The 144,179-nt window shown below is 36.0% G+C and overlaps 4 protein-coding genes across 5 annotated transcripts; 1 reads left to right on the top strand and 3 right to left on the bottom strand.

Annotated features, from left to right (window-relative positions):
• The first annotated feature begins 29,344 nt into the window (after positions 1 to 29,344).
• Positions 29,345 to 37,195, top strand: LOC129245585 (odorant receptor 43a). The gene is made up of 8 exons (XM_054883847.1): positions 29,345 to 29,397; positions 29,463 to 29,786; positions 29,903 to 30,041; positions 34,149 to 34,425; positions 34,620 to 34,719; positions 34,797 to 34,898; positions 35,021 to 35,128; positions 37,091 to 37,195. Exons 2-8 carry the CDS (start codon positions 29,481 to 29,483, stop codon positions 37,193 to 37,195), a joined length of 1,137 nt encoding a protein of 378 aa, XP_054739822.1. The 5' UTR covers positions 29,345 to 29,397; positions 29,463 to 29,480.
• A 10,596-nt stretch (positions 37,196 to 47,791) lies between these two features.
• LOC129244109 (uncharacterized) lies at positions 47,792 to 55,631 on the bottom strand. Its single transcript, XM_054881723.1, has 4 exons — positions 55,603 to 55,631; positions 50,364 to 50,493; positions 48,736 to 50,270; positions 47,792 to 48,395 (listed from the first exon to the last, which is right to left on the bottom strand). The coding sequence occupies exons 1-4, from the start codon at positions 55,629 to 55,631 to the stop codon at positions 47,978 to 47,980; spliced, it is 2,112 nt and encodes a 703-aa protein (XP_054737698.1). The 3' UTR covers positions 47,792 to 47,977.
• Positions 55,632 to 72,876: 17,245 nt separating this feature from the next.
• On the bottom strand, positions 72,877 to 74,271 carry LOC129244885 (uncharacterized). Of its 2 annotated transcripts, none has more exons than XM_054882780.1 (2): positions 73,522 to 74,271; positions 72,877 to 73,459 (listed from the first exon to the last, which is right to left on the bottom strand). In XM_054882780.1, the coding sequence occupies exons 1-2, from the start codon at positions 73,880 to 73,882 to the stop codon at positions 72,936 to 72,938; spliced, it is 885 nt and encodes a 294-aa protein (XP_054738755.1). In that variant the 5' UTR covers positions 73,883 to 74,271; the 3' UTR covers positions 72,877 to 72,935. The 2 variants fall into 2 exon arrangements, with proteins under 2 accessions (XP_054738755.1, XP_054738756.1); XM_054882781.1 differs by having other exon boundaries at positions 72,877 to 73,441.
• Positions 74,272 to 105,752: 31,481 nt separating this feature from the next.
• LOC129245005 (cyclic nucleotide-gated cation channel subunit A) lies at positions 105,753 to 126,913 on the bottom strand. Its single transcript, XM_054882945.1, has 7 exons — positions 126,583 to 126,913; positions 117,281 to 117,601; positions 117,010 to 117,172; positions 116,406 to 116,945; positions 106,960 to 107,625; positions 106,740 to 106,890; positions 105,753 to 106,469 (listed from the first exon to the last, which is right to left on the bottom strand). Exons 1-7 carry the CDS (start codon positions 126,628 to 126,630, stop codon positions 106,307 to 106,309), a joined length of 2,052 nt encoding a protein of 683 aa, XP_054738920.1. The 5' UTR covers positions 126,631 to 126,913; the 3' UTR covers positions 105,753 to 106,306.
• Positions 126,914 to 144,179: the final 17,266 nt, after the last annotated feature.

Below are 144,179 nucleotides of genomic sequence, written 5' to 3'. Positions count from 1 at the left end.
GCAAGTGGAACCTCCATACATCTCGATCGCTTGCGACTTTTTGCCAATTCCATTTTCCTGTCCTGCTCAAGTTCGTCGGCCCATCTTATACTCGGTCTTACTCTTGCTGTACTGTTAACACTCCAGCTTCTAAAATTTTCTTCTGCGCTCTCGTACCGTCCATTCTTGTTATATGACCCAGCCTTCTTAACCGGTGCACTTTGTTGAAAAATATAAAATTTTCAACTTTTAGTGCTCGTCGTGATCTTTGATTGCTCTAAAAAATAAATATCAAAAACTAATTAAATACAAAAATCGCAGTAAACATCATTGCGTCACGTAAGACAATCCACCAGATATTAAATTTAAGACGAAAACATTTTGAAATCAAAAATTCTACTGGGCATACAAATGCAATTTAGCACGTACGTTTATATGTATTTCACTTTAGTGTGTACATACTTATATGCACAAAAGTTTGCTTGACTGGGAATGCCTGCCTTAAGGCAACCTTGCATATTCATTGGCCGGTCGGCCAGTACATTGATTGATATATTAGGCCTATAGATGCAAACAGAACGAAGTATTTTGCTGAGGTAAAATGAACAATAGTTTAAATGGCTGGGAGCTCGAGGCCTTTCCAAGTGCACAGGTTTTAGAGCGATTCAATTATTTTTATCAAAAATTCTTATAAAACTATTTGCAATATTTTTTACTTTATTTAAATGAATGGTAATGACCTTAAAATCGTCTGCCGGAAAAATTTATTTATTTACAAAACTAGTAAAACCTGCCGTATAATAAAATGTCTCTATATGTAATAAAACTGATTAATTTTTTCATTGAAAATCATTTACACCATTTAGAACTCCAAACTATTTTTATATTACTAAGCTTGGTCTTTCCAAAGGGAGTACAGCGTTATTGTTTTAATATTGGGCTTCGCCGAACAAAATGTAGGTTTATTTTCCACTCATTTAACTTACATTGGAAGTATTTGTGGCTTTAAAAATCCGTGAAATTTTAAATTTTTCTATATCATCCTTAAAATAACTTGGACCTACATTATAGTCCAATTCTTTATATATTCCGTCCGCATTCTTTAGTGCCCTATTCCACATATTTTGCCTGTCAGTAGTGCTAATGCAATATTTTGCTTTTTTTTTTGCTTTGTCAAAGGCGACGTCAGAGGCATAAACCTTTTTCTCGTAAAATTTTAGGTGCGCTATTGCTTCAAGACTAATAATATTGCCAGTCGTTGAATATTTTTGCCAAAAACCTGGTTGAATTGAATGATGAAAAAATTGTGGTGGAGAAAGAGATATAAAAGCATTTTTAATTTAGTTAGGAAAAGCTTAAATTGTTAAAAAAAAAACAAAAAAAAACATTCCCGTTGCTGTCTGGCAAATTTAAGTTTATAAGAATATATAAAAATCAACACTCAATTTTTTTATAATATTTATTTAAAAATTATCGATCCCTACGACTTTTAAAAATGCAGCACTCCTTCTCTTACTACAGATTTGCATTTATTTGCGCCTCAAAATGTTCAATGCTTTTCGAAATGTCACTAAAGCATTTTCTCTACTCATGTCCCCATGCGTCCCAATACACTTCGATACTCATCCTATGTACCTGCTCATATGAGAGAATGTAAATCTGACTACTTTGTAGGAGTCTAACATTTTGGTTATTACATCTGTGTACGTATTTACGACAAGTGTTCGTATATCCCTATGCCGCATTATTTGCATTTTCATTTTTGATTTATGTCTATCAGAGTGTGAATTTCATGCGCCGACACAACATCATATAACAAATCACAAAGGAATATGCAGCTTCAATTCAGGTATGTATGTATATACATAGTAGAATGCCTATGTTATTACACATGAATACGAACGAAGGCGTAATTTCTCTTGTAGACATCGAAATCTCGAACAACAATACTAACGAGCAATCAAGCACACGTGGAATAGTCACCTGAAAGGAAGCAAAGGATTTGAGCGTTATGGTAAATCTGAAAACATAGGTGTAGTTAGAAATTCATAACTTTAAAACGACAAAACAATAATTCATATTTTTCTTGCATTGTCACGTAATACATTTATGCAATGTGCTAGCTAAAGTATGAATGCTGTAGTAGCAAAAAAATCTGTTCGAAGTGATGCATGCATAGCTTTAAATGAAGGTAATTTTAAAGTGCTCATTTTACGTATCGCGGTTTTACTGTCTTATTTGTAAGCTGCTTCCCTGATTCAGAGATATTACGTGCAAGAGAGTCCGTATTTTAGTAAAACTTGCGAAGCATTGGCAAATTTGGCAATAATGCTTCTGAATGTTGGCGTTAAGATATAAATGCGTCCCAATCGAAGAAATCATTTTGTGAGCTAAATTGCCATCAATTTCCATCTGTTCCGATGGCCGTACAGAGAATCAATGTTAAATGGGAACGCCGCTTGTCTTTACTTTCAGACTTAATAGCATCTTACAAGTGAATTAACTGAGGTGGACACTCAAAGGACTTGAAGAAACTGAAAAACTAAAAAATCATCATAAAAATTCAGATAACCTACAGGCAATTATTAAAAGGACATTTATTTAAGTTGTGTAAACTAGTTTCCATCTCCAAATAAAGTTCTACACAAAAACCATGTGTGCAAATTTTTCATTCCATATTAAGGCTAAAGTGTAACGGATGCAATGGTTGCCCCTGAACTGTGAGGGCATGTTATGATAAAGATAATGATTAAGGCTAACCCGAAATCTTTTAGGTGTTACGTTAACTGTGCACGTTATACGTTCACCCTCTTCAGTTTTTTTTATAATATATAAAAAATAGATTAGGTTAGGCTGGTTGGCAATAAGCCACGCATAGACCTTTTAGTCCCTAGCGATACCAGATGGAGACCGACCTCTATGAATACCGAAAGTAGACATCATGTAGGATGTCAGCTCTTTTGGCGAATCTAAGTAGAGATGGGAGCTTCGCTTTTAAACCGTCCTCCAGACCCTCAAACAGTGGGGCTCCCAGGCATTTTAGTCGCGTTTTTAATAATGTCCGACAAACGCAAAGAAGGTGTTCTAAATTTTCCTCAACATCCTCTCTGCATTTCCTGCATTTGTCCGTGTTAGAAATCCCTATCTTGTACGCATGTGCAGCCAATAGATTATGACCTGTTAGCATACCTATGATAGTTCTGCAGTCCTTTCGCGAGAATGTAAGTACGAATTGGGTCAGTTTTTTGTCTCTAGTTCTACACATGACTTTTGCTGTTTTGCATGTGGTCAGATTAGTCCACTTAGCTTCCCCTCGCCTTTTCATGTAGTCGTCCATTTCATTGTATATTGTATTTAGCCGTTTTGGTATGTCGTTATCTTGTTCAAAAGGTAGTCTAATAGCATTTTTTGCTATCTCATCTACTATTTCGTTCTCTCATCTTCAATTGTAGTGCGAAACCTTCTCTCCCAATTAAAGTACGGAGCATGTAGTCCTTGCCGCCTGAGCTCCACTCTCCTATTGAGCTGTGACCGAAGGTTCTGCAGGTGAATACCCCCGCAGCCACTAGCCCCCTCGCGAATTTCGCTGCCAGGTTTTTCGCCATAAGGTCAATAGGTGTCATGCTGAGTATCATTTCCAGAGTTGCCGTTGGAGTGGTTTTCATCGCTCCTGTTATGCACAGAACAGCGAGTCGTTGAATCCTTTCCAGTGGCATTAGGTATGTCAGTTTTTATATACATATAAAGTATAAGATTTACGAAAATAAAATCGACGAAGACGATAACGTTAATAGCACTTGGAACAAATTATTAAACAAGAAGAATCTATAGAAAAGAGAAAGAAGGATGTAAGCAGCCAGAAAATAAATGTGAAACATTGGTTTTCTGCTGATGTTAAAGAATTCCCAGTAAGAACTAAAACAATATTAATTACAACCAGACTAGAACCCAAAATTCAAATTTAAGAAACGAAATAATGTTTGGCGAAAAAGAAATCCATTATTTCTGGGCAAAATTTTACCGCATATAGTTTAAAACTGTTTTATGACCGATCTTTAACTCCTAAAATGCCGGCCAACTTCGACTAGTTCTGTGTTATCAACATTTTCGACATATTTTTAGTGTGAAATGTCACCTTGACAATGAGCATAAACTTTAAATTGTTTGACCGTTACTTTACGAGATATCGATCACTACAGCCATCTGATCGAAGAAATAACGAATTTGTTTATCCCCAAAATAATATAGAATACTAGAAAAACAAGACACCTGGTCCTTACGGAATTTGTGATAAATGATAAAGTCCGGTGAAGAACAGCTCATCATGGAGCATACGTTTTTTGGCAAAATCTTGGCTCTCTGTAGGCTGACGGGCGTTTTGCGAAAGAAGCAATGCTAGACAGATAGACCTTCTAGAAGGTGGCATCCAAATAGAAAAAATATAGTATGCGAATATGTGTAATTTTTATTATTAATAAGATATTGTTATAAAACAGGACACAGTCCTAAAGAAGGTCTTTGAGGTAGCCAATCTTTTTAGGGAGTTTTTCAACGCAAACTTTGGAAAGATACTAGAATACTCTCCGATGAAGCTAGTAATGTGAATTGTCGATAACTCTGGATGAAGTAAGGAAATTATTTTTAATATAAACGACTGAAATAAACAATATACTTTTTCTCGTATGTATCTTTTTAAGTACCGTGCAGCCCTCCATCCATATCTCTCCATATTAATTTTGAATAAATCTCTTGAATGTGAAGAGTTTATTAAAGCTTGGAAGGTTACTTCTATTACTCTAATTTAGCTAATTATCATTATATATTAGCAAATCTTGATGTTTTTTGAATAAGTTGTAAAAAAATGAATTCTATTAGAATGGATAAATTTATTTCCTCTATTTCTACGGAATGGATGACGTCAAAAGAACTCGAATTTTTCGTCAGAGGAATCCGTATGCTGCCTGAAAGATAGAGTAAAGTTGTAGCTTCCAATGGCACATACTTCACATAATATGATGTATTATCTAATTGTTTAAATAATTTATAGCTTTGGCTAAGAAAGTATGGAAACTTAATCCCATTCCAATAAAACAATTAATTCAATGCTTTACTGTACACTCTACGCTGATTTTGTTGGTTTTCTGAGCGCAAAACCACTACCAGTACCAAAATAACACGCGCACATTTGTGCATTCTCGTATGTTCCTAATTAGTAGACAAATTAAATATAAATATTTCTCAAATGTTTCCTTCAATATGAAAAATGTTAGGAAAAAATCCATTGCAACTGCTTCCGCTATCATAAACGCATATGCAATTAAACAGCATCAACGAGACCTCATCAGCAGCAACGAATTTCAAAAGGACATATTATGAGTTCCGCAGAAAAGTGGTTGCAGTCACCATAAGCGGCTTAACTACATACAATAAACCAGAACATTCAAACACATACAAAGCAAGCAAAATGCAGTAATTCCAACTAAAAATGTCATACAAATGTAATAAAGTAACGAAGAGCAAAGGAAGATCCCAACGGGTAATGGTAAGCGGCGGTAGAATAATGAAGCAGCAAGCACTCAGCAACGGCAATAATGAGAAAAATAGTTTCAGCGAATGCCAACACCAACCACCAATAATAGCAACAAAATGAAAGCTTTAATGCTGGCAATGGCAAACGTAAGTAGATAATTGCACCGGACCGACAGACCGAAAAGCGACATTTCGCAGGATACGCGGACTTTGTAGTCTTTATGTTTGTATGTATGGGTGGGTGTATTTTAAGTTCGGACAGGCAATTGTCGCATTGGCAAACCACAAGCGGCGAAATTAGAAAATAAAAACCACAAGCGGAAAATTAAACCAAATCGTTGGCTGGAAAAAATCTCACAGGCGAAAAGAAAAGCGTGTGGCGGAAATATTTAAAAAGCAAAAAAAAAAAAACAAAAATAGGTATAGAAACTGCGAACACTAAAAAGTTAAGTAAACAACTAAAAAGTGAAAAAAGAGAGGATCCAAGTGAGCATACAATAAATGAAGGGTATGACAAAAGCCAACAGTTGCTGGCAGCGCGCGCTTTGTGTTGGTCTTTCATTATCTTTCTTTTTTACTATTAAAGCAAATGAAAGGATGCAAACGATTACATATCTCTTACATATACATGTGTATGTATGTATATACATATGTATGCGCATGAAAGGCTGGCTGCACTACTGTCTACTTAAACAAGCAAATATATGTATCTACATACATATGTACGAGTATAAGTTCATATATAAGAGGTTGTATATGTTTTGGCTCTATTTAGGCATCACAAAAGCTCAACAACCACAACAAAAGCAGCTGCAAAAGGAAGCGGCGAAAGCAGTCAAAGCGGTGAAAGCGAGCTCCGCCATTCGAAATACTCGTAAAAGCGAACCCTGCGGCGTTATTGAAATGGAAATGGAAATGAAAATGAAACTTTTCCCGCCAATACACACTACCTACACGAACACTCTCGTCTCCCAACACTCGACTCAATGCTGGACGCCTCATTGGTATTGTCTGCGCAACATTTAAAGTGAAGGTTGATGAAGCGCTCTGTAGTGGTGGGAGTGCGGCTATGTGAGACGCGCATTTACTTTTCGAAATGACATTTTCATGCAAATTCAGTCGCACTCGAGTGTACATTTTTGCATATTTCAATTTCAAGTACGCAAAAGTCTCAACTTTGATTTATGCTTACGCTGCAATGGCAACGCGTCGAATCGAGCTATTTAATTGTGCGCCTTAAAGTATGCAATGGAAATGTGCAGCAATGTCTGTGCTGAAAATGGAAAAGTGCTTAACTTTGATTTTGTCTTTCGGCGAGAGAGAGGTTTTAAAAAACGACTCAAGCTTTTTTTATTTAAAAAATTTTATGTATCGGCAGGGGTCTTAAAAATAACACTTTTTTTAATAATTTTTTTTTTTTAATTTAGAATACTTTATAATTGGACGAGGTGTTAGAAACCGATTTTTTTTTTTGTAATAATACTTTATGCTTAATTATATGCGCTGCGCTTCTCATAATTCGCTTAGCTCTGCCACAAGTTCTGTTAATTGTTAAATCCGTACAAGTTGAAGTCCAAAATAAACAAGACTGAGCTAAAATAGAAAGGACAGGAGCTTTGTTCTGATAACTTCCAGTTTATTTATTCAAAATAGTCCTCTCCGGCTTTTTGAAAGAGTGTTTCAGGTCACTGACGGGAAGGTCCTTCAGGATGTCGGTACAAGCCTTTTGAATGGCCTCTACTCCGAATAGGTAGAAGTAACAGGGAGCCAAATCAAGCGAAAATGGTGAGTGATTGATGGTTTAAATGCGATATCTAGTCAAAAAATCAGTCACAAAAGTGGATCGATGAGATGGTGCAATCATGTAATAAGCGCCAGTTTCCTCCTTCGCCGTTTTAAGGGCCAATTCGACGAATGTGATGCAACAAACCCTTCAAAATGCCAAGATAGAAAATTGCAATGACGGTTTGGGCTGTTGGCACGAACTCCTTGTGAACAATTCTCTTGGAATTGTAAAAACAAATGAGCATCGTCTTCATTTTTTACTTCTCCATACGCGATTTTTTGGGTGGTGACTCCCCATTGAAGAAAGTACTGCTCCCCTACCTCACCACGCCTTCTGAGACATCCTCCGGGTACACTTTTGCCCCGGTCTTAACCTCTTTTTCGCAGAACTGAAGAAATGTAACTTTTTTACAAGCCACTCACTCCTCACCAAACAATTACGGAGGCTCTGTGGTGAACCCTTGAAACAACATTTCTTGCATCTTTAGAAGTTTTAGCATAGATTTTTTCATTTTGCTTATTAAAAACTTCTTCAACAGTGTTCATTTTCTCATCTGTGAAAAGAATATTTTCATGGCCGTTGCATCGAGTCTAACTTTCTTCAAGAGCGTTGTCAAAAGATGGCCAATTGAGCGACGGAAGGCTTTCTTGTGGAGATCATCCCTAATTAGTCTTGGCGTGGATCTGGTAGAACATTTATTTTCCTCGACATAATTTTCTGCTTTCTAATGGGATTTCTGCAATTTATTTCGCGAACAGATTTATTGCTGCACTGGTTCGAGCCACGCGAGGACGACCCCTTCTTTTTCTATATGCCACTTCTGACGTTTGGGAAAAGCGATTGATCGTGTGCTAAACAAACATCCTCGAAATATTAAGTTTTTTCAGCAATTCGTAAATTTCACTTACAATTTTCCCACTTACTTTTAGTTATACCTATAATGCAACCACTGCAATGCGATTTTCATTAGTTAGCCACTCCATAATTAACAAGTGAAATTTTCCACGAAACTGAGTAAATAACAGAGCTTTTTTCTGAGAATTTGTTCAAAATTTATGGCAAGATTAAGTAATACTATTGCACATAAATACAGGTTTTCCAGAATTTAGGTTTTTAAGTTTTATTTCTAATAAAAATTGTAACATTACGTAGCACAGCCTGATTTATTTCTCCTTTAATTTATTTATTCGCTGTAAAACGTAATATATCAAGTAATCAGCATGGTTTTATGGCTGGTAGCTCAACTGTCACTAATCTTGCTGTTTTGTCAGACTTTTGTACGTCGGCTTTCAATAAAAGCCTTCAAGTTGATGCAGTTAGTTTATACGGATTTTTCCAAGGCCTTCGATAAAATCTGCCACTCAACCTTAATCTCTAAGCTAATAAGTTTTGGGTTTTACTCTACTTTCCTCAAATGGACAAAGTCGTACATTTCAATCGTGTATATGTAGTTGTTATCGATAATTAATTTTCTTATGCTTTTATTGCCTCTTCTGGTGTCCCCAGGGTAATTTATAATTTTTATTAATGACATATCGGAAGGTTTTTATTTCTCTGAATTTCTTTTATATGCAGACGACTTAAAAATTTTAAAACTGTACGAAACCAGTCTGATTCATATGATCGCCAATCAGACCTCAACAACGTCGTGGCATGGTGTGACCGGCATCTACTTCAATTCAATATAATATTAAGAAATGGTTTCATGTGTCATTTTCTAAGTCAAAGCATTTAATCTCTACCTCATATTTTATAAAGAACTCGTGCCTAAATAGTCTTTATGAAATTACTGATTTGGGTGTAATCTTCAACTCCACCTTTCAATTAGTCTTAGTCTTAGTCATTTAAATTTTGTCATCGCCAAATCGTATTCTACACTTGCCTTCGAAGGCCTTAAATAAAATTTCTTTAGATAGTTTCGTAACATGTATGTATACATAATTCTTACAAATACTCTCAGTTCTATGTAGTCTGTACGAAACTTTGTATTTCTTGACTTTCTAAATGAACAAATGAAAAAATTAATTATTACATATTTTTTTTAAATAACCTGGCTGAGACGGAATAACATCGAGTTCGTTAAGGTTAGATGAGTGGTTGGGTTCATATTCCGCTAATCTTCTACCGTTACGTTCTTCTACTTCTTAGCAATTTCAAAACGCCGTTCCGCTCTTATATATATAGTTTCATTGTACAAAATACCAGTAAAAACACTCGTCTTCTTCCTATTTTTTTTTTTTGACAGGAACCCTAGGTGTGAGTCTGACGGGCACCTATTTGTGTAATAGTGTGAGTGCTTAGTCTTTTTGCTTGAGCATAGCAAGCCCGGCAATACCATATTATAATTTTTATGGTAACATTAATACAATATCGAGAAAAAAAATTCAAAATAATACTATAAAACAAATTTACAATAACAAATATTTTTAATATATTTCTAAGCTATAATTATGCTTTCTTTTGAGAAATATCTAAACTTGTACATTTTTTACACTTTAGAAAACTGTATCATTCCATGGAATTTAATAATTTTTTATGCCACCATGCTAGAGAAATGAGCGGTTTGATGTCAGCGAAATCATGTGATGTCAGCGTGAGCATTTTTGACGACCAGCTGAGATGGTTTTAACTTACGGATCTATAAAATGCTCGCTAATTATCACAAATGATTCTTTTGGCCAACAGAAGACATAAACATTTCTGTTTTGACTTTGGCCCGTTTTCTTATATGAGCACCTTACTGCCTCAACATTTCATTTTCCAAATGTCATCAAGTAAATCGGAACGCAGTATTCGCGCACGCAAATGACAACTGATGGCGAGAAAAATGTTGTAACCGTGAAATAGTTACATCAAAATTTTCAACATTAAATTCTCAAGGCTAGTCATATGTGTGTAAGTGCATGTCCAGTTCCTAAAGGGTGATCAATTACGGGTATCGAGTTTTAAACTGAAATAAAGCAACCAAAACTCAAATTGATTGGGCAATCTTTATTATAGAACCATTTATGGCATTTATTTTTTAAAGATAATCGCTTTCAGATGTTGACCGCAATTGCGCCGTAATTCGGACATCCGTAAACACCAATTTTGAATGATTCGCTGGAGGACTTCGGTCGGTAGCTCGTGAATAACTTTAGTAATGTTGGCTTCCAATGGTTGTTTCAATCGAAGCTGGTTTATGCACAAAGCATTTAGACTTCACATGCCCCCACAAAATAATAGTCCAAAGGTGTGAATGCACTGGTCCGCGACGAGAGGTAAATTGCTCACCGAAACGATGGCGCAGTAAATTCGATGTTTCACGGGCTGTGTAGCAAGGAGCGCCATCCTGTTGGATTCAAATGTTGTAAATATCACGAGCCTCAATTTCTTGCATGTTTTCAATTAATGTAATGGCTTCGGGTTGCTCTTCGGCTCAAATATGGAAATTTTGTTTATTAACTTAGCCATTCAAACAAAAATGGGCCTCATCGCTGTGCACCATAAGTAGGCCCGAACGGACGATGAACACTTCTTATAGATAATACATGATAAAATGTCAATTGACTCTAAAAAAATAATGTATTTGGTTTGACAGTAGTCGCGCGGGATCTTCAAACAAGCTATAAGAAAAAATTTCTCCAATCTGATCTCCCCTTACAATATATATATGATACTTGTTTTCACATGGGTAAGTCACTAAGTCAGCTAAGGTTTTTTGTTATTTTTTTATAAATATCAAAATAGCAAAATCCTTATAAATCAAAGTTCCAAATCTGGTATAAAATTTAAAGTAAAGCGTTTTTCAGTAAGAGCGCTTCAACTTTTTTTTTTAATTAAACACAAACGGTTTGACTTTTTTAACTAATTTTTTTTTATTATCGAGTTTGAACATATACATTTAAGTACGAAATTCGATTTTATTTGCATGACCACCGCGTGCACGTTTTACGAAGTCCAATCGTTGAACCCAATTTTCGACCACTCTTTTGCATAAATCGGCCGAAATTCCAGCAATTTCGCGTTCAATATTGGCTCTGAGCTCACAAATCGTCGCCGGCTTGTTACTGTAGACCAATGACTTCACATAACCCCAAAGAAAATAGTCTAGAGGCGTCAAATCACACGAGCGCGGCGGCCATTCGACCGGTCCATTTCTGGAAATAATGCGCTCATCGAACTTACTCTTCAACAAATCAATTGTAGTGTGTGCTGTGTGGCTTGTAGCCCCGTCCTGTTGAAACCACATGTCCTCTAAGTCCATACCATTCAATTGCGGCCAAAAATAATCGTTTATCATGTCGCGGTATCGATTTCCATTCACAGTAACGTGGCGATCGTTCTCGTCAACGAAAAAATATGGGCCAATTACGCCGCCTGTAAACCGCACCAAACAATCACTCTTTGTGGGTGCATTGGTTTTTCGGCAATCTCTCTTGGATTATCTTTCGCCCAAATGCGGAAATTCTGCTTATTGACGAATCCACTGAGGTGAAAATGTGCGTCCTCACTGAAGATGAAGTGCGCGATATGCATTTTGATTTGAACGCCCGTTTTCATAATAAGCCTGAATTACTTTAACGCGTTGCTCAAGTGTGTAGCGTTCCATGATGAAATGTATACTAATGAAGTTTACAAATGACAAGCGAAAAATAAAAAATATTGCGTCGTTCGTCCTCCCTATCGGAAAAAAGTTGAAGCGCACCTATTGAAAAACGCTTTATTTAAAAAAAATCATCAAAATGTTTAACTTTTTAATCAGAATCTTTAGAAAACTGCTGAATATGCAGTTTTATAGCTCTTTCAATTTTAGTATAATAAAATGCAATTTTGAAGTTGCTATAAAATTCTATTTATTTTTGATAATTTGTTTTCAAAAGTTGTCGAAATTGTTCTCCATAAAGTCGGAAGTTCGGAAGTCAAGCTTCCCATGAGTCCCACTATGAAACACTAGCCCAAGGTAAAGGAGAGATCATTAACGACTTTTTATGACCGGAATTGGATGGTATTGATCTGGACAACGTTTATTTTCAACAAGATGGCGTTATGTGACACACAAGCAACGAAACCATTGATCTTTTATGGGAAAAGTTTCCGGACCGTGTTATCTCCCGAAGAGGTGATCACAATTGGCCACCGAGATCTTGTGATTTAACACCTTGTGACTTTTTTCTTTGAGCCCACGTGAAAGAGAAGGTTGGCGTAGACCTCAGACAGCTCACCGTCGATTCAAGACCTCAAAGATGGAATTCGTGAGGCTATCGAGGACATAAGGCAGCCACTTTGCGATTCGGTTATGGGAAATTTCATGAAAAGGATATTGTCCTGTAAGCGTGGTGGTGGTGGTTATTTGCCTGATGATGTCTTTCACTATTAACGGCATACATTTCTCTTTACAGCCAATCATTTATATTAAAAAATATCATTTTTCTTTGAATATCAAAAGAGCACCTCTTGTTAGATTGCCCTATATTATTGAAAAATAAGAAAAAAATTAGTTTTTCAAAAATTCTCTAGAAAAGTTTTTCTTCAAAAAAATATGAAGCAAAAAATTAAGTTTTTCTTACCTAATAATTTTTTTAAGTGTATTTTATCATAAAAAACTAAAATAAATTCGTTATAAAAAAGTTAAAAAGAACCAAAATACTTCCGTTCCGAAAAATCTGCGCCCTAATTTTCAACATTGAATAAATCTCAAAATTTTTTTGTTTTAAATATTTTGAATCTTCTTATAATTATTATTATACCTACAAATAAACCAATTTTTAAAAGAACTGACGGCAGTGGCTAAAATATTTGGAACTACTTGACTCATTTTTATACTTCAGGGCGCCATTTGCAGAGCAGATTTGTATAGTATAATATAAAATTTCCTTTTTCCCTAATACTACACTAACTTTCACTCCTATATATAAAACCGTTAAAGTTTTCGATTGTTTGAATTGGCTGGATCTTATTATCGCATACAATTTACAAATTTCTATTGCCTCTAATTCTATTGCCGCAAATCCAATGAATTCTTAATTTTTGAAAATTAAATTCCAAAACAGAAACAAACTGTCACCACAAATGTCAACGCTGTCTTACACTTCAGTGCGCATAAAACCGACTACAACAACAACAGATAGCCTCAGAGTAGGCTGTTATATTGCACACAACTCCAGCTATTTTCATCACACCCCAGCGAGGTGTACTACACTCACCCCACTTGACATTTATCAGAAGCGTTAACGTGCCCCTTCATTTGGCTCATTATAACAATTTATGTAAAATGTTAAAACCACAATTGAAAATCTATTTAAATTAACCACCGCAAAATACTTTCACAATCACACGAATGAATTTTGTAGCACACACTTCGACGCACAACCACAGAATGCCATGGAATCATGCATATGCAAATAAATAAAGGGGAGGTTGCCGACGTTTTCATTTCCACCCGGTTCCAAGGTTGCTTGCATTTATTCCCAGTTCACCGGCGTTTTGGTGGCTTCTGTTATGTTTTGTCAGGCCAACCGTTCATTGATGCATATGAATTCAATTATTTCAGCGTCACCTTTGCCGTCAACAAACAGTAGCCAGAAGCCACAACTACAGCAACAGCAACAACAAAGGCATAACACACATAACTGAATTGCCTGACAGCTGCCGAGAATGAATAAATTTCGATGGTTTAATGAAAATCAGCCAGTTTGCAAACGCAAAGCAATGGTTTCCACCCCCTCTGCCACCACCTGTTAAGCCCCTTATTACTCCATTACGTTGGCGCTAACCTCGTTAATTTTATGCGGCGCACTTGCACTTTTTTCTCACTTCCGTTTGCCAATTGCCGCTCAAAGCTGAGCTGTCTGGTTGGCCGCCTGATTCTTTGTTAGCTGCTTCAATATTTGTTTGTTCGTTTATTTGTTTGGTTTCTTGCTTCTCTAGCGCGTGGGCTGATTGTTTGGTTGGTCCTTTTTAGGTTTTCATTTTGGGCAACCACATCACACACCAATACACTTACATCTCCGACTAATTTGCATATTTTTCTATGCACAAAAGCGTTGAAGAGGAAATCAAGCTCTGGCTGCTCTCGGCCTTTCCAAAGTCAGTGGGAACTATACTTGCGGCTGTGTTGAAGTGCTTGGCAACTGACAACGAACAAAAGGTGGGTCGCTGGCTAGGACTTTGCAAAAAGTAATTTACTGCCTGTTACTGGAAATAGACTTATTCGCGTAATGGCAGAATTATTTATAAGTAGTTCTTGAATTCGTTGAGTAACCGGTTTTGAAAGCGATATAAATATGATATAAAATAATTTTATTTTTTTTTATTATTTTATTTTATTTTATTTAGATATCTAAAAAATATAACCTTCGGCTAGGTAGGTCACGGGACAAAGGTAGGTCAGACGATCCTTTTATTTTGAATCTAACTTAGATTCAAGGCGCTATCCCAGATGCTCAACTTTTGTTTGCAAGAAATAAATCAAGTACAATATTACCACTGTTGAAGTTTTATATAGATATATATCAAGTTGGCGCTTACACCCTTTTTTCGGGTGGAGTTCCTCCTCCTATTTATGTTGTTACACAAATGGAGGGACCTATAGTTCTAAGTCGATTCCGAACGGCAGATATTTTTTATGAGGAGCTTTTTCATGGCAGAAATATACTCGGCGGTTTGCCATTGCTCGCCGTGGGGCAACTGATATTAGAAAAACTTGTTCTAGTATTTGATGCTCATGCAAGAAGATTCGAACCTACGTACTCCCCCATGGTATTCACGCACCAAGCGATTCGGCTTTGGCGGCTTGTAGATTAATTGAATATATAACAATTGAATCAAGCTCTACTTTTTCATCTAGGTTTGAGTCATCACCTCAGAGTTGCATCCTCTTCCCATTAATTTCTCGAGTGCAATCGTGCCCACATGAACTTTGGTTTATTCATCAATGAATTTGTTACAGCACAACTCAATTGCGAAATATTTGTCGTACAATTTATGTTATTTGAACTGCGTAATCTGAAGCGATCTCTGAATGCTGTTGTCAACAAACTTTGTCTCTTATAAAATTCACTAATTGAAATGGTTTTAATTGGATTGAAACACGAACAAAAAATATGAATATCAAATTCCCCAAGTAGTCCATTTTTCGAATACTCACTAAGTCATCTTTTACCATTACTACCGCACTAACGACAAATACAACTTTAAACATTTGACAGAAATTACAATGGAAGACATGCAAAGTTATCATGTAAAAAATGTACAAGCCTACAGGAAGTGAACATTTCCTAAGTATGCAGACTAACAGACAGGTACTCCAGCACCTACTGCACCACGGCCAGCAGCAATATCTTTTGCCTTTTGAAAGAATTTCGCTTTCGTTGTATAAAGCAGCTACTGTGAAAAGTGCGCATAAATCCATGCCTTCATATACTTAATACAATACAATAGTACGTTTTCAAGAGCATTCATATATACTAAGGAATTCTAATGCAAATGCAGCCGCACGCCAAGTAGGTCCTTTATAACAAGCCATTTATTGTGCCCTCTAGCTCAAGCAAAAATCAAGTGTGATTAGAGGCACACACTATTACTTACACATTCAACAATTGTCTACCTTTTCGCCGTCACCGTTAAATTTTTGTTTAGTGCTGTTGTTGCTTTGCGCCAAAAACACAAGAACGAAAAACATGGATAACGTTTAAACACATCCACTTGACACCTGATAATAAAAAGTACACTCTTCAACGGCGCTAGCAGCTAAGGAGCCCAACCACCATCACAAGCACTTGTACAGAGTGCGGAGTAAAAAGAACGGGCAACAGGCTGTTAGCCTTTCTTCCTCTTACGCGACCGTGTTGTAGTTGTCCCTACATACCTCGGTTTTCGACAGCTTTTGTTTCATATGGTTCACGCTGGGAGGAAGCCATGCCCCTTTGTCCTTTTAAATGTGCGGTATTTTATAGTATTTACTACTCCGCCGTTGGCAGCCTGTTGTGCAATAGAAAACTCCTCTTTGCACATGAAAACTTAGCAGGCGCTGCTGTTGGGTTTTCTCTTGATTCTTACGGGCTGTTCTTATGCTTTGTTATGCAAAAATTTGAAATAATTAAATGTTGGTAATGAATGCGGATGAGAAATGAGTAATGCATTCTTAGTGTGCCCGTGTTGAAAAGACGATTTCAGGAGGGGTGTTCATATATTTCGAATGTTTTTTGGTTTAAATGAAGCGTCGAATTAGGAAGTTAAGAGACCATTTGAAAGCAAAAAAAATACCAGTCTAACGGTTAGACGCGATAGAAGTGAAACCTTCCGTAAAACAAACTGAGAGAGAATGAGACGAAAGCAGCACTATGAGCGGGATAATTATAGGTTCATTATAATATTGCTCTAAAGTTCATATTTTATTTTCTTCATTTTATTGTTATTCATCCTCAATGTTTTCAATTTCAACAAATGATACGAGTGGCTTATGATAGCTAAAATATGATACAAATGCTTTGGTTTCGATGTTGTCAACATATCTTTGAAATACCGCGGCAATGGTTGTTTTTGATCGTGTTGTCGATTTAGTGCGATTGTTACACATTTTTAAATTGAATGTTGTATTGAGAACGTCAATTAAAGGAACCGCTGTGTCCAATGCAAAATTTACGTTAAAATCGCCACTTAAAATCATTGGAACTTTATTGTAATCTTTTCTAAGTATCCGCGATACTTCTGGTGTAACTTTATTAAATTTTCGTGAATGAATTCCGTGATGCTATTTATTGATTTTTTTTCTGTCGATATTCACGACACTTTTCTGCATTATTTTTCGGCATAATTGCGGGAAATATTTAAAAATGAAAATATTTACGAATATAAAAATACACACGCGGTTGCTATTATGAGCGTCCCCAGCAAAACCTGCGTGACCGAAACTCTAACACAATTACATTTTTTTGAATGTTACAAACACATATGCACGCAGGTTTTGCTGGGGCGTGACCTAAACTCTAACACAATTACACATATGCACTCGTATTTGTTTGAAAATCGACTTTTTTTTTGGTTCTCCGTCACCTTTGGAAAATGTGTAAACAGTAAGCAAACTTTATTCATATATTTTTCCTCATTTTTGCATCAGTAAAATTAAACAAACGCCGTAGCCGAATGGGTTGGTGCGTGACTACTATTCAGAATTCACAGAGAGAACGTCAGTTCGAATCTCGGTGAAAACACCAAAATTAAGGAAAACTATTTTTCTAATAGCGCTCACCCCTCAGCAGGCAATGGCAAAACACCGAGTGTGTTTCTGCCATGAAAAAAGCTCCTCATAAACATATCATAAAATAAAATAAAATAACTGTATAAAAAAATTTTTTTTCTTGTGATTCGAACCAAGGATTTTGGATCGGAAGCTCACATTGCTAGCCGCTCGGCTATCGCGCCATGCTATCGGCGCTGGCCTAAAAGTTATTTAGTTCGTCGCTACGTTTATATCAACATATAATATAACGCTTCGTAGCCAAGAGTGTCGCTTTTTTCGTTTCACTTTTTCTCAAATCTCTCCCAACGATTCTAAAGAAGTTTTCACTTCAAAAAAAATGTGTGAATGAAAAATAAGGCTTTATATTCATATCGGTAAGTTAAGAGTTGAGTTATTCCAATATTCCGTTAGAACAGGGTGGTGTTTACTCCTGAGGCTACTTTCACGTACAAATGCTACGATTTATTCATCACTAGCTAAAATGATTCTGCGGGCACTTGTCCAGTGAACTGGGCTACAAAGGTTGATTTATTTTTATAAACTGACTAATAGATGTTATAAGAAGTGTGACAACCAAATTACATTTGCATAATTTCCCTAATTCCTTATATGCTGCCAATATCAAATTTAGCGTTAACACGATAACGTTTCACTTGCTGTCGGATTGCGGACTCATATATATCATAGATAACATAACCTAATAGATATCGCTATAAATTTTCCAACAAAATGAATTGTTTGTTTATGCTGCCTGCAACAAATGATAGCACATGAAAATTTTGAGCAGCTTTATATTTTTTATCTTATATCTTATTTCAAATCTCACTATTTTTTATAAAAGTAGGTATAGCTCATTGTCTAACAAAAATGATATAAATCCAATTTTCAAACTTTATTATTAGAAAATTAGAAAAATCACACAAACCGGTTTTTGATGAGAACTCCTAGAAAATTTGTAGGGATGTAGTTTTATATCTTATTAAATTTTAGTATGATAAAATGAAGCTGAAAGTAGCTGAAAAATTAAGTTGATTTTTTAGGCTTTTTTTCTTGACGGTGTTGCACTTTTGCACTGGCACACTTTGCTAGAATATAAATTGGTGGTATTTTTTTAAATTTTGTATTAAGTTAGAAAATTAGACTTATATGGTTTTTTCAACTATTGAGTTATACTTAAAAAAAATTATGAACATTAAAAAAATACTTAAAACTGGTCAAAATGTTGAGGTTCTATTATTTTGTCAGTGGGTGTAGATGGTTTAACCTAATTTTGTTCCATCTGCTGATTTACTAATATCTATTATCCCCTAAGAATCAGTGGTCTGAATGAGTAGACCCTCTCTCGTAGGAGTCAGGAGGACTTTATCGAGACTACAACACTGTGGCTATCTGTTGCACCGGAGCTTTTCTGACTACTTCAGGCCGGCATTGGATACTCTGGTTAGTCCTCTTGATGTTTTCATCCAAGCAGAGGCCTTGAAGACCATCTGCAGGCTGAAACACAATGGGAATTGGTATGGCCCCTATCCGGCATTGGACAACAGGATAGGCATGGACTTCGATTAAACGATCCTCGCCATGCCCCGTGACTCCACGCCATCCAGAGTCGTACTTGATAAAAGATACAGTGTGCTGCTGCCAAAGGCTCAACTGTGATGAAACTCAGAAAATGAGCCGAGCAAACACTGTTCTCGCATTTTTACGGATGGCTCCAGGACCGAGCGCGGTTCCTGCTCTAGTGTCTACGTGAAATTAAGCAGGACAAAAATACATTTCGCTCTTGGAATGCACGCATCCGTGTTTCAAGCGGAGGTGTATGCTGTTCAAGAAGCAATGAACTTTGTTATGGAAAACATATGGAGAGGCAGATCTGTAAGTGTCTAGAGTGACAGCAAAGCTGCGTTCATGGCATTAGACAGTCCTTTAACCACTTCAAGTGTAGTTGAGAACTGTCTGAGGACACGTGGGTACTGCGGGTAACGAGATCTCTTACTCGTTACCTAGAATTGGCTCTAAGGCCAACTTCCTTGACCCGGAGCCCGTTCTGCCACTTCCTTCTGCAGCCATCAAAGCCACGGTTAACAAACGGGTTACTCTAACCCACAAGCGAGCTTGGCAGGCTGAGAGAAACTGCAGATGGACAAAACTGATGTAACCTGTAAGCAGTCTAACCACCTGGCGGCTGGTTGGACTGCTGATAGGCCACTTTCTTTTCACATGGAAAAGGTGGGCATTTCAAACATTGAATTCTGCCCAGCATGTGGAGAGGAGGATGAGACAGCGGACCACTTTCTGTGCGTCTGCCCGGACTTTGCTTGAATCAGGCTTGAGCTCTTTGGTACTGATGAGTTAAAAAGCAACCACCTTAGTTCCTTGGTATCACAGGATCTACTCAGAGTTCTTAGAAGGCCGAATAGATTTAAAGAAAATTAAAAAGGGAACCCGAGTGCAGTACAATGGACTTAGTTGTTTCTGAGTGCTGTACTTGCCATGTACTTCGGGCCAAAAAAATATATATATATATCAAGCCATTATATAATTTTTTTTATTTTATGCTAATGTATTCCAACAAAGGTCTAGTTTATATTACTATAAATCACGTAACTTCATTCGTAGTAACTCCCATTTTCTTTCACGGGCTGCATTTAATACAATCAATGCATTGCAACAGAAGCAGACTATTTGCGGTCTTCGCATTTCTCTACTTTTATTCCATTTTCTAGCTTTCCGTATTGGAAAACTTTCACAATATTTTCCACTTACACCAACTCAACGTATTCCACAGCACATTCATAATGATACGCACAGGCATTTTTCCATTTTTCATTGGGATATATACTTACTTATACATAGATATGTATGCATATACCCGCTCATGCTCACTAAACTCAAAAAAAAAGTTCGAGATTTTCATCACATCAACCCAATCAATGTCGGGAAAATAAGTTAAGCTCATTTCAATGAAGTTTTAAGCGCTAAACGGTAGCTGCCCAATCAGCAAAATTGCCGGTTACCTATCAGACTCATTGTTAAAGAGGTACGATATATATCTGATTTTTGATATCAATCCGAGAAATTTATTTAGAAATTGAATACAGGTTCATTTGATAAGCTCATCGTGGGAAATTCTGACTTATTTGACAACGAGTCTGACGGAAATCTGAAAGGTTTTGCGGAAAATTTGTAACTAGGATTTGATTCCACTTACCTCAATTTTATTTCATAACTAATTTAAGTAAAAATTAAATTTAAATTATAATGAATTAATTAAACAAATTTTATAATTATTTTTTAATTTAAATTAATTACGTCACCATTTTTCAATTTACCTGTGCTATTTTTATGTAACTTCATGAATTTATTACAGTTCGGTTATATTTTTTATTTTTTCTTCTGACAGAAGTTAACTTTAATATTCTCTCTCAAGTATCAAAATACTTCAGTTCTCTTTCTTAATACTAGTAAAACCACTTTCGAACATAGTCAACCACTTCGATCCTTGTGTTAAAATTTCACTTCTCGTTCGCGAATTTTGTGTCTTTTCAACAATTATTTATTTATTCATTAATTGTTTGTCCCCTTCAAAGTAATCCCCATGAGATATTATGCATTTGTGCCAACGTTTTTTTCAATCTTCGAAACACTTCAAAGAATCATTTTTTTATCTTGTTCAGCTCCTCAGTCGATTCCGTCTTTATCTCGTCAATTGTAGCGCAGCGTCGTCCTTTCATGGGCCGCTTCAGTTTCGGGAACAAGAAAAAGTCACAGGGGGCTAGATCTGGGGAATACGATGGCTGTGGCATCATTAGTGTGTTGTTTTTGGCCAAAAAGTCGCGCACAACAACGATGTGTGAGCAGGGGCGTTATCGTGATGCAAGAGCCAATTTTTGTTCTTCCACAAATCCGGACGTTTCTGACGGATTGCTTTGTGCAAATTGCGCATAACTTACAGGTAATATTCCTTATTGATCGTTTTACTCTGTGGCAAGAACACATGATGCACAACGCCCCTACAATCGCTGCAATCGAGGAAAACGGTAAGCAAAACTTTTACATTCGTTCGAACTTAGCGCGTTTTTCGGTCTTGGTTCGTGCGGCAGCTTACATCGAGATGATTGAGCTTTGGTTTCCATGTCATAACCATAAACCCACGATTCGTCACCAGTTATGACCCTCTGGAGCAAATTTGGGTCGTCGCGGACAGAGTCCAACATCTCATTAGCAGTGTTCATGCGATGCTGCTTTTGCTCGAAATTGAGCAGTTTTGGTACGAATTTTGTGGCGACCCGTCTCATGCTCCAATCATTGAAAAAAATCGAATGGCACCAGTCGATGGATATGTTTGGGTCCTCAGCAACTTCTCTACCGGTGATTCGACGATTGGCCAATACCATTTTCTTCACTTCATCAATTTTTTCGTCTAGTTTTGAAGTGCTCGGACGTACGGCACGCTTTTCGTCGTTCACTTCTTCTCGGCCTTCTGAGAACATTTTGTACCACCGATAAACGTTGCTTTGGTCCAAAGTAGCATCTCCATATGACACAGTCAACATTCGGAATGCATCCGCGCACTTTATTTCGTTTTTTGCACAAAATTTGATACAGGCTGTTTGATCCATCTTTTTGAAAAGGTAAAAATTCGAAGACGAGCCGAAACACAAGCAAGCAAAGCAGCAATTAACTGAACATTCAAAATGGCCGAACTCGTCGACATTAGTGAGAGACATGAGTACCAACATATCGCCACAAAACAATCGAAATTTGAATATACGTAACCTGCGAAAATTCAAAATTCGCGATACTTTTTGAACACACTTCGTATCTGCCCCACTTTTTACCATCAAGAAAACGATACCGTCTGATCTCAATGAATAATTGATAATGGTGTATTCTAGTATTTTATTCAGTAGATGAATGTTTTTTTTAGCTGAACATTTTTAGATCTCGACGTTTAACAAACTTTGCCTTTCTTAGCTCAGTGCCACAACAAAAATTAAGCGTACATCCTGCAAACTGCATCTCCCTTGTGTCAGTTCAGCCAAAGGAGGGTTTAAAAAATAAAAAAAATATATTAAAGAAGCAATCTTAGCAAACTAATTTTTCAATTTGAAAAGAACAAAAGGTTCAGAAACATTTTCCTGGACGGTCTGGGGAAAAAAATAAAAATTAACATAATCAGACATGTCTATGCTAAGTCCTATAGAATTCGCTTAAGAATTTCAGATAACAGAGACTTCGCACAAAAATCTGTAGGAAATCTGTAAGTAAGCCGTGCAGTGTTGCCAGATTTATTTTTTTCAAAGAACTATATAATTACAAAAAACCAAAAACTATTTCTTGGATCAAAAAACTGTAATCTCCAAAACGAAAAAGTTTCTTAGAAATTTAAATGTAATTAAAGAAAACTTAAATTAAACTTAAATAAAAATCAAACATCATAAACAGCTCCATTAAACAAAATAGTCTTTATAAAACGAAGTATTTAAATTTAATCACATTTTGTTTAAATAAAAACAGTTTCATTTCGGCCGCCGTAGCTGGATGGGTTCGTGCGTGACTACCATTTGGAAGTCCTTAGGTTCGAATCTCCATGCATGAAAAATCAAATAATGAAAAACGTTTTTTCTAATAGCGGTCGCCCCTCGGCAAGCAATGGCAAACCTTGAAATGTATTTCTGCCATGAAAAAGCTTCTCTCTTCATCTGCCGTTCGGAGTTTGCTTAAAACTGTAGGCCCCTCCATTTTGTGGAATAATATCAAGATCCACCCCACAAATAGGACGTGGAACTCGGCCGAATACTTAACAGAAGTATATGGGCCAATTATTTATTTTATTCAATATATTAAATTTTTGTATACATTTGATTCATTTCCTCTAATTTAATACAATCAGAAGCATTTTTTAAGAACTATTTTATGCTGGAATGTCAAATTATAATTTTTTGATTTAGGCTTTTTATCGTAGTTCAAAAACCAAATAAATATGTTTTAATTGATTTGTTCAAATCCGAATTTGTGGAAAGACTGGTTTTTGTAATAAAAGGTAATTAAAAAAAGCTTAAGCTTGTCTAGAAAACTATAATTTACAGTTAAAGCTGTGAATCTGGTAATTTTGGAGCCTATCTGGTATTTTCGCGGCTTGTCTGATGTCGGAAAATTTCAGCAAATTTTGCTCGCTGGGTACGTGCGTATGTATGTATTGTATGCACTGTTTTCACCATCATTCAATATCTCCTTAAGCTATATTTACTCGACTAAAAACTTTTTGTAGATTTTTTTTTTTAATTTTGGAAATTAAAAATCGAACGAATGTTCGCACGTTTAAAAAATGCTTTTAAAAGTTTTCATTATATTCTGAATCATTTTCTGCAGTATTTTCAATTTTACATATTTTGCTAATCATTTTATGAATTAATTTTAAGTATAACAACGAGAACTTTGTTGCTACTATAAGAGAAAATTTGGAAACTACAAACGAGAGAAAGCAGAAGAAATGCTAATTATTCTTAGAAGAAAAGGGGCACTTTTTGGAAGGTTTAGAATTCTAAATAACGTTTTTTCTAGCTCACAACTGGCTTTTAAAGGAAAAAAGAATTTTCGCAACTATTCAAAATAGTTTTAGTGCTCCAGCATATATTTTTTTTTCAAAATCACTAAAAGTCTGACAAAATTTCGACTTTTATACGACTTTAAAGCATTTTGTTTAGCAATACAAAATATAGAAAAATAGAAAATGTCAGCTGTGCAAATGTAATTTTATTCACTCAGCTCTTTTCAGCATTTCTTTTGCTCATTCATGCTTGAAATATTTACGCCGAGTCTGCAAAATTGTTCACCTCCAACCAAATAATAAATTTCTTTGGAGTATTCTATTGTTAGGGCATGCATAAGTGTATATACATACATACATAGATGTATCAATGCATACTTATGAGCTAACATTCTGCTGCATTGATTGACTACTGCTGATAAATTGATTTTTTATTTTCATAATTTTTTTTTATTATTACTAGTTCATATGCAGCGAAAAGCTGAATACAATATTATGCACACGCATAGCAAAACACTTTCATATGTTATATTCAGACCTAGTTTGTACTGAGTTGGGACACGTCCAGATCTCAGTGGCGGAGTCAGAATTTCGAGAAAGTTGATAGAATACTGGTGGTTCAAAGCTTGAAGATAAAGTTCCCCATTCCTCGTAAATGCTGGGCATTCCTTACGAAATGGCGGAATATTTCCGCATCCATTTGATATGGATGACAAGGCATAGTGTCATACTAGAGAGCTGTAAGGCAGACAAATTAGCGAGAGAGGGTACTACCACTGGCTTCCCTCTTGGTAAGGAGATTGTAGGTATACCCCCCTCAATCTCCAAACAGCGTCGTATAAGTAGCATTGTCACTTCAGCCATCACTACATGTAATGCTACAAAAAAATTTGGCCAAAATGGGACGACCGGCGTCAAACCTCCGAGAGTATTTCTGCCATGAAAAAGCTTCTCATAAAAACCATCTGCCGTTTGGACTCGACTTTAGAACGTAGGTTCCTCCATTTGTGGAACAACATCTAGACGTCCACCACAAATATGAGGAGGAACTCGGCCAAACACTCAAAAAGTGTGTAAGCGCCACAGCCGGGGTAAGTGCTGTCGTGGTGCATTGGGGTGTTAGAGGCAAGCAAAACATTTTGAATATCTCGTTTGTAGCAATGACGTAAACAGGTAGTTAAGTTTCCGCACAGAATACTCCATGTCTCATAATTGGCTGCATTCACATCTTTATAGAATTCTGTTTCTATAGGCCGATGAAACGCAACATTTATGTAAAACATTTTGTTGGAAAATCAGACCTTCACGGAATCTTGATTATAATTTTTTCAGAAATGTAAAACTGTGCCTATGACTGTTAGGAACATGGCTACCAAGAGCCTACCTTCATAAGGAGTGTAAAAATGTCTCTTATATTGGAGCTTGAGGACGTGATATCGCGATATAAAAGAACTTCAAGGTCGCAGTGAGCTATCTGTCCTACGAGATGGATCGGCTATCTTTGAATCGTCCTTATAAAATTCAAGAAACATAGGTAATTGTATTGAAGACGAAGTCCTTCGAGAATTGTTGAAAAAATCAGAAAGTTTAAAAATGATTAACTGTTAAAACCTTATTTTTATTGCTATAAATTGGTATTCAACGAACATCTACCATTTTATGTTCAAAATATTAAAGAAAACACGTATCTTCGTCTAAATTACTTACACTGGATATTTCAAGGCCGAAATGCAGCAAAAGAGTTAAACTTTTGGTTTCCTATCCCGAAAGCCCCTCCAAGATCCGCTACTGGCTTACATGCGTACATATGCACACTTATGTATGTGAGTGTTTATTCCGCTATGTGTGCTTATACGAGCCCTTTGCTAGTTCGAGTGCACTTGATAATGTCTGGAGAAGTTTATTTCGCTTTGCAAAGGCAATATAATATAAAGAATCAAATAAGAGTAAAATATTTGAGACATTTTGGAAATAGATGTTTAATGGAATTTTTCAAATGATGTATCATATATTTTAATACCGGCCAAGCGTCCGTTAAACTGGTAAGATCTACTGATATTGTCTACACTTTTTATTTATCTGTGCAGAATAAACTCTGTTTTACTTGAGCACAGGCTCTGTATTCAGCTAAGCAATATAACCCGATTTATAACTTCCTATTAGCAATAGAAATGATGAGACAGTTCCTAGGTACGTCTGTGTTCGCGCAGAAGTTATTCCAGTTTTGTTTAGCTATTCGAGTCATATCATTTTTTACATTTAATTCAAAGGTGACCTTTGGCTGGGAACAGAAGGAAAGGGATGTTGGCTGAGTAAAATTAAGTGGGAATATAAGGAGGTTCTAAGTGTCACGTGGGGTACCTTCACATACCTAAGTAAGAGTATGTCTGGGCCATTCTTGTATAAGTAAGTGTTTAATCTGTTACGATGTTTAGAATGTAATTGTGCCACATACGAAGCACATTAACTTGTAGAAAGCTTTCTTGCGCACTCACTTTAACCCATATGAGCTTCTTGCCTTCGACAAACTATAGTAAAATTGCCGGCTTACAACCTTTTTAATGAACCTCTAACCTTTTTTAATGAACTTTCATTACACCAGTTTTGAAAAAGGGTCAAAAATATATATTTAGTAGGTAAAGGGTGAAGATGTACTCCAACAATTTTTGAACTGTGTTATGGTTGGCAAGGTATCCCTTTTTGTTAATTCATTAGCTTTCAAATTACCCTGAATGTGTCGATAATCAGGCATCAATATGAACGGTATTCGGTAATTGACTTCGTGATGACTACGCTTTCAGAGCTGCTTGATTGTCAATGATTTTTAAAAATTTTTACAAATAGCGTCGTACGCTAATCATATTTAATACTTCGGATCTAAACAGCTGCAAAATACAAACAGACAACAAATGGAACGCGTAGAGCTCATAATAAAGATTTCCATCACTCAAATGATTTCTGTTGTGTCCAAACACATATATACAAGCAAAGAAATTTGTATGCATACAGTGTATTAAATAATTATATCACTGGAACTTATTGACACTTTTTTTTCTTATTTCTTTTTAATATTTTTTCTTATGAAAATATAGATTGTTTTCCTACAAAAACCATGTAAACCGAAGTTTCAAATTTTGTAAAAATTAAAAAAAAAATTTCATTAAAAATTCACACTTACAATCAGAATTTTTGGAAAAATTTAAAGTATGCTTTTTTATAGTCCATTAAATTTTGGTATACCAAACTGCAAGTTTTAGTTTTCTCAAAAATAGTCTTGAATTAAAAATTTCTTTTTTGCCGGCGGAGAAAACACTCAGATCTGAAAGAATTTGTTTCTGTCGTAGTCAACGCCAAGGCCATTACCGAACACCGTAGGCTTGTGACCAAGCAGCGCAGAAAAATCAATTCATGTCGATGCCTGAAAACCGACATATTCAGGGTAATCACCCTCGAAGCATACCTCTCCGATCATAGCACAGTCTAACAATTTTACAAAAATGTTACTCAATAAGAACAAACGCTAATAGTTTTGAAGGAGCATATTATTATTATTATTAGAAGGCCATTACGCACTTCGACCAGAGCTGATCTATTGTGAAAGGCCTATTTTTGTAACCCTAGAGTTTTAGGCTTTTTAAAAATGTTAGCACAATTTTGGGTTTGTTGCGTGGAGATACTACGATACCACCAAGCTGATGGAGTCTCTGTCTGCCCAACGCAGGACATTCACAAATCACATGTTCGCAGCTTTCTATGCGCATTTCGCAAAAGCGGCAAACATTGGTCTCATTTACCAATTTAGAGGTGATAGTTGTTGATAGAACATTTAGCCGCTTGGTTATCTGAAAGTATGTAGATGGTCCTCACATCATTTTCCTACTAAGGCATTCGCTCACACATATTTCAATGGCATGCATTTTGCCTGGAATATTGTTGGGTAGAGTCCCATCGGAATCGATTTTTTGAATTAAGGCCCATTGATTCCTGCCCCTGTTCTACCATTTTCCAATTTGGACCCATCAGTTAACCATAGCTGAGAGCATAACTTCCGGGTCAACTTTACCGAATACTGCAAAAAAAAAAAATTGTCAAAAATCAACCCGATTTTCGAGCCCATTAAAGCTTGTGTTTTATTATCCCAAAATTTAATAGGCTATACCTAAAACTGCATAAAAAGAGGAATTATAAATGGATTGATGGATTTTTTTTGTATACAATTTTTTTTAAACCATTTACTTGGTTTTTATAAGAAAATATAGTTTATTAAAAATAATACTAAAATTGAGCACTAAATTTGACTACTGACTTGTCAATAAACCACAGTGCTATAGTTATTTAACGCAGAGTATGAATGTGTAGGTTGCTTGCGAAACAGATCATTTTTTTTTTTTTATTTTTTTATTAACGACTTGTGATCTGGGAACAGCGCAATAAGTGCTGATTGGCCTCGGCATATAAACCAATTATCCAAATAGAAATCCAAAGATCACCACCATCCAGTTTTTATAAGCAATAGATGTGCAAATATCTGCAAAGCGTCATTATTCTAATTTCTCAATAATTTGTCATTTGAGTAATACCTTCAAATGTATAATTTTGTAATGTAATGGCGTAATTTGTACCAAGAATGGTTGTTTCCCTAAAATGCTGTAATTTATAACACTTAGGGAATTAAGTGAATTTACTGCACACTTTACAGTATTAACTAATGCGTACACACAAATGCAACTAGTGCAACTTCTTCAGCTGCATTCAAGGCGAAATATGCCATTAGACTTCGCTCAGAAATTGTCACCAGCTGTGTCATGAATTGAAATGTAATTTAATGACTACTTAGTGCTGCATACTCCGTTATTAATGCCCGCAATTATATATACGACACGTATTACTTATATACTTTGTCTATCTACCTTCTTCTTCTTCTTCTTTGCCTATCTATATACATATATTTTACAAGCAAAGAGCCATCTTACACGCCTTAGACTACTTAATTAAATTGACACACAAACCAAACCAGAGCTAATTTTATATTTGCCAAACATAACAAATACGGACATGCCACGATTTCTCTTTCTGAGCTATTTAAGTGGCATCAAATGACCAGCAAGGAAGAAGTGTGTTAATATACTTGCGTAGTAGAGGAAGTGCAAACGTGCATGGCGTAGAAAGTAGAATAGCCGCAAAATAAGCAATCAACCAAGCGAGCAATCGAGAAATCAACTGCATCCAAGTATTTAAGTGAAAGTGTGAGTTTGAGTGAACGCAAACATTTTGTCAACTTCAGTTGCAACTTCGGCTCCTACTGCGGGCACTTGTGGTTTTTTGGCTTAGGTGTGTGAGTGTGAGCTTTCCACTTCCGCTAAAATTTCAAACTCCACTTTATAACATCACCTTAGAAATCACTGGCTTTGAGTATGCCCATTCACATTGAGGACAATCCACTGCTGTCGATAAACGTGAAGTTGTGGAAATTTCTCTCTGTGCTCATTGCGCGCAATTCGCGTCGTTGTATCGCTTTTGTGGCGCCAGTATGCCTGATGAACGCAATGCAATTTGTTTATTTGTATCAACAATGGGGTGATGTGGCCACTTTCATATTGAATACCTTCTTTGCGGTGTCCATCTTCAATGCTTTGTTGCGAACGTGCCTTGTCATCAAGAATCGAGATAAATTTGAAGCACTTATGCGAGAATTGGTAATACTATATGACGATATACAAGTGAGTATGAAGTGATTTAAATGAGGGTATCAATTGCGTTATTCTTTCATAAAAAAAACACAAAGAACATAAAAATTATTGTATGCAATTTTCGTTTTCAAACAAAAATTACTTAGGCCACTGGAGATGAATATGCAAAAAGTGTGTTGGCAGCAGCCACTAAGACGGCAAGAAAAATATCCATTTTCAATTTGACAGCTTCATTTATGGACCTAATTATGGCGGTGGCATATCCCTTATTTCAGGAGAAGAGAAGTAAGTACATACGAAGGTGAGCCAATAAACTCTTGAGGTATAGGTGTCTGAAATCAAAATTTCATTTGTTAATAAATATCGTATATACTCAAGATTTTTTTTTAAATTCTGATTAAAAAGTGTGAAATATTAAAGACAATTTTTGGATTTTTTTACTTTGCGCAAAGTTCGAAATTTCATTTTTTATGGTTTTTTATATCAAAATGAACTATATTTTTTTTTAAATATTTCAAAACTTAATTAAGAAGCACGGATAAGCCGAACGTGTTGGTGCGCCGCTACCATTTCGAAGTACGTAGGTTCGAGTCTCTGTGCATGAAACAGCAAAATGTTAAAAAATGTTTTTTTTTTCTAAAGGGTGTCACCCCTAGGCAAGCAGTGACAAATCGTCGAGTGTATTTCTGCATTAGAAATCTTCTCATAAAAACATTTGCCATTCGGAGTCGGCTTAAAACTGTTACTCTCCATTTGAGGAGCAACATCCAAGGCGCACACCACTAATAAATGCAGAAGATCGGCCAAACACCCAAACAGTTCAATTATTTTATTTTTTTTTTTTGTTTAATTGTTATAGCTATTTAACGCATTGCTTTTTTAATATTTTTAATAAAGATTTGCGGTTTTAAAATAAGTACTGATAATAAGTATTGGTGGGTCTTGGGGTATGAATTAATCATCCAACTGAAATAGAAAACTAATATTTTCCATACCATTTGTATCAAATCTCCAGATCACCACTGTCATCATCACATGCACCGAACAAAAGTTTGATAAATTCTATTTTCGAGACTTTCACTATCGGTTATAACCATCCACTGTCTTACACAATTTCGCCGAATTTCATGTCATTCAACTCTCCAACTACTGCGGTTGGCTCACTGTAGAGAAAAAAAGCGCTCTGACACTAGACGAAACGCATTCGGTGCTCAAGTTCCCACTCGCAATGGCACTATTGCCTGAATTGGCTTATGAGTTGTTCCCCATCCAGAATATTCTCCAGATACTTCTGCTCTAATATGAACGAGACGTTATCAATAAAACGGTTCGTGGATGACATATGGCAAAAAAAAATTTTTTGTGTTTTTGGTAGGACTGTTATAAGCTTACATGGCAAATTTCAGCGTGATATGTCACATAGTTTGTTTTCTGTGCTACTGTAAACAAGTCAAGCTCGAGTGTGTTCTTCGAATTTAACGATGGAAATTCAAGTTGAACAAAGAATTTGTTTGAAATTTTGTTATTCCAACAAAATTTCGGCTTCAGACGCCTTAAAAATGTTGCAGACAACCTATGGGGACTCTGTTCTATCGCGTGCACGTGTTTTCCAGTGGTACAAATCATTCAAAGAGGGCCGTACATCGGTTGAAAACTTGCCTCATGAACGTCGCCCAGCAACATCAGTAAACGACGAAAACATCGGAAAAGTAAAGGAAATTGTGCTTGAAAATCGCACAAATCGCAAAATCGGTTAACGCTGAATATTATTCAGACGTTTTAAAGCGTTTGCGCGAGAACATTCGTCTTAAATGGCTCCATGTGACTTTTTCCTATTTCCCAAGCTCAAGTTGCCGCTCCGTGGAAAACATTTTGAGACAATTGAAGTCATAAAAGAGAATTCGAAGAACACACTCGAGCTTGACTTGTTTACAGTAGCACAGAAAACCAACTATGTGACATATCACGCTGAAATTTGCCATGTAAACTTATAACAGTAGTCCTACCAAAAAACAAAAAATTTAATTTTGCCATATGTCATCAGCGGACCGTTTTATTGATAACGTCTCGTTCATATTTGAGCAGAAGTTAGATTATTAAAAATACAGTGGCGATAAATATGAATCGAAAATGCAAAGTAATAAAGAATAGAAAATATAAAAAAATTTAAGAAAAATTAACCACCTTTTATCACATATTTTAAACAGATCTTTTTTTTAGGAGCAGTCTTGTTTTTTGAATAAAACATAATTTTCTTTTTTGGTATTAATATTGCTTTATTATTGTTAAATATAATAATAAGTTTATAATAATAAATTATGTGTTATAATAAATATATTAAATTATAATATAAGATAAATCGCAAAATAATTTTTAACTTACAATGAACCATACAATTAATCAACATAAAAGAAATACAAGAGAAGTAGTCGAAACAGTTGCTAACTTTGACCTGTTTCGACTATTTCTCTTGTATTTCTTTTATGTTGATTAATTGTATGGTTCATTGTAAGTTAAAAATTATGTAAAATCAAATTTCAAACTTTATACAAACAAAAAAAAAACTTCAAAATTTTCTTTTCTGCAATTTCAAACTCCTTTTTTTAGTTTATAATCAATCGAAATCATTGTCAAACTATACTTATGTAGATATCGATAGTTCTCATTCAGCTCAGAAACAGCCGGTGATTTGATCAGTAAAGGGCTGCTGCCAAAGATTCTAAGATACCAAATAAAATACGGGAGAAAAATAGGTCCGTTCAGACTGGCATAATAGATTTTCTGTTAAGCAAAATAACGCAGGACAGTTGTTTGAAGAATATAAATATAAAAAACAAAACAGACCTTATATATTGGGAGTGATCCCAAAGTTTTTATGGTGTCGATTTTCGTCGATTCCGCTCACGCATTTTTAATGTTAAGGAAAATATCAATAATGTCGATAAAATCACAGAAGTTGACATCACAGAATCAAAGTTGACCGACATGTTAGTTGTCGTAGTATCGCCCAGGAGCTAAACTGTTGTAAACCATTTGCGCAAACATTTACGCAAAAGTTATGGATTTATTTTTCCCCAAACTAATATAATAAAAAAATATTCTTGCTAGTTTTATTTACTACACTTATTATATTTGCTGTGCAGGAAAATGTAGTTGATTGGGGAATATATTCATAGCGTTTTGATGTTTTCTTTTATTTTATTTTTTTTTTTTACAATGACTTGTTTACTGTTTGGCATCATTCGATAGAACTCTTTCTGCTCTACAAAACTGTATTAATTGTATTTTTGAGTTATTTAATTTTTTGTTAGTTTTGAGGCCTATAAATGGAATACCCAGGAGACAAAAATCAACATTTTCGACATCTGCTCTTCTTTGCTTTTCATCGAGGTCCAAAAGCTGACAATGCAGCCCAGGACATTTGCGATGTGTATGGAGAAGGGATCATAGGCGAAAAAAAAGGAAAGTCGCCTTCAAATTGCTTCTAGACATCTCAAACGCCATCGAGCAACACGCGATCATAAACAGCGCTCTTCGTCAATCTGAGGCAAAGAAAGGAGTGACAGACTCCAGGAGGTACGCCAAAGCTGAGAATTAAGCCGGATCTTTATCCAAAGAAGATCATGATATGTGTTTGGTGGGACTGGGATGGCATGGTACACTGGGAAATGCTCGAAAAGAATGTACCACGGTCAACGAGGAACCATGACGCTATTTCACTGAAAAGATCTGATTGACAAACCATGCTCCTTCACAACAACGCACAGCCTCTTGTTGCACAAGTCGTCAAAGCCGCACTCCAAGAGCTCGAATGAGAGGTTCTTCAGCATCTTCGTATTCTCTAGACCTTGCATCGATTACCATCTGTTCCGCTCCCTGTCAGATCATATAAAGGGCGTTATCTTCGATAACAAATACCTTAATTACTTCGATAACTTCGATAACAAATACCTTAAATACATCAAAAACTGGCTCAACAACTTCTGCAACCAGGTGATTTTTAGCGGAATGACAACTCATTGGTCAAGAGGCGGGAAGCGGGAAGCGGTTGTAAACAGCAACGGCGAATATATAATTGATTAACATATTGATATAATTATTGTTTTTGGTGTAAATAAAAGTCTTCGGTAAAAATGTTACGAACTTATTCCCCGACCTAATGAAATGCTAAAAAACTGCGTGGTTATACAAACGGAAGTAAAGTTTTATTTTTAAATTTTTATTTAGAATCCATCACTTACATAGCATTTCAGCATTTATTCAATTCCGAAACACAGTTCAGTGTAAAATGTTATATTTATTTAGCAATATTTCCAATCTACCTTCTTTAAAATATGCGCATTTTATCCATAAACTATTCAAATTTATCTGCAACCCGCTTTATCTCTACAGTTCATCCGTTTGGCGTTGCATTACCCTTCTTTGATGTTACACGCTCTCCGCTTTATGAAATTTTCTATGTTAGTCAACTCTCTTGCCCCTTCAGTCTAACCTCCATGTATATGCCTTATGTGAGTCTATTCGCCTCCTTCGCAATGTTCGGCAAAGCAGCACTAAAGATATTGCAAAGAAATCTCAAAAATCTATGCGAGAATATGCAGCACAAAAGCGAGCCGGAACTTTTCGAATCACTCCGTACGCATGTAGCCTACCATGCCAGGATTGCCAGGTGAGTATGGAACCCATGCCTTTTGAATATTTATGAACTGAAAACTATTCAAATAATTCTAAGCTACGGGATTTGACATGTATGTGTTGAAAAGTTGCACTAACTAATTTTTACATTACATAAATCGCTAATTGTTTATTGCACTGAGATATTCAAGAGCTGGAAATCTAACTTTTCTTTTATTTACTATAAAGATATATAGAGGCGTTTAATGAATTGGTTACCTATATAGTACTGGTCGAATTTTTACTCTTTAGCTGCGTTATTTGCTCGCTGCTTTTCTGCATAAATATTGTGAGTAAATCTCGTAAAATTTTGTTGACTTTTAAATTTTGCTTTTCATATCTTTATTTTTTTTCTTAACTGCACAGACCAACTCAAATGCAGAAAAAGTTTCTATTGTCATGTATATTGGCACAATGTTGTATGTGCTTTTTACCTATTACTGGCAAGCGAATGGTATTTTGGAAATGGTAAATTTTATTTCAGTCATACCTCATAATGGGTACAGTTTATTAAAGGCAAACATTAATTAGCCTAGTGTGTATATGTATATAAGTAAGTACGTTGTAATTTTTTTCTCGACTACTCTTAGAGCCTCCTCGTATCCGATGCCGCTTATGAAATGCAGTGGTACAACTGCAGTCAACGTTTCAAGCGAACTTTACTCATCTTCATTGGTCGCACTCAAAGGCCATTACAGGTAAATTTTATGTATTATGAAATGTCCTCTTTTTCGATTATTAGCTTTATGACCACCTGTTGACCAGTCATTTCAATTGCTCTCTTAGACACATGAGTAAATGTAGTCTATTGTGTAAAGACCCCTATATTTTAAAACTTGTTACAATTTTTAGCGAATTCTGGAGCTTATTGTTCCATAATTTATATGAATTCACGGCAATACCACCAACGTTGTCTAACCGTTTTCTGCTTAGTGTAGGACATTTACAAAGAATGTGATCTGAATTTTCAGTGTCACAGAATCAGCAAATGATGGTTTCAGCGAGGCCAATTTCGTTTAAGTGGTACTGTAGCCTGAGATTAAAATTGGCTTTTAAAGTAACCAGTTAGAAGTCTATCCTGCTGAGTCAAAGTAGCTTATCAGAATTTCTTCTGTCCAGCGTTAAGAAATTTTTCGCTTGTCGCTGACCGATAGAATTTCGCCAGGGTTCAACGAATTTCTTGACCTCCCACCTCCTGAGAAATTCGTTAATGTGGTCCTTTGTAAGTCCGCAGAAAGGCTCAGAACCAATTAGAGGCACGTTTATCCCTTTTGTATCTACATGATCACCTATTTCATTTCCCTCATATCTCTCGTGCCCTGGAACCTGTGTAATACTGTGTTGAAATTCCTTAACATGCTGAGAAGGTTCAGGCAGTCAGATATCATTTTTGATGTGATTGTAGCCACCTGGCTATCCCAAATTATGTGAATGTGGGTTCCTCTAATTTTTCTACGGAGATATTCACTCACACATATCTCAATGGAATGCATCATATTTCTACCTGGAAAATTGGTAAAAGCTCAGTAGAATCGAATAAATTTTGGCCAGGAGCTTTTCACTCATTCTTGTAGGTTTCATAGGTTTGGTACAAAAATATTCTGCTATTTTAGTTTTTTTTTTACCTTTAGAAAAGTCTACATTCCACATACCATTCATACAATTTCTTTACATATGGGTTTAAAATGCGGAAAGGAGTAGAAGCGACTGCCTTTTATCCGCAATTTGATATCCCAAAGTCTTTCAGACCACCTAAATAATGGGGAACTAACTCTGGAAACGCAGTCGATATGGGAACACTCAACCTCGTACAAAACTGTCCAACTCCCCATCACGCAGACAAACGGGGATTAGTCCGGAGCGATGCGTGTAATAAATGCAATGTATCATATGCTAGGGACACTTTGGAACACCTACTTTGCCGGGGCAGCTCTTGTAGGGATCGACAAATGTGCTTAGGGCCAACATATTTTCATATTTGAAGAATATTGCTAACAAAAGGTTGAACGGCTTGTTAAAACTCGCGAAGATGTGTATTAAGAATTAGAAAAAATAATAGCTTTGGATATATAGCACTGGCACATAATGGATCCTACAGGTCTAAGTGAGATCTTTTTACAGATCAGCCCGCACTGCCTAAACTAACCTAGTTTTTTCACGCTCATTTTGAATAAAGCAATCAATTGATGTTTTATGCAGGTGTGAAATCCCCAAAAATAATCGTATAATTCTTCACCTCGAAAAATATTTGAAAGGTTTTGATTGCAGTTTTGTCGCGTAGGCAAATCGTCTTGAGCGGCCCGATAACTTATTTTGACCACAATTCAATATGCACTCAACGCACTATATTAGATTTCGCAAAATGGAGGCACGAGCTAAAATAACTTTAACCGTCAATATTTTTTGAAGGTTTTCATGCTCGAAATTTCTGGAGCATTTCTGTGAAGAAAATTTCACAACAAGATTTTTTCAAGGGACTCAGCAAAAATTTTACTATAAGGGGATATTCATTCCACCAAGATTCGTTATAGCGAGGTTTCACTGTATATGCTGCATATATATTTGTTTTAGATGTCTCAGTTCTATAATTCTTGTTGTAGCAAATAAGGAATAATGTATCTGTATGCATATATAAATGTAAGTCTTTTTCATTTTTACAGATTCGTGTCGGTCAAATGTATCCAATGACTATGGAAGTATTTCAATCACTGCTCAACACATCCTATTCATATTTTACACTTTTGCATAACCTGTATAGCGATTAATGAAGTATATTTGGAATCAATTTGTCTATCAATTTATTGTAGTGCTATAATAATATTTGTGTAGAAGTTATTTATTGAATTAAAATTCTGTTTCAAAGTAAACCAACTGTAAGAAATGAAAGATTTAACATTTAAATTGATTACATCGACTATAACTCCTTTTATATACATATATGTTTAGATATAACGCGATTGAAGAGCAAAAGTAACACAATCAACTTTCCGTTTCAATTTTCAATACTGTCGCACCTGTTCACTAACACACTCTTATTTTAAAAATATTCAGTTTGTAAAGTCAATGGAGTTTTTAAAAAACATTCCACAAAGATTTCCCAAATTCAGTGCTGGCCTTCTTAGACAAATGCAGTATACGGTAACGGACAAAAGTACACCATTAATTTGTTTTAAGGGGGAAGTCTACTGTGACAAGGGAAAAAACAGGCTTATTTTCCGGATTTTATTTCTAACAAAATTTTGCTCGTACATAAAATCTATTTAAACTCTTATCTTTATTATATATTTAAGTTTTTGAAAAAAAATTTTAAGTCAAAATATTCAAAATGGCCGCTGTGGCACTTCTGCAAGCGCAGGTCCGCTTTTCTCGTTCCATCACCGGCGATACTCACCGTCGCCAACGTGCAAAGGCTCAAAAATCTTTCTCCCAAGCACTCCATCGGATATTATCATCATTCAAGCGTCTGCGCCGTTAGGACGGGTATGATGATAGCCTTATTAACGGTTGCTTTTGCTCGTCGAAAGAGGATTTTATCTCATACGTAAAGTACCATAAATATGTAAATCTATACAGAAAGACTTTTTTACACCACATAACTCGTATACCAATGGTTGCTTTAATATTTTGCACCCAACAATCCTCGGAAGTTAATGCACTTCTGCAGTCGCTTCAGCCAGTTTTCAAATCATTTTTACCACTCAGAAGGGGATATCTTCAAAACGAGCTTTTTAGAGGCTTCTATAGTTTCTTCAGGTGTTGAAAAACGTTGACCTTTCATTTTATTTTTGGTATTCCTGAACAAAAAGTAATCATTAGCTGCACTGAACGCGGCTATAACAACCTCTAAAGTTGTGGGGCAAAGTAGGAATAGCCTCCCGAACTTGAGTGAAAACCATAAAGTAACCTTAATTTGGGTCCCGGGACACCGGAACATAGAAGGTAACGAAAAGGCTGATGAACTGGCAAGAGGGGGATCTGCCACGAATGGCGTTCTTGCAGTACCAGTATTCACACCATTAGGTGCGCTCAAGAATGCAATTTCCCTAAAATACCTTCGAATCGCAGATTGTAGATGGAGAGACCAGACGAAATGCAAAATCAGCAGAACGTTATGGCTCACCTCCAACCTCAAGCAATCGTCGACATCGATAAACATGAAACGACGGGACACCCTAGACTAACGGCAATCATAACTGGCTTCTGGTCTATCGGAGAACAAGCCGCCAAAATGGGCATCCCTCACAACAAATGCGCATCCTAAACAACCTGAGAAAAAGGAAACAATCTTCCATTTCCTCTGTGAATGCCCTGCCCTATGGAAGGACAGAATGTTAACCAAGGGCAAATCGCTGTTCGAGAGTCTCGAGCAACTGTCTGGCTTAGACGTCAACAACCTAATAAGGTTCTCAAACCGCACAGACTGGATATAGTCGTGATGTAAATAATCTCTAAACAAATTGGTAGCGAGGATGTGGCAACAAAATGGTGCGGAAGCGCTAGTTGGATTCTGGACGAATCACCACTCTAACCAACCAACCAATCAACGCCCATTCTGGAACATCCATACGGTCAATTGGTGTTTTGTTTCTGGCTCATATACATACATCTAAGATTCGTCACGTGCTTTGAATCACCTTGGCTAAATTTCTTCAAAATCTCTTTACACCAATCAACAAGAGTCGTTTTTCGGGCAATCGTCATATTATGCGTCATCCAACGAGAACAAATCTTCTCAACGAGCAAATGTTCATGCAATATTTAATGAGTGTTGGTTCCTCTTTCACAACCGTTTTTAGACCGGCTTCACGAAATTCATCCTGCAAGGATCAACGACCACGTTGGAACTAATTGTAAGTGTGGTTATTCAACCCCAAATGTCGAATTCAATTCATCGATGCTCTTCCACAATCCACATCGAAAATCGTAAATAATTAAGGTAGATGAAATTATTGGAGGATGAATTTTTTTAACTCACTGAAAAAAAAAACCAGCCACTTAAGTAAAAACATTATATGTAAGCTTATGCTGAAAATGCCAACATTTTTCATAAAAGTATCAAATTACAGCTGATCACACGTAGTCTTGCAAAGGCGCGAAATATAAAGGGCAATCCTCGTCTTTTATAAGCCTAACGATCCATCGTAAGCCACAAAAACTTTGTTATTACGAGTATCGTCCGATATTGGTCGCTTTTTTGCAGTGTACAGGCATTTTTTGAGCCTCTAAGCTCCAAATCAAATAATTTTGCTTCATCTTAACTGAAGATGATTTTTTCCCGAACGCTTGGCGAACAAAGCACTAAGTTTGGAAATAAATAGTAACTATTTCAATGCGTTATTGAATCCTGTTGGATCCCATTATTAAATGACTATACCTAATAAGTATTCCCACTTTAACAAAACTCTTGAAAACCTGAACAGCAGCTGCATAAAACTTTACAAACAGAAAGTAACGTTGCATGCCTCAGTTTTCCTATTAAATAAATGGATGTGGTAATATTCAAGAAAATTTCTAGTCTTCAACATAACAGAAGAATTGCGGTAAACTACCTAAATCTCTTTACCAATTAAAATCATTATTCCTTCTTCTGTTAAATTCTGTTATAATTCAAAAGACACTAATGAAGCTGGAGAAAATATGCAACACTTTTTATAGTAAATGCGATACCCACCCATGATGGAAAGAATAATGAGATGGCGCCTATCGTGGTCCCGTTACTTTGCGCTCAGCAAATTTGACAACTAGTTACGTGATTTTAGCTCCAGGATGGCCAGATTACCATTTTCGTAACTTGATTTAGCATTTTTTTTTTGTTATTTAGTCTCGGAGTTTTAGTTCTTTCTTCATGACATTTTTCTAGCTGTTCTAATTAAAATGTCATGTTTATAATTTTATAAAATATACATTTTTTAATAATTATTTAAATAATTCACTCAGTTTTATTTAGCTTTACTTTTTTTTAACATCTGGTGGCATTGCCCGCGATTGCCGGTGTTGTTGGTGTTCTTCTGCTTTCGGCAGTCAAATCTCTCTCTCGCTACTGCAGAGTTGCCTAGCTTTGGATATAAAAACGCACTAAATGCCCATTTAAAGAAAATAAAACACGAAATTTTTATTGTGTTACTTAAAGAACTTTGTATGCGTGACAAATTGTCTGTAGAAGGTGCGTTTTTTTTAAATAAACGTGTTATGCTTATGTACAATTTAATTTATGAGTTTTTTTTGTTAAGCGAGACTCTTTTGTTATGGGAACGACCTTTTTGCTATATTTGAAGTTATGTAAGTAGATAAGGTACTCTTTTTGTAAAAATGTCAGTATGGTTTCTTTAGTATTTTCTGGTATTTTGTGGCTTATTTTTACAATGAATACAACTCGTAATGTCCTATGTCTGGAAGAAACGATAACACCTCTTTGGTTTTAATTCGCATTCAGTAAGTTCAAACGCTTTTTAAAACGTGTAAGAAGGTTTTCAATCTTAAGAAGAGTTGAGAGAAGAAGATTTAATATTCTTGCATAACCTTAAATGGAGCCAAAAATTAAATTCACACTTTCAAATTTTCAAATTTTATAGGAGGAAAAAAAATTTCATTAGCATTAAAATCTTCTCAGAGTGACCTTTTTTTGTTTAATAATAATATAGTTTGTTTTTTAACTTAAAGTTTCGATAGCTTTAAATTAAAAAAAGAAACAAACACGAAACTTCAAAATTTACGCATTTTGGGTATAAAAAAGGACTAAATTTATTGCGAAGAGCAAATGGTTGGCAATACTGCACAACTCAGCAAACGTGACGTCACGTACGCCCTGATGGGCGCAATCTTCTTTCTATCATTCTTGATACCCACCCATATTTTGCTATAAAAATCATTTTCTACGATCACCACACGCTTGCCGTTCTATCGGCGTGGTTTTTGATTTACCTGTGTGCACTAAATATTCCACAAAAACCAATAAAAGCCGCAAAAAAATCTGCCAAGCCCGTAAGGTGTAAAGGAGATAATCAAATGCCGAAGAAGAAGAAGAAAACAGTAGACAGTCAGGTCAGGTGTTGTGTACTGTAGTTGGTGTACTTATCATCTTATGGCTGAATTATAATGACCCGCGCAACTTTGTTGCATGTTGCAACAACAGCTTCAATACAAACTATTTCATCCATGCAAACGCTTTAGTTTTCTAGTCTAGATTTTTTACTACATTTTTAACACGCCAGCATATGTTCAGTACACTAAAGGATGATGGTGGACGAAAAATTAATTGGCATCGTACTGATTAATAGATTATGTATTCGAAAGAAAATAGTTTAAAGCAATTCCCTTTTTCCCCCAGCGCGAGGTAATTGTAATTTTACTACATGCAATAGCCACTCGAAATGCTGCTATATATTATTCTAAAAATGCAGCAGCCGTATAATCCTATATAAATTTGTAAGGTACCGTGATTGGAAGAACAAAAAGTTCATTGGACGGTGTGTTGCATGAATGTTATTTACTGAAGGATTTTTGTTTCTTGAGAGAAAAAATCGTCTTGTTACTTGTCCTACCTTATCCTACCAATTTCTAATCGGCTAAAAATCCGGCCTTGCTGCATTGAGATGCGGATGCCTTGTTTAGGTCAACTAAATGCTTATTTCAGTTGTATAGATTATTCTCGATTTCATAATGTCACAACCGCATAAGCACATAAACCCTAATAAAATGTGTTATTTTACCGATAAAATTGCTAAGCTCAAAAACCTCCAAAAATTGTACCATATAATCCACTGCAAGAGCTAGAATGCATCTGACGTTTTTTCTGGCCCTTGCCTGGCCGATTACCATCTCTTCCGCTCCGTGTCAAACCGTATGAAGGGCGTTAATTTCGATAATAAAGAGGTCCTTACAAACCGGCTTCTTTGACACCAGACCAGGCGATTTTTGGCGGAACGGCATCAACGAATTGCTCGAGAGTTTGAAAGTTATTCCCCACCCCAGTATATACATTCCATTCGATTGATAAATATAATTACGATTGATAATCTACAAAATTGCCAATCAATTCGAATTAAGCGTGAGGACAATTGTGTAAATAAATATGATACTTGTCGACATACTCGGCAAACAAATAGTGATACTCCTCCCAGCCCCCTTACAGTGCAAAAACAAGCCCACATGTGGGCACTGATGATAGGCATAAGCCGGTAACAACTACAGTAATGCGCACAATAATAATAACAATAAAAGTGAAAACAAAAACAAAAAAAAAACACTAATAAAACTGTAAATAACTCAGAGGCTAAGAGAAATACAGCTCAGCAAGCAAAAAAAAAAACCAAACAAAAAAATGCTAGGAAAACTGCAAAAGGACACAAATGTATTGTGTACAGGAAATAAGAAAAAAAATTTATTTACGAAATGTAATAGTGCGTGTTGGCAAGTAACGGTGAAAGCGGGTACGAAAATTCCACATTAATGCCACTTACTCGAGCGTTATGCCGCAAAAAGCACAAAGGCAAATAAAGCGAAAGGACACACAACACCACACTCTGCACTCACACATACTCAACACACACAAGAAGCACAAACACATATGAGCCAAATGAAAGAAGGGCAGCTGGTCAGTCACATTTGGCTAACAACAATGGCGCAGGATAACAGGACAGCAGAATGTGGCAGTCAAGCGTGGTGTATTGCGGAACAAACTGGCCGGTGAGCCGTTTGAATTTGGGGTATGGAAGAAATATTTTCTGCAAACATTTGCACAAAAATCGGCGAAAACACAGAAAGTAGGCAAAAGGCAGCAAGCGGCCCGCGAGTGGCGAGTGACAACAGCAACCCACCGCCGCCACACGCGAGCACTTCGAAAACAATATTTACGTATATCTATGAGTACAGTATGCACTATAGCACACACACACACATCTGCATGATTGTGGGCATTTATGAAATAAAAAGGCAAATAATGTCAGCCACAGATGGTCACAGCTTATGCTGGTCAAAGGCTTTTGTTGATTCACACAAATGACCATTCCAAAGCATTGCAATACTTTGGCTCAGTTCAGTTGGTGCGATTTCAGCATTCAAGCGCAATAAATCATTCACCAATTGGAAGTGTTGACTGCAGTAGGGTGGGTAGGTCGATAGTCGTTTGTGAAAGGAAAGGGGATGTTGCGGCAGTTATGCTGAAAATGCAATTTTGCGCATGCAACACATGGCCAGCAAAAATATTTGCTGTCACACAAATGAAATACATACACTCATACATAAGTATATATGTACGCAAGTATGTGAAATATTCATATTTGCAAAAGAATTGCAAAAGAGTTAAGGGAAATCTGTTCGATCCAAGGTGAGCAACTTCAATTTGATATAATTTTTATTTTTTCTTTTGCTAAGGAAATCACTGTGAACAGCGTTAACCACAAAACACCTGAGCCTAAAATCCAATAAACAAAAAAGTACCACTACTCACCCCATATAAATGATCTATGTGTAATCCAACCACAAAATGCCATTAATTAAGAAAACACATAATCTGCTGACATTGCATTACACTAGGTTGGACCAGCCGCCATTCAATAAATAGAACTTTCCCTTATGTCATGAGCCTAGAAATAGCTTAGCGCAAAACTGATGTGGTTGTAATAAGGAGCACGAGGGCAGTCGAATTGATGAGGGAAATGTTGGGACTGTAACTTTCAATTCAAAACCTGCTACTAAATACCAATCGTTTAAATTTTAAAACGCACCTAGAATATGCTGCGAATTGATCTGGGATCTGGGCTGATGCATTGAACACAAATATAGGGTGGGCTATGTAAAATTTTCTTTTTGAATCGGCTATAAAAAACAAACTAATCAATATTTTTCCAAACTTTTTTTTATTTTAAAGATTGAACATTGTCATTTATGAATGAAAAATAATATCGTTCAAATGACTGCCACGACTGGCTTTACAGTAGGTCATTCGATCAACCCAATTTTTAAGCACATTTTCGATTGTTTGGGCTCCAATTGCATGAATGGCAACTTCGATTTCGTGTTTTAAAGCATCAATCGTCTCTGAATGGTTCGCACAGCATTTTTCCTAAACGGCTCCCCACAAAAAATAATCCAACGGGCTTAAATCACAGCTCCGAGGCGGCCAATTGATATCGGAATTTCGGCTGATTATTCGGTTTTCAAAAACGGTAGCCAAAAGCTCGAGTGTAACTTTGGCAGTGTGACAAGTTGCACCGTCCTGTTGAAACCAAATTTCGTCCATGTCATCCTCTTCAATTTATGGAAACAAAAACTCGTTGAGCATGTCACGGTAACGCTCGCCATTTACTGTAACCGTGGCTCCTCGTTCATTTTCGAAAAAAATGGGCCGATGATGCCGCCAGACCAAAAACCGCACCAAACAGTGACTCGTTGTGGACGCATTTGCTTCTCAACAGTAACATGTGGATTTTCTGAGCCCCAAATCCGACAATTTTGCTTATTGATGTAGCCACCGATGTGAAAATGAGCTTCATCAGAAAAGATGATTTTTCGGTAAAAATGCTCATCTTCGGTCAAACGATTTTCTGCCCATCGAGCGAACCGAAAACGCATTGGATGGTCATTAGGCTTCAGTTCTTGCACCAATTGAACTTTGTAAGCCTTCATACCGATGTCTTCATGCAAAATTCTCCTCAAAGAAGTGCGTGAAATGTTGAATTCTTGAGAACGATGACGAGTTGAGGTTGTTGGATGTTCACGCACATTTTCGGCTACAGCAGCAATGTTTTCGGGTGTATGCACTGTAGGAGCACGTTCACGTGTTGTTTTATCCATTAACGATCCACTTTCACGAACACGATTAACACCTTGATCCACAAACTGTCTTATTGGCAAATCTTTTTTTAGGAATTTTTTTTTCAAATTTCTCACAGTTTGAGTAGAAGACTCACCACTTTGGAAATAGGTTTTCAATATTTCCCAATTTTGTTCAAACGTATAGTGTCCTATTTCGTAAATTTCAAACCTTTAAGTAAATTATGAACACATTTTACATGTCATTTGTGTTACCATTCTCAAAAAAAATAGGCGGTTCAAAAAGCAAACGCTATATGGCCTACCTTGTATCATAGGTATTCAAGAAAACGAATATCCGTCCATCGCTAAGCGCTTTGCGGACTATATGTGGCTTTCGTACAATTTCTGATAACACTTCCTTCTAATCCCGGTTAATATTTTAGCAAAAGAAATGAAGACAGTATATAACATATGTATGTATGTATGTATTTATGGCTATCCGCATACAGCGGTAGGGCAAAGGAATTGCAGCAGTAGAAAGGTGTTCGCTCACTGACAGTCGGAACAGACTCGTACGGCATATAAGACCATCTTTTTACTGAATACTTTTATTTAAACAAAAATGTAAAATAATTATATTTATGAATAAGTTAATCAATTATATTTTCGCCGTTGCTGTTTACAACCTCTTCCCACCTCTCTTTGTCGTTCCGCCAAAAATTGCCTGGTCTGTTGTCAAAGAAGTTGTAGAGCCAGTTTTTAAAGACCCCCTTATCATCAGAGGTAATGCACTCCATATGGTTTGACGGGGAGCGGGAAAGATGGTAATCGATCGGTGCAAGTCCGGAGAAGGTTACAGGCAGGTCATTCTAAAGTAAGTAATTTTTGACGTGATAACGTCTTATAATTCGATTTAGCCGGCTGCACGCACGAAAAAATGTGTCGTTACCTTGCTCATTTGCCGTTACCTTGCTCATTGTCGTTACCTTGAATGAACTGCAAGCGAAAGCGCGGAACGAACGACAAAGCAAACAAAGCAAACGAACGGCAACGTTCGACATCTTGCTCTCTCCTTCTTAAGTGAGTGTATATACATATGTATGTATATGCGCATATGTACATATATAAATTCACGTATTTGTATTTGCATATGCCTTCTTATTGATTATTATTAATTTGATTTACTTGAAGAATTTAAAATAAAACCAAGTTTGTTAATAATACCTGTTGTTTTAATGTTATTATTATTAATTTTTTTATTATATATGAAGGAAAAAATGTAAGGTAATATTTACCACATACCTTATAAGATATGTTGTATACTAATATATGTATATAAACATGCATATACATATACAATTTCGCGCAATTTTCAAAAAGAATAAATCTATATGTAAAGATGCATACAAATCATATGGACATATCAAATATACGAATCTATTCCGTACGCAAGCAAATGTAAGCTAATGTGCTTGAACTGCAAGCGAGAGCGCGGAACGAACGACAGAGAGCACAATCGGCCCCCGCGTTCGGCAACGTTCGACATCTGGCTCTGTCCTACGTGAGTGAGCATATATATGTATGTATATGCGCATTTGTATATAAATTCACATATTTGTATTTGCATATGCCTTTTTCCTGTGTGCATGGTAATGAACCATTTCTCTGTTGAGAATAGGACGATGATAAAAAAAGTAGGAAATGAGAGGGAGTGTTTCGAGTGTAAAGTGTCTTGAAAAAGGCAAATCGATGATGGTGCCTCTTAGTGTTGTTGACTTATTAACGTCTGATGCACAATCGAAATTGAAGATATCTTTCATGAATTTGATAAATGTTTCGTCATTTTTCACGATTGTGTAAATGTAACTTGACCTATTCCAATGCAATTCCATTTACCTCCTCCTCTATATCCATACAAAATATCTATCAAAGAAATAAAATTAAAATTTTGTTTTGAAAATTGCAACCATTCCATCAATATTTTCTTATGACGTTGTCACGATAAACTATCGTAAGTAAACCGACTTTACAGACAACCTCTTTTTTTTTTTAGAAGCACGAAGTCGCCCTGGCTAAATTCAGTGGCATCTAAATATGCTAAATCATGGAAATCGCCTGCAAAGCATCAAAACTCTTAAATGAGCCGCAACACTCCCTATTCCCAAGTTGTTCTGGCTAAATTCAGTGCCTTCTAAATGTGGCAAGATTGTGAGAGCTAATTGCAAAGCAGGAAAATTGTTATATGAGCTGCAAAACTTCTTAATTTGAGGTTGTCTGGCTAAATTCAGTGCCTTCTAAATATGCAAAAGTCATAAAAACCGGTTGCAAAGCAACAAAACTGTCAGATGAGCCGTTAAACTCTCAAATTCCAAGTTGCCCTGGCTAAGTTCGTACAGTAAAAGTGCTGAACTACCTCAATTTTGGCATATAATTATAAAATTTGGCATATAATTACAAAAGTGTCAGCATTCTTAAAATAAAATTAAAAAAAACAGGCATTTTGACTGGTGTGGCAGTTCTGGCGTTAAAATACATTTACATATTTGCTATATTCCATTAATATAAACTTATCCGATCAATAATACTCCGTTTTAATACACATCCCATTTGGTATTTGGTACAACTTCATTTATATTCAATGTATTCATGTACTCGTATGTTACTGTTACTTGAAATTCCCCACTATTCGCTAACTGAATTCACCTTATTTGCTAACCGAATTCACCTTATTCGCTATCCGAATTCGCCTTGTTCGCTGTCCGAATTCACCTTATTCGCTATTCGAATTCACCTTATTCGCCATACGAATTCACCTTATTCTCACCATCTGTATCAGTCACCTGGATAGCGGGTATACTTTCTTGCAATGCTAAAGATGCCTTCTCAGCTGGTGCGAGTGTAGCCGCTTCCTGTTTGGAGGGCACTGCCGGCAGTGGATCGCTGGAAACTCGTTTTATCCGTGCTGGTATTTCGGCGTATCTGACCAAACTTGTGTCACGGCATTTGTATACGGTCGCCAACGTTGGCATATAACTGTCAATGGAGGCGAATTCCAAAGACTTCTTTTCATAGTCATCCCCGATATCTTGCAAACGAAGGTAAGCAGGTATGACTTCATACAAATTGGCATTCGTATAACTTTCACTACTTTGAACACTAACTACGGATCCTCGACGCATTGTGTGACTGGTGATGGAGATTTCGCTTGAGCTACAAAATTAAAAGTAAATTCATATGTACATGCATATATGTGAAAGAATACGAAGATAGGCTAATATACATAAAACTATTAAAACAATTCAACTTATATAAAGGCAGTGACTTATCATCAATTATTTAATTCGAAAACAATTCTAAAAGATATTAAAATATTTTTTTTTCCTAGATTTAGACAGCAATCTCTAGTAGCAGTGTTAGAATATTTGGAGAGTGATTTGAGGCTTGACTATCTGTATACATATGTATCTGTATATCGATCTTTATCTCTATATCTATCTTCATCTCCATCTCTTTCTCACCTATTCGCACTTCTTTACTCTTCAACACTTACCTTTGTGAGTTGCGTTTTGCCAGCGTTTGTTCCTTTATCTTCAAATCTACTAGCGAGCGTTTCTTGGGAAATATCACTATATCCTGCGCATTGGTGGTGCTAGGCTGCACACGCTTACTGCCTTTTAGCAGTGTTGGCTGGTTTTTTATCAACATGTAGACCCCAGAAATGCCTACGAAGCAACAGAGTACCACGCCTACTATAATCAAAGATATGCCTGTGGAACGCATATCATTTGTCAGCCAAGCATTATAGCTGACGCTCAGATTAGAGTTCAAGTGTACGGACTCGCAGCAGAATGGTGAAATCGTTAATTGGTCTTTTCGAACCAAACAAAATGTATAAGCGGTATCTGGTAAGAGATCTTCGATAATAGTGGTATAGTTAATTGATCCAGTACAACCGAGTCCATATTGATTATAGTTAACAGTCATGCTGTAGTAATCGTCCACGACTTTACTAAACCACACTAAGCCGTAGGACACCACCGAGTTGTTGCTTTCCAAAATTACTTCTACTTGCAGGTTCGGTAATGCCGTAATACTCATTTGTGAGACGGGCTGCAGGGCACTTTGCCATTCTGCTGTTGTCTCATTGGCGTACGATAGGCACTGAAGCAGCATTGTACTCATAATATCGCTGGACGTTGTAGCTAAGTTAAGTAAATTAAGAGCGTCATCTGAGGTTGGCATTGTATACTCTGTTGTCAATCTGGTTGAAATACTATTCCCAACGGTCGTGTTGAATTCACCGGCACACAAACTCTCATCCAATACCGACAAGCCCGCATACTCGTTGGGTGTCTGACAAGTTGGATAATTGTCTTGGTATCTGAAAATTATGACCATTTCCGCACGCAGTTCACAAGAACAATTCCATGGATTGCTATGAGCATCGATAACTAAGTCAATGTGAATTGTATATCTACCGAACACCAAATTATTTATTGTGACCAGCTGATTGTTGGACAAATTTAGATATCTAAGTGAACTCGTGAAATGCGAAAATATATAGTCAGGTAAAAATTGTATATTCGAATATGACAAATCCAAAGATTTCACATTCCACATCTTTTTGAAAGTCCCATCGTTGAATGTATTGGTAAAATTATTATAGCTCAAATTTACATATGACAAATTTTGTGGTAGACCACTCGAGACTGTTGCGTTGGTTATTTTCGGTAAGCCAACTTGCAGTGTTAAGTTTTTAATTTGATTTACCACATAATCCAGAAAATCATCACGAATAGAATTTATTGGCTTATTACGTTGAATTACGGCAAGTGACTCAAAGGTGTTGGTAAGATTTTCGAAAATATTTCTATGCAGTTCAACCAATTGTAAATTCTCCAAAAATATCTTCTCGAAAATGCCTTCACCAAAGGCGGCCGAACCAATGGTGGTCACATTTGATGAACCGATATAAAGGTAGCGCACTTGATTGGAATATTTGCCGAGGAAGCCATGGGATATTTCTTGTTTCGGGAATTCAGTATAATAAAGGCGTAGATCGTCGATAACTGGGCAGGCCATATTCTGAAAAAATTAAATATTGTAAGCACAATTTCCTTCATTCATTTTAACTTAACTGATTTTAGCGAAAAAAGGTTTAACACTCCATTTCCTTACATTAGCTGAAAACGCATTTTCTATACTTTTCTCGAGTTGACCACTTTGCTCATGAATACAAACAATATTGCATAGTATTTGCACGCAGTTGGCTGATGGCGCTGCGGTGGTAATGCTAGCAGAAGATTTTCTGTAAAAAATGCATAATAGTAAGAATTAGTTAAAAAATCGTGCATGTTTGAGGAAAAAAGATCCACTATCTGACGGGAAGTGAGAGCTTATAGACTCGGAAGAGAAACTTTACTACAAAAAATTGTTTTTTTCTACTCTTGATACAAAGGTTTTTTTTAGTTGTAACTAGCCTGAAGCAAATTGTATTTCTTAAAGCTGTGCTAAGGGTTAATTTCGTAAGTGTGGGTGAAAATATTGTTTTTGTCAAATGTCATTCTATTTAAATTATATATATATATAATTGGCGCGTACACTCTTTTTGGGTGTTTGGCCGAGCTCCTCCTCCTATTTGTGGTGTGCGTCTTGATGTTGTTCCACAAATGGAGGGACCTACAGTTTCAAGCCGACTCCGAACGGCAATATTTTTATGAGGAGAGGAGGCGGCCGCCGTAGCCGAATGGGTTGGTGCGTGACTACCATTCGGAATTCAGAGAGAAAACGTAGGTTCGAATCTCGGTGAAACACCAAAATTATGAAAAACATTTTTCTAATAGCGGTCGCCCTTCGGCAGGCAATGGCAAACTTCCGAGTGTATTTCTGCCATGAAAAGGCTTCTATTTAAATTACCTTACACATTTTTCGTTGTGACTTATTTCTGACGCTCAAGTTGAATTTTCAGCTTTGATGCATTGATTGCGAGACTTATGAGAAATATTTTTGCGGTACATTTGAACCCGTTATGTTCCCGCGTTATGAGTGGTTTTTACTCTTCTCCGAAAAAATTACAAAAAATACCTTTTTATTGAGGAGTAAGAGGGCTAAATGTTTCACAAAACTGCTAGCTGTTGCTTTTTACATAGAATTGCGGATACATATCACATACCTAAAATGTACGCATCACATAGTTTCCTACGCCGGCTTACCATAAGAATGCAACTCTGGATCCCTAAACAATTTAAGACGTAAACTTTCAATTCGCTGATTCACGTATATTTTGTTTTGGCCTCTTCTATCAGAATTTATTGTTATTTTTTATATTATACAGTGTTCACCACCGTAACCTTACCTAACTTATCCTAGTGGTGAACACGGAAAACGCGGATTTCTGTTGGAGCGTTATGAGAGATGCCGCTGAATTCCATTGCAAGAGGACAGTCCACTGCACGAAACAAAAGCATTGCCATTTCAATGATGCATCAATAAAAGTCGAAGTGATTATCTTGATGTGTTAGAAAATCGTAATTTTGGGCTTAGATTTTTACCTGGCATCAAAATGAGATAGACTTTTTTTGTTAACGCATTCTTATTATAACAATATCAGAGAATAATAAGCGCATAATACGACCTCAGATAAAATCAAAAGTTGGAAATTTGTTGAGTAATTTTGTTTTTGTTTTCTTAGTTTCAGATGAAAATATCATGGGTTATTTCGACAATGCTTCTTGGCGTTCTAAATGGTTGAATCTTCAAATGTTTGAAATGAAAATTTTCTAAAACCATTTTTAAGTATTTGTTTTTATATTAGTTTGGGGAGGAAGAAATCCATTATTTTTACTTCAAATTTTTGTGCAAATGGTTTAAAACTGTTTTGTGGTCGATCTTTAGCTCCTGGACGATGCTACGAATACTAACATGCCTGTCCACTTCGATTATTTCTTTGATTTTATTGACATTATCTTCATTTTCTTTAATATCAAGAATGCCTGAACGGAATCGACGAAACTAAAATTGCTCCTAATTAGCTGTTAGTAGTATCGGCACCATGAACATCATTCAGACTTTCAGCAGCTTGACTTGCATTTTCGTCTTTATCAAAAAAAAAAAAAAAAAAACTGTAAAAGGTACCGAATTTTCTCTTTATTAACTTTTATTGTTAACACCCTATAACTCACAACTAAATACAGCAAAATAATTCTTTAGTGTTAAATGTCACCTTGGCAACGAGCATAAACTTTTAATTGTTTGATCGATGCTGTACGAGCTGTTCTATAACTAAAGTCATCTACCGAGAAAATAATGGATTTATTTTTCCTCAAACAAATACAGTGATCACACAATTTATTCGTACACCCTGAGTAGTACGTAAACAACTTTAGCTTTGCGTAAAATATTTGCTGTGACAATATATTCTTTTAGGTCACTGTAAGAATGTTACATTCCTGATGAATTGCCGCAAACAAAACTCCTGTAATTTGAACTCATACTGAGGGGTTCCAAGGAAAGCAGGCAGACGTAGTATAGCAAAATGCTGCAAAACATTTAATCATACCCTTTCAGCTCATGATATTGTTGCTGCAAAAGTAACAGTAAAAATCGTTTGAGCTTGCAGTAATATTGCTGAAAATGAAATAATATTGGTTTTTCTTAGTTTTTATTGCCGATTCAGTTTCAGGTGCGCGTAATATCTCGATTGAAAGTGACAAAATGGATATACCATTAGAAATGCAAAAATTGTTATTAAATTGTATTTGGGAAACAATTAGCAAAAAATTGGCAAATCACATTATACGGTGCAAAGTGGTTATTGCTAATTACGTTAATACTGATAAATTGAAAGCTAATCACCACCAAGACGGAAGGCGAAATATATTGATTCCACGTGAGGAACGCAACAAAGTAGCATCAGTCACGCAAAATCCAAAAATATTCTCCACGACACTATACCGAAATAATTATTAAAAAGTCTTTGCATAAAAAAGTAAGCCCACAACAAGTTCATAATTGCCTACGCAACGCTGGTTATCATATCAGAGTGGCACGCCGCAAGCCCTACATTTCAGATATTAACCGAAAGAAGATATTGAAGTTCGCCAAATGCTATATAAATGAGCCAGATTCTTTTTGGGTAAAACGTCATATTTAGTGATGAGTCGAAATTTAATGTTTCCGGTTCAGATGGGCCTCCAAAAGTTTGGCGAAAAGAAACTACAGAACATAATGAAAAAATCGTATTCCAACCATTAAATATGGAGGAGGAAATGCAGTTGTTTGGGGGGTGCACAGTTGCATCTGGAGTAGGACAAATGGGTTTTATTGATGATAAAAAGGACAAACATCTATATTTAAACATTTTGAAGAATAACTTGTATGATAGTACGTTAAATTTGGACTGGATGCTAAAGGGTTCTTGTTTCAACAAGGCAATGCCTCAAAACGCTCATCTTATCTCGTGTAAGAATGGCTTATTTACCACTATAAGTAGCTTAAAACTCCACCTAAATCACCGGATCTGAACCCAATTGAGCTCTTCGAAAGGAGAATCAGAAAGCACAAAATAACATCAAAGGCGTCCTTACAGACAGCTTTAAGTGTTGAGAGGGAGAAAATTGTAGCTAATGAAACCAAGGTATTGGCGAAAAGTATGCAATGACGTTTGGAAGCAGTTATTAAAGCTAAAGGCGGGTCAAAAGTCCTGAATACTCGTTTTTTCTATTATTTTTCTAATAAAATATTCTTTATATGGCTATGTAAGAATAATATTTTTGCATACAATTTTTCCCTATTTCGTTATTGCCTTAAGTTCACTAATTTTAGAAATGCATTTGGAAGTTTTTGTTCCTTAAATATTATATAAATATGTTCTTCTTCAGGAATATATCAAAATGTTGTTCCTTTGTATACATCGGATATCAGATGCATCTGTTTATAAACTGTGAGTGTACAAATAAATTGTGTGGCCTCTGTATTTGTACATCTATTACAGTGTGCCATAAAAATCAACTTTTTTTGTTGTCTAGAAAAAATTTCGTGTGCACGCAAAACTATCATACATATTTTATAGGGTAGTGCTGCATTATCAGTTTTTCATTTTCTCATCACTGTAATTTTTTCAAGGGCTTTAGAGTTTAAAAGGACTAAATTTCCAAAAAAAATTAAAATTTCACTTTATGATATTAATGTGAATATCCATACAAAAAAAATATATCGATTTGGTAAAAAAAATTAGTTTGTTTTCTTTTTGCCAAGATAGATGCGGATTTTTTATAGTGTCTATAGCGTGACACTATGATTTCATAGAACTACTTTTTTAATTGATTTATGACTTAAGTTATTTATTCGGAACTTAAACAGCCGTCTGCTTCCCATGCTTAATGTCAATTCATCATGCCTCTTCTCTATTTTCTCTGTCACATTTTTATATGTATATGCTATGTGTGAATGCACCTGTACTTATACATATACATACACATATCATATAGTTTTGAGATAATATGTTCATTAATCATGTCTGTCACATTATAAGTTTTTTTCCGAAAAGAAATATTAATAAAACGATTGATATACCACATATGTAGGTACACATATGTGCTATGTAATATTAATATCTTTACTCCTCAGTGGGAGCAGCAAGATGGGCCGAGAGAGCGTGAACCGTGAGACAAATTAGACAATGATGGGATAGCGTAAGACCACAATAGGTAAAATATTTTGTATGTATAGATATCTAGATTTTATAATAGCGTTGCAGAAAAGTCGTGAACTCTTTTAAAGGACTTGCCTGTATCCCTTAAGTATGCACATCTAACTTTGTATGCGTTTAAAAGGAAAAACACAGAATTTTTGTCTATTATGATGATTTGTTTGACTGAATGTAATTTAAATAGGATGAGCTATTAGGCGTTTATATTTATACGTTTTTGTAACCTGCTAAATGACATTGGGTTTCAGGATATTTCAAAAAAGCATGCTAAACAACGTAAAGGGCTTTTGAAAAAAAAAAACATATTTCGAGCAAAAAGTTCACTAGAGGCTGTGCTATCGTCGGCGGGTTTATCATGCTACATCGAGTCACAACGACAAAGATGCGTCCAATCTCAGTGGATCGGTAAGTTATTTCAGATTTCTACCATACAAGAACAGTGAGACACGTTTGACCGTTCCGACGGTTGGTTGAAATATTCTTCAATACTCAGAGAAAAGGTTCTATCACATTTTTAATGCCAATGTGAAAAATTCCCAGAGATATTTGTACACATGAGATTTGGCATCTTCCTCTAACTTATAAATTTTGTCGAAAAGTTAAATATATATATTAGCTATACTGCTCACTCTAGAGCTTATTTTTTGTCAAAGCAGAAGTAATTATTCATCACATATGACAAATCATACCACTTTAAATACCACTTACAAACTCTTCTCGAGTATAATAACTACCATATTTATTAAGCCGACGGAATCAATTTTAGGCGAATATCAGGGTGGTTTTCGGCCCAGCCGATCAACAACGGATGAAATATTCATACATAAGTAGAATCTCGACAAATGCTATGCCAGCTTTTGATAGCATCTACCGCTGGAAAATTCCGGAAGCTTTTGCACAACTGGGCTTAAATATCAAATTATCGCGTCTAGTAATGGTAACTTTGACAAGTACCACTGGAAAAGTAGTAGTACAGTTTGCAGTATCCGATCATTTTAAAATCTCATGCGGGGCCAAGCAAGATGATACTTTATCCACGTTGGCCTTAAACTTGTTATTACATTTTGCTATAAAAAAGGAAGTAAAGTTCGGAAACCTTTTCAGTAGATCAGACCCAAAAATCGCGTACGCCCACGAGCTATTCTAGCTCGCAATCAAAAATACCATTCCGAAATATTTGAAGATATCGAACAAAGCGTGTCAACAATGTCGGTCTGAAGGTAACTGAAAATAAGAAGAAGTAGCTAAAGCTTTCCTGATGCGAAAGGAAATGCTGGCTGGGAAATATAACTATTGGAAGCTATTTTTTTGAAGGAGTTCAGCAATTTAAATACCTCGGTTTTTTACTAAAAAGCAACAACAATATGCACGACACAATACGAGTACATAAACGAATTGTGGCCTCAAATAAAACATACTTTGCATATACATACTTATAAATAAATCTCCTAAAATCAAAAATTCTCGCACGTGGCTGCAAGCTGCGCATTTACCAAGCGCTAATACGCCCCGTTCTTATTTATGTATGTGAATCATGGACACGTACTCACGTACAGGGTGAACGATATGAAGTGTTACCAACTTCACACTGCATGTATCTGTAACACAGCTCATGACATCAACGTCAAAATTGTTCTAATGACAGTTCAATATATTCTTTATAAGCCATCAAAAACATTTGCGTCTCAGTTTTGTTGAATTTTTTTTCTGTGATGGAATTCAAACGTAATAGTGTGATTGCGGGTGATTTTTTAAGAGCTATAGGAAAGTTTTAAAAAAAAAACACATGTAAAATTCAGAAAAATGCATGCAATTTTTATTTAAATCGATAGTACGGTCCATATAATTTAATGTTTGAGGATTATTTCATGCAAATGTTGACCGCGACTGCGCTTCAAATGGTCCATCCGCTTAGTCCAATTTCGGCATACTCTTTCCAATGTTTCGGCCGGTACCTCACATATACGAGTATATGCTTTAATGTTGTCTTCCAATGCGTTAATTGAAGCAGGCTTGTCTCAATAGATATGAGCTGTCACATAGCCCCACAAAAAATAATCTAAAGGCGTTATATCGCACTATCTGGGTGGCCAATCGGCAGGTCCCGAACGTAAAATAAATTGTTCACCGAACTCGCCTCTCAATAAGTCCATTGTTACGCATGATGTGTGGAATGTGGCACCGTCTTGCTGAAACCACATGTCATGCAAGTCAAGCTCTTGCATTTTGGGCTAAAAAAAGTTGGATATCATTTCACGGTAGCGCTCACCATTCACAGTTACGTTACGATTCGCAGCATCTTTGAAGAAGTACGGTCCAATGATACCTCCAGCCCATAAACTGTACCAAACTGTGACCTTTTCCGGATACATTGGTAGCTCTTGCAATTCTTATGGCTGATCTTCACTCCAAAATCGACTATTCTGCTTATTTGCGTACCCATCTAAAAATGAGCTACGTCGCTGAACACAGTTTTTCGATAAAAAAGTGGATCTCCGGTCAACTTTCCAAGAGCCCATTCACCAAAACTTCTGCGTTGCGGTAGGTCGTTGGGCTTCAATTCTTGCACCAGCTTTATTTTGAAAGGCTTCACACCTAAATCCTTTCGCAAAATTTTCCACGTTGTTGAGTAACAGAGGTCCAATTGCTGCGAACGGCGACGAATCGATAATTGATGGTCATGATTAACTCTGGCCGATACAGCTGCGATATTTTCTTCAGTTCGCACTCTACGTAAGCGAGTTGGTGGTTTGATGTCCAATAATGTAAATTTGGTTCTAAATGTAGTCACAATAGCTCGAATAGCCGCTTCAGTGGGTCGAGTAAACTGACCATAAAATGGAAGAAGCGCGCGATAAACTTTCTTAACAGAACACGCATTTTTATAATAAAATTCAACAATTTGCAAGTGTTGTTCGTTTGTAAGACGATTCATGGTTAAATTATAGACCAAACTGAAGATGTTTGACAGTGAAACAAAACGCGAAACGTGCGTCAGCTGTTTAAACCAACTGTTTAAAAAGATAATCACCCGTTATTTGTCAGTCACCTCAAAGTGAATATAATGTTTGTGAATCGCACTATAAAACGTTACAATGATACTGGTACCATTACAAAACGCTATGGAGGTGGAACAAAAAAAAAACCGCAACAACGCCAGAAATGGTTCGGAAAGTGAAGTCTCGATTTGAACGAAATCCACGTCGAAGTGGAAGAAAAATGGCCAAAGAACTGAAAATATCGCAAGACAGCATTCGACGCATATAGAAAAATGAGCTCAAGATCAAGTCTTACAAGTTCCAAAAAGCACACGATCTTTCACCCCAGCAAAAAAAGTTCGGTGCGAAAGAGCAAAGGAGTTGTTGCGCTTGCACGAACGTGGCGAATTTCCTAACAATGTGTTTTCTGATGAAAAAAATGTCCCAATTGAGCAGTTCATAAACACTCAAAACGATCGTGTTTACTTGACCGAACGCTCATACGAGAATTTGAGCCTACGTATGGCCACTCGAAGCAATTTCCCATCGCAAGTAATGATTTGGGCCGCAGTGACCGCTGATGGACGCCCTCCAATCGTTTTTATGGAGCCTGGTGTCAAAGTGAATGCGAATTTTTATCGGGAAAATGTTTTAGAAGCTGCTTTAGAGCCGTGGACACGCAAACATTTCGGTCGTAGACCATGGACGTTCCAACAGGACTCGGCACCGTCTCATAAAGCTCGTGTGAACCAAGAATGGTTAAAAAATCATATTCCACACTTCATTTCATCCACACAATGGCTTTCGAATACGCCAGACGCAAATCCGATGGACTATTCCATCTGGTCCATCTTGGAGAGCAAGGTGTGGACTAAAAAATATGCCAGTATGGATGCGCTGACCAGACGAAATGCAAAATCAGCAGGACGTTATGGCCCACCTACAGCCTCAAGCAATCGTCAATATTGTTAAACATGAAACGACGGGATCCCCGTAGACTAACGGTAGTCATAACTGGTTTCTGGTCTATCGCAAAACAAGCCGCCAAAATGGGCGTCCCTCACAACAAATGGGCATCCTAAACAACCTGCGAAAAAGGAAACAATCTTCCACTTCCTCTGTGAATGCCCTGCAATTGTCTGGCTTAGCCTAATAAGGTTCCTAAACCGCACATACTGGATATAGTCTTGCTGTAAATAACTGTTAAGCAAGTTGGTATCCTTTATAGCAAAATTTAACGAGCCAATTTTTTGTGTTACTGTGAAACCCTCCACTTCTTAGGTAAATGGGTAACTTTGACCCTCAAAATAATAAAAATGGTAGTTAGAGGATTAAATTGCTGCAACAAATTCTTAAGCAGACAAGTTCACTGGGGGTCGATTTGTATAAAACGTAATTTTTTGATTTACTGTACAGTACAGGTTGACTCAAAAACGAATTTTAAGATTTTCTTCTGACCAAAGTATGACACTCATCGCGCCAAACAGTCAGTCTAACTTCTACTATCTTCAAGTAACCATATTGAAGAAAACAATCGACAAAAAGCGGTCATAATAAGTGAATAGGAAGTCTGTTGTGTTCCATCAAGATCGCACATACATACTTGTTTAATTAACCCCTTACCACATATGAATCCATATATTGTATTGTAGTTTTGATTCCCTTTTATTTCCAAATTAAGTACTATACAAAAATTCAAAGGATTTTAATCCATCAAATATATATTTAACAATAATAAAACGTTTGTGATTGTCTATGATTTTATGACATTTCGAAATAACCCCATTTTTGTGCAAGTAGGTGAGAAAGCAGAATTGAAGTGCAATTGATTCGTTAAAAAAAAATTTTAATAGAAAGAAAACGTAAGTTCTTTTCGATAAAAAAAATTTCATGGCGTCGATTTATTCATCTTTCTAGGCGGATAATAATCTTTCCAATGTTTAGCGGTTTTCTATACTTCACAACTAGTTTTTTTATATGGTTCCGTAAAAAAACACCAAAATATAAAACTTTCTCATTATTTTTCTTGCAATATGTCTTATTGGTAAATAAATAAAGAAATATCAACAGTGAAAAAAATATTTTCATCGCATTATTAAGTCTCTTCTAAGTCACCATTTCTCCGCTCGCTATATCTATATTCGATTAACTTGACGAAAAATTTGCATGCGAAAGCAACTGCAAAGTTATCGAGTAAGATTCGCCGCTAGCGAGTATGGCTATAGCTAATTAGACGCAGTGCCTTACTAACACATGACATTTAAGGCAGTTCTCTTCCTGCGTTGCCGACATATGTTCATTTGCTTCATTTATTCGCCACTTGTTAAGCCTTGGCGAAAAAAGAGGCCTATTCATGCAGTAAAGGGTTAATGATGCGCTAGAAACTACGAGAGCTTTGATGGGAGGTTATATAGCATGTGTCTTATAGTCCAAATCGAACGCCAAACAATTGTCACCAACTCAACTGTTTTCAGACATTTTTTATGACACACATCTGGTCTCAAGAGAGGCTATTGAATATGAGTTGGTTAGGTTTTTTAATAAAAGAGACGAGGATTTCGTCACTATCACAGATAAAAGTCTGTCTTCAAAATTGATAAAAATTATCAAGCAACTCGATGTATATTTAATCTAAATTGGATAATTCTAATGATGTTAATTTTATCCTCAAAATAAAGCAAAAAATTATGAAGAATTTTCGTTTGGCCTAACATTTTAGTAGTCGCCTACGAAATCCCAACTGTGTAGCTTATACTCACATTAATTGCAACGCCGATATTCCCCGATTTATCAAAGCCTGCCGCCTATCAATTCGTGATGTGTTGACATATTCACGCACTTCAATTCCGACACAACTTTCAAGAAGCATATAAAATGTTAATATTTTTAAGTAGCATATAAAAACTGTGGACATTTCAGTCGCTTGATTTACAGTTCCGCAGGACGTGCGCAGTGTTTTTTGCTTTTTAATTATTTTCTGTTTATTCGCTGCTGATAACAGTATGTAACAAATTTATGGTGGGTAGTGTGAGAAAATTGAGTTGCATTTGGAAAGCGCTTCTCAGCCATTGGCGTAAATGCGAATATTCTAGCTGAGTAGGAAACGGTCGATTAATTTGAAATCACTGCACGGGCGGCTACAATCATATTACATAAACTTTTGAATGCAGTTCGTTTTCTACTTCTGTATTACCTACAACAAAGTAGTCAATTTCTATTTGTTATTTATATTTTAACCTTTCATTAACTTATTTTTAATCCGTTCAATTTAGCGAATCAACTAATCCAGTCAAACTTTCACGTACTACTGAGCGTATGAGTTATTTCTAAGCAGCGCGTAAAGACATGAAATCCCATGCTATGCGTCGGCTTATCGGCGTACTGTGTTTCGATTGCTCATCGGAAATGAAGTGGGAAAAAATTAAAACACGATGGAATTTTTTTAGATGGCTTCAAGAAAGTCATTTTTTAAAACAATACAAGCCATGAAAGTAATTAGAAGTAACGAGAAAATGAGACAATCGACTTAAACGAATGAAATATGTTTGAAAGAGAAGAAATTTGGAATGCATAATAAAAATAAACTAATGTTATACAACAAATGCGCCCACACTGCAAAAGCCATTTTTAGTAGACAACATTTAGTTGTTATTTTACTCTTCGAACTAAAAACGTGGCTAGTAAGAATCATTCTATTCATGACAAAAAAAATTTTACAACCTCAACAGAAAAAAACGTTTGTAGTTTTAATCAAGGAATATGAATTTAACTGTATAAATTAAGGTATGTCTATACATATATATGCTATAGAAACATGAAATTTGCCTTCAGACATTAAACTCCATCACAAGCCACGTGATTTAAAGTCCCGTGCAGCACCAACTCCGGTTCACATGGCATTCAACCGATTGGAAGTTTGACATAAGTTTATATGAGTGGGAGTTATTTACATATGTGCTTATTTTCCTCGTTCTTTAATTCCATTGACCGTTGGACGGTCAATAAGAGTGAAGTAACAAAAATTGGTAAAAGACAAGCTAGCAATTGCTATTAAAGGATTAATTGTTCCTTGTCAGTATGGGTTTGTTGGTGGACGAACTACTGAATCTAAAACGGTCTCGCAAAAATCGTTTCTCTATAAAATTGGAAATCTAGGTGTCCACTCGGTCTTCCTTTTATGGCTGAAATCATACCTGTCAAATAGATTCTCATTTGTTGAAATTGGAAATACTAAGTCCCATACGTAGTGTCAACTTCTGGAGTATCAAAAGGTAGCACTGTGGGTCCTATCTTGTTTCTACTTTTCATTATAGACCTTAGCCGGTATTTGAAGTATTCGAAATATTTACTCTAGGCAGACGATTTGAAACTTTTTTGCAAAATCTCCTCTCTATCGGATACTTTGTTTTTAGAGAGACTTGAATGCTCTGCATAACAAATTATGTCTTAATACTTAATACTATTATGTGTAACGTTTTCTAAGTCCATGAATCCCCTTTCGTCAACTTATTACGTTTCAAATGTAAGTCTTGACTCAGTCAGTGAAATTCAATTCGCCTTTTACGTCCATAGCCCATATTAACTCTATTATTCCGAAGGCATATACCAACCAAGCTGTTTTGCAACGCTATGCTACTGATTTCAAAGGCCGTTATACTAGAAAAATCGTATAGGTATAATGCTTTAGTCCATTTGAGGTTGGAGTCATCTCTTTCGTCATCTGGAATCCCATGTATTCCTCACTCTTTCTTAGAGTTGAAAGAGTTCAACGCAAGTTTGTACGATTTGCTCTACAACATTTAAACTTATATAGTCCCTTACCTTCCTACAACACTAGGTGCATGCTTATTAATGTTTTGTCCCTTGAGATCGGACGACTTGTGCAAAGCTTAATGTTTATATACGATATAAGCAGCATTGACTGTTCAGATCTACTCGGCCAAATAAGTTCCAACGTTCTTAATAGAGTACAACGCTCCTATTGCAAGAGGGCTTGAAGGTCTTAATCGTCTTCCTAGAAGTCTTGATCTTGATTTTGCGCTGCCAAGACCTCTATTTAAGTCACTTATTGTGTCTTATTATTTGTTAAATAAACTATCTATTTAATTTTAAGTTCTTAAGTTTTTGTTTGTTTGGCGGCCGCCGTAAACCATCGTTGTGCGGTGGAAATTGAAACTGTATCGGTTCCATAAACTGCACAAATTTTATTGGCAGCATGAGATGCATTTTTGCCTTTATCGTAGTAGTACTGTAAAATATGCCGTGTTTTCTCTTTATTTTGCTCCATGTTTGCGACGCTATGACTCACGAATGACTAAAAGCAAACAACAATTTATCAAAAACGTGTTAGCACGTGAAAAGAGCTTTCCAAAAAGCTCTAGCGACGAATACAACTAGAACTACGCGCTTGCAAAGACAAGCTTGCGGAAATACCGCAAGACTTTTTTGACAACCTTTATGTTTTCAGGTGTATTGACCATTGCATCCATACTTCATATTATATGATGCAAGAAATAAGAATTCATGTTCACGTGAGATCTTCCATCCTTGAGAGCAACCAAATTCGTCACTATTTTGTAGCAAAATTAATTTCGAAATCTTAAATTAGTGGCTGAATTGCGAGCTTTAAAATACGACCGTACGTTTATTGTTACAATATTACAACAATATTTGCATATTACGTTCCCGAACGCATTTTACTGGAAGGTAGGCATTAAATTCTTCTTGGAATATACACAGGTATATTTTTTTACCTCTTTATGGGTATTTAGCCTTCTGCACAGAAATATAAATCAAACCACTGTGTAGCGTGGGAAAAGCGTGGCTGCAAATGAGGGGGATGTACTAACACATCTGCAAATAGTAACACACATTGTTGATGAGCGATAAGCCGCAAACATTGAATTGTGGTTTTCGGGAGTAAAGCCAACTGATAAGAAGCGAAGCGATTAATAAGATAACACTTGTTAAGCAATGTGTGGGTGGGTGGGCGCAAAAAACCAGGTAGGCGTAGTTTGGTAGGTAAATTAATCTTCGTTAGCAAAACCACAAATAATGAAGACAGCTGAAGAACGCTAGTAAATTTTGACGATAATGTGACTGGGAAACCAAATATATATTTTTTTATTTAATTAAATTACTTTTATTAATTTTAGTATACGTATATAAGTTAACAGTAAATTAAATAACTTTGCAATCGGAATTACATAGATTCAGGCATATAGCAATTTGCTTAATTTAAGAGTAATTAGTTTTGTGAAAAGATTCGAAAAACAAGATCTTTGTCAGGACTGTGAATATTAGGAAAATTCCTAAGACAAAGCACTTCTCTTCTACCCACTTCTCTTCTACCAATATAAGCAGGAAGGCCACTCGCATGGCCATAAATCAAACGAAGCAAAATTAGTAAATGCTCATTGAACTTTTTAAATATTTTTTTAAGTAGATCAAATAGTAGTGATTCCAGATCAAAGCATAGTCCTCTAGGCGACTTTTAATTAGGTAAATTTAAAGTGTTTTTAAGCGGGACCCCTTGTGGTGGTTTAGAGCTCGAAAATGTATGGTATTATATTTTCAGGAATTTTTTTACAATAAAAAAAATGAAAAACGGTATTTAAATTTTTTAAGCTTTTTATTTAATTCTTTTACATACAAAAATGAAAACAAAAATTTAATTTTAATAATTTAAGAAATGGCGCTGAAGTTAACCCTACCGAAAATTTGGACCTGTACCCATGTTCATTGTAGCTCTTCTATTTACCTCAAATACAAAAGCCAAAAAAATTAGTAATCAGTATGACTGTAGTTATGTCGCGCTACTAAAATAAAAAAAGAAAATCAACAAATGGCGCGGTTTTGAATTTGACACTCTAAAAATCGGGTTTTGTCAGTTTCTTAATCAAAAAAAATACGAAATAATGGAAATAATAATATGATTATAATTAGTATGGGCGATAGCCATTGATGTTGTGAACAACACATTAGAATTACAGAACGATTCCGTCGAATAGTTTTTGTTTTTTGACAACACCACCCCGAAAAAAGTAGTTTTGAGAGTGGCCGCGTGACGAATCTGACTCTCCCTGCTAAAATGGCTGTAGAATAAAAAAACTGGGAATATCCTTCCAAAAATTTCACAGTATATTTTGGTTTTTTGAAAAATTCTAGAACATTGGGACACCTTAAAGGTGTGGGTTTCTTGAAGTATCTTAGTTAGAGTAGATTCACATGAATGGAAGCAAAGCGAATGACTTAAGGACAACCAGTCCGGTTCTAAACACAAACTCCCCCAGAGCTTTTTCTCTGTTCCCCTTCCTCCTACAAGATGGCGCAAAATTAATCACTCTCTAGGAAAATTTATAATTTTTGTAAATGGCGTGGTAAGCAAATTACATTTGACGCTTCGGAATTGACAGCTGCAGTATACAAACAGTCAAGCAATGGAACACGTAAGGGTCAAAGTAAGGATTTCTATTATTTAAAACATTTTTTTTTTCTATTTAGTAAAAAAAATTTCAAAAACAAAATTGGATGATTAAATTTGCGCCACCTCGATGGCACCATGTATAGATTCACTTTGGACTTACTTTTCTAGCAAAAAAAAAATGTTTCGATGAAATTTATTCTGCTTTATAATATTGAATATTCGCATGAAAATATTGAAAAAAATATACTGCCCTCGTTTTATTTTAGTTAAAGAGAAAAATATTGCATAGTAGAACTGTTAAAGGTCTTGCTTTATGAAAAAAATTTCCATTAAAAATATTGAAAAAAAACATCGAAATTATTAATTTGGAGACGGAAATGTAATCGATTGTTAAAATTTTTGTAATTTCTGATTAAAAAAAAAGTCGTCATAGAAAATTTTTATAAAATGCAGTTTTTCCAATATTACAAAGTAGTCATACAAATTTTACTTAATGAACTAGTCGCCTGTTGAGTTAAAAGGTTTCGAATACGATCTAGGCCAATGGAGGCCATGAACTAAAGGAGTTGGGGGTTATTTCTGACCCGAAACTTGCATTTTTTGAAAGTTATATTCGATTATATTAAGCCCAGTCACAAATATTATATTATTTCTTCTCAAGAAAATAAATTCTCTACTTCTAAACTCCCGGGAACAAGATTTTCCCCCAAAATTTGGATGTAGGAAATTCGAATTTCAAAATAGCTAAATTCTGCATTTTCGACATTTCAAAATGGTTAGAAGTTCTGTGAAATAAAGTGGTTTCCGAAAAATTTGTCTGCCTGAAGTATTGTGAGAAGCAGAAGGCATAATATACGTTCTGGTCGAAGGGACTTTCTCACTTATATATTGTATATATAATCATCATCATCAGGTAGCGATTACAGCTCAGGGTGAGCTTTAGCTTCATCCACAATCCTCTTCCAATCTGCACGGTTCATAGCAACAGATCTCCAGCTCCTAACTCGTAGCTTTTTCAGGTCGGCAATGGCTTGGTCAAGCCAGGTTAACCTTGGACGTACTCGGGCTCGGGTTTAGACAATTCGTTGATAAAAAAGATTTTTGGGGGCGGCTGTCTTTCATGCGCACAGTGTGCCCTAACCATCGACACCTTTGGGATTTAATGTATTTCACGACGTCTTCTCCCTGGCATAAGTTTAGCAGCTCATCGTTGTAGCGTATTCGGTACGTTCCACCGTTGTAGCGTATGGGGCCAAACAGCCTTCGGAGTACTTTAGGTTCAAAAACTCTTAAGCTACTTTGGTCTTTGCTTCTCAATGTCCAGCACTCGCAGCCATAGGACAGCACCGGTAATAATATTGACTGGTAGAGGCGGAGTTTACATTCACGTGTGAGCAGTTTGGACTGCAGCAATTTTGTGTGGACGTAATATGCTTTAATATATTTATTTATATATCAATAACTAATAGGTAAACACAAATTTCTAATCATAAAAATTCCAAACGAATACTCATTCAGTCTACTGTATTTATAATCCCAAAAATTTGTTGACATTTTCTGCAATCTATCAAGCGTGTTAAGCAGAAGATAAGTATTTATTAATAAACTATCTGTTGCAGGAATATAAAATAATTGACAACAGTAACCGGCTATAATGTTGTAATAGCTAAGTAGCAGCACAGCAGACAATTCAATTTTTATTAGCTGCTGATAAATTATCAGGTAACGCACGAACAAATGGAGCTTTATTTCGTCTTGTGCGGTTTTGAAAACCCTTTGGCCTCAGTGAATAGACGCGCAGCTGTGTTTATCGATCGGTACACATGCAGAAAAGCTGTGGTTAGCATTTGATCACCATTGCAGAAGCAGAAGAGACCGTTGAGCACTTTCTCCGTAAATGTCCGGGTTTGGCAGCTAGACGATTAAGGCCAATGGCCATTCCTTTCCTCATCAGCCTGGTGCAGTGTTGCAATCGAAATCCCATCAATATTTTCCATTATATCAATAGCTTTGGTTGGCTGGGGATATCTGTCCGTTAGAGGTCTCAAAATGGTGTCAAAATAGCGCTTTAGTGCTACTTGGGGAGTATCAAAATAAAAACACGAAAATATATATATAAAAACAGAAGAATAAAACTGTAGAACTATAATAAAATAAAATAAAAAACTAAAAAAGAGGAGAAAGTCCATCGTAAACTTATTATTTATTTATTCAGTTTATGATATTACAATCTTACAGACTAGCGCACAAAATTTTGTGATAATAAAATGTTCAAAAGAAAAGTACAAAAGAGATTTGTTATTAGGCGTCATCGGTTCGCCACTTCTCTGCTCGCTATGTTGGGGCTCTGCTCGCTTGACAACAAATGTGCATGAGGAAGCAACATAAAATAGATATAACTCATTATATTCACAAGGAAATGTAATTTTGGGCAGCTCCCTTCTAGTGTTGCCAAGATATGTTAATTTATACGAGCTGCTTCATCTATTCGCCACTTGCTAACGCTTGGCGAAAAGAAGAGACTTTATGCCTCATAAAACTAGCTTAACTCACTATCTACAATGCCGTGAACTCTTTTTTTGCGATAGCAGTTAATTTCCATGAGACCGCGTTCATACAGGGAAATTTTTGTTGCTTCAGATTTGCGAATACTATTCTGGTGTTGCTCGACAATTCCGTTACTTAAAATTGTTTAGTTTTTAGTCTTAAGTCAATGAAAACATTCAGTAGAACGAGAACACAAAGTATGTTGTTCTGTATGAACGCGGTCTTAATAATATTGTATTAATTAAGTGCTTTTTTCCTGTGCTGTTCACGCATGTTTATTTATGCCAATTGTCATCCGCTAACGTATGTACATGAAACTACGCACTGTTCGTTTTGGAAGAGACGGATCCCAACCCAAAATATTATATAATTAGTTTATCATTAAGGGAGAACTTTTAGAGCAATGTGAACTGATGGTATCCCCACACAAAACAGTGAAAAGCTTCTAAGGTAACTCGTAGGAACAGTGAAATGTAATCGTTCCAAAAAAGATGGGCAATAATTTCGAGTAAAATTTATCAAGCTCATACCGAAGCGCTTGAGAGTGTCCAAAATTCTTTATTACCAAGTATATCGTACAATTTATACTAGAAATTCATAAACGCAGAAGCAGGACCTAATGTCATTAATAAGTAATAAAAAAATTGTAAAGAATGTCAACTTTCGCAACCCCCGATGCCACCCAATAAAATTGGAATAAAACCCTAAATGAGATAATTTGTATAATAGAATTTTGTGCCATTTGAAAAGCCGTAAAATAGTATTCAGAAAAAACAAAACAATATTAGATACTGCTGGCTTGGCATGACAGTCGGTTCTACGTTATCGAAATGACCCGGTCAAGGACTGTCATTCCAGCAGCATACCCGTACATGCATGGCGAGTGTTAATCCTGCTACCACAACAACAATACTAACTGTTGATTTGGCCTTGAAAAATCTTCCTTGTTTTAGGCACTCAAGCTAGCTCATGAAAAGGATAGCCCTCTTTAATGACACACTAAAAAAATTTCGAACAAATAGATTATTTTGATATAAGACATCAATAGTTTACAAGATTTTATATTTTGATTGCCAAATTTTATCGATTAAAGTTGATAATATTTAGGTTGCTAGAGCCAAACTACTATGCAAAAAAATTATGAATAACCTCTTGGTTTCTATTGGTAAAAATAAGTACAAAAGTAGGTGCAGCTTTGCAACCGATTTTTGCATACCGAGGAAGCCTGATGGCTTCCAATTAGTTGCTAACATTTTTCCGAGGAGATTTGACAGTTTTGTTGTTTGACAACATATATTCATGATTTCTGCATATTTAGAACGGCTGACGCTTCTGCAATTACACGTCGAAATTTCCAGCCAATCAGAGCAAAGCAGAGAGACTTATGGCATTCTTCCCGGAAGGCATTGTGTCAAAGTTTCAAGCCAATCAGAGCAAAATTGAGAGAGATTTCACAGTTTTGTTGTTTGCCAACCAACTTTCATGATTCTTGCATATTTGAAAAAGCTGACGCTTCTACAAATACGAGCCGAAATTTCACGCCAATCAGAGCAAAGATGAACGAGTTAGAGCTCTTTCACTGGAAGGTAATGTGATAAAGTTTCAGGCCAATCAGAGCAAAATCGAGGGAGTTACAGAAATTTTTCCGTGGAGATTTCACAGTTTTGTTGCTTGCCAACCGATTTTCATGAAATCAGTACTCACCGAAAACTCCATCGAAATTGTTCGTAGATTTATCAAAAATGAACCGAAATCATGGCTGAAATTAATGGAATCGGAGTTGAATATCTCCATAGCATCGATTCATCGTACTTCAACTGATCATTACGAAAGGTCTGTGCAAGTTACGTTCTGCACAAATTAACTGAGAACCAAAAATTGTTCAGAATTCAGCATTCGAAAGACCTCATTAAAGAGGCGAGAAAAGATGATAACTTCCTTTTTCACCTTGTAACTGGTGATTAAAAGTGGTGTTTCCAACATGAAACTGAAACTAATCGTCAAAGTGCCGAATGGAAGGCCACAGATGAGCCACCACCCAAAAAATCACGTTTGGAGAGGTTAAAAATCAAGTCGATGCTCATTTATTTTTACTATTACAATTACCAAGGGAATTGTTCGTGCCACAAGAAGTTTTTGCCAACGGGCCAGACCGTCAATTCAATTTTCTATCTAGGCGTTTTTAAGCGTTTGTTGCATCGCATTCGTCGAATTCGCCCTGAATCGCATTTTAACCATCAATCACTCACCGTATTCGCCCGATATGGCTCCCTGTGAGTTTTACCTATTCGGGAAATTTCATTTGGCCATGAAAGGAAAACGTTTTGCATTTACAGAGGCCATCCAAAAGGCTTGCACCGACATCCTGAAGGACATTCCGGATCTCGGTCAATGACCTGAAACACTCTTTCGAAAATCTTTAAATCTTTTAATAAAACGTTCCTCAAAAGTAAAACGAGAAAGAAAGTGATATTAAAAATCAAATAAGAAAGCTAAACGATAAAAAAGCCCCAATATGATCTAATAAATGGAAAAATTGTAAAAGAGCTACTTGAAATAGTATTGTAATTCATAAGATGTTTATTTAACTGCAAGCTAGAGACTAAATACTTCTCGCGACTATGAAAAAATTCCACCAAAACTGCCTGATATCGGCCCATCAGCGTATTGCCAATACTTTCAAGTGTTTGAAAAAATATTGTTCGACCAACTAGAACCAATTCTGACAGGAAAAAAAGTGATACCAAGCCATCAATTCGGATTTAGACGGCAACACTAAACAGTCCAACAAATCCGCAGGGTTTTCAACAAAATACTTAACGATATGAATTACAAAAAATATTGTGTAGCTGTATACTTGAGCATTTCATAAGCCTTTGGTAAAGTTTGGCATAAGGACTTTTGCATAAGCTCCAACGAATCTTTCCACAAAACTACTATGAACTATGAAGAGCTACATAATTGATCGAAAATTGTATGTAAGATTTGAAGTCGAATATTCCGATATCCTCCCACTGACAGCTGGAGTACTGCAAGGCAGTGTACTGGCACCTCTTTTACTATATTTCTAATATACACCGCAGATGTGCCAACTCCGAAAACACATAATGCAATGATAGCAACGTTCGCAGATGATACTGTATTAATAGCATCAAACAATGACAAAAAACTGACAACTTTCACACTTCAAAAATTAATACACAGTAAACAGTTTGACGAATGGGGTATAGAAGTTAATAAAGACAAAACTATACAAGTTATATATAAAAAAAAAATACATCAAAATATAATCTTACTTTAAAAATAACAAAATAAAAATTTGCCCAGTAGGTAGCTAAATATCTCGGAATAGCTATTGATGAAAAACTAACATAGAAACCCATCATAACTCTCAATATCCATACGGCGTATCACAGCATCACTTCGTTATTTACCAGCCATTCTTCGTATTTATGTTTCTTTAGGCTGGCTTTTTTGTGGACCACGCGAATACCTATGGCATAGCTTAATAAATACGATTTTTTAGAAAGCCAACCAAAGCTTACCCAAGTGGATACATTGTAATTGCGGATATGGGCAGCTTGTCTAAGTAATGAAACTAAAATTCGATCAAAATCAATCCAGTAGTTGTAATGAGGAGCCTGTTAATATCAGGTCACTCCATAAGTTCGTGCGTATTTTACCCAAAATTTCACTTTTGTACGATTTTTGCATACAAAAAATTATTCGCGGAATATAACGGAACTATTTATATTTTCTTTGATATATTGTGCAAACAACAACAAGTGCTTTTAATCGCGGATAGAAGCATGGGTTGTTAAAAATAAAATGGAATCTTCGAACGCGTATAAGGAGCATATTTGGTATTTTTTTATAAAAGTGGTAAAAATGCAACAACTGCTGCTGCAGAAATAAACACTGTTCACGAAGAGGATACCGTGAATGTAAGGAATGTAGACTTTCCGTCGCCAACCTTCAGCAGAGAGTGAATGTGTTTTCTCAGCTGCTGCAACGCATTGAAAATGAAAGTTTTTTGGACCGTATCGTTACTGGTGATGAAAAATGGGTCCTTTACAATAATCCTGTTCGCAAACGCCAATGGTTCGATAAAAATGAAACACCAGAACCGACCCCTAGAGATGGCCTTCCCCCAAGAAGATTCTCTTGTTTATTTGGTGGGATATGGCCGGTATTGTTTATTATGAACTTCTGGAACCAAACCAGACGATAACTGCTGATTATTATTTCCATTAGCTATCAATCCTGAATGAGACACTTAAAAAAAATCGACCGTCTTTAGTGAAGAGACGCAAAGTTTTGTTTTACCACGACAACGCAAAACCTCATACCGCAAGGCAAACATTAGGCAAGCTGAACGAGCTCGGATGGGAGCTAATGCCGCATCCACCATACTCTCCGGATATTGTACCTTGTGATTATCACCTTTTCCGTGGACTTCAATCCCATATGAGTAACAAGAACTACTCCGCAAAAGGAGCTATAAAAAGGGATATCGAAGCGTATTTTGGTTCCAAGGACAACAAAGTTTTTGAGCAGGGAATAAAAAATTTGCCTAAACGTTAAGAAGATATTGTAAACAATGAAGGAAAATATACTTTAAACATCTTTTTTATTACTTTTAAACCACCTTTAAAAAACGCACGAACTTATGGACTGACCTGATATTTTACTTACATGAATTATTTCTTTTATTTATCAGCAATCGTACATATTTACACATATTTACACATATTTCCATTTACATATCAAGCACACATAACCGACATGGATGTGTGCAAGTCAGGGCTTTAAGTTCACAAAAGCACATAGAAAAAGGTGAATATTGCAATAAAGCTTTAAAGCTACAAAACTTTCGACACGGTTCGCGTACGAGTACAATCCAAACATAAAAATTTTAAGGTGAAAAGCGATGGGAAAAATTGGAAAAAAACACAGAAGCTCAGCATAAATATTTACACGGAAAAAGCTCAAAGCATGACACACTAAAGCTTTCGTTAAAGTGTTCACGAGCTACGCATGATGCACAAATTACTAAATAAAATGCCATTAAAATAAATATTTCATGCGATTTAAATGCATTGACATCTCCGTTTTTCTTTAGCTTCCCCACCCTCGGCGCGCATGTCTGTTTCTTTAATGATCGTCTCCTCAGCTTGACAAAACTCGCGATTTGGTCTCACGCAATTATTGGCGCGATCATAAAGTCCGAGGAATGCCTTGCAGTTGGAACAATGTAGGTACTCCTTGTTGTCACTGGGCACCAGGAAGGGCAAAAAGCAGAATGGCCAACAGCCGAGTATACAAACTGCACAACAGGAATTGCTGGAGCTGCGTTCGGTCTGTGTGCGTATCAACGGGCGTCGATTGGCGCCGCAATTCGGACAAAAGAGGGTGCCATTTGCTGGACGCCATTTCTCGATAGAGGTGCGGTAGAGACTGCGATTGGGTTTCTCATCGTGGGTCTGCGAGGGCGGCATATTTACATGGTAGCGTCGGGTGTAGGCCGTACCCGTGTCGTTACTGCCATTGGCACGCTGATCACAGTTGGACATCTCGAGTTTGGAACGGCTGTCAACTGGCATTTTAAAGATACCTTCAGTTTTTTTTTTTTTATGAAAATGAAAACCGATAATAAAACTACATCAAGTAACTTACCTCGCTGCGAGCGAATGTGCATGTGTTCGCGGGATGAAGTAGAGCGCGGCTGAAAGTTTCCATACTCCTCGGACTGGCTGGCCGCGGAGGGTTCGAACATTGTCGGCTGAGGTGGGGAGGCTTTATCGTCAGCTGTTTCTTGTGGCACGACTATACAGTTAGCCGCCTCGCGCAGTTTTTTATGGCCGTTGCGTGGCATGCCGCTGTTGCCGTTGCTGCCGTTTTCAACGATTTCAATTTCTGGATGATCGGTGCGTATGTGTTCGAGTAGAGCGTTGGTGTCGTAGCGAGAACACTCTAAAATTTTCTGGCATCTTAAACAACGGACGTAATGCGTCTTAACCGGTTCGGGTGAGTCCATGGTACATTTTCAATAGATGTTTTACATTTAATTATTTTTTATTGAAAAAGAAGTTAAAATATGGCAATAATTTTTTTCAACCAAAATGGAGTACAAAATTTCACTTTCGCAATGCAAAATAATAAAATTTTATTCGCCAATATGTAGACCACACAAACTGTGAATAATTTGTATATATTTTAGTTAAATTTTGAAATGCGAAGTTATTCACGCAATTTTGCCTTCCGCTTGAGTTAGGCGTTGAAATGAATTATGGCAATTTTTGAACAGACTAAATGAAAACTGTTTTTATTTTGTTTTGTTTAATTTTCCAATGTTTGGCAAACGGGAGGTAAAAGGAAAAAATAAATCTTAAAATTATTTTTCGGCAAAAATTTTCTTTTGAACTATTTTTATTTAAAATACTGACAGGTAGCCGAATAGTTGACATGTCTCCAAGGCTATGTTCCGTGTTCATGAGTGCTGCGAATGTTCTTGTGCTTTACATGTACTTACATACTTACTTACATATTTTAATAAATGAAAAAGTCTGCCGCAGACACTAAAGCAGTTGTTTGCATTGGGAGCGCCACATCCACTCATGGTACGCACTTTAGTCCCAAATGTACTAATACTCTTGTGTTTGACCGAAATTCCACTCTACAATCAAAATAATCAGCAAAACAGAAAGTGAACTGCCAAACGCAGCGTATTAATTTTGACCTACATATTGACCGAATTACAGAAAATGAGATAAGTTGCCTAAGGTTACATGGAAAACAGAAGAAGAAAAGTTAAAAGAAAGTTAGAAGAAAATATCATCAGAAGCAAGTAAAAATTGCCACAAAAAACCGTAAAGAAGCAAATCAGTAAAGTAGCATATCTTAAATGCTCTCTGACATTTGCATACTTGTAGAAAGTTGAAATAATTCAAAAGGAGCACTAACATTCGATATATTCAAGGCATAATATTCTGAAACAAAACAAATTGAGGAAATTATGCACATCTGTAATTACATATACACATGTACATACATATACTCGTACATAATGCAGAAATATTTATAAGCGCAAAGTGGCGCAAAATTAATCACCCTATTGGAAGATTTAGACAAATGGCGCCATACATCTGCCATATTTGACACTTGTTAACTAGAAAGCCTCAGTATAGAAACAGACAAGCAATGGAGCACATAAAGTTCAAAATAAATATTTCTATTATAATTTTTTTTAGATTTAATACAAAATTTATTTAGAAAAATTAGATGATTAATTTTGCGCCACCTTGGATTTATTGACATATTTTGAAAATTCACTTATTTCCCATTTAATTCAAGGCGAATGTATTACAGATGGTAAATCAGCTGATTTGTGTTTTTTCTTTCGCTGTGTCCATGTAGCTGTCAGCACAGAGTAAAGCAAGGCGAATTAATTTTTTGTTTTTTACTTTTCCAAAACTCTGCCGTCACAATCAAACGTCCAATACATTGTTGTTAGTTTAGTGCCACCACCTTTAATAAATGCGCCTTGATTTAATTTTAATCATTTTTTTATAAAAATATAGTCCATTCTCCTACAGAAACCATATAAATTCGAATTTCAAACTTTCTGCAAATTAAAAGAAAATTCAAAAATTTGCATGTGCAGTTTTATTGCAAATTGAATTTTAGTCAAATGGCTCGAAAATTGCAATTTTATTTTGCTGGCGGCCTTGTGCATTTTCTCCATATTACGAACTCCCAACACTGTCTGTAAAACAAAAAGTCAAATATCAACACACAAAATTTTTGAGACCCTTCAAACTTATACTTCCCTGTAAGTTGCACAAAATTTAATGAGCTTTAAGGGGGGGGTAACGTTTTTAAATTTTTTTTTTGCATTTTTTTTTTATTTGATTTTTTAAATGAAGAACCTTTCAAGAATATTCTGTGAAAATTTTAGGTGAATCGGAGCAAAACTTACAAAGATACAGCCATGTAAGTGTTGCTACCTATCTGGCTCAACCGCGCGCCATTTGTACTTTAAAGCGTTTTTCCCACAACTTACGTTTTCAAAGTCGGTGCCCCTCATAACTTTGAAACTACTGCACCGATCCTTTTGAAATTTTGAACACTTTTTCTGTAGATGTTTTACAAGGTAACGCCGAAGAGTTTTTTTCGAATTTGTTGATACTTTTGTTTTTACGGTAACTAATTCACCGATTTTTTACGCGAAAATCGTGTTTTTGACTTTAACGTGTTCCCAAAAATCGAAAAAAATTTAATTTGAAAAACCCTCTCGGCGTTACCCGGAGAAAACGATTATCTAACGAAATAACTTTGGTTTTTTGATTTCAGATGATTTAACACCGAGTTATGAGGGGCACCGCAAAACTACTTTTTTTTGAGATGCGTCCGAATAATTTCTGCCATTGCCGTATTTTTAAACATTTTTGGATGAAAATTTCACAAAATATACTTCAAATGCTATAGTTTTATGTAGTAAAAGATTTGACGAATAAATTTTAACTGTGTCATCAAAAAAAAAAATCATAAAAATGTGCCTTTTTTCCATGAATTAACGTTACCTCCCCCTTAAAAATAATTCGGAAATCGGAGAGAACGTAGGTTCGAATCTCTGTGAAACACCAAAAATGAAGAAAAAGTTTCTTCTAGTAGCGGTCGCAACTCGGCAGACAATGGCAAGCCTCCGAGTATATTTCTATCATGAAATAGCTCCTCATAAAAAATATCTGCCGTTCGGAGTCGGCGAGTGTAAGTCCCTCCATTTTGTAAAATAACATCAAGACGCACACCACAAATAGAAAGTGGAGCTCGGTCAAACACGGAAAAAGTGTAGAACACTCTTCTTTTTTATTAGCGCGATAACCGCTTACCCGATTTTGGTCGAGTTTAACGAAGCCCGCCAGTCGTTTCTTTCTCGTGTTAACCGGCACCAGTAGGAAACAGCAAGTGAAGCCAAGTTCTTCTCTGCCCGATTTTTCCAAAGTAGAGGAGGCCTTTCTCTTCCTCTGCTAACACCAGCTGGAACCACACTGAGTATTAGGATTCTTTCGGAAACGGAGGTTTTGTTTCCATTCAGACGGCCTCACCCCGCCAACGAAGCTGCTGGATATTTATTCGTTGTGCTATGTCTATGTCACCGTAAAGGTCATTCAGCTCAGTGTTCCATCGTCTGCCAACCAACGTGGGTCCAAAAATCATCCGCAGAAGATTTCTCTCAAACACTTCAAGTGTCGCTTCATCGGATGTTGTCATCGTCCACACTTTTAGCGTTAGTTTTGTTTGTCGAGAGAGGACTTTACTACTCAATTGCCTACTTAGTCCAAAGTAGCATTTGTTGGCAAGAGAGATTCTCCATTGGATTTCAAGGATGGCATTGTTATCGCTGTTAATGCTGATTCATAAATAAACGAAGTCTTTTACAACCGCGAAATCATAACTATTAACAGAGTCGTGGGTGCCGATACGCGAGAGCGCCGACTGTTTGTTTGATGACAGGAGGTACTTCGTTTTGTCCTCGTTCACCACCAGACCCATTCGCTTTACTTCTTTATCTAATTTGAAAAAGGCAGAACTAACAACTTAAAGAAGTCACACGACAGTGAGTCAGCCAGTCGGAGAGGTCCTTCCCAATTCAGATGGCGCTGGTGGTATTGTGCAACGTCATTTTGCATAGTCGTATTAGTTTTGCGGGGATACCAAATTCTGGCATTGCGGGATATATGTAGGTAACTCCTTTCGCAGCTTTAAAATCGACAAAAATATGGGGTATGGGAATTTTCCAAGACTTGGCGTATTGTGAATATCTGATCGATGGTGGATTTTTCAGGTCTAAAGCCATACTGATAAAGTCCAATCAGTTAGTGGGTTTCAGCCTTTCACATAATACGCTCGCTAAAGCCTTATAGGCGATATTTAGAAGACTGATCCCGCGATTATTGATGGATTGGGCAGAGCACACTTGAATTCCAATCGGCAAGCATGCATTCATCCGACCATATTTTTCACAGAAGCTGGTGCATGCACCTTACCAGCTCCCTGCCGCCATGTTTAAATAGCTCAGCGGGAAGTCTGCCGGCTACCGTGGCTTTCTAAAAATTCTGATTAAAAGGTTTGAAACTTTGATGAAAATTTATTGTATTTTTTTTTAGTTTACACAAATTTCTAAACTTGAGTTTAAATGTTTTTTGTGGAAAAATGTGCCATATTCTCATTAAAAAATTATTAAAATTAGGGAAGAAACAAGTAAATTATCTAAACTTGTTAATAAGTCCCTGTGTGTATGCAGCAATTTAACGCAATGTACATATGTATGCTGGTAACAAAACCCAGTAACAAAATAAAGCGCATACACCTCCGTGTAATGTAGCAACAACCGCGAAAAGGAAAACGTGCTTATTGTATGTGTACATGTTTATACATATATATACAATTATGTACAATAGATGTAGGCGACATAGCTAAATTGTGCAAATAAATTTGTATGACCAGGCTGCTCTTGACAGCCGACAAAAAAAACACGTCAGACGCAAATATAGATAAGTTCGCACTGCCTGCAAGAAATGCCTTCAAAGTCATTACACACACATTTTCGTACTACATAGTATGTAAATGTATCTAAAAAACCTCGCTGGAATTTTTCCCGTACTGCTGGTATATTCACCGGAAAGAAACTCCAGCAAATTTTATGCGCATAGGCGAAGGTTCCCATCCGCTCTCCGTTGCCTCTGACGTCTATGTAGAGATGTCTCAACGTCAAGTGGTTATGGAGCTAATACTTTAGAATTTGTTACTGTCACAAGTTATACCTTTCTACCTAATTTCATAGACTACGAACCCACATGTTTCGTACTCAATTTATAAAAGCAGTGGAGCATAGAATGATCTCGTATGTTGAAATATGTAAGTCCACTCCATCCTCTTCCAAAAAACTTCTACTTTGAAAATTGATGCTGAAATTAAGTCTGCCTAATTGAGCTTTAACAAAACTAGAAATTTGCAAGTATAGAGTGTTTCAAGAGGCATGCCACAATTTTGCATTTAAATAAAAACGCACCGTAACTTTTTTTGCTTTGATTTGGCAAAGTCCAAACATCAATCAAAGTTTATGATGTGCCATCAAAATTCTGAGTAGGTTGTAGGTTGATTATTTTTTTTTAATAATTATGCGACTTATGTCGACGAAAACGTTTCAGGAGCGATTCGCTTCAACATACAAGAAACTATGCAAATCGGTGAATTCTCGTTGCGTATGTTTATAATTTGGGTTATTATTTTTTGAGATATGGAGTACAGATGTGTCTATAATCTCTATAATCTGTAATCTCAATATCTCTACATATGTAAATACCACGACATAGGTTTCAAAGCAACCGTATTTGAGAAAAATTTATTCCAAAAACATATTTCTTTTAATTTTTGTTTCAAATATATGAACTGCTAACACGATCAAATTAAATTAGCTCAGCCGAAGGCCCGCAAAAACGTTGGTTAAAAAATATGTAAATGACGTTGTCACCTTCTTTTCATTTAAAACACAGTAGAAATTCAATTATTGTATTATACGTAATGAAAACCGGGCTCTTTGGCCGAGTTTAACAAAGCGCGCCAGTCGTTTCTTTCTCGAGCTAACCGGCGCCAATTGGACACACCAAGTGAAGCCAAGTCCTTCTCCACCTGATCTTTCCAACGCAGAGGAGGCCGCCCTCTTCCTCTGCTACCACCAGCTGGTACCGCATCGAATACTTTCAAAGCCGGAGCGTTTGTATCCATTGGAACGACATGACCCAGCCAACGAAGCCGCTGGATCTTTATTCGCTGCGCTATGTCTATGTCGTCGTAAAGCTCATACAGCTCATCGTTCCATCGTCTGCGATATTCGCCGTTACCAACGTGCAAAGGTCCAAAAATCTTACGCAGAATCTTTCTCTCGAACACTCCAAGCGTCGCTTCATCGGATGTTGTCATCGTCCAAGCTTCTGCGCCATACGTTAGGACGGGCATGATGAGAGTCTTGTAGAGTGTTAGTTTTGTTCGTCGAGAGAGGACTTTACTACTCAATTACCTACTTAGTCCAAAGTAGCACTTGTTGGCAAGAGAGATTCTACGTTGGATTTCAAGGCTGACATTGTTATCGGTGTTAATGCTGGTTCCTAAATAAACGAAGTCTTTTACAACCTCGAAATTATAACTGTCAACAGTGACGTGGGTGCCGATACGCGAGTGCGCCGACTGTTTGTTTGAAGACAGGAGGTACTTCGTTTTGTCCTCGTTCACCACCAAACCCATTCGCTTTGCCTCTTTATCCAGCTTGGAGAAGGCAGAACTAACAGCGCGGTTGTTAAGGCCGATGATGTCAATATCATCGGCATACGCCAACAATTGTACGCTCTTATAAAATATTGTGCCTGAGCGATTAAGTTCTGCGGCTCGTACGATCCTCTCCAACATCAGGTTAAAGAAGTCACACGACAGCCAGTCACCCTGTCTGAAACCTCGTTTGGTATCAAACGGCTCGGAGAGGTCCTTCCCAATTCTGACGGCGCTGCTGGTGTTGTTCCATTTTTGGAAATCAGAAATCTTAAGAGTTTTCCTTTTACCTGGACTGTTAATTTTTGTAATACGAGTTATTGTTGTTATATTCACTTGAAAGTTTTTAGTTAATGCATTAATGAAAGTTCCCGCAATTTATTTGTTAAGAATGTCAGCTTTAAGCAGCGTAAATTTTCTCTTTGACATTATGAGATCACACCATGTAAAAATTTCAAAAAAATCTGATTCAATTAAAAAAATGGCATTACCAGAATGACATCGACGGTACTTCCCTGAGCTTTATTTTCAAAAATACTAGGTAGAAAGAGTAAAACAAAAGAAAAAATGTTGTGTGTATCGAGATAAAAATGTTCTAATGTCGTAAGAAGGCAATGAAAAAAAAAATTGTGTCGTAAGAATCGAGTTTATACTGTAGTAATTACTTAAACAGTTAAATTGAGTTTACAGGCAACTTCCCTTTTTCTTTCAAAAATGTACAAACAATGTTGACAACTGTTTTGTTTTATGTCATTTAGTTTAAATATAGACAAATGAAGCCGCTGTAAGCAGCTAATGAAGAAATACAGTTTTAATATTTTATTATATTCTCTGTTGACTTTCTGAAGATATAATTTCTCTAAATATCACAACAACTGCGAATACGAAGTTATATGAAGAGTATGCGTTAACATTTTTTTTATTCATTTTATAATTTTGCTATATCAGACATTACATAAAAGAGCAAGATTTCCAACTGGGAAGCATACACACAACAAAATGTGGTAGCTTGTGCGCTCATTTACTTACATACACCACCAGTTCATCCGAAATGTACGCACGTACATATACATACAAACATATTTAGCCATGGAAATGAGGTGAAACAACTGGCGTCGCGGTGAAAATGGGTTTATTCAACTGAACTTCGCCCGCCAATTCCCAAATAGGATATTCAACTTTCGACGCAAGCCTGTCGGCAATGTCCTTTTGAGTGATGTGCGCCAGGCGGCACGGATATGCGTTCAATTGCAAGTTACGATGTTAATTGCAACCACAATGGCACTGACAATAAATGCGTAAATTTATAATGGTCGCAGTCAATCTATTTTGCTCTTAGTCGGGTACTGTGTGTGTAAAATGCATTGTGCAGCGTATGGTTCTAATGCGAGTAGTTGGTCAACTTTCGGGTGAATTAAAAAAAAAAAATAAAATAAAATAAAATTTTAATTACATTTTGGAATATGTGCGTGGCAGCAAAAGTGCAGCAATTTCATTGAGTAGATTTTTTTTAGTAAAAAATCGATCCCAGTGTAGTAATGGCAAATAATTTTTTGGGAAAGGACTCATTTGACCATTAGAACGACTCCTTGTCAAGAGATCGAAGAATTTTGCACAAGATTTTGAATTTTTCTGAAAATAGGTTTATTTGCAGCCTTCAGTGTAATAAGAAGAAATGTTAAAAAAAAAAATATTTCTAAATTTTTGTTTAATTTTGAGATGTATGCAATGTTGAAACTTTTGGTATACAGTTTTTTATACTTAGTTCTTTTTACCATTTTTATAAATAATTTTTTGTTAAAAAAAAAAACTTTTCTTGTGAAGAATGTAGGATACGGCACATGGGAAACAATCTTGTTCTGTTTCAATCTTCTGAGAAATTTTTTCAGTATTTGTTTCTTATGCCTTTCATTATTCGTTTAGACTATGCTCAGTAAGTCCTGAAACTTTCATAGTGCGACTTCATTAACTTTACGAGTTAGATCCAATTACCTACACTGAACCAGTGGAAAATACCGCGTATCTGGACGTAATATGAGAAAACGTACGCCAGTGCCTGACTAGAGCAATATTTTGCACTGATTTTTCACTGGTTTGCAGCATCCAAATAAGTAAAAAGGTTATGGGAATCCCACCATGAAGGTATTAGGGATTATTGAGCAGAAAAAACTAATACATCTCGGAATTTATAACATCAATCATTATCAGTGCGGATGATTTCTGCTACTGTATCGATGTTAAGGTCGCGATGGATATCTTCTTTTGAGGCATATCGAGGAGCATTGGTTATTGGTCTGAGTATTTTCGATTGTAGTTGTTAAATAATATTGATGGTAGTTTTATTGCAGCTCACACCGCTAGCGTAGCTGATGCACTAAATGACAGTCCAGAGTATTGTTTACACACGCGCGACCGCATTTGCACATTCAAACCTAATAGTGTGATTGCATTATATTTAGCTGGAAAACCACAACCAGCGATTGGTCGTAAACTCGAGCACCTTAAAGTAAATAAAGTTTGTGTTTATCGCACCATTACTCGTTAAGATGATACTGGTAGTATCGCAAAACGACCATCTGGGTCGTTAAAGACTGCAACTGCACGTGAAATGATTCATAAAGTGAAAACGACTTGAGCGAAATCCCCGACGAAATGCTAATCAAATGGCAAAAGAACTGAAAATATCTGACCGTAGTATACGGCGCACACTGAAAAATGATCTCACAGTCAAGCCTGACAAGATCTCACATCAAAGCAGCAACAGGTCAGACTTGAGAGAGCGAAGTTGCTTCGCTTGGCCGAAGGCGATCAATATCCGAACATTGTGATTTCTGACGCGGAAATTTTTCAAGTTGACCAATTCGTAAACTCCCAAGATGATAGGTTTTATTTGACCGACCGTTCATACGACAATTTAAGTCATCGATTGGCCACCAGATGGCAGCACCTGCCACTGGTAATGGCTTGGGCCGTTGTAACCGCAGTTGAGCGCTCTCCAATCGTTTTCATCGAGCCTGACGTCAAGGTAAATGCGAAATATTATCGGAAAAGTATTCTGGAGGTTGCTTTGAAGCCGTGGGCATACAAACATTTTGGTGGCAGACCATGGACTTTTCAACAGGACTCGGCACTGTCTCACAAAGCTCGAGTGAACCAAAAATGCCTAAAAAAACAACGTTTCGAACTTCATAACGTCCAAACATTAGCTCTCAAATTCACCAAGCACGAATCCGATGGATTAATCTCTTTAGGCCATTTTGGAGAGCAAGGTCCGAGCTAAAAGATTCACCAGTCTCGAGGCGCTGATATAAGCCATTGTCCGCGAGTGGGCTAAAATACCTGCAAGTCACATTCGGGTAGCTTTCGATTCATTTCTGGACCGTCTCAAAGCCATAGTCAAGGCAAAAGATGGTTATATTGAGCAAAAGTAATTTCATTCTTAATTTTGTATTATTTTCACATATTTCTTACTCTGAATTGAATAAAATTAATTTACCAAACTAAATTTATGGTCTTTTAAATTAGCCAAATCGGACTTTACTTGTAAATACGATTTCTAGTAATAACTCGACCTCAGCGCAGCCTGGCGAATAAATTTTCCATTACAAATCTTGTCCGGACGTAAAAAAAGGAAAAGGTTGCGCCAAATCGCGGAAATTTTGAAAAAACCTAATTCGGCAGTATTTAATATATTGAGAAACTATAATGAAAACCATTCTTTTCTTAGAACTGGTACTGGAAGAGTTTTCAAAATTAAGCCAAATGTGACCAAGAGAAGGATTATACTTTTAATAAAACAACCGAAAATTTCTGTAATTTCTAATTCAGCAACGAACACAGAGCGTACACTCCTAGAAAAAGTCCCCTTCTTTCAAGGATTAATGCGAATAAATGGTTAAACTATGCTAAAGAATACGTTAGCAATCCGAATGACTTTTCGAGCAAAGTTTTATTCACCGACGAGTCGGAATTCAACTTATTTGGGTCCTGTGCAGCAGTTTTGTTTGGAGTAGGAAAGGTAGAGTGCTCAATTCGTTGGTACTGCGAAACGTGGTAGCGTGCGAATTTAGGCAGCAATGACGGGAAATGTAGTGGGCTCGTTCTGTTTCATTGAAGGCACTATGACTAAAATGAATTATCTAGAAATACTGAAGGAGCACATTCCCAAAACTGGCGAGATATTACAGTTACCAGCACGACCACAAACATACCGCGCTGATTGTAAGACTACTTTAAAAGTGAAAACAAAAAGCGCAATACTCCTCAGAGCCCAGATCTCAATCCCACTGCGCCCTTGTAAACCTACATTGAAAGAGAATTACGCAAACGACAGACTGATTACTGGTGAAAATTCTCGGAAATCAACAATTGAAGATATGGGAAAATATTCCAGAAGATGTCACCAAAACCTTAGTAGGCGCCATGCAATAACTTCTATAAGCAGTGATTAGTGCAAAGGGATACTGCACAAAATATTAGTTCATCAATTTTCCTGTATTACCATATCGCACCCTAAATACAAAAGGGTCACAACTCAAAATGTACTTTCTGCTCAAATATGAAAGAGACGTTATCAATAAAACGGTCCGCGGATGACATATGGCAAAAATAAATTTTTTGTTTTTTGGTAGGACTGTTATAAGCTTACATAGCAAATTTCAGCGTGATATGTCACACAGTTTGTTTTCTGTGCTACTGCAAACAAGTCAAGCTCGAGTGTGGAAAATTTTGAGTTGTGACCCTTTTGTATTTAGGGTGCGATATGTTTATTATTGTCCAACCTTATGTTTGCGTTGTAAACCTATTATAAGTTATTGTTTTGTTTACTGGAAAACTTCAAATTAATTTAAATGTTATATTATTTTCGTTTTTTTAATTATGAAAAAAATGAATTTAATGCTTTACATTGGCTTTTACTTTTGGAAAATTGATTGAACAGTTCTGAAATTATAAAAGATTGAAGTCAGATACAAACAAGTGTCTCAGTTTATTTTTGGTTCACTGTACATTATATTTTTATTTGAAAATACTGAAACGTTTTCCTGTTAATTCCACAAAAAATACAAACGAGAATGCGCACAAGCGAGACCATTTTAGGGAAAGGATGAGCATAGGAATACATTTACTCGTATGCACATAAATCGGTCGATTAGGTGAAAGAAGAAAGCCAAATGCAAATATTTTAAAATTTTGTGATGAGAAATGCCTGTGATTTTGCTATTCAATCATGTGTAAATATATATGTTTACATGGGCTCATACTTACGTACATCCCTTGTTAGGTGTTTGGTCGAGTTGTTCTTCAAATTTGTAGTCTACAAAAATACATATAATTTTTTTCACCTTCGAAGAGCAGGAGATTCTCATCAGAGACTTGTTTTATGTATGGCAGAAATTGGCCTGGGGGTGTGCCACTATCCTCTGAGGGACGATTGGTATTAGAAAAAACTGCTTAATCTAAATGTTTGTCACAGTCGCAGAAGTCAAGCTAAAATTTAACAGCTTTTGACTCAAATTAAAAAAAACACAAAAATAAATAAAGAAAAATTCAAATGGAGACATAGAACTTTCAACGAATAACAACGTCATTACTTACACACTTTCCGAGCATATTTATTGACATAACTCTAAGCTTAGTGTTCCTTTCAATTTTACGAGTACTACGCACTGTTATATGATGGATAAGTACAAAATGTTAGTGTCCGTGTGCTGCTTAACGGTTTGTTTCTGCGTAGTTTATTTCTCGTTTTTTCCTAGCCAATGTGTGAAAATAATTAACACAACCCCTAGGTTAGCAAATAAGTACAATCCAAATAAATAGAACTGGATATTTCTGTCTACATACTTTAAATTTAAGTCATTTTGGGTGCGTGTGTGTGTAATAAACAGCCATTTTTAACACAAAATTTAGCTGAGTGGAAATTTTAATGAACATCACATTGAAAATATAAAATGCTTCTGAAGATCTTAGCAATCAGAGCTGTAATTTATAGTTCCAATCTGCAGTTTGCAGTAAATATTAAATAATTTTATTTATAAATAATTTATTTATCGGTATGTCTTAGAAAATATTGTCTCTAGTATTTGTGTTTATGTCAAGTATACCTCTCTAAGCCCATACAGCACATAATCCCTGATAAAAGTTATATCACCATTGATGAGGTGTCGGCTCTAAATTATGTCAAGCTTGACTGACTAAAATCTTAAATCTTCACTCTATTGCCAGTGAATATTTCCTTAATACCAATCTTGTTCTTCTTCTTAGTTGGAAAAATAATCGCTTAAGTGATTTTGGTTGAATTTAACAAGTCATTTCTTGCTAACCGACGCCAGTTGGGCACAGCAAGTGAAACAAAATCCTTCTCCACCTGATTTTTCCAAGGGAGAGGAGGCTTTCCCCTACCTCTGCTACCACCTAATTGAATATTTTCAGAGCCGGAGCATTTGCATCCATTCGGGTGACATGACCCAGCTAACGAAGTCGCTGGATATTTATGCACTGTCCCAATCTTATATGTCCCTAAATTAGCCCGATTTTTTGGCAAACCCAATTAGCTGCCCAACGAATATCAGGTGTGAGGCGGTTCCTCAGAAATCTGAAGCACATTCTTTGATGTGAGCGATACCTGCTCAGGAAGTCTCAAGATGGTTCTTTCTCATATCTAGAACATCTACAGAAATGGATTTGCAGTTCTGCGAACTTACCATACATATTAGTCTGATCGTGGCTCAGTAAATTCGCTCATTTACTTTTTCATTTTCCGACTCAATAAAAATTACAGCGCAGTGACTGTCGGAGAGATTGTATACATCTTCGAGATGCTTGAACCATTTTTCGAGTTAATGCTTCCTACCCAATGGCTGAGATGGTGGCTTAACTGTCTTCAGTTGATTTTGAAGGAGAGGGAGCTGTCGTGAATACTAACTGCTCATTGGATTTTGGGTGGGCAGTCTTCTAGGCTAGGAGTATTTTCTCATGAATACTGCAGTAGTTGTAGAGACGAGGAAGAGGAAGAAACAGTAGAGCCCTTCCCTCTCTGTAATTGGCCAGCTTTAGCTAGGAGTAGAGCACGGTTGTTAGGAAAATACTATTTTGACCCTTTTACGGAACTATCCGGTATTGGGATAAAACCTTACGTTCACAACACCGTTTAAATGGTTCCGTGATGAATAAACACTGAGGTTCCCGTGTTACAGAGTGATACCAAAACAGATCTACAGAATCTAAGTAAGTTGCCTATTCTAATTTCCATATTTGAATTGAAGAGCAACTCGAAGCCATTCCAGAACAGCCATTATATCCATTAAAAATAACCGTTTGGTGCGATCTATTGGCTGAAGGAATCATCGGCCCATATTTCTTCATGAAACAGTGAATTCCAAACGCTATCGCGCTATGATAAACGACTTTTCGATGCCGGAAAATGAAGGTCGTGAGCTCCACAACATTTGGTTCCAACAAGACGGAGCTACTTGCCATACTTCCTGCAAAAAAATGGGTTTACTGCGTCGACGTTTTGGTGGTCGTCTCGTACCAGTGGGTTGGCCACCAAGATCGTGTGATATTACACCGCTGGACTTTTATTTGTCAAGGTGCGTAAAGTGTAAATGCTTTGTGAATATACCAGTTTAAATTGAGGCATCCGAATCCAACATTACTAAAATTATTCGCAAGATACTGACCGAAGTACTCCAGCGAGTTATTCAAAATTGGTGTTTACGGATGACAGAATTACGGCGCAATTGCCGTCAGTCAGCCTTCAAGCCCTAGTAACAAAATGCAAAGACGTCCAGAAAGATATTTTTATATGCTTCACTGAGTATGGAAAAGCTTTTGATAAGGTATGGTACACATTTTAAGACAAACGGACATTCATGAAAGGAACTAAGGTCCATTTCCAACTTGTACTGCGGCCAAACTGCGAACGTGGGACTACAAAATGATGTGGCAAGTTATATTCCAAACAAGAAAGGAGTTCGCCAAGGATGTGTTTTATCACCAATGCTCTTCAATTTATACTCGGAATGTATATTTGAAGAATAATAAAAGTCAACGCCGAAACAATAAATAATATACGATTTGCCGATGACACCACAATATTGACTGACAAAATTAGTTACCTGCAATATCCCGTTAAAAAAGTCAGAAAAAAAGTCTGCAATACGGCCTAAGTATTAACACCTAAAAAACCAAATGTATGGTTGTTTCGAAAAACTCTCAACAAATCACCAATTCAAACATTTATGTATGTATTTGACAATCCGATCGAAGGAGTATCGCGATTTAAGTGCCCAGGATGTTGGCTTGGCGAAACACAGCCAAATGACAGAGAAATTTGCTATCGGATTGAAGCAGCGAGGGAAGCTTTCTTCAATTATAGGAATGTCCTTTACAATAAAAGAATGTTACGTTTACTCTGTTTTGCTGTGCAGTGTGGAGGCATGGGCACTAAAGGTTACGATTATGAATAAATTAGAGGGGTTTGAGATGTGGTGCTATCGGCGAATGATGAAAATGTCGCAGACGCAGTTAGTAACAAACAATTCTCAACGAAACTAAGGATAAAGCGCCGGAAAACCGCATATTTTTCGTTTATGTTATGACCATATCGAAGGCAAACGAGGAATCGGAAGGAAGCAAATGTCTTGGTCATGTGACATAAGAGAGTCCTTACTCCTGGACTATTGGGCAGCTGGTTGAAGCAGTGCGCAGCAGAGACAATTACTATAATATTATTAGGGGTAGTCAGAAAAAAATTGGACTTTTTTGCATTTTCTTAAAGTAGAATATCTTAAAAATATTGCAAAAAATTCGAAGTGAATCCGACAAATACTTTTCGAGTTATTCAACAATTAACAAAGGGTGTTCAGGCGCTCCGGAGCGTTCGAAAGCAAGTAGCTAGCAGCACACACGCATGAAGGTAGAATGCTACGTAGGCAACAGCAAATCGATATTTTGCAAGCTGCTGTAACGGTTGAAGAACTATTATATGGCCCAGGAATAGATGACACAGTGTAAGTAATTACATAATTCATATAACTCTGCATAAATCGATAGCAAAACTTTAAATGCATTTTTCTCAAAACTATGGTTTTTGAACTGATGATAACTGTAACTTAAAAATCACTTGGTAGAATTATAAAATTTATAGTGCTTTCGAAAAACATAAAAAACTCGGGCGCATTTTCCTAAAAAATTTTTTTTTAATAATTAATTGTCGGTTTTTTCCTCGAAAATCTGCAAAATATTTCATGAGGCCGGCATATTGTTAATTTAAAAAAAGAAAACAAAAAACTTCGGTCAGATACAAGATTGTCTATTAATAAAACTAATTTCACTTGTTCGATTGATTTTAGATGAATGTCCAAAGACGTGTGATGATCACCGCAAGGGACTTCGGGAGAAACGGGCTCCACACAAACAACGATAACTTTTACAATTATAATTTTTTTGTTTTTGAAATTTTGCTATAGTCAAGTCGAAACATGATGCATTTATGCAATGCTTTTGTAAAATAAAGTAACTGACTGCAAAAAAAAATTATTGAAAATCATAATTTTTTCAGGCCTCTGACTACCTCTAACCCCTTAAATGTAGAAAAGAAGAAATAATTGTTTATTATATTTATATTAAAATTAATCAACAATTTATTACTCTGATCGCTTAATTCTGTATTAAGAATTAGCGAATAAAGAAGAGAACAAATTTACTCGCTTAAAAAATCTTAGAACTTTTTTGTTGATATTTTTATTCGAACCATTCAAAATTTTTTACAACATTTTTTTTTTATTTCTTAGTTGAAGAAAAGAAATTTACTTACCAAACATTTCAAAATTATTATATGAAAAAAAAAAAATTATTCTTGTATCTATGCATATATTTATTCGTTTTTCATCGATTTATTGTATGTCAAACACTTGCCTTTACATTTTCTCCTACATACTTTTTTCGTTATTCATTCTTATAGTAAACAGGTATCACCAACAGTTTATTTCTCAACAATCCCACTTTTTTTCATTTCATTTCATTCGTTCATTTCGTTTGCTTAGCTTTTAGATGTAACTAAATTCATAATATTAGCTTATTATAAAAATATTTGTTATTACATTTTTTCATATTTACTTTACGTTTTTCATAAATTTATAACCTATGCAAATTTCTCTTTCAGTTTTTTCTTCTTCAAACATTTATAGGTGTTGTTGATTACATAACTATTTGTATATTAAGTTAAGTTTTGCATTAAGTTAGCAATTTTGTTTTCTTCTTTTTTTTTGATAATAAAAAATTATAGTTTATATTTTTAGTTAAAATTTTATACGATACACTAATGAAGTGTTCATATGTATTCCATTTTGTATTCATTTTGTTTGGAAATACCATAGAACTTAGATGTTAACGCTTTACTCTTATTACAATGTGTACGTATGAGTTTATATATACACATGTAAGTACTTAGAAATATGTTAATTAAGAGGACATGTTTTCATGCTTTAAGGTTTTTCTCCTTCTAAGCGCTGTATAAAAAGGTTTACACTTGCAATAAAATATAATCATTTAACACATTTTATGCACATACATGCACCTATATACCTATTTGTATATCTGTATTTGTGTGTATTACTTTCATATCTGGCATTCAACATCTTTTACTTATATACTTTTATTTATTTATGAAGTAAAGTAAGTTACAGGAATAGATTAGAAATTAATATGCGATGGCCTTGTTGATCTGCCAATGAAGATCTATTAATTAAGTGTGCGCCTCAAATCATGCAATTTTAATGGCTCTTAGCTAATTAGCTTTATTTTTTGATTCAGTCGGACTATAATTTGCTTTCTTGATGCGCTGAATTTTAATCTGACCTATGAAAAGCCTCGAATCTCGGTGAAAGCAAACTTAATAAAAAAAACAGGGCGGCCGCCGTAGCCGAATGGGTTGGTGCGTGATTACCATTCGGAATTCACAGAGAGGTCGTTGGTTCGAATCTCGGTGAAGGCAAAATTAATAAAAAAACATTTTTCTAATAGCGGTCGCCCCTCGGCAGGCAATGGCAAACCTCCGAGTGTATTTCTGCCATGAAAAAGCTCCTCATAAAAATATGTGCCGTTCGGAGTCGGCTTGAAACTGTAGGTCCCTCCATTTGTGGAACAACATCAAGACGCACACCACAAATATTAGGAGGAGCTCGGCCAAACACCTAACAGAAGTGTACGCGCCAATTATTTATTTTTTATTTTTATGAAAAGCCTTAGGATGAAAGCAAATACAAGACAAATAGGGTCATCAGACCAGAATTTGAAAGTACTTCCACGTCAAGCCTTTTTTTCTGAATTATTGAACCAAAGACATCAGTTCAAAACAAGATGTAAAGAGTAACCGGAGCATCAGCAAGTGTTAATGAAATAAAAAGGCGCAAATGTTACGTTAGCACATCAACATTTTGACTTTGTTTTGTTATAATATTCATTATTTTTGTATAACAATACAGCTCGTTGTCTAACAAAAATCATATGAATACAATTTTAAAATTTTACAAAAAAGTTAGGAAAATTCAACGAACAGAAATTCTAATTAAAAACTGCAACTGACTTGTAGATTCCGCAGTTTTTAATTAAAATTTCTAGAAATATTTTTCGTACATTCTTTTCGAGCTTATTAAATTTTCGTTTAATGAACTAAAAGCTTAGGGGGTTACATGGATTTCGTTGGTTCAAAAAATTGATTTATTTTTTTTTTTGGCTTATTAATCTCAGGAATATTATCCTAAATTTTCAAGTCGATCCGAATAATAAATTCGGAGATACAGGAAGGTGTGCGCTCCAAGCCATTTTTATTGTTACTCAAAATTTTAAACGCGTTTTTCTCGGAACTGTGTTTTCAAAGTCGGTTGTCAATGTTCTCGAAAACTACTCAACCGATCTTGATGAAATTTTACACAGGTGTTCGAAATACAATTTACTCGTGCTTGAACGAAGGATTTTGTTTTGTTTCAATTACAACTATTTAAAAAAAAAAAGTCAAGCAAATTTGACCGAAATTTTCATATTTTTGGAAAAATGTCTGCCAAAATTCCAATTTTTACTTTTTTTCTTTCCTTCGTTCAAGCACGAGTTTATGGTCTCAACTAAAGCACTTATTTTTATTTTTTCATTTTTGATAAGTCTGTCAGGAGTTGTGCTGACAACTCGGACGCACCTTTTTTTCGAGGGGTCACCGGAAATGACGTCACAATGGAGGAGTTTTAATTTTTTTTTTTTGAAAATTTCAGAAATTATTCTTTAAATATGTATCTATAACACAGAAAAAAGTTTGAATTAAATAAATAAATTTTTACATAGAAAAAAAAATATTGAAAATAGGCCTTTTTTTACCCGACATGGGTTCCATGTAACCCCTTAAAGTAGTTAAAAAATCTCCCTAATTTTTTATAATTTTTTTCCCTGACGATGTTGCGCATTTTTTCTATACAACAACAGCACCAAATTTTTCTTAGGCATATAAGCCAAAAAAACAACAAATATTTTAAAAACTCAACGAGATTTTTTAGCAACTTCGAACGTATTTTGTTTTTGTTTTTTATTTTAATAAAATGTAATAATCTTTACAATTGCATACCAATAATCGTTATAAAAATTGTATTTAGAAAAGTGCAAAGAGATTTTTTAGTTTTTGTATAAAGCTTAAAAATTGTTTTGTTAAAGAGTTAAACTATTTAAAACAACAAGAATAAACATTAAGAACCAAGAATGAAAAAAGTCAAAACTAGTCAAAATCTTGATGTGCTACGAGTGTTGGCTTCTATATTTTGCGCCTTTGCAACACTACGTGTAATGAGCTGTAATCCGGTATTTTTATCGAAAAGTTTGGTAGTTCCTAGCATGAACTTCCATAAAACGTGTTCACTTACTAGCTTTACTTATTCTTTTTTGAGTGAGTTAAAAATGCATTATCTTAAGTTAACTCGTGAAAATTTTCGTGCGTTGGTTTATTACGATTTTCGACGTGGATTATCGAAACAAGAGTACATTGATCAACTAACTTCGACTCTTGGCGTTGAAGCACTACACTACTTCATCACTGTGAAGCGCTGGTACAACGAGATCCAACGTGATCGAATTTCGTGAAGACCGTCCAAAAACGGTTATTTTGTCACAAACAAGCGATGCTGTGCGTCTATAGATAACGCAAGATTGTCATGTAACATATTGAGAAATAGAGGCATCCTTGGGCATTAGTCGAACCAGCATACATTCAATATTGCATTAAAATTTGGTCTTCAAGAAGATTTCTTGTTGTTTTTTACCACATAATTTGGTAATTGCCCCAAAAAGGACTCGTGTAAAGAAATGTTGAAGAAATTCAGCCGCAGAGCTTCGAAGCTCATCCGTAACAGATGGCGAATCTTGAATATATGCAAATGAGCTGAAAATTAAAAAAGCAATCGACAGTATGGGTATTCGAAGGCGAGCTTAATCCGACAAAGGTTGTTCGCAGAAAAAGCACCTCAAAGCAAATGGTTACATATTTTGGCCGAAAAATCTGATAATGTTGCAACTGTGCCACTAGAAAAACTTAATACAGTAAATTTTGAGTGGTACACAACCATATGATTGCCAGAAGTTTTCAAAGCAGGAATTATTCTTCACCAAGACAATGTGAATTCTCATGTATCGGTTCACACAAGAGAGTTTTTGAGCGTTCAAAAGATCGAATTAATGTGTCATCCGCCTTACAGACCCGATTTGGTACCTAATGAATTCGTTTTGTTACCGAACAGCAAATATAAAATGCGATGTCAACGTATTTCAACGCCTGAAGGAGCTGTTGAAGTCTTTAAACAGCTCGTTTTGAAGGTAAATTTGGTAGTGCTTTGAAATTTAGTACAGGCGAATGCAGAAGTGTATTGACTTTCAAGGAGAATACTCGCATTTTGAAAGAGAATAAAGCCATCTTCAGTATTTTTTTACTGTATTTTCATTATTGCGTAGAAGAAACTCCTCGTATTATATATCGCGGGTTGTATCTGAGGCTATTAGCAACACACTTCATAGCCTGTTTTGTACATCCTTCAAGTGAACGTATAAAATTTATTATATACGTTCATTAACACAATGAAATACCACCAATCTAACTTAGCGGTCTGCCTGACTACCATTAGGAAGTGAGTAGGTTCGAATCTCCGTGCATGATACACCAAAAACGAAAAATTGTTTCTAACAGCGGTCGCCCGTCGGCAGCAAACCTCCGAATATATTTCTGCATTGAAAATTATCTGCTGTTCGGAGTCAGATCCCTCCGTATGAGGAACAACATCTACACGCACGCCACTTATAGGAGGAGGAGCTGGACCAAACACCCAAAAAGGGTGTAAGCGCCAATCTATAATCTAGCAGAGCTATTTAATAATTTTTATAGCTGAATGAGGTTTGCTGCGTAAGTAGGCGATTTTAATAGTTTTAGTGTAAAATCTGGTAAAGTTACCTTTTTTTCGTGTTTGCTTCAGCTCCCTTAGGTTTTTTGGCATTTATTTAATTTATTTGAAAAAAATTCTAAATCTCATAATTCTCAGTTTTCATGATCTATAAAGCTTTACTAATTCTATCACATATCTGTCCGATTTATGCGTGTTATTCTAAATATTTAGTTGCAATGTCGTTCAAAGAAATACACAGAACTTATTTGAATACAATACATTTGTTGTTAAATCAATTTAGCTTGAGTTTCCAGTACATAATTCTTAATACATACTATACATATCTATTCAAGTAGTAAATTATTATATATAGATTGGTAAAATTCTACAATAATTTTTAATATGTGAAAATGTTAAGTGTTGAAATTCGTATATTAAATTTAATATTATAACTACTCTATGTATATCCTAGGACTGGGCAAAAGTCATCGTGTTTATCATAGTTTAGTGTTAAATCGATATGCTCTCAAGTATACATATACATTTTTATTAAAAAAGGTCCACGTTTGGTATGAAAATGAGAAAGAAAATGTTATTTAAATGGTTAACTGATTTATTAAAAGTTTTCTAACTTAAAATACATAGTGCATTTGAATTAACTATGACGCGGCGCAAAAGAAATCTTCCTATTTAACGATTGGATTTTAATGAAATTGGCTTTTCCGCTTAGCAAATAGTGGAAAGTCTCTGAGTGTATTTCTACCATGAAAAATCTTCCCCTAAAAAATCATCTGCTATTCGAAAGCGGTATAAAACTGTAGGGCGCTCTATTTGTGGAACAGCAACGCCACAAATTGGAGAAGGAGATTGACGAAACATATAATGAAGGATGTGTGGACCAATTACATATAAATAAACGTAATGTACATACATTCTGTCCAAAAAATGTCGGGAGTTGCTCATTTAAAAAGCGTGCGTTTGGCCGTGATCTGTTAATTACCTTGTTTTTAGCATTTAATTATAGCAGTCAAATTATAGCAGTCTTCTGCGATTTTCACTATGGATAAAAATTTCGAACAAAGAATTTGTCTTAAATTTTCAACGTTTGAGAGAGAATGTGAGTAGGAAATGGGCCAATTTGTGGAAAGAAAACTCATGGATCTTGCACCATGATAACCCACCGTCTCACAAGGCTCATATTGTGAACACTTTTTTGACCAAAAACTCGACAAATATCATCGAACAACCATCGTACTCCCTAGATTTAACCCCCAGTGGCTTTATCCTTTTCCCAAAACTTAAATTGCCACTCCGCGGGCGCTGCTTTGAGACGATAAGGGCCATTAAGGAGAATTCGCTGAACGAGCTGAAGAAGATCTTTTCAAACGCGTCTAGAAGGAACGTTGATGATTGGACTAATCATTGCCATATGTGCATTGCTTCGAATGGACCCTATTTTGAAGGCGACCAAATACATTTTGATGATTAAACAATTATTTTGCATTTTATTGAACAATTCCCGGTACTTTTTTGACAGAATGTATGTACCTAATTTGACGAAATTCATTCATAAATCAGCAATGGTTTTTACCCAAAGTTCCGAACTGGTTTTTGCTAGAGACCTTCAAGAACTACATTTGTCAAGTTTTCGAAAATCTTGCGCCAGAATTTTTATTGAGTAAATTAAATTTGCATCATTTGTGGTGCAATAACGGTTTCGAGACACGAAAAATAAAAATGTATTACCTCAAATAAGCAAATTAATTTTTTTAAATTATTTATGGAAGTCTAGCAGAAGAAAATCGGTTGATAGCTTTTGCACCATCGCGTAAATTTAATATTGTAAACTTTTTGGCTCAAAAGTAAAATCATTTTGGATTATTTCATCAAAGTTATTTTGAATGAACTTGGTTACATGACGCTAATATCTAAAATTTTTGATTTTAATCATGCAAAAGCCGACAACAAGTTTGTGTGACACGAAGCAAGTACGTGTGTCGCTCGACACGCACACATATAAGCTGCTTGACATGCAAGCAAGAGCAAGGATGAGCCTCCAACTGCTGATAAAGGCTAAAGGTTAAACTCTAAAAAACGAAACTAACCCAACACGGGTATTTGGAAATCGCGACAAGCTGGTAAGTATTTGACTCATATGATTTTTGGGCACACAAACTTACCTCGAAAACGCTATTTGCACGGGAACAAAAATTGGATTTTACAGTTTTCTGTAACAGAAATACCAATATTCGTTGTACAGCTTTATAAAAGTGATTGCCAAGAATTTAGTATCAATAAATTTTAGTAAAGTCCCAGGTACATAAAAAAAGTCAATTTTGGGTCATATAATACGAATCTGTATTCCATTTTTCTAAAGCAGCTAGTTTTCTCAAAATATTTAGATTTGAAGTTGCATGGTCGCTCAAGCAACAGCTCACAGAAAAACACACAACCGAAGACATTCGAAGATCGTTTCACTGGGAAGAGCATTGGCCTTGATTTTATGCTTGCGGATTTCTGCAGCTCTTGGCAAAAATAAACAATTCCGAATAAAAAGGTTGAAAACAGTAAAATTTTAAGTAAAATAAATTTGTTATTGGAAGAAGTTGCTTAGAAATTGAATACAAAAAAAGCTGACATTATTAATTTGGACCATGGAAATTATCTTCTTTGTCTTATTTAAGTTTTCCTATCCCATTATTTCCATTTCCATTATCTATGCATTCCTCTATTGAAGAAAACAATTGTTAAAGGGTCTTTCAAAAGACGTGACTTCATGTTGTTTTAAAATAGAGCACGTACAAATTTAGATTCGTTCTGGTTTCACTATTTTTTATACAAAATGCGGCTTTTAAGAATTATATGTGAAAAATAGCATCTACAGATAAAATCCCCCAAACAGTAGACTCATGAATGCCTAATTGTTGAGAATGTCGAAATATCGATGTTGAAGGTGCTTCAGCAACACTTTGCTCTTCAGCAGCAATATTCTCAACAATACGTCTAGTTTTTAGTATATAGTATTAGTCTTTCTTCTATCCTCGGCAGTACCAAAAAGAGTCTTGAAATTTTTTCACCAACCTTTGAATTAACGATTGAGACGAACGATTATTTCAACCAAAAATCACGAATTTTACAATATTTTGTTCTTACAGATCGACTATATTCATAATAAATTTCAATAATTTTGACGCGTTGTTCTATCGTGCAGAACTTTGCATCTGTCTACTTGACAAATGTCAAATATGACATAAAAAAAGGTACCACCAAGGAATTATTCACTACTGACAAGTAGGCGTCACTTTTGAGAGACGGTTCAGTGTTAAAATACAAAGTTTACCGTATTTTAAACTAGCTTACCTTTTAAGTATTCGGTGAGCAACTAAGTTCCCGCTGTTTGTCAATAGATGCCGCCAGCAATGTGTGCTAGTCGATTCTAACATAACCTAAACGTCATAAACCAAACTTAGACATTTGGTAAACAAACTGCTTCGACACATTAGTGATTTTGTTTTGGTATCATATACTTTTGGTTTTGTAAAAATGTATGATTTTGTGCCGAATAATCGTCGTTTGCGGGAAGTGTTGATTTTCCTCTTTCACTCGAAAAAAACGGCGGCTGAAGCGCATTGAGAGCTGCAAAAAGTTAATGGAGATGCTGATTTAAGTGAAACAACGTGCCGGGATTGGTTCCGTCGCTTCAAAAACGGCGATTTTAATGTTGACGACCGTCCGCGTGAAGAAGGCCGAAATCCTTCGAAGACGCTAAATTGGAAGCATTGCTCAATGAAGTTCCGTGTCAAACGCAAGTTGAGCTTGCTTCAGTATTAGGATTTCCCCGCCAATCCATTTCCAAGCTGTTTCATGCTTTGGAAATGATTCTGAAACAGGAGACCTGGGCTCCTTATGAGTTAAAACCAAGGGATGTTGAACGTCGTTTTTTCGCCTGTGAACAACTGCTCCAGCGGCAAAAAAGGAAGGGTTTTCTTCATAGCATCGTGACAGGTGATGGAAAATGGATTCATTACAGCGATCCAAAAAAAGAGAAAGTCAGTTTTACCGCGACGGTTTACGAGTTCTACCAGAAAGATAGGAAGAAGTAGTAGCCAGCGATGGGCAACACTTTCAATGATTCACTTGTAACCATATTTTCAGAATAAATTTCTATTTTCTTCAAAAAACAGCGAGAACTTAGTTGCGCACCTATTTTGCCTAATTTTTGCTGAATTTCAATTTGAAAGAAATGCTAAATAGCAAATGCAATTTAAATAGCAATAAAAAAATTTTCTAGCATCATGATGGCAAGATGTTGCGAGCTTTTTGACAGGTTGAACCAGCTACTTTGTAGCAGCAATATCAGCGAAAACATTTCTCTGCTCGCGCTATTGCTCTGAACTTGAACAGATGAGTTGTGGGACAGGTAGCGCAAAACGCACCATCAAATGATTTGCTCCGCTCCAAGCTAAGTTTCATTACTGCTAGGAGCTCAGAATAATAGGAAACAAAAAATGTTCAGTGCTATCTGTAGTTGGAGTGGTAGCAAAAAACTTGAGATCAACCGGAGCGCTACTTGCAAATCCATTCATGTGTACTCCAGCAACCGCTACTACACTCGCTTCTGTTGTTCTACGACTACTCCTATAGTTGCTATGTGAGCAGTGTTCGTTTTCGTTTCGTTAGATGCATTTTGTATGCGTTTTTGCGAGGGACACTGAAAATAGGTATAACTGACAAATTATGTAGTGTAAGTTGCAATTATGGTTGGATACAACTTAAAATTATATCTTTTTATATGTACTTCCTGAACGCTTTAACTGTTTATGTTAAAAAAATCCAGATGTGCATGATGGACTAATCTATTGATTATTGATAGAGAGAGCAAAAATTAGAACTAAGAAGTGGTGGAGCAATATCAAACCCAGAGCTTGATAATGTAACGCGTTTTTCAATAGGTGCGCTTCAACTTTTTTTCGATAGGGAGGGCGAACGATGCAATATTTTTTATTTTTCGCTTGTCATTTGTAAACTTCATTAGTATACATTTCATCATGGAACGCTACACACTTGATCAACGATTGCAAATCGTGCAAATTTTTTATGAAAATTTATAAATTTTCCAAAAAATCATCTTCAGTGATGAAGCTCACTGTTGGCTCAATGGCTTTGTCAACAAGCAAAATATGCGTTACTGGGCAGAAAGCAATCCACACGTGATTCATGAGGCACCGTTGCATCCCGAAAAAATCACTGTTTGGTGCGGTTTACATGCCGGCGGCGTAATTGGCCCATATTTTTTCGTTGACGAGAACGATCGCCACGTTACTGTGAATGGAAATCGATACCGCGACATGATTAACGACTATTTTTGGCCGCAATTGAATGGTATGGACTTAGACGGCATGTGGTTTCAACAGGACGGGGCCACAAGCCACACAGCACACGCTACAACTGATTTGTTGAAGAGTAAGTTCGATGAGCGCATTATTTCCAGAAATGGACCGGTCGAATGGCCACCGAGCTCGTGTGATTTGACGCCTCTAGACTATTTTCTTTTGGGGTTATGTGAAGTCACTGGTCTACAGTAACAAGCCGGCGACGATTTGTGAACTCAGAGCCAATATTGAACGCGAAATTGCTGGAATTTCGGCCGATTTATGCAAAAGAGTGGTCGAAAATTGGGTTCAACGATTGGACTTCGTAAAGCGTGCACGCGCTGGTCATGCAAAAGAAATCGAATTTCATACTTAAATGTATGTATATGTTCAAACTCGATAATAAAAAAAAAATTAGTTAAAAAAGTTAAACCGTTTGTGTTTTATTCAAAAAAAAAAGTTGAAGCGCTCTTACTGAAAAACGCTTTATAACTTTGACGATAAACTATTCTGAAATTTCATGCATATTTCACCGCCTAGTATTTTATATGAATTTTGATTGCCACTTCACATGAAATGGGAGCATATTACTGTGTTTAACCGAAATAAAATGATTTTACAGCGCAGCCAATATAAAATATTTATTGCTTCTGTTTTAGAAAAACAAAAACAAGGGCAAAAAACAGCATATGTAAAAAATTTAAGCACACAAATTTGGTAGAAATAAGTCAGTGAAGTGTACAAAATTAAAAAGAAATTAATTTTACTCCATTAAAAAGGGACATACTTTTTATATGTGCTAGCTTTGAGTTTTGAAAAAATCATAATTCCTGAATAGACTCTAACTCTTTTCAGTCAAAAATTATCGTTAAATTGCTTGCGAGGCAATGTAAACTTAAAATCGAACTGTTTGGAGAAAATTACTTGATCCAGAAAAACTGAATGCAAGTTCGTATTCTACGACCCAAAATTATTGTAAGTTTAAGTATGTCGCCGTTTTTATGTCTCATTTTAGCGTCCCTACAATGCAGTTATGAAGGAAGTTTGTTTAAAATCGTCCGCAAACTTTATGCTGAACAAAAAAGACCGAAAGCTACTAAATAGAAATATTTTAAAAATTATATTAAGAGTTTTATTTTGTATTTCGTTTCACTTTTTAATTTAAGTCTTAATTATTGTATATATTTATTAAATTCATATCTATACATTAATAAAATTGTATTTCGTTTTCGAAAGACATATAGTTAATAGTATTCATTATTTCCATTTAAATACATTTTGTTTTTCTTTGAGGCACATGAAGTTTTTTTCTTACTTAAATGTATCTTAAAATTCTGCTTAACCTAGGTTTGTATGTATGTATGCATATGTGCATATACTATCACATCCCCAAAGCAATGAGATCATAACTCGAGACAGGTCGACAATTCCCCATGACTATATTCTTATGTCTAGGGTCAATACAAGAATGATGACGAGAATGAGCATCGAAGAAGAAGAAGAAATAGATGAAATCGAGCATCCAGTGGGCGCGCGACGTTTTGATTGTTGCTTAGGGCGTATTTTGGGTTCATCACTATGATCCTGTGCGGATGTAGAAACTAGTGATGAAGCATAAGAAAGTTGCAGCGCTGGTGGAAAATGTTGTTTTTTTTTGTAAAGGATTTATAATTTGTTATTGTTGATTTTAATTGAAAATACAAAGCTTCATTTAGATTTGCCGTTCAGCGAGTTGAGAGCAAAGTGGGAATAATATTAAAGTTCACATAATAGCGATAAGTAGGTTAGATTCATCCTGTAAGACTTTGTCGTGTATAGAAAATTGACTGTGATTTTTTATTAGTTACTCCTTATAATCGAGCAACTGCGATACTACTTGGGAAAATATTGAAATGTAAAGAAAAATAAATTTCCGTATTTAACTGATAGTTCATAACTCATGCAAATTTCATAACTTTTCTATTGCAACAAGCCTAAATTTACTCATCAATTGATAATTCCTTTAAACAATGTGGCCTGCAGCTTACTAGCATTTTTATATCTCCATATATGAAAAAATTATAGTGGTTTTCCTTTTTAATCTAAGTATCAAAAATTGTACGTTTTGATCTCAATCGAAAAATTATTCTTTATATTTCTTATATATCTGATCCCAACATACCTATGTATGCTACAAGACGAAATATTTATGGGCCGATTTGGTTCATATTCAGAATGTATTTTAGTTTCATGAAACGAAATATATTTACAAGAAACTGTCTAAATATTTATATAGTTGTATCCTCACGCTGGCGCACCAGTGAGAAAAAGGGGTATCTGGTGCAGATTCTCATTGCTGCCGTTGGAGTTGATCTAAGGACAAGCAGTTTTTCGTGCGGTGGCACTTGGTCTCTTATCGCCAACCTCAGAAGTCTACTTATATATACAATACAGGGTGCGCCATTTTTTATGTCAGTATGAAAACATTGAATAACTTAGAAAAACAAAACCGCTGATTTGTATAAGTGAGGTATTTTTATTTGGTTTGGTTATTTATTTTTATTTTTTTTTTATATCAATCAAGTGACCACCTTTATTAGCAACCACAACCTGCTATCTGTTTTCTGCGTTTGTCATCACTCTGCCAAGCATTTCTGGTTTTATATTGTCGATTTCGGTTGTTTCGGTGTAAAGCGATCCATGGTTGAAATTGTACTGAATTGACGTATCGAAAAAATATACCTATGTTGAAGTCGATCGGTTGGTAAATGACAAAGTTCTTCATCGTTTATATACCGACATAACAGATGGATCACCCTGTAAATATTTTAGCTACAGATGGAAAAACGTCGAACATTATTTTTAGAGAAATAAAAAAAACTTAATATATTTTTTGTTTAACATTTTTCCATGATTTTTATTGTGAAATTTGGTTTATTTCACACCAAGAGAATATTGAAAAATGTGATGCTTTAGAGTCCGCGCATAATTTGGTTAGTTATATCTCCACTAGCAATGAAGGTAGTTGGTTTTAAACGTTGATTATTTCCTGATATGTGGACTTAAAAAGAATAGTAAAAATTAAAATAGGGGTTTTTTTGAATTAGTTTTTCGTACCGACAATATCTTTTTGCCATTTTAAACTTGTTGGTGTTCATAAATATATAATTTTCTCCGATTTTACAATACGAAATCATTTTTCAGCACAAAAAATAAATGGTAATAAGTATAAATTTCAAATCACAATTTTGAAAACTTCGTCCAATATTTTTTTTTTCTTTAATTTTTAATCTTGAAATACAACTTCAGCTATATTTATAATACACTGGAAATTTGAGAATGAGATTTGCACAAGTCAAGCAGTTAAGAAAATTAGTGTGTATACATCTCATCAACTGAGTGTGAGACTAAGTGACTATATGCGAGGTGTGTTCAAAAACTATATTGTGTTTTGTGTTTTTTCAAAAATTATTTATTTATTCTTTATTACCTATTTTGTCCCCTTCAAAGTAGTCCCCATGAGATATTATGCACTTGTGCCAACGCTTTTTCCCATCTTCGAAACACTTCAAAAAATCATTTTTTTTTATCTTGTTGAACTCCTCCTTCGATGCCGTCTTTATCTCGTCAATCGTAGCGTAGCGTCGTCCTTTCATGGGCCGCTTCAGTTTCGGGAACAAGAAAAAGTCACAGGGGGCTAGATCTGGGGAATACGGTGGCTATGGTAGTGTATTGTTTTTGCCCAAAAAGTCGCGCACAAGCAACGATGTGTGAGCAGGGGTGTTATCGTGATGCAAGAGCCAATTATTGTTCTTCCACAAATCCGGGCGTTTCTGGCGGATCGCTTTGCGCAAATTGCGCATAACTCGCAGGTAATATTTCTTATTGAGCGTTTTAGCCTATGGCAAGAACTTATGATGCACAACGCCCCTGCAATCGAAGAAAACGGTAAGTAAAACTTTTACATTCGACCGAACTGGGCATGATTTTTCCGGTCTTTTTTCGTGCGGCAGCTTCCATTGAGATGGTTGCGCTTTGATTTCCACGTCATAACCATAAACGCACGATTCGTCATCAGTTATGACCCTCTGGAGCAAATTTGGGTCGTCGCGGACAGAGTCCAACATCTCATTAGCAATGTTCATACGATGCTGCTTTTGGTCGAAATTGAGCAGTGTTGGTACGAATTTTGCGGCGACCCGTCTCATGCCCAAATCATTGAAAAAAATCGAATGGCACGAGCCAACCGATATGTCTTGGTCCTCAGTAACTTTTCTAACGGTGATTCGACTATTGGCCAATACCATTTTCTTCACTTCATCAATTTTTTCGTCTGTTGTTGAAGTGCTCGGGCGTCAGGCAGGCCTTCTGAGAACATTTTGTACAATCTATAAACGTTGCTTTGGTCCAAAGTAGTTTCTCTGTATGACACAGTCAACATTCGGAATACATCCGCGCACTTTATTTCGTTTTTTGCACAAAATTTGATACAGGCTGTTTGATCCATCTTTTTGAATAAATCATAATTCTCAATTAAATTTTTACATGATAAGTTGGCGATGAAAAAATTGTCGCCCCAATGGGTGCCGTAATTGCTCACAAGCAACAACAAGCGGATGCGGCTTTTAACTTCGAAGCAGAGTTTGAAGTAATTTAAGCGAGATCCGAGGAAATTTTTCGAGTGGTCACCGTTGATAAAACCTAGATTCATAATTTCACACCAGAAACTAAGAAACAATCAAAACAATAGATTTCTCCCGGTGATCCTGCTCCAAAGAAGGCGAAGGATGTCCCATCGACCGGAAAGGTCATAGCGAGGATTTTCCTTGCTCCCAAACATGAAGAAATGGCTCGCGGTAAAAAAATTTAGTTCAAACGAGGAAGTCATCGTGGAGACAGAGACGTTTTTGGAGAGTTCGACACATCCTATTTTTTGGAGGGGTTAAAATATGGCCGGAGCGTTGGGAGAAGTGTATCTTTCTACAAGGGGACTATGTTGAAAAATAAAGAACAAATTTTTGAAAAATGGTGTCTTCATTTCTAACACGGGTACTTTTTGTATCGCTCTCGTATTTTATTGCATACACATTTTAGTTCCTTTAAGGCTTCCACGAGAATTAAGCTGAAGAAGGAGGTTGAGAAAATTTGTAAATAAAGCTATTTCTAATATTGTAAACCACACATCAAAGAAGTCCATCAGCTGGCTAGTAATAAAGCTGCAACATGGTAAAACAAAACCTAACATCTGATTTTGCTCAGAAGATATTAAAAATGTTTCGCTCTTACTGACAAAAATAACAAAAAACATTTTTTTTTGGAATTACGGCCTTATTGATCTGGGGATGCGATTCGCACACATACATACATATGTACGTTATTATTTAATTTAATTTCTTAAATGTTCACACTTATGGTGTTGTGATTTCATTAATTATTTACTTTTACAAACAGATGTACACATATCAATAGCGTGTCTGTGTATATATATATACGTATTTGAGGATAAAAATCATAATACTCGTCTTGAAAATGCTAGCGCTTTTCCCCGGTTTATCATTTAAATTACTTCATTCACTTTAAACGTGATCCAATTTAAATCTTTAATAAATGCATACACCAACACATACCTGCAAATGTAACTGTGGTCGTGTGCGCTTGGAATATACCTGTGGCTGGGTAGAAACAAGTGTGGCTATGTGAGTGTGTAGAAATAGATTTTTTTTATGCTGTTCACATTCTGATATATGTATATACATATGTATTTGTTTGTGTATGTGTATGCGTACATGCAAATGCTGCATACATTTGAATGTATTTGTTATCTTCCTACTCTCATTTTACTGTAAACTTACAATTTTCTTAACTTTGTGAATTTCAATTCATTTATCACCATTTAGTATCGCATCTAAGCGCATCGGCACGTAAAAGTTGACTGAAGAAAAAGGTGTAGTGGGGTGAAGGGCGGTGTAATAGTGAACCAATCACCACACTTAGCTTAGAGGACGAATTTTAAAATTAGCAACTTCAGCAAAAACCACAAAAGCAACGGTGAAATACGACATTCGCCACAGTGAAGTAAGTAGAGCACAGGCAGCAGTCGCAAAGTACCGCAATTGGTGGCTAAGCAGCTCCCCACACGCGCGCGAGAAAAGTGATTCATTTGCGCGCTTCTCCTTATTTCTGTGCGCGTCATTGGCATTTGTTGCCAACTCTTATTTTGTCGTACTGCTTGCAATGAAATTCGTTTATTCTTTGTTGCCCGTTGTTGTTTGCTTTCACGTTGGCATTGGCTGGCTTTGGTTTTGCTTTTGGCACGGAAACGCTACACGCCTGCTTTGCATCACCACACGCGGCATCGCATCAATACATTTACAATGTATTCTGTTTACTGTCGTTGGACTGGGTAGATGCCATCAAACGTTTTTGCCGTGTTCGCTTTTTCGGTTGCAGCGAGTAGAGTCGCCCGCTGCGCGGACGTGTTTGAGGCTCGGTTGCGCTAATGCCCGCATTGGAGTTGGCTGTTAATTGATAGCTGTGCAAACGAAAGGAAAACACCGAAATTTCAGTTAATTTTAATTCATCTACATTAAGTATCTATGTATTAGCGTGGGTATGCTATAAATAAGACGAATTGTGGAAAAATCTGCGGGCAAGAAATGCTGAATTGTATATGCGAGTTCAACGACCGCTTTCACGCCTAATTTTCCACACATCAAACCACGCACTCATCTATTTTCCTATCATTTTGCATCCCGTAATTTTATTTCTCTCTTTTTCTAAGCCATTTTCTTTCAATACTCACTTTGATTCCAGTTTCGCCAGCCGCTGCTTAAGTTTTGCCTGACTTGCTGTATACTCGGCGAGCAAACGCGCTAACCGCACATTTAAGTTCTCCACCGACATCTCCAATTTCTCAATGCCACTTTCAATGCTGTCGTGTGCGCGTTGCGAATCTGTAAATTAAAATAAAAATGTTTGTGTTGTTGTGAAATGTTCGCTTCTGAATGGTTTTGAGTACGCACCCGCAAAAACACTTTCGTCCAATAATCCATCTTTGCGTAGCAACTGGCAGCCACGTTCTGTGAGTGTGGCGCGCGCTTCCGGATAATCGGCCAGCGTCTCCCACAAATCACGCTTCGCCAGACAGAAGAGATCCGAGTAGCCTAGTGAACGCACATTGGCCGTACGTCGATTGCCTGTGCGATTCCCCGCTATCTCCAGCACCGACACCTCGCCAAACACTGAGCCGGCGCCGAGTGTTGCAAATACAGTGACGCCATCGTCTGCCACTACCGACAATTTGCCGCGTTTCACTATGTACATCTCTTTGCCGACATCGCCTTTCCGGCAAATATAATCACCCGGACTGAACACTTGCAGTTTGAGTTTCAGCACTAGTGCCTCCAGCAGTCCGGGTTCGCAGTCGTGGAAAATGCGCACCTGTTTCAGTGTGTCCATGTGCACTTGTATGGCGATTTCCGCTTTCAATTTGTCCGGCAGTGCGGCTAGTACGCGTTCTTCATCCAGCGCTCCACTCTGCGACCAAGTGTAGGCAAACCAACGTATCACACGCGCCTCCAACTCGTGACCAACTTTGCGGAAAGCCATATACTGTTTGACGCCGTCCATGCGATTTTGAAACTCGACGCGTGCCACATTCATGTTCGAAATCATGGAACCGATGTTGCCTGATGGCGAAAGGAGAATAGGGGTTAGAAATTGAAATTTTCCGTAGTCAAATATTTGAAGAACAAGAGTTTCAAATGTGGTCTTATGCTTGGCTAATTCAATTGAAGTTGTCAGTGGCAAGTTATTCGACATTACTTGAACCCAACCTATCAGTTCCCATCGTTTGAGGCTTATTGTTTCGTAAATCAAGGCGAATATCGCTATGCAGGTGTTCCAAATTAAACTTAACAAGCTTCTGCAATATAATCTCGGATTTGGTAAAAAAATGTTGCGCATTGGCATGCGTCATGATCTCCTGCTGACAAACAAAGGTTAAACTTAGCCACAAAAAATTTTAAGGCTGGTTGAACTGACATAAAAAGGAAATTGAAAAATTTATTAAAAATCTTATTCCTACACATGACACAAATTATTCTTTGTGGAAATAAAAAATCAAATAAAGCATCAACCACCACTAAGAAAAGACAAACGATGAAAAAGCAAGGACATTGGAAAATTGTTTTGAAAAAGTCTTATCGAACAACAAAGATAAACAAATTGTCACGAATACTAATGTTAATACTGATACCACGTGGATATTATGCATTAAAACTAGAATTAGATATAAATAAGCACACGGATATGAAAAGCTGACTGGTAAAGTTTTTACTGAGTTCCAATTGAGGCTTACATATTCCTTAGAAATTTGTTTAACTTACTTACTTAACTTTAACTTACTGCTTACAATACTTCCCAAAGGTATGGCAAGTCGCTAAAATCATTGCGCTACCAAAACCTGATGAAAAGCCAACAGCTGCAACTTCATATCGACCTATAAGCCTACTTCCGACTATATCCAGGATTGCAGAAAAACTTTTACATGACAGAATTATCCAAATTCTTGACTTGAAAAATACCATTCCACATCATCAATTCGGTTTTCGAAAAAAACATTCAACTATCCAAAAAATTCATCGAGTTACACAAAAAGAGCTTTAGATATGAAAACTAAACGCTACTGCGTTGATCTATAACTTCGCGACCTTACACGTTCGTGTACTTGCCCAGCGCTCGCTGAGTTGGTGCAAAGCCTATCCTTCCAAGAAATATTGAGTAAATTTGGGGATCCCGATCCTCTCCTTTCACGGACGCACTACCTCACAGGTGCCTTGTCTGGCCAGCTCGTCGGCTTCGCAGTTTCCAGCAATGTCACTGTGACCAGGTAGCCAAATTATCTTTGTTATCGAAGAATTCTGATGCAACCGAGAGAGAGACCAGGCATTCCCTGACCACTTTCGAATGCACCATAATAGAGCCTAGGGCCCTAATTGCCGCTTTGCTATCGGAGTAAATATTTACCTTCTTAACAGTTATTACGCAAGTAAGTAGCCAGTCAGCTGCTTATTTGATTGCGGCCACTTGTGGTTGGAAGACGATCCGATAACCTGAATTTGAATATGATGGGTACCGGCCCACTCCTCCCTTGATGGAATATGGGTGGAGAAAGTTCCGCCTGGACTAAGCGAGGGCACACACTGATCCGTCGACGGGGGATGAACTTAAAATTTCTGAGGATTCTTTAGTGCCCATATGTGAGATTGAGCTTATAGCCCAAGCCCTCAGCCTGATTGCAGTACGTGCAGCGGCAATTCTGCCTGTAATGTCTATAGGTACCACATTTAACATTACATTAAGCGCTAGAGTAAGAGTAGTTCCAATGAGTGCAGACCTTTGCACTCTCTCTAGTTTTTTAACTGGTGTCATCCTCTCCAGATAACGACTCCATATAACAAGATTGGCTTTATTATGGTATTATAAAGCCAAAATACAACTCTAGGCGAGAGGCTCTTTCTTTTGACAATTGCGCCCTTGCATCCATACAAGGCGATTGTTGCCTTCCTTACTCTCTCCTCAATGTTCCAATTCCATGTTAGCATACTGTCAACGATTAGACCTAGGTACTTCACCTTGTCAGAAAGCACCAACTTAGAACCCCCCCTCGAGTGGAGTTGAGCTCTGAGTATTTTATACTTTCTCGTGAAAAGAAGGAGCTCCGTCTTAAGAGGATTCACCGACAAAACCGCAGTCCGCTGTCCATCGAACAACTACTTTCAGACATCCCTGCATTAAATCGTACATGGTTTCTACAAACTTTCCTCTGACAATTAATTCCACGTCATCCGCGCAGGCAATCACCCTACAGCCCCTCCTCACCAGCTCCTCCAGCAAGTCATTGATAAAATTATCCAGAGAAATGGTGAGAGAATACCGCCTTGCGGCGTACCCCTGGTCACCTGCGGAGGGAGAGGCGCCGACCCACTCTGCCACGACCGTTCTGTCGTTTAGCATTCTGTAGATAAACCTGGAAAGGTCGGCTCCAACCCCCAGCCTACCCAGAGATTTAGTGATTGCCTCCGGAAGAACGTTATTAAAAGCCCCCTCAATGTCGAGGAAAGCGCCAACTGCGAGTTCTTTCTGATATAGAGATTCCGCAATATCTTTAACAATTGTGTGCAGGGCAGATTCCACTGATCTGCCTTTGCAGTAAGCACGTTGGGTATGCGACAAACGCCCCCGAGGAATTTTGCTTCTTACATATCGTACAGTTAAACCCATTGAATTGAACGTCTTGGTGGCTTGGTACTTTAGTCAACGAATATCAATGCTGAGTAACCAAATTTACTTAATATTTGCTGAGCTAGGTACCAAACAATTCTGCTTTAAATTCTGAATTTCCGATAAGGAATCTTTAGCATAGATATATAATGGGAAACAAAATGGTAGCACATCAACAATTTTTAAATTTCGTATTATAACGAATGCGACAGTCGTATTATAATGAATGCGACAGTCAAAGAAAAAATCAACGCGAATTTTCAGCAACTCCTTATTAGCAAAATATTATACTAAAATTGTATAAGCTATAAAATTGCATACCAGAAATCTTTCTACAAATTCGAATTAAAAGCCGTATACTAGGCATAAAAGGCTTATGGTATGTTTCAAATTTTTGTTTGAAGAATTTTGAATATTGGATTAATATAGTTTTTGTTAGACAAGGGGATATATTTTTATACAAAATATGTAACATGCAAAAAACAAGGACAATAGTCAAAATTATTCAAAACGTTGATGTGGTATCATTTTGTCGCGGGGTGTAAATTGGCCTACGAGGGTCGTAAACTATTTTAGAAAAAATATTGAAACTGCGTTTAGTAATATAAGATCGCTTAAGAGGGGAGCCTGGTTTATAAAAATAAATTTTTTTTTTTTCGTTTTAAGCGATTCCTAATATATTTCAGAATATTCACACAAAGCTACAGAGCCTAATTCTCAATATTTCCGTAGAACGTAGATACGCTGTGACCGGACAGCTATAGTACAAACTTTATCTTCTTTTCTCGACTTTTCATTTTTATGATTTCTTTGAATTGGCGTACATGAATGAAAAAAAACTGATGAACCTTTTGAAATGAATCATAGCTTGTTCCCTTCAGTATTAAATTCTCTTCTATTTGAACTAACAAAATAGATAAAAAAAAAATTTTCAAGATTTTTATACTAAGTTGAAGTGAATTTTTTTTTATAGAAAGGCATTTTTTTCTTTAAAACCTCCGAAAAGTTGAAATTTTGGAATTTTTCTCAGTTTTCTTAGTTCATCTAGAACAAAAAATCATGATAATTAGAAATTTATTTAAATTTTTTGCTTTAGATAATAATTACGAGCCGTATCTTGTACGCCAGTTGGAAACTCCAGCGTTGCAGTGCTCTACTAATTTCTATGTTAAACATTTTTTTCAACTTATTTTAACCAGTACAAAAATTGTTTATACTTTTTAAATGTTCATTAAAAGATAGAAAAAACTTTGCAGTGCTAAATTAATTTTTTCCTTAAAAAAAAAGTCACAAAGAGATGCAATTTTTAGACCTCATAAACCAGGCTCCGCCCTTAACCTCTCAGCATATTTTATTATCGGTACTACCTACTGTGCCTACACAGCTGTTGAAAAAAGTAAGTGCCTTGATGTTCGTAGATCGATCAACTACCAATTTCAGCAAATAATCCGCGATATAAATTGCTATCATTTATCAAAACATATACAAATAAAACACTTATATGTAAAAATCCATCCTCCTCAAGTCGGTTTTGCTAAAACTTCAATTACTTAGTACTGGATTATTATTAGAAAACTTTTTTCTTGTCAAGGGTTTTGGGAATGCCAGGACTCGCGCTGCCCCTTATTGCAAAGGTGAGAGCACGTACCATAACCATTAGACGAACACTGCGTAATAAGTAGCCAACACACAAACGTAAATGGCGTGACGTGACTTTGCAAGCCAAACAGCAAACAACAGAACACGCAAAATGCGAATGACAATGCGACGAAGGATAAAAGGCGACACGCCATGATGTTTGATGTTGATGGTCGACCATCAGTCATTCACCGCCAACGACATCAAAGACAACTAAGAAGTACTCATTAAAGTGCGCAAAAGAAGAAAACAACGGAACAACTAAATGCGTCTTCCGCCACCAACGGCACGAGAAATGAGACTCAGAGACACACAATTCATTTGCTTAGATGGCATAATAAGACCAATTAAGCAATCAACAAGAACAAATTCATATAACAGTGGCACAGGTAAGGCAGTTGGAAATACATACAGCATATTTAGAGGGGTCATCATTGTATAAATACTGGGAAATCATTAAAAAAAGTCGAAGGTGAAGGACACTGACAAACTACGTTAAGGTCAGAATGTTTTGCTATTACCTGTGCGTGGGCAAAGTAAAGGGAATAAAACATGCACGCTATGGGAAGTGACATGAAAATGATCGATAGTGGCGATGGTGTGAACTAAAGTATAATATTATGTTAAAGGAAGGAAAAATATAGAAGAGGAGAGAAAGGAAAGAAAGTGAAAGCTTGGCAGAGCAAGCTGCAATGCTTAAATTAGTCGCCTTCTTTTAGGTTGATGCCTATGCAACTGCCTAGTCTAGCTTTGTAGTATAGCCCCATCAAGTCAATCAGCTATCAAGGCATTAGATTCCAATTCCATTTCATCCAAACTAGTCTTACAGTCTTACAGATAGGAACGAGAATTACTCGGCCGTTGACTTCATATTACTCTGATATGGATTCCCGGTCATAGGGATATAGAGGGTAATGAAATAGCAGATGAGCTAGCAAGAGAAGGTTCGGCACTAGACATAACAGTTGCAGTTGCTACTCCATTCAACAAAATAAAAACATCCATAGCTTTCCACTAATCTGCTTTAGCTCAAATAAAGTAGAAGTAATTAACTACATGCAGTACAGCAAGAAAAACATGGCCCTCGTGCAACATCCAGAAGACCAATTACCTGTTAGGATACTCCCGCCCAAACATTTCACGTACCACTGTAACTCTTACAGGTCATTGGAAGGTAGGTAGACTTAAACTTCCTTTCAATCACATCTGCAAATACCGTCAGGCGGAGGGGAGTGAAAGAAAGTATTTTTCACTATTTATGAGAATGTCCAGATCTAGCGAGAGCAAGACTTCGCTCTTTTGGTAAGCCTCTCCTAGAACAAATTAGTGAAATATCACACATGGGGATAAAAAGTTTGCCGTTTTACTTGGATCTCACGAAGTGGATTTGACTCAAACAATACCAAAAAAAAAAAAAAAAACCAAAAAAAAAATAACAACAACAAAAAATCACACGAGAACAGTGGTAGTAAAACGACGCTAGTCGGCAATTAGGATTATTTCAGTAGAAATATTCAGCCGCTTTAACAGCAACAGCCTTATCTAATGATAGTTCAGTTTTGAATTCAATTTAGTCATTGGTCAAAATATATTCTCATCTGCTTGATTCTTGTTGAGTCTTGTCTAGGCAAGAATGTAGTCTACAATTTAAATGCATCTCTTGAACCACTATGCTGAATTAAAAAATTGATTTGAATTAATTAATTTTATTTTTAAATTAATATTGAAAATATATTACTTTTAATTTCAAACTTTTTCTCCTTTTTTGAGGCACCACTTTTCACCCACTTTCCCTTAAAAATTTTGACAATGTTCGTACACCACTTTTCGTAGAAGTTTTTAGGATCCATGACTGCTTTTTTGTTTTAGCATGATTTCGTTTTTGTTCAAAGGCAAGTAATTTACAACTGATCTAGGCTCTGAACAAGTGTGCTTCTCGTTACAGGTTTGCACCCGAGTTACACATCCAATAAGTACCAATCAAAGGCCACTTTACTGGAATAACAAGAGGGCAGGCCTCATGCTATTTTACGAAAACTTTAAGGTTTTTCCAAGTATTCTTATTTATTATTAAAATATTACATGCATTTATATGTCTGCATTTATTCTTTCCGTGATTATAAAAGCCTCACTCCTTTCACCATAACTTGAAAACACTGGGAAAAATGGCTTAGCATAGTAATTTTGTATCTCCAGTACCACAAAACTACAAAACTTAAGAAAAATCGGTGATCGGCAATTTCCCTTTCCTATAGAACTACCCATTATACTATATATATGAAGGTCCCTCTATTTGTGGAATAACATCAAGACGCACGCCACAGTAGGAGGAGTTCGGCCGAACACCCAAAAAGGGTGTATGCGCCAATTATAGCCGATTCCGAACGGCAGTATTTTTATGAGGAGCTTTTTCATGGCAGAAATACACTCGAAAGGTTGCCATTGCCTGTCGAGGGGTAACCGCTATCAGCCTGGCGTTTAGTCTAGTGTTTAATCTAGTCCATGAACTATAAAGTTTAAAAAAGGGGGCTTGTCGCCTCGTGTCGAGTATATTCCAGTATAAGACATAGATATTGAGATCTAGAGCCTCTTTATGTTTTGCATTTTATTATGGAGTCAAACATAGTCTAGTCAATCTATGTAGTCTGATGTCTATCTTAGTCTTTCTAATTTGAAGTAGAAAATGTCTTGTCCCGTTAGGGCCACAATCTAGAATTTAAGTCTATTTCGTGCTCCACAAGGGAGGTTAATATATTCGGTTAAAGTACTAATTAGACTCTGTAGTGCAATTGATATACTATCTGGTTTAAAGTTTAATTTAGTATTTACTCTAACATTTAACACCGTTTAGTGAAGAGCTAAGTCAATTCTAACCTGGAGATTATATCTACATTTTCATGAAAGCCGGACGGTGATAAAATTCTTCGCAAAACAATCAATAATCTTTAAGGTAGCCAAGGTTGCCGCCATCACTTAACGAGTAATTTCACTCAAAGCTGGAATAGGTACTTGGTCAGTGCGATATCGAGAGGAACTGCAGGGCCTATGAACTAGCAAGACTCGACACTAAGCTACCTGATGAGTACACAAACAATAACATAGACATATTTTTACCTTGTAAGCAATTTATCTTTGGGAAATTTATAAGAATAGCTAATGAATGATGATGTAACGAATCCACCTGTAGAATTTTCCGACAATTGTGTCCATTTCCCATTGCTAAATGCACATAAACTCTGCTCAACTAAAATAAGCATAGTTTCCATTATAACGGGGCACTGTTTCAACGTAGAGACAAACGTTTTCTGTAGAAGCCGTCTAGATAAGGAAGAGAAGAAGAGAAAATTTTCAACCCTCTGTGTCATTGCCCTGCTCCATCCAAACGTAAATTCACCGTTTGAGGTAGGCAATTTTTCAATGAGTTTGAAGATCTCAGTACTGCGGAAATCATAGGTCTTCCAAGAATTCTAAACGATTCACATTGGTTTTTGGAAATATAAGGTCATGTTCCTCATGCAACAACACAGGATGCTACATGCCACATAGTTGACAACCGTGACAACCTAACCTAATGCAAGCCCTAGTCCGACTTACAACTGTCAAGCAACGGTTGTACAATTTTGGTAGGAATATTAATCAACCTAACAAGAAAGCAGAACTCAAATTATTTGACCCAGGGTGTAACCTGGTGGTTGTTCCGGGAACTTTTTGATCAAGGTGGTATTCTACGTGCGAAGTTAGTTAATATAAGACCAACTACCTCTTTTCATGCTTTCCTAAATCAAATCATTTGACTGGACTCTACCTCTGGCCCAACCTCACTGAATCATTGTATTTTGTGGGCCCACCGTTATACGGCAACGATCAAACTGCTTTAAGATTACGTCAGCCCTAATATGGCGAGAGTAAATTGGCTTAAGCAACAAAACCAAAAACAAGGCCCAGGTTTGTCGTACAATGCCACCCAACTGTTAAAGAGATTCGAACTTGAGAAAAACTCCGAGAGCAGTCTAGTTCTTCTCTACTTGGTATTTTCAACACAGAGAGGAGAAAAACCTTCCTTAATCCCAATCAGTAGGTGGTGCATCGAATATTTTCAGAGCTGGAACGTTAGTAATCATTTATGATAATATTCCGTGAGTGGAGACAGTGGGCATATATCCGCTGAAATATGTTTACAGGTGCCTCTGTCAATTCCAATGTATGAAGCACATCTTTCTGTCTACGTATTTTGCAACCGCCAAATCACAAAGTTTTATAAACTGTACGCAGAACTCTTCTGTTCAATTGTTCACTCAGCCCGAAGTAACGCATATTGCCAAGACTGAATATTTGTTCATAGTTTTGAGGCCACACCTTTCTAAAGCATTCTGAAAAAGGGTACTAAAGATTATATAATGTAGTTTAAGCCCAGCCGTTAGTAGAGTCTATTATTTGAGAAAGAAAATGTGTTTTTGAGTCCAAGTAATTACTGCCGCGTAAATTTGCATCATTTCTAAATAAGTTGGTTAAAAATGTTTAAATCTAGAAATTGCAAAATACTCACCCACTATAGTAGCGAATATCAGCACACCAGCCAAAAAATCCGCCACCACGAACAAGTATTCCGCATCGTTTTCGGGCGTTGGTGTCTCACCGATCGTCGTTAAGGTCAATGTAGACCAATAAAAGCTATAAATATACTGCCTTTGTAATGTACTGTTCCGCGAACCGTTCAGATTGTACACCCAATTGTCCGTGCCGAAACCTAAGGCATAACTAATCGCAAAGTACATGCAAGCATTCCAATGGATCAGCACCAGAATAGCGAGCACCACTTTGCAAATGCGAAAAGCATTCGGATAACCAGTAGCCGTCTCCGTACGATCGAACCACTCCCACAGACGCGGCGCACGCAACAAACGATTTAGCCGTACTATCACGGGGCAGGGCAGCATTTTGGCACTACATGAATTTGGCGACCACCAAATATAGGCGATATCGGTGGGCAACATCGACAATACATCGATGGACCAACCTTTGGCATGGAAGTAGTGGCGCCGCAACTTGTAGGCATCACGCACCAGCAGACCCTGATCCAAGTAGCCTGTGTGCAGAAAAGGAGAATAAAATATGGGGGAAAAATCACTTGGACGCTTGCCGCTACTTACCCTCATGCATATGCACCAGCGTATCCACGAGATATATAAGATCACAAAGGTAGTCTAGAAAGTACCATGCGGTTGGGGCACGTTGATTGATCTCCCAAAAAACGGAACGCCCCACAACGAATATAATATTATACAGTACAGCTAAAGATACGATGCCTAGCCACTGCAGGCAGAAAAGAAGCGAGAAAGAGAAACGTAAAATATGTACATTTCATCAAATGATAAGTCAGCAGGCTTCTGTTGTTTTTTGTTTTTTGTTTTTTTGACTCACCCTATAATGCGACTGCAGTGTTGGATTCACCGAAAGCCGATTACACAGCCGACTGGTGCCACGTATTTCGCTGGAAAGACCTTCATCGGCAGGTGGAGTGTTTGTCGCAGTTGGACCGCTGGCAGCGCCCTCTTCACTAGCCGCTGCGGCAGCTGTTATTGTGCTGGCTGTGGTCTTGCCAATTTTATCGACATTATTGGTATTGGAAAATTTCTCGAGAAACCAATCGGGCGGTTTGGAGCGACTACGTCGTGTTAAACGTTGCCGCAGCGCGTTCAATGTGCGGCGCAGTGTGGAAGGCTTTGTGCGTTTTGTTTGGTCCTGCGGAAAGAAAAGCAATGAGGAAACGAAATGTAGTAAAATAAATGCATACGAGTACACTGATATACTAATAAACTTATTTTATTATATATATATATACAATATAATTGGCATTTACGCCCTTTATTTGGTGTTTGGACGAGCACCTCCTGCAATTTGTGCTGTGCGTCTTGATGTTTTTCCATACGCCACTTCCGAAGGGCAGTTGGGTTATTATGAGGAGCTTTTTATGGCGTAAATACACTCTTAGGCTTGCCATTGCCTGGGGCGGGGTGACCGCTATTAGGGAAAAACACTTTTCTGTTATTTGGTGTTTCATGCCCAGAGGTATATCTGTACACACAAATTTACCTACAGCAATACTAACTAAACATGCGTATGGCTCCATATAAAATTCGTTGGAAACCACGTAATACGTAATATTTTTGATGACGTAATTTTCTTATGACGCGGTTTGTGTTCTTAAATACCAACATATACAAGTGTAACAAAATCCATACAAACTAAATAAAATGTTCTGCACCGCAGCACAGTGGTCGAAATGATTGTTCAAACGGAATTAAATTCATATCTCGAGAAAAAGAAGCGCTACATAATTTTTTTTATGCACATACAAAGTAAAGTTTCTGGAACATTTTTGGAAAACAAAACGTTATTTAATTTTTTTTCATTTCAATTTTTTATAGTAGTTCTAGTGGTATATTTAATGATGTGCAACGTTCACAAAATGGGTTTTATTTGATAGATGTAAGATTAGAGTATGCCAAATAAATAAAGTTATGACAGTAACAACTAACATACAACACAAAAATGTTTTAATATATTTTATATATTCTAATTTAAATTAAATTTTATTCATTTTTCAGTCACAATCTGAGACGCTTTCATCTGAACTAAGCTCTTCATGTTTCATATCTTTATCAAAAAGAATTTGCAATGCTTTTATATCCAAACCATTTTTTATTATTTATTATTTTTTTTTTTTTACGAACTGTGGCTTATAGATTAAGACGATATCACGGCTTCGTACGAACAGAAAATAGCATTCATAATATCCTCCAAAGTGCATTTTTTTAACTTTTTCTTGCATGATGCTCGCGATAATTATGGAAGTCTTCGTTTTTAGCTTTAGTGCTTCTTCTGACATTTGCTCGATTGGAAGTGGAGCAGCATCTATAATGTCACCTCGGTGAATTAAAATTTTATGTACAAAGCTGGTCATTTATAGCCAAGGATATTTTGTAACAAAGAGTGCCACTGGTTTTGTAGCGTATTGTCGAAATGATTCAATATTAATTCGATATCCACAAGAAATAGATCGTATAATCACGCTGAATCTTAAAATCAGTCCTTTGCCTACACCAGTTAATTTGGTTGCTATTAGGTTATCTGGAAAGTAATTGCCGATTTTACATATAGACAGCGTCGATAATTGTTTTGAACAGCTTGTGATTATTTATTTTAATTTTTTCCTTTGACAGTTAATAGCTGTCACTTTGAACTTGCTTTAGAACAAAAAGTGCGCGTAATTTTCTTTATATTTGTTTGTTTTGCGTCAATTTTAATATGGAGCACACAAAAGAGCATTTTCGTCATATTTTACTTTATTATTTCCATAAAAGAAAAAGCGTAAAGAAGGTTGCTAAAAAGTTGCGTGATTTTTATATGGTGATAAAGTATTAAAAGAAATTAGTTTATCAAATTCCGTTCTGGAGATTTTTCACTTAAAGGTGAGCCAAGTTCAGGTCGGCCAAGTGATGTCGGTGAAGACGTTATCAAGACTTTAATCGAATTGGATCGTCATGTAACTTTGCGTGGGATTGGAGAGAAGCATAAAGAGTCTTGGACTGGTAAAAAAGCTTGACATTTAGGCACCGCATGAATTGAAAGAAATTCATTTAGCCAACCGATTCAACGCTTGTGATATGCATCTTAAACAGAATGAAGTCGATCCGTTTTTGAAGCGGATTATCACTGGTGACGAAAAATGGATTGTTTACAATAACGTCATCGAAAACGATCATGAGTCAAGCATGATGATGCTTTGTGTAATCGTCATCTATATACAGTGAAACCTCCCACAAGCGGAAACTCACGGTTCCACAATTTTCGTCCGCTTATGGGGAGTGTCTGCTTATTGGAGGTGTCCGCAAGGGGAGGTTTCACTGTACTTAGTCCTGCCATAAGTTCTGTTACAAATTAAGTCCGTTATAAATATGAAAATATAATACTTTCGTTAATAAAGTGATATTTATTTAATTATGTAAATATTAAAGAGATAAATATGCAATTTTCTTCGACAGGCCATGTTCTCCAATTCTGCCCACAAATTGTAGTCCAATGGATTCAGATCTGGACTTCCAGAGAGTCAATCTTCAGCGGCTACGAACCCAGGAATATTGTTTTTTAACCCCTGCTAGGAGGTTTTTGCTTTATGGGCTGGAACGGCATCTTGCTGTAGGATCCAATACTCTTTATTGAAGAGACTTCTGCTGAACTGCTTCATCTCGTCTTCCAAGACATCCTCCTGGTACACTTTTGCTGTTGTCGTTACCACTTTTGCGATTTTCCTTAGTTCCTTAGTACATTGTTAACAAGCGAAATTGGCCACGAAACTGAGTTTAATTTATAAGTAAAGCAAAAAGAACGGAACTTGTTTCTGCGAATTTGTTCTCGCAGTATGCATTGAAAAATGTATCACAGAATTTATGGCAAGGCTAAGTAGTATAAGGAGCCGCTTTGACAGTTGAACAAAGACACGTCTTAATTTATTAACCGCATATTTATTAGCGTTCATCTTTGACATATCCTTGGACGAATTTCGTATTCCAGCATTATATAGGCTGGAGCTCGCCGCTTCAATAAGTTCATCAGTAGAGGATTTGTGAGTAATGGAAGAATCTTTGCGAACTTGTGTTTGAGCAGTAATAATTGTCGAAGCAACTAACAAAAGAGGGCTATCTCATCACTCTTTGTTTTTCCTCAAATTTTTGGCGAATTCCATGCCTACTGTCTCACTTTTCCACTAATTTGCTACTTAAATTTCCTAATCTCGTACCTATATTTCGGCATTGGTCCGCATTGTAGTTATTCTTGGTGATAATATTAGCAAATATAAATGGCTCCATGGCTTAAACATTTTTTGAGGGAATTTTCTCATCTTATCATTTTAAAAATAAGTCTGGTTTGGTAGCCGACAATTTTCCCAAAACGTCGAATATCGTTAAAAGTTGCAAAAAAGTAGCAGCAGATTTTACATATTTACGTTCAAAATTCAATAAACAAAACAAAAATTAGCTTGAGTACGGTCGAATTGACACTCCCCGAAAAACTCGGATTAGGCAATTTTCCAAGGCTATTACAAGTGTTAACTTTGACTACAATTTAAACTTAAACAAATTTACAAACATAGCACAAAGCCGCCTTTTTTGTGATCTCATACCTTTAACTTTAAACTAAACACTTTGATTAAATTAAAATGGAATTTGCTTACTAAAGCAGCGAGTTGCAGTATGCAGTATAAATAAGCGAGAAAGTTTTTGCTTGCACTTGGCACAACACCTGTTATGTTTGACAGCACAGAGCTGTACGAATATGAAAAGCAAAACAAAATAGATAGTGCTAACCTTTGTAGTGGTGCATTATTGGTAGAAAAGCAATTTCTTCGGCATTTTATAACTTTAGATTTTAATTAAATCCCATTAGATCACTAATTTCGACCACTGTGCACCGCCTGCTTTCAGTTTACAAAAGGCAGCATTTAGGCGTGTGAATATTTGGCCTCTGTGCGGCCCTTGTCTCTTTGGTGTCTAACTGTGAGCGTTAACAATGCCTTTCAAGCTCTTTATTCATACGATGAAGACAATGCAATGCTGTCAGTGACAGCGTTTAATCCACTAATGTGTCTAGCAAGTTGTCAGTACGCCCCTATTTAGTAATCCATATTCATCATACCATTCATTGTCTTCAAACAGCGAATATGAACATGAAACTATAATGCAAATAACAAACTTTGCTACTGTGGCCTTGAGAACAGAAATTGTTTAAGCTGAAATAGAGCATGCACTGTAAGGGGTTGACAGGCTTTTACCAAAAAAACAAAAACAAAAAAAATGAGAATGAGAATGCACGAAAAATTAGGGTCAGTCTATATTTATATTTTTTTAGAAATATTCTCAAACTAAAACAGAGGCACATGTAATATATAATAAAATATCTTGATTTCAAACTTCATTTTTAAACATTTTTATTTTTACATATTTATTTTAAAGGCTTTCGGTGGGCGATATGTATAGATTTGGGTCGCCGAGCTTCTCCTACAATTCGTGCTGTACGTCTTGATACGAATATAGTCCTATAAATGAAGGCGCCTACAGTAATGGTAATCGTAATGACTCTACAGCATACACTAAGGCCTTTAAGCACTGCGACCTGATTGGTATATTGTGCGTCCCTAAGTGCTTAATTCAAATTACTTAGTATTGCAATAAATCGAGCCAGCTCCTTAGGAGGGACAATTTGTAAGTCTTCATCCTTTAGTAGGTACGAGCCTTGGATTCCGAGTCTCCTGTGATCTAATGCTTCACAGTTGATGATTAAGTATTCCATGAACTCCTCTTCATCTTAGCAGAACTTAAACTAATTCTAGATAGTTCTATTATATTCAAATGTTTATTGTAGGCAAAGTTTCCTATAAGTGCTCCACAGAGTAATCTAAGGTACTTTTTATCCAGGATTACAACAGATTTTGCTCTGTTGGTATTAAAGTTCAGGAACTTTTTGGATTAAGGCCGTTTGTGCCATTCCAGTATTCCTTGGTTTTTATTTGAATTCATTTTTTGATTTCCTGTTTTTGGTTGTTTTTGTTAAAGCAGAAAAATGAGGTATTGGACCAAGGCACTTTATTCGAATAGAAGTTTGTCTTCTCGTTTCCTTCGTATCCCTCATGACCTGATTAAGAGTCACCAATTTGTTGAGTGCATTGTTACACTCTATAAGGACTTTTGAATCAAACGTAAAGTTGTTTAAGGCATTGAGGACTGATTGACTGTCCGAAAATATTTTAGTTTTAACTTTTTCGAACACTTTTCTGGATACGATTTCCACTATTTCCATTATGGTGAAGATCTCAGCTACCCCCTGGAGCGTTTTGGCTCATCTCCATATCATTCTTGCCTAGAGTAACACCGATCCCGAGCAGCAGATGACATGGTTTTGAGATGGTTTTCCATGGCAGAAATGTACTCGGAGGTTTGCCGAGGGGTAACTTCTGTTATGAGCAAGTTTTTCTATAATCTAATATCTCATGCCTACAGTTGACTTTGAACTCTGATTCGGTGGTAGTAACGCACAAAATGATCGAGAAAATTTTTACATCATGAATTTCAATCATATTGAATACACCCAACACTTTTTTACCCGGTAAATACGTTCGTTAGAAAAGCGTGCACCAAAGAATTGTGTGAAAAAAGTACATGTGACACACATATATGTAGTATGGGAAATTTTGGGATATGTGAGGTCTCTTGTGTGCTATGCTTTGCGTTGTTTGCATTTCACTGATCCAATGCCTTCCTATAAAAGTCGATGCTTGCCTATCAATCCAAAACAATATATATTAAAAGGATTATTCCTCCTTCACTTTCGTTGCCGATTTGATAAGTGGGTTGATTGACTCCGCATCATTACTCGTAAAAATTAATATTCGGTTGATTTTATGAAAAACTTCCTCGGTGGAAAAAATCAATGTTTTCACCACCACTGTTGTTGTTAGTTCAATGTTGTAGGTAGTTCAATAGGCTCTCCACTGCAAGCCTAGCTATAGTTAAGCTGACAAAATTCCGACTAAGTTAAAATGAGTAGCCTAAAAACTGTTTTCATTAAATCTTGCAAATAGTGATAATCGACCGAGGGAATATAAAGAGAGAAAAATCGAATTTATGTATACTCGAGTTATTAGAAATTCGTAATGCTAGCCATGCATTGGTTATCTCATTCCTGCTCTAATGTCGTTAAGAGTCAAAGTAAGTAAACTTCAAGAAAGTGGTAATAGAAATTTAGTGCACCACGCCCATGTCTGTCTAATGCTCACGAGGGAAATTGATTTTTTAAAGTTCTGTTCCCATGTTTTCGCAACTTTTCGGTACTGCTTGTAAGAGCTCGTAAAATTTTAAGCTCATTCCTCTTGAAATGGGTTTGTTTCTTAAAACTGAGGAGAATTTGGTTTGATATTTTATTTGGAAGTGCATAACCGTTTTATGATTGAACGTAAAATTGGTTTTTAAAAACACTTTACTACTCAATTTTTGAATCAAATAACAAATTTTAATTTCTACAAACAACTCTGTGTAAAGCCAAATGCATATTGCAAAAATTATTATTCTCCCAGAAACCTCTTCAAGGACAGTTAAAAAAAGATGTTTCCAAGATTATCGATGTAGTTTTAGCCAGTAAAAAATAAAATAAACAAAAATATTCCAACTAAGAAACAGATTTTTTTTAAATGGCATTCTTAAAAAACAAACAATACATTAAAATAAGAAAACACCCAAAAAATCAATAGAAGATCTAACATTTTTTTATTATAACTCAACATCTTTTGTTTAGAGTTTAGGAGTCCTTAACTATTTTAATTACACTCAAATTTCGAGAAATTTTCATTTAGCTACTGTCATTTTTAGTACTAATGCAGCAGCTCGTTGAAGACAACTATATTTATGGGAGAAAAATCGTAAAGAACTATAACAGGACAGACGGATTTCTATTTGTCGTGCGCTATCTCAAAAACACTATGGCCTCAATACGACAGAAACCGGACGCTTAAGGTGATGGGAATTCCCCGCCATTCAAACTCCAAACTCATTGCGGTGTGCACTGATCACTGGATGATCAGAACTCATGCGGAGAAGCTTGGACTTTCGTACAACCCCTATTGCAGAAGCTGCGGGGATCCTGCAGAGAAAGAGACTTTCCTTACAAACGTCCGGCTCTGACGGCTAGACGCTTGAGATTCCTTAGCATGCCCTTTGGGGATGGCCTGCCTAGATCTCTTTTCTCTCCTTCACTACATCAACAGCCCATTACATTTTTCACAGGCAGTGGTCCACATTACGGTATTAAAACGGCACGTAAGTGCTACTTGTAGTGTTCCTATGGTACTCTTGCCACCTAACCTACCTACTAAACCTAAACATAAATTAAGGATTATTTTGCTTAGTTTTATAAATTTTTGCCATTTTTTCCTTATTTTATTTAATTTCATATACAGAACTTTACATTCAGCATTTTCGATAGATGGCTGCAATAATGTAATGAAAAAAGTGACCTCAGATATTATACGTTAAGCTTATACTGGGTGACATATTTGGAATTTCTGCTTTCATTCGAAGAAAACTGCCGCTATTGTTCATCGCTCTTATATATTTACTGTGAGGCTGAAATTAATTAAGGAATGTATTATGAACTGCCATGATTTTGGTGTCAAAAAACAGCATAGCAATGCAAGTAAAACAATTTTTCAAATATTGAGGCACTACCTTATAAAAAAATATTTAATGTACGTACCACTTTCTTGTATTAGGTAATAAATTTGTCAGATACTCAGTTTTATTGAATAGAATATCAAAAAAAAGTACGAATAGCGTAGTACACATAACAGAAGTGAAACTTTTAAGGCAGACAAAGAAGGAGGAGAGACCCGAAAGAGAATTAGAGAGAGAGAGAAAGAAAGAATATATATCTTAATAAATTCACATTATTTGCAGAGAAACGGAGAAGGGTCGACCGATGTAGGTAAACGCCGGACACAAACCGTGGCAAGAACGTGTACTACTCCGAGCGTTTATCATCCGCCCAAACGGAGCGATTCCAGGACCGCAGCAACGGCACAAATTACCGCAAGGCAATACCAATAAATCAGACGCCGAAATGGATAGCGGTTTATAGTACGCACAAGCACTAGCTAGGAAACGGAAATAAGCGCCAAAAACTAGGCACCAAAAAAAGCCAAAAAAATTGGGACCAAGGAAATAATAGGGTTTTTCTATAAGGGCGGGTAGATGTTTAAATGGAATAAAATGGTGTTTGCTGTGTGGCACGCAGCGCCGTCCTGCTGAAACCACATGTCGTCTAGGTCCATATGGTTCAATATGGGACATAAGAAATTGGAAGGGCCACCACGTCTACCGAAAAATGGGCGCAATGCGCACAACGGTTGCGTTAATGAACACTCATTTTGATAAAAAAGTTGTATCATTTGAACGTGCTATTCGATCGTGTAACTTGCCATGATGATTTGGCATAAACAACTGAATAATAAACAAAAGATTTGACAGATGTCACAAAAACAAAATGGCTGCCACAGGGCGCCAAAATCGACCCAAGGAAATATAACGGTGGCACCAAGGAATAATAATGCCAAAAAGTAGGCTCCAAAAATAAATTTCCTACAAGTTTACACCAAAAACAAGCGCCAAAGAAAAGGCAGTGGTATTTCTCACTAGAAATTAACAATCACAAGGAAAAACTCAGGAAAAATAGCCTAAAGTGTATCTAAGATATATATAAGGTATAGCTCTCTCTCCTTTTCATCTACGTTACATCTTTTCTCTCTCTCGCGGAACGAAAATGCACAAAACGTTACATGGCCTTGAAATTTTACTCTCCATTCTCGCTCGTCCATAGACGCCTAAGAAACACTTCACTTCAAAAACAAAATTAACTGGATATTCAGACCCGGTTCTTGTTTTGCATTCGAATTGAATATTTGTATTCTTGATTTTTTCGTTACAAAGATATAATGCTGCAAAGTACAGGAAACTTACACTATTAAATGATATTCTGACGTTGCTTATATAATAGTTTATATTTTTAAAATATTGATTAATGGATTTCATAGTCGCTTTAAATGCAAAAACGGGCTAAGGTGTGCAAATATAATTTACAAAAATACTAATTACAATCAATTCAAAATTAAATTTTACCATGTCACTGGTTCCAGCAATAGTAGACACATCAACAGAATGCACCATTTTTCCAAATCGTTTTTGCACCACAATTTTTCCAAAAATCTGCACAAATTTCACAATAATCTTCGGTTAGTTGCTGCTCAATTAAACTGCAATTTTGTGTTGATTAAAAATAAACACTTCATTTCGACACGAATTGCATAATTTTTGCTTTATAACACTTTTATAATTTCCATTTGCCTCCAAAGCGCCATTGTCTCATCACTTCATCACCTCAAATATTCAGTATTTATGCACGTATTCTCAGCTAGAAAATTCTAAAGAAATTTCAATAAATTCATGACTGCTGGCAATTGTACGCAGACGCACGAAGAAAAACAACGCTAAAAAAATTGAATTAAAATTTCGTTGTGCGTCAGTAGTAAACAGAACAGCAGCTTACAGCTTAAGGGTATGAGTGGGGCGTATGAGCAATCCCGTTTACTGTTCATATCTGTATGCCTGTCTACATACATACCTATACAGCTATAAGTACGTGTAATTTATTTGATTTTTTGTTATTCTTTGTGTTTGCGCACTTCGAGTTGCGCATGTGCGTATAAATTACACGATTTGTACTTCAAAATTATTTTTAACGCGAAAAATCGAGAAAAAAACCAAGTTATTTTCTAAATAAATAAATTTTAGCAATCGATCAGCCGGACAACCGCTTAGACACATACTCGCCGACACACAGACGGTTAAGCACAATGAAGCGGCCGTTAGTTAAAAGTAACGTTTAATGCCGTTGTAGTTATGCGCTGATGGTGACAGTTTGTTCAGCGCATGCGCAAGCCTTTGCACTGCATATTCGCGCTTTGTTTACAACAACTTTATTACTGCTCGTACACAGTTGTCAAACGTTTATGGGTAGACAACAAATTTACGTGCCTATAAATGTAAACTCGCAACGGTTTCACAAATTTTCCGTCAAAAAGCAGTTAAATCACTTTTTTTTACATTTTTTGTATTCATTGATTTTAATGAATTCTCAGTTTTTTTTGAATATATGTATGAAAATTGAAGATTCACAAGGAATTTAAATTCGAATATAAAATGTGGTGGCATAGCAGGTATATTTAAAATTTTTAAAATTTATTTTATTACAAAAAATTTTTGGGTTTACTCTGCATTTAATTAGTTTTTACAAAACTCCATGTTTTAGTATTTTAGTTTTTCTATAATTTTTTTGATTTACTAAATTTGGTTTTGAAACTTGAAATAATTTTTTTTTTAATTCTCGATATTGCTAATCTTTTAATCACAACTATTAAATGATGTTTTGAATATTTTTTTGATTTACTATTTGGATTTAACACATAATTTTTTGTTTATTTCATGGAAAAAAATTTATGATTTAAAAAATTTTTTTTTTAATTAAAGTTTTAATACAAACTTTATTCTTTTATTAAACTATTATAATAATTTTCAATATTCTTAAATTTAGCATTTTAACTCAACCTTAATCTTTTTATCATGATTTTTTAGTGTTCCAAGTTGTTCAAGTTTTTAAATATTTTATATATTGAATTGTATACTACAAAGATTTTATTAGCTTTTAAAATTTGCATTATTTTACATTTTAACATAAAATTTAAATTTCCGATAATTTTATTTAATTTTAGCTTGAAAATATATGCTTTTAATTTTTTTTTTTAATTCAATTTAATTAATTTTATGAAAATTTCTATGCATTTCTTTATTAAAAAACCATTCAAGTTGTTGCAAAAATATTAAACTAATCTGATTAAAATTTTGTAACATTGATGTTTTAATGTACACAATAAAATTGGCGTGGAATATGTTGACCAGTTTTGGTTATTGTGATTTATATTAAATTAGTGTACACTAATTTTTTATAAAAGTCTAAATCTTAATATCACAAAACCAATATACATAAATTGTTTTTAAACTATGTGCAAAAATTTTAAATTTTTGTGTATAAATTCTGCAAAATTCATCTAAGTCTTAGCTTTATAATAAATTTTTTGGAATAAATTTTGTTATATAGTTTTATAGTTCATTCAATTTTGGTGCAATGAATTGGCATTTAGAAGTAGCGCAAAACTCTCAACGATTTTTGATTTTTTTATTCGGTCCATGTTATGGTATTATATACATATATATATATATACTAGCGTACCCTCACCCGCTTCGCTAGACGATAAATTCAATGATTTGCTGAAAGAGAATAAAATTAATACGAAACAAAGCAAATTCTTTGATACAATTTCATTCGAACTTTATTGTAACACTTTTTGGTAGACAACGTTTTTGGTTTTTTCATCTTTCGCGTGAATAATGACGATGGTTTGCCAACTCGTGAGCAAGCTACATACAATTGTCCATGAGAAAAAATTGGGTGTTCTAAATTAATACCGCACATTTGTAGAGACTGTCCTTGCGCCTTATTAATTCTCATAGCGAAGGCAAGGCGAATAGGGAACTGCAAACGTTTGAAATCGAATGGTAAATCCGCCGGAATCAGTGGAAATCAGGGTATCAAAATGTCTTCTCCTTTGTACTTCCCTTTCAAAATTGTTGCTTCGATAACGTTACCCATTAGCTTCTTCACAGCGAGTCTGGTACCGTTGCAAAGTCGGGGCACATTACTATTGCGCAGCATAATAATCGGTGCTCCAATTTTTAATCGTAAATTATGAGGTGGTAAGCCTGGCAAATCGAGTGAGTTTAAGAATTCAGTTGGATAATTTACGACCTCATCTTGATCAGTAATAGTGTCTATTGACTTATACGCAACTATGTCAATAGGTATTTGATCTAAAATAGCTGAATTTATATCATTGACGTCCTTATTTTTCCCAGCTAAAATTGCTCTTTCGCTGAGTCAATCATGGTTTTTGTAATGTTGAACTATGTTTGGAAATACACTCTGTATCAATGCCTCTTTAGACTGTGCAAAAGTGCAGAAATTGTTAGGCAATGTTATCATTCCTGTTGTTTTTGAAAAAAGGTTTATTTTTTTTGGTTAAAAAGTGTTTTTTGAAGTTTTGAAAAACACTTCGCTCTAACAAATTTCTTCTCAGTTAATTGCTGAAAATTAAATATTTTAAAAAAACTATTTTTTTTAATTTAACGTTTTTGAGAAAATTTTGTTCTTGAAAAAATTTCATACTTTTGTAAAAGTTTAAATTGATTTGTTAAAAAAAATTTTTTCCGCTTTGAAAAACACCCCCTCGAAAAAATGTATTCTCTATTAATAGTGGAATATGAAATGCTTTGAAAACACCATTTTTTTTTTAATTTTGTTTGGTTTTCAGAAAATTTTGTTTTGAAAAAATTTCATACCCTTGAAAAAGTTTTATTTTATTTTATTTGTTTAAAATTTTTTTTTTTTGTAATTTTAGAAAAACACCTCTTCGAAGAAATTTCTTTTATCTTTTTGAGGAAAATTTGGTTTTGAAAAAATTTCATGCTTTCGAAACTTTTTTATTTTACTTTATTTCTTCAAAATTTTTGAAAACAATTTTTTTTATAATTTTCGAAAAACACCCCTTTGAAAAAATGTTTTCTATGTGTCATAGTGGTATTCCATTAACTTTTAGGATTATAGTCAAATACTTACAAATATCTACGCTTTCACAAATAGCAACAATAAACAAATTTCCTCAAAACCAAAAAATTTACTTTTTTTCTAAAAAAATTCTAAACAAACAACGTAATAAATTTAGAATTTTGTGTTCACGAAAAAACAGTATTGTTTTTATTGTATTAACTGAAAACCAAAATGTTGCAAAAAATCAAAACAAAACTAAATTATTTTTTTGTGTTCATTTGGTCCATATGTTCCATAAAAAGTTGATATGGTAAATAATATGCAGGGTCTGATACACGCAAATTTCCATTGACCATTATAGTGACAAAATTATCGATCACCAATTCCAACAGGATTTCAAAATCAGAGTTGGAATGAGTTGTTGTGTGGTGTACTTCTGAAAAAAATGAGAAATAAACAAAATAAATCTAAAAATTCGAATTCTAACTTTATCTTGTGTATGTTCTTATTACCTTTGAATTTTTCCAATGAAGCACCATTCATTTTAAATTTTCCAAGAATTTTTTTTATCATTTCGCGTTTCTTTCCTTTTTCATTCGATTCCAACATTTGTTCATAGCCGAAAACATCGTTTGCAAACGCATTCATTTCCATATAGAATTGGTCAAAGAAAGCATTGCTCAATTGAATTGAAACATTATTTTCATAAATACTTAGGACCTTAACTAATGCACCTTGGTACATACCTAACGCAGATATTCATCGCGACCTTGACATCGATACTATTGATGAAACAATACAAAGCGCTAGCAGAAGACACATAAATAGACTATTAAGGCATACAAATCCTATGATGAGAAGACTACCAAATAAAGAAAAATCTACCCAAAGTCGGCTTAACCGTCAAACACCAACAGATCTTGCAAAATCCTTGTAATCAATTGTCAACTAATCGTATATATCATTGTTTGTTAACCACTTGTTTTTAAATAATATGTATATATTTCTTCTAAATGAGCTTGGGGGCATTGGCCCTTCAATATCACTCTCATTCCATCTTTTTGTAAATCAAATTACTTATTGTCTAACGACAGGTGTAATATTTTATGGAAGAAATAAAAAAAAAAAAAAAAAAAATTTTCATTCGAATCATTTGAAATTTCTGTATACAATACATTTCTGTATCACAATACAAATACAAAAAATTCAAAAAAAGTTGTACACATAAAATGAATGTCGATTCGAAACTTACTTTAATCTAACAATCGAGCAAGTTTTGTTTTGGACAATATTTTGATTTTTTCTTTTTTTTATATGAAGAAAATATTTAAAAGAAATTTTTTTTTGCTAAAAACCTTCCCCTAGTGGATCCCTATAATATGAAAAAAGAACGAATAAAATTGGCCTCGTATCGGCCCAAAAAAATGCGGACGAACGAACATCATTTCATTTTTATATATATAGATATAATTGGCACGTCCACCCTTTTTGGCTGTTTGGCCGAGCTCCTGCTCCTATTTGTGGTGTGCGTCTTGATGTTGTTCCACAAATGGAGGGACCTACAGTTTCAAGCCGACTCCGAATGGCAAACACTTTTTATGATAAGCTTTTTCATAGCACAAATACACCCGGAGGGTTGCCATTGCCTGCCGAGGGGCGACCGCTATTAGAAAATATTGTTTTTCTTAATTTTGGTGTTTAACCGAGATTCGAACCTACGTTCTCTCTGTGAATTCCGAATGGTAGTCACGCACCAACCCATTCGGCTACGGCAGCCGCCGTGATATTTCTTCCACTTAAAAATAAAAAACTGTCGAGCGTACTTTTGTGTAGAAGAATGTTTGTAACATCTTAGCAAAAAATAAGGAAGTATTTTGTAGCTACTTAGAACTTGCACGTTGTTGCACTAATATTGAATGTCGTAGCCCAATTGCATAATAAAAATAATTTAAAAATTTTGATTAAAAACTTTAAAATTCTGGTGAAATTTTGCAGAATTTTCATATTTTTCATAATTTTTGCGCAAAGTTTGAAAAAACGACTTATGTGGTTTTTGCTGAATAATAAATTAGACTATTATAAAAAAATATACTAAATCAACAAAGTAAAATATTCCAAGCTGGTCAAACCATCCTACACCTCATTTAGTGTTCATGAGTGTACATGTTTTTGGTTAACTAATATAGTTTTTCAGTTTGCATTGAGAACTACTGCAACGGCAGCGCTTGAAAGAATACTCAACTTGTCACCGATTGATATTGCGGCAGAATATCTAGCAGCTAAATCCGCCGTAAGACTCAGCGCGACAGGCGAATTTACCTGTAAAACATTCGGACATAGCTCAATAGGCACTAATTATAAGGTTCAAATGAACTATATGACTCCGAAATGCAATTGGATGAAACAATTCCGAACAACAATAGAAGAAGAGGGGTGGAAAAAAGGAATGAAACCTAACCTAAATACTCTTAATATATTTACCGATGGCTCGAAAATGGTAGACGGAGTAGCAGCAGGGATCTATTGCGCAGAGCTAGACACCAGGCAGCCATTTAAGCTTCCTGACCACTGTAGTATCTTTCAAACAGAAGTCTTTGCGGTAGGACAGGCTGCAGAAATAGCAATGGCAAAGACATCAAGCAACTCCAAACTAAATATATACGTTGACAGCCAAGCTGCGATACAGGCAACAAACTCATACGAAATTTCATCTAAAAATGTTCTAAAAAGCAGGGAAGCCATAGAGAGATTAGCCGCGGACAGACGGTTGCATATCTATTGGGTACCCAGACATAAAGGCATTGCAGGAAACGAAATTGTAGATAAAATTGCCAAAAGCGCTGTTTACAGACAATTCGAACAAGAAAACGACATTTTGAAACCTTTAAATACGGTATACAAAGACATCGCTGCGGACATGAAAATACGGATAGATAGGAGGTGGAATAATCTAGCCACCGATTTTGCAATGAACTAGAAGAGAGGGAAACGCTGGAATAACTTCTGTTTAGATGTCTACTACAAAGAAACGTAAAGGTCTAGCTCCATCTGGTAACACTAAGGATCAATAGGTCTATGTGATGGCTTTCAGCCAGCCAGGTCAACCTAACCTAACCTATAGTTTTCAAATTATAAACTCCTTTTAAACATGTTATTTCTGTTTTTTTTTATTATTATTTAATTTTAATTTTTTTATTATTTTCGTTAAGTGTTTCAATTCAACATTAATTTTCAGCTATATATTTTCAAGGTATTCATTTATATAATTTTTAATTGCATTTTTTCTTACTATACTTTAAAACACTTTTTGATTTTCTCTAATCAGAAATTTCTCTGCTTTTGTGCTTGCTTCATTTCATTATTTATTTTTATTTATATTTTTACGTTCAAATTGTATTGAATTCGAAATGTCGTTTATGCTTTTTAAAGGGCTGTTATAACGAATATTTTAATGCAGTTTTCCCGTGCTACTGTTAATATTTTCAAAGTAATTTTTAAGTAAATTTTATAATAATTTTATTTCATAATTTATAACTTATAAACTCGTTTCTCGTTTTTTTTTTAATAATTTTTCTTTTACAAGTTTTTAATTATTTACAGCATTTAAGCACCTACAAACATTCTTCTGCGCTTCCATTAAATCATATTTCGTATTTTCGTATAGTTTCGTATTTTTTCACTTGTTTCCATATGTCTTCATTATTTCTCCACCACTCATTACTTAAACATTTTTCTGTACATTACTTTTTAGATTAAAAAAAACAAAGAAAAAATTTAGTTCAATGCTTTTCCTTTCTTTGCTTTTTAACGCGTAAAATTTTACAGTATTTTCCATTGATCACACATTTTTTCTTAAACCCCACTCTGCTATTTATTGCACTTATTCCCCAACCAGCAAAACAGCACTCACAAATACACCATTCACTGATCACTGGGCGTATCGGTTCACAGCCACTCGTACACTGCGTTTTGCGACTTTGTGCGCACACGCATGCGCGTTGATACTCGTTGATTGACTGCGAGCGCCTCAGTAACTCACTGCTACCTACTAGCGTTGTAATCTCACCGTAACGCTGCCAATTGCCAACACTAATCCACTAATCAAAAGCAACAGTTTTCATCAAAGATCATTTTCCTCTTATCTACGGCTACTGTAGTAATTTTAGTATTTTTGCTAACCATTTTGGCTTGAGTGCATGATCAGTATGCTCACATTGCGTTGCGCTGCAATAAAAAATTTGTTGTTAACACGGTTGCCAATTAATTTGACTGAATGCGTTTTTGGGTTTTTTTATGCCAACTCTCGAGTGTTTGTTGTTATTACAGTATTGATTTGTGTTGATTTTTATTACCACTTTTTTATTTTGTATTTTCGCGAGATTTTAGTTGTTGCTGTCTACATTTCCACCGTAACTAGTTGTCAATGCTGGCGGTAATCGATGCACAAGCTTTTGATGTCAGCTTTTTCCTAAGTTTGTGTTTGAGTTTGGCATTTTTTGCTCTTTTTTTCAAATCGCTAATTTCTTTTTAATTGGATTTGCATAAAAATTGATTGAATTAAATAATTGCCACTTTTAAATTTATGAAGTGACACCGACTGGTTATCATGCTATCTGATCATTAACCGTTAGCTCTGTGATATGTATAGAACTAAGATGCATTCCAAAGCCAATTTATTTAAAAATTTTAAATCCAGGATTTTTTTATAATTTTCGGAAAACTAAATATAATAGGTCTATGAATAAGTTCGTGCGGTTTTTTTTCGAAATTTGAATTTCGGATCATTCCCATGGCTTTTAAACGTTTGGAAATGGTTGATTGATCAACTCCCAAAGTTTTTGCAACCTCTTCTTGCGTTTGAGCCGGATCTTGATAGAGCAATTCCTCCAATTCGGTATCCATGAACTTTGGCGGCGCGGCCAAAATCACCACTTTTAAAGCGTGCAAACCACTTCTGGCACGTTCGCTCAGCTAGAGCATGCTCACCATAAACTTCCACCAAGATACGATGACTTTCGGCTGCTTTTTTCTTCATATTAAAAAATTCCCCGCAAGAACACATTATTTGGCACGAAATTCGACATTTTCAAGTGTGGTAAAAATATTGTTGTTTACGCTTCAAATAAAAAACTTATACTGACGTTTGTGCCTTACGACAGTAGCTCTCCAATGAATGTTTGGAAATGTGGATCGATGGAATAATAATAAGTTACGCCATCTGTTGTAAAACCGCACGAACTTATGAACACATAAATGTTTTTATGTGTAACTCTAAATCATATTGTATAACTATTTTTATAATAGTATAATAATTATATTAATATTGACAATATTATTCAGAACTAATTAAGTTAAACTACCAGTTTAGCCTGGCTTGGGTAGAATCATTACATTTTTTTTTATTCTGTTGAAGATACGATCATTGGCTGCTTCATCGGCGAAAAAGAAGTACAGCAGCGTTCTTTTAAAACCTAAATTTATAACTCCCATCATCAAGTTCAACTGGGACTAATGTGATATAAGTAAATAAATCAAAGCGGTTTCCTCCTGCTGTGTAGCTTAGACAAAGAGCTACATTAGTCATAAAAAGGTCAAGTAAGGTGGTATTTTAGCTTTCCTTTTAGGTAATTTAGATTATTAATCTAATTCTGTTTTTGAATAAAAAAGAAATGATTTTCAGAGAGGATACCTTTACGCGCTCTATTGGTTGTCTGTTTGTATACCGCAGCTGCCTAGTTCACAAATGTCAAATATGATTGACGTATGAGGCCGTTTGAAATGATATAAAATAAGTTGTGTATGAGAAGAAATCGGAAAGTGCATTTAATATATCATATTCTTCTAACGGGTCACTTTAAAGCCAGAAACTGATGTCCCAAATATGAAAATTATTTTTGGCTTTTCTGCTTAAGTAGCAGATCCCATTTGTGCTTTCAATATTTTAATTGAAGCATTGCGTTTCAGAAAGCTGTGTGCACAATGGGTGCCGCATTCGCTAACAATGGAACAAAACCACATTCAAATGCGACTTTCTGAGCCACATTTAAAGCGTTTTCGAAAGGATAAAGTCGATTAATTGTACACTATGGATGGGACTTGGGTCTATCACCACGATCCTAAATCCAAGCAAGAGGCTAAAGAGTGGTGGGAACCTGGTTCTTAGGCTCCGAAACGAATTCGTGACCGAAATTCGGTGAAAGAGGGTGTTAGCATAAGTTTTTTGAGATGCGAAACGAATTTTGTTAGTGGATTACTCACAAACTGGTAAAAGAATAAATTCTGAATATTACTGTAAGCTTTTAGACCAGCTGAAGGAAAAAATTCGTAAAAAAAGACCCAGTTTGCTAAAGAAAAAATTATTTTGCATCAGAACTATGCACCGTTTGACAACAACACTTTGGCAATGACTAAAATCCATGAATTAAAGTTCGGATTGTTGGAGCATCGCCTGTATTCACCATATTTTGCACCTAGTGACTTTCGTCTGTTTCCAGACTTAAAACAATTACATGCATGAAAAACATTTTCCATCAAATAATGAGGTCATAACAGCTGTGGAAGGATATTTTGCAGCCCTTCCAGACTCTCACTTCAGGGAAGGAATTCATAAATTGAAATCTCGTTGGAACAAGTGTATTCATACTCAGGAGACTATACTGAATAATAAAGTGTATTTGAAACCATTGTTTTATCGAACTTCAAAACTTATTGAACAACCTTGTAAAACACAGAAAATTACGAAATGCAAAGTAAACTACGCTTCGACCGCATTCTCTCAGATCTTTCAATTACTCTTTCGAAAGATAAAAAAACTTTCATTATAATATTCAAAATAGGTAATTGTCTAACAAAAGATTTTTTGTGTCGTAAGTTTATGGAAAGTTGAAAGACAGCAAAATAGCGAAATCGGCTTCATATCCATTTAAAGTACTTAGTCACATCTCCATAGATATATGAACTTATACTCAAACATATATGCAGATTAATAATAATTATACCAATACTTTTTGCAACTCAGTGGAATGTTATATTGTTCAAACACTATAATCTGCGAAAATGACCTGAAATATTCAATTAAAGCTATCAACGCCTATCACAACTAATAAATTGGCAAAATTCGATTTTCAGCCAGCTCATCGACAAAAACGTACAAGCAAGCAATTTTGTCCAAACTTATGTCGGTATTCAAGTACTAAAACTGCAACTGCATAGCAAGCTGCTGGTCAGAATTCAAACACTCGTGCGAACATCAGCTTATTTTGTTATTCATTGTCGTCACGACGCTCGCCAATGGCCACTTGGTGGACACATTTGGTTAGCGCGTGCTTGGATTGGCAAATTAGCGCTGTTTTATATTTATTACTGGTGTTTATATGCAATTTTGTTGTTGGTTATTGGCTATTCATGCTGGCACACACAGCAATACTAAAGAATTGGATTTGAGGTAGTTAATGCGGGTGAAGTGGTGCTTTGAATTATGCTGAGAGTGCTATGGGCATACATTTGTTTGTATGTCTGTATATATATACTTATGTATGTGCGTTTGTATTTATTTTAAGGTGTCTGACTTTTCATACAAACAAGATACTGTGATGTAAGCGCGAATTATTATCAAATGTAAAATGCTTATTAAATCTAAAAATTTATACTATTGTAAATCTAAAAAATGTATTCGATCAAAACCTTTCATTAGATCTAAAATTTATGATTTGTACTTACACTAATCACCACTATGAATTTAAGTACAACCAAGTTTAAATTTCAAAAATTTCAAGCGGCTACAAAATACTGTTAATTTTTTTAAATTTTTATTTGTTGCTTTTCCTTCCATACAAAGTGCATGCTCGAATTGTTTAATGCGGTAGAAAAGGCCTAGCCAACAAAACCAAAAATTCTAAAAATCAACGGCATTTGGCAGTCGCTTGAAATTTAAACTCTGTTATACTAAAAATCTATGAGCTATACAACTGCATACCAAGGCGAACTCATTAAAGGTGATGGCACTAAGCCAACTACAACATTTTGTACATTAGAATGTCACTTCAAAGTTTGAAACTAAAAAAAAATGATTTATTTGTGAAATCGAACTAGAAAACAGAATGAATTTATTTGTCGTATTAAATTATTTTAAAATGTTCATTAGGTTAGGTTAGGTGAAGTGCCTGTCTTCGACGCACCTAGGCCAGTTAGAGGCCCATTGTGATACGACAGGAACTATTCATAATAACTTTTGAATTTAAATTCATTACAAAATTTCAATTTAAAAACTGCAAATTTGAATTTAAGTAATACCAAGACGCATTCATTAGAACTAGAGCAACACCAATGCTACATTTGATTGTCAAAGAAAAGTATTGGCAAAGTAGAAAACAAAAAATGAATCCGTCTTGTTCCATTCTGGGCTGACAGGCACACGGCGAAAGAAACATAACAAATCAGCTGATTTACCGATACGACATTTAATAGATTCGCCTTGAGTAATACGTTTCGTTATTTAACTTTGTGCTCACAACCGAATGTACACGGCGAAAAAAATAAAACAATTCAGCTGGCCTATTGCTAACCGTTTTACAGATTCGCCTTGCTGTATAGCCAGAATTCTAAACATTTTGCTTAAAAATGGAAAGCTTTAACAAATTAAAAAAAAATTCTAAATTTTTAGAAGCTTTCGCTGAGCTTCTCCTCGTATTTGTGGTCTGCGTGTTGATGTTACGCCACAAATGGAGAAAGCTGCACTCTTATGACGCCTCCGAATGGCAGATGGGTTTTATGGGGAGCTTATTCATGGCGGAAATACGCTCGGTGGTTTACCACTGAGGAGCGACCGCTATTAGAAAACAAGCTCTTCTACTACTTAGTACTTTATGCCCTGCCCTGGCTTTCGAATCTGGGTACTACAAAATGCTAGACACGTAACAGCCCATTCGGCTACAGCGGCCGCAAGTATTAGGGTAAGTATTTATTATACTTAAATAAATATTATATAACGAATTTGGTTAAACTTTAATTTAATACTTAATAACTAAGATTTTATTATTGATTTATTTCATATGTAAACTTGTGTGTGAGTTTTTCTCTATTTTTTAATAAATAGTTTTTACTAAAGTCTCAGTAATTTATTTTTTAATCAAGAAAGCTTGGAAATATTAAACTGCTATATATAAAGTGTACCCTCTCCTACCGAACACCTCTCTTAAGGGCATGCCTCCCATAAGCGGACACCTTTTCAGTACATGACACAAATCCTTAAGAATTTTTTAAAGAGTTTTTCTCTTGAGCGGTCAGCCCTTCCATAACAAATCAGATTCGGTTAGGTATATTTAGCTGATCTGAGTAGATATCTCATAAGCCATAGTAAGTAGTATTACCAGTGTTGTTACCAGATGTTAAACATAGTTCGAGATACGTGAGGTGCTCTGAAGTACCCTTCGCATAAGTCATAAGCGTCGTTGTGGACCAAACCCATTTCAGCTGCGTGAAATGGAGTGATAAAATGTCTCATCAGTACTTCAACCAATAGCTTACATTCCTTCCTTGGGAGTGATAAAATAAAGTTGGTTTTTTCGTATTGCAATTTCGTAGTATTATTTTGGCAATCCTGTGGGAGTTCGAAGCTTCCCATATAGGCTGTGCTTCCATAGTTATATTTTCGTCTAGTTGCGTCTTCAAAACTGAGAGTGAGGGAGCCCGCCTAAGCAAGCTCGTCAACTCTCTCATTTCTCTCTATTCCATTATGCCCTGGTACCTAGTGAATTGTGGCCTGTCTATTTTTGCACAGCTTGTCCATTTTGGATCTACAGTATTGCATGCATTCCGAGGTAGTCACTACAGCCATTATTGCTTTATAACAGCTTGACTATCGATGAAGATGTTTGAGCGAGTGTTGAAGGAAATAAATTCAAACGCTAATTACAGTATAGATCTCAGCTTAAAATATGCTACGGTGATTAGGATGCGTGAAAGACTTTTGGAGATTAAACTGTGGGCATAACACGTTAACCCTCCCATAATATAAATATTATTAATTTTTTTATTACACTTTTCTCATAAGCGGACCAATTTTTTTGTCCCTTAGGTGTCCGCTTAAGAGAGAGTACACTGTATATGTATTAAACTTAAAAATAGGTAGGTATTTAGGTTGGGTGGTTGTCGTAAAGACACACTTAGACCTTTCGCAGGTCCATTGTGATATCACTGGAGCTTATCCTTACTCTACGTGTTCCTTTTCAAACCATCCGGTTGCTTTAATAAACGAGCAGAGCTTCGTTAGTTTTAGATGGGCTATGTCCGCTACTTCGGTTAGAAATGCTGTATCGAGAGTGCGCAGCCTTCTCATAGCTAGGCTTTCACACTCACATAAAAGGTGTCTGACTGTTTCCTCTTCTTCTGTATTAAGACAGCTTCTACAGAAATCGAAGTAAGGGAGTCCTAACCTTCTAGCGTGGCTGCCTATTAAGCAATGACCAGTTAAAACACCTATCATTTTTCTTATAGATTCTCTGTTGAATCGTAGCAAGATCTTCGATCGACCGCTGTTCCAGTTCGGCCATGTCTGTCTGCTTAGTTCGCATGTTGTGAGGTTTTGCCAGATTGTATTTACCTTTTTGATGGTTTCCCTGTCTATAAGTAATTTACAAGTGGCTATGGGCATGGGTATCAGCGCCTTATCCGGTTCGAGACCGAGCGTTGTACCGGTTCTTGCGAGTTCATCCGCCTTACAATTTCCTGCAATGTTTCTGTGGCCTGGTACCCAGATAAGGTGCACCTTGTAGCACTTAGATACGTCATCTAGTAGTTTAAAACATTCTAGAACTGTTTTTGACGAGTGTGTTTTAGATTCAAGCGCTTTTATTGCCGCTTGACTATCCGAATAAATGGGGACTTCATTTGTGGATAATACTCTCGTTGTTATTACCGTAAGTCCCTCTTTTATGGCAGTGACTTCCGCCTGAAATACACTGCAATGATCAGGTAGGCGAAATGATTAGCATACTCCGAGTTTATCGGAGTAAATCCCTCCACCTACTTTGTTGCCTAGTTTTGAGCCATCTGTGTAGATGGCTGTGACAAAGGATTTATTTAAGTTGATATCCTTGGTCTTACAGAAATTCCTTGTACCAGGAATGCAGGGGAATTTTTCTAAAATTGAAGCAGGTCCTTTTTTGGTTCGTTCCTAGTAGGCCGATTTCTCTTAGTCTGAGAGCTGCTTTGGCAGTTGTTTGCTTACCGAATTGCTCTATTGGTAAAAGGTTAAGCATAATATTTAGTGCCTGTGTGGGTGTGGTCCTAAGGGCCCCGCAGATGCAAAGACTGGCCATTCTTTGTAACGGGTGATCAATTAAGAGGAGTTTTTTTCATTTGCGTTTTTTTACAGATCGCGCGCGAGTTGTGGCAAACTGTCATCGTGGATTTGTTGAACAGCGTTTGGCATTTCATCATGGAAAGACTCACACCGCAACAACGTCTACAAATTGTTCAACTGTATTATGAAAATCAGCGTTCTGTGACAAATGTTTTTCGTGCGCTTAGACCGCATTATGGTCAACATAATCGGCCTGCCTTAAACACTATTCGACATACCATCAACAAATTTGAATCCGAATATTCATTGGTGGATAATTCTCGACCGAATAGACCACGTCCAGCAAGAAGCATTGAGAATATAGCGGCAGTAGCAGAGAGTGTACGTGAAAACCGCGATGAATCGATTCGGCACCGTTCTCAGCAACTTGGACTGTCGTATGGAACAACTTGGTCAATTTTACGGAAGGATCTTCATTTAAAAGCATACAAAATACAGCTCGTACAAGAACTAAAGCCAAATGACCTTCCTGCACGTCACCGTTTTGCTGATTGGGCTCTTGAAAAGATTGAAGAAGATCCGCTGTTTTCGAGCAAAATTTTGTTCAGCGATGAGGCGCATTTCTGGCTCAATGGTTACGTCAATAAGCAAAATTGCCGTATTTGGGATGAAGAGCAACCAGAACAGGTTCAAGAGCTACCTTTACACCCAGAGAAAACAACGGTCTGGTGTGGTTTATGGGCTGGTGGAATCATCGGTCCATATTTTTTCAAAAATGATGATGGCCGCAACGTAACTGTGAATGGTGCTCGCTACCGTACCATGATATCGGACTTTTTGCTACCTGAAATTGAATCTAATGATCTCTACGACATTTGGTTTCAACAAGACGGAGCCACTTGCCATACAGCTCGTGAAACAATGACTTTATTGAGAAGTCATTTCGGAGAGCAGCTGATTTCACGTTTAGGACCTGTGAGTTGGCCACCAAGATCTTGTGATATCACACCTTTGGACTTTTTTCTTTGGAGATTCGTGAAGTCCAAGGTCTATGCTGATAAACCAGCTACGATTGAAGCTCTGGAAGCCAACATTACGCGTGTTATTCACGACATACCAGTCGAAATGCTCGAACGAGTGATTGAAAATTGGACTTTCAGAATGGACCACCTTAAGTCATATTCAAAAAGTAAATGTCAAAGAATGTCCTTTCAAATGATAAATAAAGGTTTTGAACATAATTTACATTTTTGTTTTTTTTAACTATTGAAAAAAGCACCTCATGATTGATCACCCGTTACATGCACCATGGTTCTTTTAATGTATAACTTATCTAAAGCTACTATGTAGTATGCCTTATGTTAGGATTGGTCTGACAATTGCTGTGTAAAGCCAATATATGATAGATGGGGAAAGACCCCAACTTAGTCCTATCAGCTGTTGAACTTAAAAATAAGTCGAATAACATTTGTGTGATGAGAGTTAAATTTAATGGAAGTAGAGTAAATAGAGCTTTATTAGATGAAATTTAGAATTTTTTATTAAAATTCTACTCAAACTTGTAAATTTTATTAAAAATGAAACTTTTCTCGCTCACAACTATATTTTTTGTGGTTTGCGCTAACTTGAAAATAACAGTAAAAATAGGTTTTTCCTCAAAAAGTTTAAGCTGCAATTTTCTTTTGCTCTCCAGAAAATTACCTACGTTTACATAAAAATGTAAATTTAATAGTTTTGCACCCAACTTATTACAAAATTTCTCGACATGTTTAAAAGGAGTAAATATTCAAAATATACATGAAAATATAATATATTTTGAAAATATTCAAAAAATTTTAACAAATTTTTGTCGTTTGGAAAAAAAGGAAGCTGTTTTGGTGAACCACCCTCATACGATATGCTGGCAAAGCACGTGAATGTAAATACAATAGATAACTCAGATCCTCATATGCATATATGTGTGTGTAGCTGAAAGTAAAAAAAAAATACAATCTTCAATAATGGAATTCTGGTTACTTGAATTATTTTATATGACGTTTCATTTAATTGTCAATCGTTGGCATTCGTTACTGTAACTACTGTAAGTACTTGAAAGGGCGCATTGGCCCTAAGCATATCCACGTATGCATGCACAAGTATATATAGCTTTAAGTAATTTGGTTTTGTTTACTTCTTTAATGAATACATAATACAAACCCTCTTAGATTGTGTTACATTGTATAATTATGTATATTTTTCAGCATAAAAAAATATGAGTGTCTGCTACTCCAGTGGCATTTTATCATAAAATAATAATGTGGCGCATAAATTAAAAGCCATAAAGTTGTTCATATGTATGTATGTATTTTTATACAATAACGAGCACTCATGTGTGCACACATATGTTCCTATGTTCATAAAAATAATTATAAACGCATAAATTAATTCACTTAAACGAATGCGGAAGCACTTGACCTTGAATTTATATGAGCGCTGACAATGGTAAACTGGCGATAAATTATGAAAAATTAATTGTCATGGGTAACATCTCTAAACTAAAAATTAATGTTAATTCGGCTATTAATAAATTATTTCTCTATATATATTGCGCAAAATAACTGTAGCACAGGTGCTTTTGGACACATTTTGGCAATTTATTTGTTCCTCTTATAATTTTCAAATTTTGTAGAAATAAAAAAAATTAAATTTTGCTCAAAAATTTCAAACGTTTTAATCAGAATTTCTAGGCAAATTTCGGGAGTGTAGTTTTATAGT

Source organism: Anastrepha obliqua, chromosome 4, assembly GCF_027943255.1.
Source record: "Anastrepha obliqua isolate idAnaObli1 chromosome 4, idAnaObli1_1.0, whole genome shotgun sequence".
Lineage (NCBI taxonomy): Eukaryota > Metazoa > Arthropoda > Insecta > Diptera > Tephritidae > Anastrepha > Anastrepha obliqua.
The sequence above is the reverse complement of the archived record's forward strand: the minus strand, read 5'-3'. Positions and strand labels throughout refer to the sequence as shown.

Coding starts and splice junctions, on each gene's coding strand:
- LOC129245005 (XM_054882945.1), bottom strand. CDS start 126,630: ATGGTGCATTCTGTTGATGTGTCTACTATTGCTGGAACCAGTGACATG. Junction 107,626..116,405: donor GATATTCGCTACTATAGTGG/GTGAGTATTTTG, acceptor TTTCGCCATCAG/GCAACATCGGTTCCATGATT. Junction 106,470..106,739: donor CTGGCGAAACTGGAATCAAA/GTGAGTATTGAA, acceptor TCGTTTGCACAG/CTATCAATTAACAGCCAACT.
- LOC129245585 (XM_054883847.1), top strand. CDS start 29,481: ATGCCCATTCACATTGAGGACAATCCACTGCTGTCGATAAACGTGAAG. Junction 30,042..34,148: donor CTTATTTCAGGAGAAGAGAA/GTAAGTACATAC, acceptor TTATCTCTACAG/TTCATCCGTTTGGCGTTGCA. Junction 34,426..34,619: donor TACCATGCCAGGATTGCCAG/GTGAGTATGGAA, acceptor TTTACTATAAAG/ATATATAGAGGCGTTTAATG.
- LOC129244885 (XM_054882780.1), bottom strand. CDS start 73,882: ATGGACTCACCCGAACCGGTTAAGACGCATTACGTCCGTTGTTTAAGA. Junction 73,460..73,521: donor GCACATTCGCTCGCAGCGAG/GTAAGTTACTTG, acceptor AAAAAACTGAAG/GTATCTTTAAAATGCCAGTT.
- LOC129244109 (XM_054881723.1), bottom strand. CDS start 55,631: ATGGTAGTTATTATACTCGAGAAGAGTTT. Junction 50,494..55,602: donor ATTATACTCGAGAAGAGTTT/GTAAGTGGTATT, acceptor CATTTTTTACAG/AAAATCTTCTGCTAGCATTA. Junction 50,271..50,363: donor AAAATGCGTTTTCAGCTAAT/GTAAGGAAATGG, acceptor TAATTTTTTCAG/AATATGGCCTGCCCAGTTAT.